This window comes from Epinephelus moara, chromosome 15 (genome assembly GCF_006386435.1).
Source record: "Epinephelus moara isolate mb chromosome 15, YSFRI_EMoa_1.0, whole genome shotgun sequence".
Lineage (NCBI taxonomy): Eukaryota > Metazoa > Chordata > Actinopteri > Perciformes > Serranidae > Epinephelus > Epinephelus moara.
The window spans coordinates 8,888,511-9,032,689 of NC_065520.1; the positions used below are offsets into that span (position 1 = coordinate 8,888,511).

Sequence of the window (144,179 nt, forward strand, 5' to 3'; positions counted from 1 at the left end):
AGCAGCTACTTTAATTGCATAACCCTTCCAAGCTGTCTGTCACTTGCACCATATTAATAATTTTGTGCCAAATTTCCTCTCCGCAGTGTCTTACAAAGTCACGCCCTCCTCTACAGTCCCTCTGGCCCAACCTAGAAGTTCCAGTCACACCTCTGCCATGTTCCCGGACAAGAGGATCATTCTGGGGTGAGATCTGGAGTGTGATGTGCTTTCCGATTAGCTGCCTGCTTTCATTTCGCTCCCTTCTGCCCCGACTGCACCTGGCATAGCCAGGGCCGGGCCTGTTTGCACACATCAAATGCTCCAGGTGGCTGGTCACTCAGGCAGACAGTGAGGAGAGGAGAGAAGGAGGAGGAGAAGGAGGCAATGCTAGTATGGAGCCAACAGGAGAACAGACTAGGGCTGAGCCAACACGGAGCTGATGATCACAGAGACAATCCAAACCAGCCCCTCCAGTCTGTTACACCATCAAACACCTCACACTCAATCACCATTACACAATCAAATTCAAATCTGCTCTTGGCTCCGTGCGCTCAGCTGGAAGTGGCCAGAGGAGCGAGTGAAAAGTGGGACAGGGGGAGAAGAGAGGGTGGAGGAGAGAGAGGAGATGGAGTGAAGCATAAGTCCAGATCAGACCATGGTAGATGGAGATGAGAGGCTGGAATAACAGAGATGGTATAAATGGAGAAGGGCAGCTGCTGCCTTGGCCTGCCTCCTTGCTCTAGTACCCAAAACATGGCCCTCTGCAGTGCACATGAGTCCCTCTGGCACTGTGAACAGAGTTGGAGGTGGGGGGTAGGGGGTGGGAGGAGGTTCAGCTGGGTGACAGAGGGTTGCTGGGAGGGGCGCAGCTGGCTGCCAGAGTGCTCACTGCTCTGCAGCACACGGCCATGAACAGGGACACGCACACAAGCATGAGCAGATACGCATGTCTGTTAAAAAATAAATGCATGACAGCTTCTGACAATGTAACTCAGGTCTGTGATGAGGATTGAAATGCGTCAGGGGAGAAACTAGACTAGTGACTGCAACAAGTTGAACTGTTAAACTACTGGGGTGATCAAGGGATCTGTGTGGACACGTGTGGAAGCAGAAAACAAGCTCACCCCATCACTACTCCGATGATTGTCCCTGCCACCAACCCTCGCAGGCCCAGGTTCAGTCTGAAAAGGCCTCCAGTCACAGCTGCTCACACACACACACACACACACGCACTTTTATTATTATCATTCATAACTCAATGTGCTGGTATATGATGTCTGTGTTTAAACAATTTGTCATCAGGTCAAATGAGGATTATAAACATTTCATAACTATTATCAGCACCAGAAATTTTACTACTAACTCTGAACTTTTTGGGAGGTGAACAACCAGTGGTGTCCAGGCAGAACACAAACATAATTACTGTCCGAAATAAAATCACATTTTCTGGACAGTGAAATTTCAGATTAATCTCTTTTTTATTAAATATTTTATGGCCATTGTTGTTATGCACTGTTTAGACAGCTGTAGCAGAGAGATAACAGGAAATGGAGTTGGAGAGACAAGGGAATGGCACGCAACAAAGCCCCTCAGCCACAGGTGAACTGAGGACATTGTGGCTCATGGTCTGTGTCCTTACCCCCTCGGTGCCACAGGAATCTGGTTTTCTAGGAATGATGTGTCACTACTTTGCACAAAATAAATATTAGAGGGATCGATTGGTGTCTGTCTGCTCTGGGAGTCAACAGGGTCCAGTGTGCAGGGTCAATGAGGTCGCAGTGGATTCATTCAAAAAGCTTGGAATTATATTAGAATAACATTTACATATTCACAAGTAACCATTTCACTATATTCTTTTGCAAACTTAAATGACATTCTGTGGTTTTGACTACATGATGAATGCGTTTGTATGGAAACAGGATACACTGGGTTGCAACAGGTCAGTTAACAAAAGCATATATTATAAAGTGTTGGTATCAATTAAAATCTTTTTTTAAAACATAAACACAGCATCAGTGCAACACATAAAACTGCAGGCCGACAGTACGCAGCAACAACAGGAGTGAACTGTGGAGCTGCTCTGGGGCCTGTTGTTCGAAAGTAGAATTAACCAATCCAGGATAAGTGGAAAAGTGAGGCAGGACAAATTCCCCTAAATCCATCCTGGCTTAATTGGTTGTTCGAACACCTAGCCAGGCTGAGGAGGCACGGCTTTGTCAAGCCAGGTGTAACTTATTCAGGTGAGTGCACGTCCACGGCTTTCTTAAATAGACCCCGAGATCGATCACAGATTCACCGATGATATAATCACGAAGAAAGGAAACACTGCAGCGATAATAAAGCGCGTGGCAAACAACTGCGGACCGACTGAATGCGTAATACACTTGCGGCGCAAATGAATCTGTCATAATTACAATTAAAGTTCCTTCCACAAATTAACAGTTGTACACTTCGCTTTAAAGGTGAGCAGTGGAAGTTAAGCAACTGCTGATTTCACACCAGCAGAAAAGCTCGCCCTGGATCAGAACCGAGGCAGGCCGATGATGGAGGACGGGGGGGGGGACCGCCCTCTTCATACAAGTTACATTATTCCAGTATACTGTACATGGAATCAATCATTTTATTTATTCATTAATCAACCATTGGTGTTATGTGGACTGTCTGACTTACAGTGTAATACAAATTGACAAATTAAAAGAAAAACCTTAAGGAAATTGGACTTAGAAAATAAGAAACTAGAGAAAGTAGTAAGTGATTTTAATGCACATTGTAAGCATGACTGTGATGCAATGTATTAATCAATATTATTTCTCTCTTTCTCTCCACAGCTCAAAGCAGACAGTGACTGATCACAGCATTTTTCATTTAAATAAAATGAGGTCAAAGAATATTGTGGTTTCATCTTCATGTTTACATTCACTGATGTGAAGTACACTGGAGTTATTGATCCACTTAACTGGGAATATAATTTGGGAAGGTCACACAGTTATGCTACCTAATAACCACTAATTGTGTTAATGCCAAATACACCTACTTGTATGTTTATTCCAACACATAATCCTTTTATTGGTAAAGATATGTGCATGTCAAAGTATGCTTGGGCTATGACAAAAATAATGTTTTAAATATTTTTTTTTTATTATTATTGTAGGCTTAATGTATTTTGTTCAAAAATGAGGCAAATACGTACATAAGAACATGAAATGACGGTAAAACACATTGATTTCTGATCACAGTGACAGCTGACTGGACAGATAAGGCACCAGGCTAAACTAAGCCTGGTTGTTAGCCTGGTTGGGACCAGACTAAGTGCACAGAATAAATATCCATCGCAACATATGTGCCTCTGCTTTCGAACAACCGAATCAACGCTAAATTAAGCCAGGATAACCAACATATCCCGGCTTAATCCCTTATCTAGGTTTCGAACAACAGGCCCCTGGACAAACACTGAGTTCGGATAACAACTCCCTGACAGAAATGTGCGAATGTGAGCAGTGTTGTTGTGACACAGCAAGTGCACTCAGTCAGCTTTCCTGGGCAAATAAAGGTTTAAAAACGAGGTCTGATCAGGTCCCGTTGATGCCAATGTGACTCACCTCCAGCTGCAGCATAATGGCTGAGGGCATACTTGTCTCGGTACACAGATAGCCCTGTGCTGACAGAACTAGAGAGGAAAGGGAACAGACAGACACACGAGTAACAGACGGTTAGACTTGCCTTGTTTTTCTCATACATGTTCCCTTAAAGCACTTTGAATCACCCACATTTAAAGGTGCTGTACAAAAACATGCTTTGCCTTGACTTCAGCTGAGCTTAGTTTACAGGGAAATTGCTGAATCAAATGCAGCTTATCTGTCGGCGTTAAATGCCTCCTTTGTAAGAAGTTCCTTACATAGAGTAAAATATTTTCATGTTCATTGTCTAAGATGAAAAGATCAGAAAAGACAAGATAATCATTGTTTGCTTACTTGAATAGGGTGACAAAAGCAGCCACTCTCCAGCTCCACCTCCATCCGTACCTCACAAAGCCCCGGACTGCTGCATTATGGGCTGAGCGCTGAATTAGACACACAATAAGGTTACTGCTGTGGGATTACCATGAGGCCAAAACATTACAGTTAATATCATCTATTAAAAAGGTTCCCAGGAGTGCAGTCAGTTTCTACTGGAACTTAATCAGCAATTGTTGCAATAAGTGTCACAATTTACAGCACAACACTAACTGATCAGTGGAAAAAGAGATGAGTGGTTGCGCTACACTCATATGTAGATCATGTGTTGGGTGCTCCTGGAAAACTGGGGAAGAGCAGGATAAACAAGAAGACAATGCAGGCACTCCAATAATAATAATAATAATAAGAAGAAGAACAACAATAAGAGTAAGAAAAACAAGAAGAAGGAGAACAAGGTGAAGAAGAAGAAAGAGAGAAGGAAGGAGGTGGTCTTGGTCTTACGGACTGAGCTACTTTCTGCCACTTGCCCACTTACCACTGCGTCCACTCTGCTGGTGTAGATTTCCGCCTGGCTGACTTGGATATACCTCTGCTTGGCTTGGAAAGCTGCTGGCAGGCCTCCGTAGAGCAAGCCTGCAAGTGCGCCAACTAACCCGCTCTTTACCACGTTGGTCAGCTCCTCTGGGTACCTCTGTGTTGCACTGCAGGGAGACAAGAGCCACATTTTCTTTTGAGGACATAGTCAATGCCAATTATTCCTCATCTTTAGACACAACTGAAACTGCAGTGTCAGAAAGGTAACTGCTAAAAAGACCTAAAGAAGTTATTCAAACTTTAAATGAGGAGGCAAGAAAACGAACTAAAAACCTGTCCGAGAAACACAGCAGTGAGCATGCGGAGATTATTAAGCACATAAATGCTGTAGCTGGTAACTTTAATGAAAAATGTTAGAGGGAAGCATAATATGAATAAAACTGAGAAAACTCCTGCACAGTCACTATTTTCTGACATTCTCTGTCACAAAGTGAGTTCAAAAGTAAGAGAAGAAGAAGAAAAGTAAAGAGGAAACTGAAATACCAACTCTATGTCAAAGAGGTCCTTGATACGGTCCCATCCTGTGTCTGGGAATTCTGGCTTGCCTATGATTCTTGGCATGGTGCTGGAAGAGGGGATGGGTGCAGGAGCAGGACTGGTGGTGGAGGAGGAGGAGGAGGAGGAGGAGGGAGAGGGCATCTGTGCAGGCTGGGCAGCAGCCACATCAGCTGCATGGACCCTGGGGAGCAGGAAGCAGAAGGAAGGAGGCCTGGCACTCTGGATGAGGCCCTGCAGTAGGCCGGTGCTCAACGTGCCCCGAGGGGCTGAATCTGCCTGTCGTCTCTGCAGGGCGAAGCCCGTTCTGGGCTGCTCTGGATGCATCACGCTTCAGCTGGCATTGGGCTGCAGCAGAGAGGCAGAAACACATGGCCATGGGTTGGGATGTTGCACTCTCTGCCTCGACTTAAGCTCCATCCTCAAAATAAACAGCCTTAAGGCAAATGAAATCCTGGCAGGGCTACACAGGCTGTTCAGCTCAGCAGCTGTTAAATGGTGCAGTCCTATCAAAACACACTGGGCACACAAGCAGACTTTCTGGGGAAAGATTTCTTTATTGACTTCAAAGTGCGTCACTGATGTTTCAACGAGCTGCTGGGAGTCAGGTCCTCTGAGCAGGGTGTGCTGGCTGGTCCAGGGTCAAAGAGAAATACATAAGGTCAAAGAATCTTTACAAAGTTATCTTGTGACTTGGGAAATGCCACCCAATAATGATTTCTGTCTTCTGTGGTAAGAAATTACATAAAAAGTAACAATTTTCAGGGTTTTTTTGTTAAGAAAGAAGTGAACATAAAATGAGAAACAACTTTTCAAATCCAAATTTTGTTCCATAGCTTTTTAATTTGCACACATCCTGCTTTGTGTCCTTCTTTGTTGATTCATAAAGTGAGGACCCCTTAAAATGTAATGTACCCAAAAGGTGATAACCGACCTAAAATAGATTAACGTGACGTTTCTGTTTGTCAACTTCAAACAGCATTAAAATATACTGAGCGATTAACTCTATGTTAGAAAATTAGCATATTTTCGACTGTGAACTTGAAATGGGCGTTTGCCGATACTTGTATCATCTTATACAATACATTTCTTATTGATGATATATTTGGAATATCAACAACTAATGAAAATAAAGTCACCTGCAGCCAAGCTGATGTTAATAGGCGTCCTGCACAGCGTCTGTTCACTTGCTGACTTTTCCCCTAATTAGTTTGATACTGTACACCTGTGTCAGGTCTCACTTTACACTGCTGCTAGCTCGGCTACAAACACTCACACATTTCTGTAATACAAATACCCTACTACCTAACATTATAATTGTCCATGGCGTGTAAAATGAAGGCTTTAATTGCAATCGTCTGGTTATATATTTTTGTTGTCAAAAAACTAACCGTTATGTTAAATCATCATGTCTGTCCGATAATGGGAGCTGTAGCGTTAGCATGTAGCCTGCTATTAGCTTCTGTCATCTGTGATTTAAAGGAGCAGCTTACCAGCAAGCGGCGCAGAATTTCTCTACAGTTAACCGTTTGTTTTATGAAGCACAGCAGCCCTAGTTAAGACTCATTAATTCTAGTTGGTGTCCATATTTCTGTTTTTCATAATTGTCCTTTTGCTGTTTGTTTCTAAACGGTGACTTTCCGACGAGCTGCCGGTGCTCCGACCTCTGACCCGGCCCACAGCGACACACACCAGAAACACAGCGCCCCTGCCAGTGGAGGACTGAACAGCACGCTACAAGATCAGGGATGTTTGAAGAGACAAACTTTTTATTGACACAAAAACAAAATGCTGCACAAGCCACAACAACCTGGATGTTACACTCTGACCAGGCGCAGCATCACAGCTTTTTGGTCAATTCGACTCATATTCAATTCATACTAATGGACCAGCTTTTTTTATTACCACAGTTCTTTACAATAGTGTAAAAAATAATCTTACATCAGTGAGAATCTCGTTGTTCACAGCACAATGTGAATACTACAACATATTCAACATTATCCTGCATCAACTTTACATCATCTATCACCTGTCAACATTAGACACATTCTTTTCAAGAGGTAAAAACAATTAAGAGTGTTTTTCTTTTTAGGAAACTCTGCACATGAAATATTTACTCTGTTATTATTGCTAACTGTTGGCACTTAGTGTGGAATGAAGTGGTGGCTCTGAATGACTCTTTTGTGCTTTCAAGTTATCAGAGGTATGGCAGAACCCATCCAAATGCAGACACTGACAAGTAAATCAAACAGTACATGGACATGTTGCAATGACATTTGGTGAAGGGCTGCTGGAGTTCCTTCATTTGTCCAGTAGAGGGTAGCAAAGCTCCTGTGTAAGGCTCCACATTACTTCCATTTCTATTGATAAACTGAGTAAATATCTGGGTGCTTGGGTAGAATATCTCCCATATTTTCTTCATACAAAAAGCCCAGATCAAGATATTGCAAACAAGTGTTCCATGTGGTGCACTGTTTCCGGGAAGCCTTACACTACAATTGGCTGCATTGCAAATGTAACAGCATGGCATTTGTGATTAATATTATTGGCACATCTTGCATGGATATTTGAGCACCAGTTGAAAGTCAACCTCACACTTCAAGTACCTAAAAGTTGAGTTTTAGTTGCTTCACAGCTGAAAGGGCAATATCTTCATTAGATTTTGGTGAGTGGTCGCCAGGCCAGATTTAACTTGAGCAAGGCACTGAACTTCTCACATTTAGTCCTCGCACGTCACTAGGGGTAACCAAGTTGATGCTCAAATACAAATTCAAAACAAAAAATAGTTACACTTTTAAGCAGCTTTCTGCAAGTAGTCTGATTCTCATGAAAATCTGTCTTAAGCCCAGTCATTCGTGATTAATGTTACAAAACAACATAAAGTCTTTACAAAACATGTTTAAGGGTCAATCCAACAATTCATAAGAGACAGATTTTTTTGTTTTTAAAAAAGTCAGATGATATTTCATTTGACACTCCCTACCATATTATTCAAACACCACAGCCCCAGTTAAGATGTAGCTTTTCCTAAAAAGAAAAGTGTAGTCTCCAAGTCGAAGACAAAATAACCCCAATGATATCACTAGTTATTTTCTGTCCCTTCAGAGCCACAGAAGACATCATACTCCTTTTTTTAGGGGCTGAAGAGTATTCGTCGTGATGAGCAAACTGAACTTGATGAAGTCTTAAAACACAGCTAACATATAGTAGATGTTACTTTGATTGTGAGTGTAGACAGCAGCCATAAAAATTGATCCACTAAATGAACCAGAGTGATAAATGACTCAGAGTTGGCATGTAAGACATCTAGTGGCACCTGAAGGTATGGCAGCATCCACAGTCAACATACTAAACTATACTTTTGACTGTGGAATACCAAGCTTTGTGCCCTGTAACAGTAACACATGGTCCAACCGTGCTGCACATGAGACTAAAACACTGGACTCAACGCACATAAATGTGAGAACTACCTGGACAAAGCTTTTGACTTTAGATGAGCTTTTGCCAAAACTAACATGTAACATTGAAGGAAATCCTACGTAGTGCTGCAGTGATTACATTCATTATCTAGAGTTTCCCTTCACTACAGCTGCCCTGGTCCTGCAGAGTCTCACTCTTATAGCTCCGTCTTGCTAGGTCTGTGGACAACCTGGTTGTAGTTGCTCTTTCTCTTGGGTTTGTAGGTGAGAAGACGGCTGAACTCAGTGAGGAGTCTCTCCCAGTAGCAGGACACATCTTGCATCCGCAGGTGGTCGAGGATGAATTCTTTACCCCTGTGGGCAAGGAGAGAAACGTCAGTTCTGTTGGGATGAGAAATGGACAGTGCGTAACTTTTGTATGATCCGCTACCTTGTGGCAATCTCCTGTGCAATGTCATCATTCTCTTTGACAAACTGCAGGAGTTCCCTGAGGAGACAGAACATGTAAAGACATATCAACATTTAGCACACATACAGACGAAGTTCAGACCAAAGTATATTAGAATTTACACCCTGAAAACCTGAACACACCTGATTGAAGTACCAACGTTCATAATCATAACACGATAAAAGAGCGTTTTTTGTAAATATCAAATGTGTGAGGGGATACATGTGGACTTGTTGTACCTGACGTCAGAGAGATCCTGCTGGACTGGGATGTAGTGGACCCAGGGCTGGAGCTGAGGGTAGAAAAACTCCTGCCATTCATCCCCCACATGAAACACCAGGGAACCACAGAGGAAGAGGTGTTTGAGGCGGAAACTGGCTGCCACACCTCGGAAGTTGAATAAATATCTGCAAGTGTAGGGAGGGACTGTTAAAACTGGTCACAACACCAGGGGCGGAGACACTATTTCAGAAGTGAGGGGGACAAATTGAGGTCTATTGAGTGATTTATCATCCAAGTTCAGTAAAACACCATTCCTGTTAGCAAGTTATTAGCTTACAAAATGGAAGTGACAAGGTAACAGGGTAATAAGCCACATAATTTAAGATAGACATAGACATAACATAAGCCTGGTCTCTGTCCTGACACATGGCCTTGTCCCTGTGCTACCTATTGCAATACAGACAAAAAACATTTTAGAGTAGTTCTGAAATAGCTGTGAAAATTAATCTTAGAGTCACTCTTATCCTACAGACATTTCCTTAGCCAGTTATAATTTCTCCTTATCTGTGAAGCCGTGGGCTGGTAATTGGTGCTGCTGTCAGGTCCCTGTCCTGCCTGGTTTCTCCCTGTCCCTCTTCTATCTATTGCAATAATATAGATAATAAATGTACAAAGCAAAATTTAGAAATAGAATTAAGAATAGTAGTGGTAACACACGTGTGGAAATTACTCGCAAAGTCACTTTTATGCTATAGATATCTTCTCTCAGCCAGTTATAATCTCTCCTCACCTGTGAAGACCATGCATGATCATCCTTGCTGGCCTCTGGTCCACTGTCTCCTCCCTGACCCTGCTCTTTATATTGTGGCAATAAAGATTTTTTAAAAATATGTGGAAAGCAATAGTGAGCACAAGTTCTGCACAGAAATTAAGGAGGAGTGGGTTTATTCCTAGCATGAAACTAGCTAGCAAGCGATTTAACATTGGTAACAATAACATTAGTATTCTTGTTAACTAGCTTAACTTGATACTGGCATCTAATAATTAGCCATCATTTAGCTAACATTATCTACATGCGAGAAACTACAAGAAACTGTGCAAGGTTTTTTGCTTCTTGCTGGTTGTTTTGCTTAACATAGTTAACACACAGCAGCACTGCCCAGCAGCACACGTCTCGTCTGTGTAATAGTGTTGTGTCGTTCGCAAACGAATCATTCAAAAGAACGAATCTGTTGAGTGAACGTACTGAATTGAATCACTTCCGGAACTGATTCGTTCATTTCTCAGTTCAGTTGAGCTCAGCAGCCAGGGTGCAGGGAGGGACTGCCTACCGTGTGACGAATCACTCGGTGAACAAATCAATCGGCAGCAACAACGGAGAGTAAAAAGTACGAGGGACATGTCCCACGTGTACCCCGCGTCCGCTACGCCCATGCACAACACATTTAGTGAAGCTGTTGCCATCTAACAAGCTGCCATATTAAAAGTCACACTTTGTCCCAGAGCCAAAAATCCAGCTTACTTGTATTTGCAGTGATCGACCAGGGGGATTTCTTTGGCTGGGGGTCTCCCTAGTGTGTCCTGAAACACACAGAAAAACACAGGTTGGTAAACAAGTAACACAGACTGACTTTTAGATTTCCTCTTTGAGTCTAAATAAAAGAAAAGTCACAGGAGTGTTATCAAAAGTCAGTGTGGTGTGTCACTTTGTCAAACTGTCCTCATGCTTTAAAGGAGCTGTGTGTGACCGTCAGAACAGATCTGTGATTTTTAGCTATGGCAATTTCGGGGCTGTTTCGAGTTCTCTTTAACAGAAAGGACTATCTCTATGGAGATACTTTTCATGAGCTGTCAGAAGCTTAGAATAGCTATTAGAGCTTAGATTCTCTGCCCGAGCCCGAGTCTGGCCCGACCCGGCCCGCGGGCCCAAGCCAGGTCGGGCCGGGACCCCCCACCCCTCTGACGGGCCCAGGCTGGGCTGGTCAGATATGAGAGAGAGAGAGAGAGAGAGAGNAGGAGAAATGCGCTGCCTGTGTGGACAGTCAAGCGCCTGCGAGTATACTCGCAGGACTTCCGCAGCACTAACGCGCTTGGTGTGTCCTTAGCGTTAATTATAACAGCCAACTTATTGAAAAATGTTGGGTTTAAATCGGGCTCGGGCCCATAATTACAGTTAATTGGACGGGCCGGGCCGGTCCCGGACATAACGTGCACAGGCTCGGGCTGAATTTTTTGGGCCCGATCTAAGCTCTAATAGATATCTGAGCCTGTCAGTGGCAAACACAAGCACTGTTAGTGGACAAAACTCACCTCTACAGCACTGAAGCTCAATACTGGACCAATTTCGAACATTACTGCTTCCATTAGTCACTTAGAAACAAAAATAATCATTATGAATGGATTTAACTCTGATGTGGTTTCAGTATGACTGACCCTCTCAGACTTCCAGGCCTGGTTTTTTGTGTACTCTGCATCCACCAGCTCTGGAGCTTCTCTGGACAAAAGAATCAGAGGGTCGCGCTCTGGACTGGTTCTATTGAAGAAACAGAGAAAAGAGTGACGAAACAGTCACCTTATAATTCGTCTGAACTTTGCAGTCAACTGTGGTGAGAAGACAGCTGACAAAAGAGTTACTACCAAAGAAAATGTGACAATAATTGTCACGAAAACAACTGTATTGTTATATAATGTCACATAATTACACAAACTAATAAAGTAACAGGACTGGCAGACTGACCTGGAGCCTCTGAAAAATCCTCTGGACTCTTTCTGTTTCCATGGCCACTGTTCTGCAGACCTACCACAACACATCGTATGGATAAGGCACACCTAAATTATATACTTCACAAGCTACATCTGCAAATACTATCATTTAAGAGTTCCATTGACCAATATCTTATTTTGTGAATACTAAATGAATGATTCATGCCACTAAATTAGAATATAAAAAGGTGCTAAACCTTACTTTTTAAGGTCATCCCTCATTAGATCCCATCTACCCAGTCCAGTGGGGTATATGGGCCACACAGCAGGCCCTCCCTCCCAAAATGTCCATGCAGGGTACATGATGTCCTGGTAGTCTGCCGTCTACTTAAATCAAACATGACACATGTACAAACCAGTTATTGCGTTTAATAAATATTTGTGTGTTTTTAAGTGTGCACAAAACAAATGCACAAAGTCTGACCTTACTGAAAGAGAAGACAGGCAGGGTTGGCTGCACCCAGCTGGGGACTTGAGGGTAATCCCTGACATTTACCACCATTTCCATGTCAGGTAACCTGTCAATCACCTCCAAGATGAAATGCTCCACCCCACTGCACCTGAAAAGTGAAAGATGGATTTAGGCAGAGCAAACAAACAGCTGTATACAGATGTATAATAAAAAAACATCAGGTACCTCCTTACCTGGCAGGAAACATACAGTTGGGTTCTCTGTACAACTTGTGTCCGATGATCTGATAGTGGGTGCCCACCCCTCTCTGAACAGTCGCAGCCATGAGATCCTCAGAGATTCTGCCTTTAAAGGGCCGCAAGTCATCTTGTAGGACACTGGGACAGAAAGTGTGGCAGAGGAGAGGGGACAGAAAAATGATCAAGTCCACATTCAAAAATTAAACCTGCACAAAGGTGGTGCAGCAACTATCCATCCACAATACATGCGGATACATACAGTCACGTTGGCATCGCACTCACCTTAGATGGCAGCTACAGTTGACTGGGTTGCATGGAGTGTGCCCTTTAACAGCATCAGAAATCTTGTCTCTAATGTTCTTCCACTGTTGACCTAAAAGTGGCAAATGGTGTCAGATTAGATTGTCACGTTGGACCAATCCAAGCATCTACCGATGGGTCACGAGACTGATTCATCCAGTTAGGGAACGGAGGGCTTATTGGGTCAGTATCAGGTCAGTATCCCCAATGAGGCTGACTCTAACAAGGCTAGTGGGTCAGGGGGGAGTTTCAGTGTCCTAGAGGGCCCTCAAATATCCTGCTTTCATCACTGACTTTATTTACTATTCCACACAGTACATCATGACCTCATGTTACAACTGTAGCGTAAATATACTGTGTCTTTATCTGTCAGGGCAGCCAGCCAGAACATCTATTAAGGCTAACTAGCTTTAGCCGACCTGTTGCCAAAACCACGCCCAGCCTCATAGAATATATCTTAATTAATATGAAACTTATTTTACAATGTTACTGTAAGCGAAATGTCTCTTCATCCGAACCTTAAAGTTAGCACAGTTAGCTTCGCTGAGTTAGCTCGCAGGCTAACGTTTGTTAGCTAGCTCGTGAATTGATGAATGACTCCAACATCAAAAGTTACCTCAAGTTGGCACAGCGAAACAAAACGCGAACAAACTCTTATTACCACTTTTAAACATTGTTTCATGAGTCGTATTTGTTCAAATATGTTATTACCTGACGCGGGAACCAAACATAACACATAAACTTGCAGCAGTATTAAAAATCTCCACAGCCAAGAGCGCTTCATTTTCTCTCTATCCTCCAGCGCTGTCTGAGGAGGAGAAACAAAGCGGGATCTGTGATCTGTTACTTCTGCCTGAACACAGCCATTACGGTAATGCGCACAACGAAAATCTATGGGTTATGTTACCGTAATGTTCAGAAAACTCGACCAAAATATTTCTAAAATCACATGCTCTCAAATGAACAGAACTGGTGGACTTCAAAGCTGCACAGTTATTGTATAAAATAAAAAATAAGATGCTTCCAGACTTTATCCAGAAGTTCCATATTAGAGTGACAAAAACAAACATTAGTAGGCTACAAATTCAAAACAAAGATGCATAAGTGTAATAGTTCTAAAAAAGTAATGAAAATGTGTAATACATTTAATAGATTTTACAAATATATGTAAAAACAAGATGACTGACAAATATTAAAGTCATTAAAGTTATGAACACTAGTACATGGATCTTTGTTTGGGACTTCTAGGTAAAGATACTATACATATATTTTGTTTGTTTCTTTCTTTTACTTTCATTGTACTAATCTAAAGGGAACAGTATAAACATACTGTAAAAAGGTAAGGTTTTAGCCCACATTTGGAGCAGCAAAACTTCCTTTGCTTTGTATCATCACTGCTTCAATGTAATTACTCTTTCTTTATTATTTGTCCTTCTACATAATTGAGTTTAATAGCTTATAAAATGACCAGAATCAACTACACTAAAGTTATTTAAAGGATACGCTTCACAAAACCTGCCTTTTCATAGTCACATTCACAGCTTGCCTGTCTCAATAAATAAATTCCTCCTTCATTTTACAGCATGAGATTTCATTTTCCAGTGCATATATCAGTATAATCGTTGTTGATTAAATGGCTGATGAAATCCCTGTAGTTTCTTTGTTCTAAATTCTGAATTTATGTCAAGGGCATGGATGAGTATCACATGGATGATTGTCTATGAATTGTTGAGGTGAGTTTCTGAGTCAGGGAGAGAAAGGGAAGAAAGGACGAGACCCTCTGGGAGATTTGGGGCCGTAAGACTGAGTGACGGAGGGAGGAGGAGACAGAAGACAGGTGGAGGGAGAGATACAGACAGAAGCAGAGCAAGAGAGAGGAATTGGGGCAGAGTATTTGTGAGAATATTTCATATTTATTACGAGAGAGGTAATAGAAAGCAAATTTGTAGATTAATCTGAGCAGCTCTACATTGATATTGATTGTACTCTTCAAGTTGGGACTTATTTGATTTCTCTGAAAACTTCATTCTGGTTTGCAAACACCTCCACAACCCGGCAACAATGCAGCAAATCTGGCTTTCTCTGCTGTCTGGCCTTTGCCTTCGCCTGGTTTTCTTCTGCAGTGCTGAGGAAGGCCTCGAGTTCCCTAACTTCGACGGGAAGGACAGGGTGCTGGACATCAATGAGCGCAACTACAAGAAGGCTCTAAAGAGATACGACCTGCTGTGTCTGTTCTACCATGAACCAATGCCTGCCAACAAGGGCCTTCAGAAGCGGTTCCAGATGACAGAGCTGGTGCTGGAGGTGAGGAGGAGGGTGTACAGAGGTGGGAAGAGGGGAGCCGGAGAGTTAGTAGAGAGAAAGAAAATGCCAAGTGTAGAGTTAAAGTAAAAGACATGGAGATCAGTGCTGATGTTCTTTCTTTATTATGGAATTTGAGTTAATTTTAATCAGGGAAAAAATGCGTAATACCCTTTAATACCACTTTATTTTCCTGATTAAAGGTTGGTAAATCATTTGTTAATGCCTTTGACTTGTCAGGTTGTGAAAATCCCTTTGAAATGTGTGTAATAATGCAGTTATAAATGTTAGTAATGCATTAATACTTAGTGGTTTGTCAATTTTCAAACGCCAACAGGTCTGCAGTTGTAAATGTATGTACTATACAAACGGTAAAAACTATCAAAAACATAGAAAGCTAACAGCATTTAGCATTTAGCTCGAAGCATTGGCAATTTTCAACTAACTACATCCCTTTAAATCCTTAATTTCCATCAGGTATTTAACACCTGAACCCTGCTGAGAAGACGTCATTACTGATCAAAGATGGATGTGTTATGACATAGCATGCCCTGATATATCTGATGCTACTGGTAACATAAAAATGTCTCAATAGGCTGAAGCTCAAATCCCCGCGGGTTACACTTGCAGCCTTTTTGCCGGGCTCATTTGACTCGAACCTGTCATAACAAGTCATTGTATAGTCAGTGATCCCTCCCCTGGCTGGAGAACCTGACAGTGAATGCCTCATTCTTCCTCTGCCACCTTGACGTGTCGACTGTCTGCTTAAAAATAAAGGGAGGAAGGATTCACAGCTGTCACACATGCTTTACCTGCACGCTCTTTTAACTGGCAGGCAGTGATTTTAATCCCATTATGTGCCCTCCTCTGTGGTTCACATGTATCCAGGGATTGTTTCTAGGTCATTCTGTTAATAGCTTGTTCCCAAAACTCTTCACTATCGGGCTGTGAACTAGAAATAAGTCGATGTATTCTTGCATCTCTTCCCTTCTTATTTATGATCCAAGTTTCAGATGTCACTTTTACATTCCTGTCATGTTTCATGCTCTTAAAACAGAAACACATTCAAACAGAGCCAAAGTATCTTCTCCTCAGTGGTACTTGTAAATCTGTTGTCCTTACTCGAGCTGAAAGGTGAGCAGTCCTGACTCACAGCTTCCCCCTAACAAGAATACTCCACAGGGGGCTCTCAGCACGCACGCACCTCTGTAATGAAAAGATTTATTGATGAAGACAGTAGCAGCTGTGGATGCCGGCTCAAATACACAGCATAGAAAGTGCCATGCAGAGGAGAAGGTGTTTCGATCCCAGGCTGATCCTTAAAGGCTCTATTCAACAGTTAGGCGTTTTCAGTCTTTTTCAAAGATGAGACGGTCATAAACAGGGCTGTAGCCGGGATTTTAGAAATACTGAAGTCTTGATTTCCCGGATATTTTATCTTCCTGCATCAGGGGCTCCGAAGCATCTCACTTTATGACAAATTGGGACCCCTTGTCATCACATTTCACACAAAAAAACAACAACTACAGAAATGTCAGAAATATCATCCTGCAACCGCAAAGGTTTGTCCCACGCAGCCCAGCCACCAGAGGAAAATGTTGCCATTTACATTGGCATCTACTGCTAATACATACTTATTCATGCACATCAACATTTCTAAAGTGAGGCAGTACAGGAGCTGATTTGTCATCAGGAGGTGGAGGGGATGGTGGATGTCATGACACCTTGTGAAACAGCTGCTACCAAACTGCAGACAATTGTTCAAGGCCAGGTTGTTTTTCACCGACCCTTTCCACATTTCCAATAGCGTTTGCAGAACCAAATCTGTGTGTTTTTTACCAACACATTGCTGCATCTCCAACAGTGTTTCAGGCACTGAACCTGGTTGTTTTTCACCAACCTGTCCGTACTTTTCAAGCAGGTTTTGTGCCCTAAACGTGGAGATTTTAATCTAAAATATAATCTTTTCCTAACTATAACCAAGTGGTTTTTGTGCCTAAACCTAACCACACCTCCACCACAGAGTTGTTGAGAAATCTACAGTTTCAATGTGTCTGCTACAAAATAATGTTCAAATGTAACATATCTACAGAAACATACAATGCAAACCTTTTTTCTTGGGGATGTCCTGTGACCCCTGCATGGGTTACAGCCCCCACAATAGGAACCACTGCCCTATGATTGTCCAAGTCCATACTATGAGGAATAAATCTATGGAGGAAGTAATACCCACTAACCCCCTTTACAGTCCTCAACTGAAATGATTTCTTCCCGGAAAAATACAATATATTCAGCAGAAAAATATTGAACAAATACAATTTAAAAAGTAAAATAATGTGTGTATAGATGGATTGAATAGCCCTACTCCTCCTTTGTAATTAAAGCCTCCGATTCATATATCTGACAAAAATAACCATATTGACTCATACTTAATTTAGCCATCATGAATAACTATGAAAAAGAAGGCAATTTATATAGCAGGTTTCATACACAGCTTTGGTTCAGGGGGCTTTTCAAATTGCATAAAAAAGAAAGATGAATTAAGAATCAAGGCTGATGCTATCGAGTCTATAGCTTCATAAAGTATGCTTATACACAGTGGTGCTTTAAGCTAAATGCTACGTCAGCATGCTAACATGCTAACAATGAAATAGTGAATATGCTGATGTTAAGCAAATGTAATGTTTATCATGTTAGCATTTACTACTTAGCACTGAGCATAGTTTAGATTTGTATCATTTGGACAAAGATTAAGATCCTCAGGGAAGTTGTTCAGAGTATGTGTAGTAAGGTGAGTAAATGTGATGTGACCTTAGTAGCAGTTAGCGGTCAGCAGGCCCAAGTAAAAAAAAATCCTCTAGAAGGTTTATATGCATGTCAGAAATGTAATCTGGTCCTCCCATAGGTTGTTATTTGCAGACCAGCAGCAGTATTTTAAATGTTTTTGAACAAGTTGTAACTTTCTTTAGTTGACCTGAGAACACTGTTACATGATCTGTTTTAGATTAATGTGTTTACCAACCTTTTATCATCTTATTTTAACACGAGTCCTCTTGTTCCAGCAATATTCTAGGTGATATCCTGATTTTAATATGCTGCTAAAATGTAAATCTGAGTCCAAAAACACCCACAATTCTGGCCTGACTCACAGTTTTTACAGCCTATAGAGATAAGGTGTGATAATTTCCTGTCTTTGTTTGGCTAATAAGACAATCCAGGCACATCTCGTCAATAAGGTGTTTGATGCACTGACAAAAAAGTCTTATGCTGACTGACATTCTCTCTGCGAACACCCAGCTCACAGCTCAGGTCCTGGAGAACAAAGACATCGGTTTTGGGATGGTGGACGCACAGAAGGACGCCAAAGTAGCCAAAAAACTGGGTATGACTCATGTCTTCATCATTTCACAGTCGCCAAACACAGTATCACTTCCAATACTGTGCATGCTGAATGCCTAAATTTGGATTATGCTTTTATGGTCGTTTTTTTTTTTTTTTTTTTCTCTGTAAAATCTCCTCTTATACTTTCTTTGTATGACTTTGCTTTCCCCATATGCTCCTTGCCAGTAATGTTCTTTAATTATAATGGCAATAGTGTCTTTGCTACTTTTCTCTAAACGTGAGACCTTAAATTTTTTCCCATACACTATACTCTTGCTGTTTAACTAGGTCTGGAGGAAGTGGGCAGCTTGTACGTCTTCAAGGACGACCGTGTCATTGAGTTTGATGGGGAGCTCTCAGCAGACACACTGGTGGAGTTTCTATTGGATGTGAGTGGAAAATCTGATTCTGCTCTTTTTTAAATGTATAATCTGTGCAGCCAATTAACAGCTGCAGCCTCATTAGAATACGTGTAAATGATGTGTTTCATAGCAAAACAAGATCCAGCAGGAGTAGCTTTCATGTCACTTTCCCCTGAAGGTATTTCTTATTAAAGTGACATTTGGGGAAATAGAGTTGCGAAGTGAGAGGGGACGCTGGTTCTGGAAGTGTTTTTCCCCATGCCCATTTGAAAAGAAATGCGGGACTCTCTGGGATAATGTCACAATTTTATAAGTTTGTGCCACCAGTTTGGTTCATTTTGGTGAATTGCCCACAAATACTACCCAATATTATTACCCAATAATACCCACGAGCCTTAGTCACAGTTGCTATGTAGAAGGGAGACCAGTCAGATGCATGAATCCAGGGCCCCAGGAAGTGGGCCAGACTTTGAAGCCAATTTTACATAGTGGCCAAACCATGTAACTGCAGCTTGCAGGTCTGTCACGTGATGCCATTGAGCCCAGAAAATCTTTTTCCCATAAACTTACATTTCACCATCTCTATTTGGCCCTTTCAGTCCGATTACATTGCAAAAGTCTCGCAAAGCCACACAATTAAATCATTTTATCACAATTCATGTTGGCAGAGGGCTAAATCAGAAGTAGCTAGCTCAGCCGGGGGAGAGTCTCTAGCGCCTACTCTATGGGCAAAATGATGCAGACAGTCCAGTAATTTCACACCCAGCAAGTCAAACATCTTTGGCTTCATGTGCCACAAAGCAGCTTCCTTGGTATTAACATGGCCCTGCCTCCAGTGCTGTATCCTGTTCTCTCTATACATCCATGAATCGGAGGCATAAATTAGACACGAAGCTGGAGAGAATTCAAAACACTTTGTTGATGCAGTTGTAAATGAATAGTTGCTGAATTCATGAAAAATTCCTCCAGAATTTAAAAGTATATTGATTTCAACTGCAACCTGTGATTTTGGTTTTCTTAGCACAACAAATGTTAGCTTCTGCCTCATGGATGAATAAAGAGAACTGGATACAGCGTTGGCCCTGTACATTACTATGAAAGTTGCTCAGTGACACCCCAAGGTATAAAATTACCTGGACCTGCTAACATGAATGTGGATACAAATAGAGTTTCGAAGTGTTATCAGAGTGAATGGATCCATTTCTGATAGTGAACCAGTCATTCCAGGGGGATGTGATGCTCAAAAAATGTATCCAGGGGTTTTATTCACCCAAAAAAATGCAAAAAAATGTTTTACAAAAGATATAACAAAGATTTGGGACCATAAAAGAGGTCAATGTAACAGAACTTAACTCAGGAAATACAAACTCAATATAAAGTGTGTTAACTAACAAAGTAACTGTCCAACAAAAGACAAAACAGACATACTGAACACATACAAAAGGGCACATATATAATGGCTGATCAGACCATTCGAAACAAAAGGGGGGTAACATACAAACATTAAACACTACTAACTAAATTACAAACAAGACAAAACAGGACAATTAGATTGTCAGTATAAATATAAATATATTCAACTACTAACCTAACAAAATGAATCAATAAACTAATACAATCTAAAGCAATAATAAACTCTTTAAACTAAACCCCCAAATCCCCCCCATGATGTGGCAGGCACTTGGTTTGGCCCAATTGGTCACTTTCTCCATTTAATGGCTGTGCATGAACATTTCATGGCAGTAAAAATAACTTACCTGTATTATTCTGCCCCCTATAGGTGCTGGAGGACCCAGTGGAAATGCTCAATAACGCCATGGAGCTGCGAGCCTTCGAGAGGATGGAGGAAGACATCCGCCTCATTGGCTACTTTAAGGGAGAAGATTCATGTTAGTTCACCACCAAACTCATGCTAGCATCTGTGTTTAGTGTTGAATGCATCTGTGTTTACATTCACAAACATAAGGAGTGCGTGATGGGTTAAAATACACTAAAACACTGTGTCTCTGTCCCCTGAAGTTGCCTCACTGTATTCCCCAGATGCAAATGGGATCTAGAGGCTAATGGAGCTACATCGCCATGCTAAAGGGAAACCTGATTCCAGACTGTGGCACTGTCACTCAGTCTCATGGGAGCCTTTAAATAGCTTCTAGTTCTCTGTCTAATAGGTCAAAATGCAATTATAGTTCCTCTCAAAAAAAGGGAGAAAAAGTGAGACAGGGAAGATGCTATCTGGTCCAATATGACGGTGGCATGAAGTTTCATTATGGAGCCTATTTCTGTCCAGAGATAGGTTGGTCCTTGGTTGTGACCTTGTTGGGAGCCGAGCCAGGAGCGCGTTACAAGCGTATAAAACTGTATTAAGGCAGACTTTGTTACTGGGGTGGAGACAGTAGAATCATGAGGGGAAATTAAATGAAGCGAGTGTGTTTCACTGCTTGCCTTCCTGATCACATACTGTAGATTTGGGCTGGGGAATGTGAGCAGAATGTGAATGATTAAGTTCAACACTTAAATCTGTTTTACTTTCTCAACTTAGGTTTCTGCCATTCTTACTTGAGTTCTTCATCACTCTCTCTCTCTCTCTCTCTCTCTGTCTCCTTTTGTCTCAGACTACAAAGCTTTTCAGGAAGCCTCCGAGCGTTTTCAACCTTACATCAAGTTCTTTGCTACATTTGATAAATCTGTAAGTTTGGATTTGATTTTGATTCTTCTCACATACACATCACTCATTAATACACTATGTAATAGTTTGACATTTTGGGAAATATAAATGTAAGATTATCCTCATAGCACCTCTAAAGCTAACTTATTGACACTTTATTTCTTGTTTGTTTAATTCGTACAAAAAGTGAAGCATAACAACTACAGGTTGTGGTTATGACGGACTATTTTTTGGCTGGAAGAATGGATGAGTTACTGAATGGGCACGCTCGACACAGGCTCAGGTGCCTAAAATGACCACCAAGAGATATAAAACGACCTCAAACAGACACAAATCAATCTCAAAGAGACACAATATGACCACAAAGAGACACAAAAGAATCTCAAAGAGACACAAACGAGCACAAAGAGACACAAAAACATCACACAGTGACATAAAACAACCACAAAGACACACAAAATTACTCCAAATTGACACAAAACTACTACAAAAAGATAATAATCTAGAAAGATTTTGAGTCTGGCCCTCACCGATACACCCTTCCTACCCAAGGACTAACTGAGGCATTTCAAATGCCACCGCACGCAACTGGATAGCACGATGGCCAATCAGAGCCAAATACAAGGTGACGTATTCATTGCACTAAGCCCCATTTGTTTGCCGAACAGTGGGGCTAACTGATATATTATGCTTTTGCCGTATCCCGTCGGCAAAACAGCAAAAACGTCCTTCCTGGAAACGAAGGCTTCTCGGGACATCTGGATATCCTGGTTAACAAAAAGATGCAAATCGACTACAAACAACAACTCGACATCCTTTTTAAGTCTCTGAGATTCTTGAGTTCTGGTCCAGCAGTAAAAAAAAGTTAGTAGTTGTAGTCATTTTGTGTCTCTTTCAGTGTGGAGGTCTTGCTTTGATGTAACAGGGGTTGGGGGGCCTTTTACATGTCTGTGCCCAGGGGCCCATTGCCTCATAATCCGTCCATGGCCAGAAGTAGTGACTTCCTGGAGTCTTGTGCCACCATAGCTTGTGAATTATTGATTTTTAGCAGTGTTGGTAAAGCCAAGCTTGCAGGTTCCCTGTGTTTCCAATCTATACACAAAGCTAAGATAAGCTGAGCTGAGCTAATGGTAGCTTTATATTTAGCGTACAGTAAATATGAAGTGGTATCTTCTCATTTAACTGTAAGAAAAAGAAGGTGGATAAGCCTATTTTAAGCTATATTTAAATGAATAGCAACTGTTTGTTCAATGAGTTCATCCACTCATTAAACAAAACCCCATAATTGTATCTTACTATCAGCTTATCATTATAAATCTTGGTATGTTTTAGGTAGCCAAACATCTCTCCCTCAAGATGAACGAGGTGAATTTTTATGAGCCATTCATGGAGGAGCCGGCCATCCTGCCTGGCAGACCTCTGTCAGAGATGGACATTGTTGAGTTTGTCACCCAACACAGAAGGTTGATTAGATTTCTGTCTTATGAGTGTAATTTCATTGCTGATAAACCTAGTTGAGCATTTGATAAGAATGTGCTCTTTACAGGGCTACTCTGAGGAAACTGCGGGCAGAGAATATGTTTGAAACATGGGTGAGTAGCTGTTCAGTTTTACCATGAGAGACAGAGTTGGCTCCCCACACTATTTTCTATACATTTTCGTGGGATTGTCTTGAGATGATTTGAGGTGTTTTAATACTCAGCTGTTCAATTTCTAGGAGGACGACATGGATGGAATACATATTGTTGCTTTTGCTGAGGAGGAGGATCCAGGTCTGGGAGTTTTTCCTTTTGGTTTCACAGTTTTTCCTGTAGCAAGTAAAGGAGGTGTGCTCAGGTTCTTCTGTTCTGTCCTCCAGATGGCTATGAGTTCCTGGAGATCCTGAAAGACGTGGCCAGAGACAACACCAACAACCCAGAGCTCAGCATCGTCTGGATCGACCCTGATGACTTTCCTCTGGTTCTGCCACATCATTTGCCTTAAAATAATATATAATAATAAACAGTATCAAAAATGTGGTCACTGATAGTCTAAGTTAACCTGGTTTGTCTCGTCCCTGCAGCTCACCACTTACTGGGAAAAAACCTTCAAGTTGGACCTGTTTAGACCTCAGATCGGAGTGGTCAACGTCACAGATGTAAGTTATTGTTCAAATCCATGCATTTCAAATGCTGGGGTCTGTGGAGATTGACTCACTCCTGGAGCCAGCCTCAAGTGGCCATTAGAGGAACTGCAGTTTTCAGCACTCCCATGTTGGTTTCATTTTTCAGCCCTGGAGGTTGCCATCTGTACTGTACCAAAGTATTTATTAACCCTTACCTTGACTTTCCTGGTGTTCCAGGCGGACAGTGTGTGGCTGGACATGTCCAATGACGAGGACCTGCCCACCGCGGAGGAGCTGGAGGACTGGATAGAAGACGTCCTGTCTGGCAGGGTGAACACGGAGGATGACGATGAGTCTGCTGACGACAAGGAAAACCTTGACGGCTATGTGCCAGAAGACAGTTACGAAAGTCACGACCCAGATGAGGAAGATGACAGCGATGACTAACCTTAATGTCAAGGGTTGGTGTGCTGCAGTTCAGACCTGGGTCAAAACCCTGAACGCACTTGGCACATTAGAACCAGATTACTGACATATTCTCTCTTTTTTCCCAAATAATTTAAAAAAGTGAAATTAAAAGAAACTATATGGTCTCCTACACAGTTCTACACTGTGTAGACAGTGGTTTAAATAGTAAGGCAGATAAAACAGAACTGATTAAAAGTCATCATGGGAAACCTGTGGCCTAGTTTATAATAATGTTAGCACAGTGCCTGAAGCAGTAATTCTCCTGTACTTACCAAGGATCAAGATATCAGCATAGCTTCTGTGTGGCATACACAACATGTAAGTTAAAGCTCCATTGATAGATTTTGGCCATGTGGGGGCAGCATAATAAACTGTAAACACTGCATATCACCATGGATTTTATAAAGACAACCGGATAAAGTGCTGAAGGCAGGGCCCAAGTTGTTACTAAGAAAGCTGATCAGTGGCTCATGAAGCCAAAAAAAAAGTTTGACTTTCCATATATAAAATTACCTGGATCTTCTGCACTGTCGGCCCCATTGAGCAGACTACAGGCTTTGCAAGCTCAGTGACTCACTGCCGCCGTCCAACCGGCTAACTTACTGTTTGGCACTACACTAACTTAAATTGGGATAAAATAATTTAATAGTGCACCTCCTCTAGACTTTCAAAATGTTACTGGACCAAATGGATCAATTCCTGATACTGCAACGAGTGATTTTGCAGTGATTTACAGATGCTTTTTCCCCATTGTAAGTCAATGAGGAAAGGTCTTTTTGGGCCCAATGGTATCATGTGACAGACCCAGCAGTTGTAATTCCACTGTTTTGCCACTACAAAAAATCACAGTCCTGTGCACCTCTGGGTGCCTGATTATCACCCATTAAGTTGGTATGGCTAACATGTTAGCAAACAGTTTCCTATTTATACATCTAGCAGACATGGAGCAACGTTAGTTTTCAAGTAGAATGAAAATTTGAATGTTAGTCCAATATCCACTCACCTGTTAGCTCTGTTTTGGTCTCCACCAACTACTGAGTGAAATATCTGTCTCTGTAGTTGCTAAATGTTTCATTATTTTGAGCAGCTAACTTTGCCAATCTGCTGTTTGGTGCTGAACAGGTAGCGTACAGTTGGTTTTTAGAGCTTTTAACAAATACAAACAATGCTAATGTGAGCTGTGAGTGGATGAAAACATCAAAGCTGTGGGCCAAGAAACCAAAACAATGACCTGAAAGACACAAAAATGCTCTGTAAAGGCCCAAACACACCAAACCGACATCAAAGAACTTGTGGAAACAAAGGCAGACTGTTGCGTCGCCTCATGCCGCTCACGTCTTAGCTAAAAATTTGTGCTTGAACACACTGCAAAGACTACAGCCAACGGCCAATTAGCACTTACATTCTACATCTGTGTGAAAGAAAATGACTCTCAGCAGGCGGCGAAGGTCTGTATTTGTCATTCAAAAAGGGAAATAATAAGACAGACGGAACACACTCGACATGCTCAGCACATCAACAACACAACCTGATGTTGAAAGAAGAAATTATATTTCTCAGTTACAAACCGTATATGTCAAAGAGCTCAATGGCTAAAAAAGATTCTTGATATAACATGTAAATCACTAGCCCTCTGCTTAAGTTGTATGTTTGCCTTTGTCATTTCCATCTCTCTGCTTGTGCTCTGAGCTGAACTGTCAATCAGAGGGATTTCATTTACCGATGGGCTCCACTGGCTCCGACGAGAACAAGGACCGACTATTGCCAATGGTGCAGGACACATCGCAAAAACTAGGGCAACAGATGCCCCACAATGGCCAAACATTTACCGATGCACATACGATCTTTGGCTTGGTGTGTCAGGGCGCTAAAACTGAGAGGAACTACAAAGTCAGATTATAAATTTTAGCGAGTCTGTCACTATAAGTGGCATCTATCACGTTACACATATTAATATAAAATATTGATTATACAGCTTTAAGGTTGACATTAATGATTAGACAGTTAAGAGGAACTGTGTGTCTACGTATCTGTGAAAATAAATGACAAATGATTTGGTTCTTCAACATAGAACAGTGCTTCTATTGTTTTCTTGGGATTAATGCATTGCATAATAAAAGTACACTACGACAATGTGCACGTCTTTTAATTTGAACCATCTCTGCTGTTTTTGAAGTATGTGTGTGTGTGAGAACACACACTTCAGTACTCTCCCTCATTAGGAAGGTCCAGACTGACGCTCAAGACAGCAGATTGGCACATTTTCTCCCTCAGTCAATGAGCGTTTTCACCTTGAATTATTCAGACATTGGTGAATAATTCAGCATCATTATGCCTCCTAATGGGAGAAGGGACATGGTCAATGAGGCTGATGGAGTTGGGGTGAGACAAGCTAAAAGGCTGCCCACCAGGGCCCCACAAACTGCATGAGGAGCGGACACACTCCTGCTGGACATGAATTAATAATACAGGGCCATGCAAGAATCATTATTCCCCCGGAGGTGGATGTGATGCAGTGTGTAAACAGGATGTTTGTATCATGTTTTGGGATTTACACATAATCCATGCAGCCATGTCTGAGAGATGAGAACATTCAACTGAGTGTGTGCATTTAAACGTGACCCGAGGCAAGAAGACATGTCATGCTCTCTCCTGAGGAAAGGGAAGCAGACAGTGTCATGGAGCAAGTGTTGTGATGTTCTGCAGGGCCTTTAGGTTACGTAATCCTGTGAATGTCAAGTGTGATGGTGTTTAACATGGACGTTGACTAAAAGGAGGGCAGGAAGACTCAATGTTCATACACACACCACCTCACTCCCAAGAGAGGAAGGATGACAGCAGCATGGGTGTGAGGGTCTAACAGGTTCAGTATATAAAACAGCAAAGAACAAAGGAAAGACAGCAGTACGATGTGTTATGGTGTAGATTTCTGTTCAAAACTGAAGCTGCTAGAAGCTAGACGGATTTCCGCTCACGCCTCCATCCGCACATAACCAAGTCATTACCAAACAAATAGAGAGGGAGGAATGAAGGGAAGAAAAACATTCCATTTAGATGCAAATGCTCCTCATTTTCCTCTCTCTCCATCTCTCTCCTCCTCGTCCCGGTCCTGCACAGAGCAGGGAGGGGGATTAAGCCGGGGACAGATGAGTTCCGACAGGCGGCCTCGCGCCCCGAGCTCGCGGAGGTATGAGGTTGTTTGTTTTCAGCACCGGACACCGACACTGACATTCATTTACCCACAAGGCCCGGCTGCGCTGCTCTGACAGGCTGATGGCAAGCCAATTACCATTGAGCTTCATGACAACGAAAAGCCACCAAATCAAGGCCAAAAAAGCTAAAATTTTCCTCTGGTGTGTCACACAGCAGGGCCAGATGCCTAATGGGCAGCGACAGAGAGGAGTGTTAGCAAGACTGTGGCCAGGGCAGAAACTAGTGCATATGGAGATGCTGAGGAGTAAGTCTGGAAGAATAGGAGAAAGGTAATGAAAGACAGTGTACATTTGAAACCGTGATAGCACAGTTTAGGAATAAATTGCTATGCAGTTTGATCGTAGGGACGAATCTAAACCACCAGTGATAAACGTTTCAACTGAAGCCTAGAATGGCTGTGGTCACAAAAATCTGATTTTCTTTGTCATCATATTATAAAAACATAATTTCAAGGTGTTTAAAAGGGGTAAACCACCTTAAATTGACAAAACAATTTTACATGTACACCTTAAGTTGTATCGAAAAAGACAAATTCAGGGGTTCATCCCAAACATGGAGATAATTAATAGAACTTGCAGCATGTAAAGATAGTTATATTGGGCTATAAGCACAGGTTAAAGGGTAACTTTGTATTTTTCAACTTGGACCCTGTTATCCCACAATTTTGTGTCCAAATGACTAATCGGAACAGGTAATTTGAAATCGGTCCATCACTGAGAGAGAGCGCTGCAGCCACAACTGGCAAGACAGGCTGCAATATAACCCCTGCGGGCAATTGTGCGCTCTCAGTTTATGTCCACTAAAAGTGCTTGTTTTTGCCACTGACAGGCTCAGAGTGTAACTGTGAGTGTCTGACAACATTATTGAAAGGATCCCTGCGGAGAAATATCTCTGTCTATGAGTAGGATCCTTGTTGTTGAAGCAAAAATAGCCCTGAAAACACGATCATCAAACCCACCAGACTCTATTTAAAAAAAGGAGTAATTCTATCATCATAAAACACACTTCATTCAAAGTCAACAGAAGTAAAATACAACTCACAAAAGCTGTCTTGGTTTGTCTTTCCACTGTTCCGACAATCACCAACTCTAGTTTGGCTGAAATAAACCCTTAATTCAACCACTTGGATGTGAAAATGTGCTGACTCTATACACTCTTAAATTACTGTTTATTTAAATGGAGGCTGGTGTGATTGGTGATGGTGATTTAAGGACACTTTCTGGGTAAAAAAAAAAAAAGGATCTTACTCTCAAACAAAAAGGTCTATCTCTGTAGGGATCATTTCTCTAATGTTCAGACACTTAAAATAATAATCTGAGCCAGTCAGTGGCAAAAACAAACACGTTAAGTGGATGTAAATCAACAGTGCACAAATGCCCACAAGGACTGCGGCCTGTTTCGCTGCTGCTGGCTGCAGTGATCTCACTCAATACTGGACCAGTTCAAAAAAATGTTGTTTGAATTAGTCATTTGGACAAAAATACATGAGAAAATAGGGTTGGAAAATACTGAGATTAACCATAAAGGGGTTTAAAGGGGTCAAAACCACTTAACAGGGATAAAAACTGACCAGAACTAGGACATGAAAATAGCACCATATAATCCATTAGATATACCTTAATATATTATAATCCATCAATTAATTAATTAAATTAATATATACCTTTACAACCATGTTACAAACACCCTGATTACAATCATTTAAGGTAAAGAATTCAGCAGAGAAGCATTGAGCGCATAGTCCCTTTTTTCCAAGTTTGGTAGCTAAAACCACGACCATACTAACCAGCCATGTTTAATTAAAGAACTTCCTGCTCCTTCTGAGGACTGAAAAGCATTCTGGGATATGTAGGAAATCACAAATGAATGTAAAAGAAGAGCAGTGAATCAAAAACCAAGCCATCAAACTCAGTTTTACAGCACAACACAATCCCATACAGCAGTTTTACAAATGTTCATAAAAATGTTTATTTTTTACGAATGCTAATGCTGTGAAACTGAAACATGTCTTACATTGCAATGTCACGTCATCATCATAGAGCTGTCCAACCAAAACCTAACCATGACAGAGGAGTGTAACCTGGCAACAGCATGACAGATGGTGGTAATGTGGAGGAGAGGGGGGGAAAGGCTGGTAATGTGAACTGGAATGGCATACATACACACATACATACACACATGCTTGTTTACATAAATAGATACAGTGTAAAAACAGGAGGCACAGTCACATTGGGATCATACAAAGTTCATCTGTCAGTAGGTACAAATTGTGACCAGTGGCAGCTGTTCTAAAAAAAGATGTCTGCCGTTTGCAGGAAACAGCAGGAGTGTTTTTTTATTCCCGGGTTGTTGAACAGTTAGTTTACAGCGAAAATGAAAAATGTTTTATATGAAACATGTTGCTGCTGCCCTCAGGTAGACAACCCGACAGTATCAGGTTTACCAGCCAGGGGGCAGCAGGGGACAACCCTGCTCATAGAGGATATTCTCAGTATGACATATTTCTCTTTTTGAGCGAGTTACACATGAGCTTAGTGTGGCTCTTTAACCACTTTGGTGAATATACCGAGTGTGATCTAACAGTGTCATTTTAGTGCCATTAGCTTCATTTAACTGTAATTTTCTGGCTTCACGAGATTCATGATTCATCAGGTGACAGAATTAATTAGAAAAGATCCCTTCTGACCTCGAGGGATTCACTGTGAGCATGTTTGTCAGACAACAGAGGTGGGACAAGGTAGAAAAGGAAAACCAGACGGTCCAGTCAAGAGGGAGGTTCCGCCCTGCTGCAGCTCTCACTGTAGATACAAACTCTGTTGGTTCTTCATCATCTCTTGTGTATTCTAGTTACACAAGCAAACCCTGTGAGCCCTGGGAGATTAAATCATAATTTATATACCATAAATTCTCAAATAGTGGCGGAAAGACACATCTGTCCTGGTGTCTTGATCAATTCAGTAAAACGTCCATATCCACTGCACTAATATCAGTATGAAGAGTCTCGTCACCTGTTCTTCTTTGCCTCCAAACAATGTAAAATGAAATGTAGATTCTGCTGCAAGGGGTCTCTCAACCAAAACAGTAACAAAAGACATGACATGACTATGAGAATTAGTGCTGTGGAAATGAACATTGTACTAAATTTATCATGTGAGCTGTTGCAGTAGCCTTTACCTGCTCATGCAAAGCTTAATTGAACGCCAGCTTTTAAATGAGAATTTACAGTGTTTAGATTTTCTGCAATGTAGTAATCAGTAGTACTTTTTATTTGTGACATCGTGGCTCTGTCTCTCCGCCTCGCTGCCTTCCCTTTCCGTCGTGTCAGGCAGATACGGCAGACATGAAAGCCCTGAGAAGGTTACTGAACCGATGAGGCAGGGCAAATGTTTCTGAGCATGCATCCACCTCTTATGCTCCGGATCATTGGGAGTTCACCCCGTGTTTAACATGGCATGAGTGTGTTGTTCCCAACTGGAGTGGAAATATTTCTGATTTTGCTCTGTTGCACCTGGAAATGAATTGTGCACCAACACAGCTCAAAGTGTCCCACTTTGGCTGATAGAATAAGCACTGCAGGGTGCTACTGTACGTACGCCCAAGGCAGGACATGAGGCGGGTCAGAGTTTGACATCTTAACTGTCAAGAAAAGTGTTTGTCCGGAGCTCTGCAGGTGCCCTGAAGACGTGATGAGAAGAGTATAGGGGAGGAAATCCTTTCAGAGCAGGCTGAAATCATGTGTTCCATCTATTCAGGCGTATTCTTCCCATTTATAAACACACATAAATGTGCACTGAATGCAAAGTCTGACTATAGTGTTCTTGTCAAATGCATTTAATTTGGCTTTTGAGAATCTGTTGACGTCCAAAAGAGCATCCAGATACTTTCAAATGCTGTAGACGAGACATCAGCACAGGGAGGATATGTGTCATGTGTTTCCATGAGGCTTCAAATGTCTAAATCCAAGTCACACCATCGTAGTCCTTAGTGGTTTGGCTGTCTGTCCGTCTGTCCCACGGAAATCAAGGACCGACTGAGACAACAGAGTCTCCTCAGAACCTCAACTGTTCCCGTCTTGTTTGGCTCCAGCATCTCAAACAGGAAAAGGAACAAGTGATTGTGTTCACACAAAATGACACGCGCATACACACAAACATTCACTCACACATACTGCATGTGCACACAACCATGTCCGAGGTGTCCGAGAGCTCAATTCTTTCTTTTGATTTCATCCAAATCAAACATAAAAAGATCAATATATTCAAACATGAGTGTAATATATAGATTCATATATAATATATAAAAATTCCAAAAAAGTACAAATAAAAACTGCAAACCCAAAATGAAAACATTTGAGAGCAACAAAACAGGGTGAGGAGTTAAAAAAAAAGAAGAAAGTTTGGAGTCCTACACGGAGGTTTCGGACTGTAGCCGCAGGACGAACTTGTGTGACTTGGGGTCGATGTATTCCTCTGACATCTGGATATAAGGGATCTTCTTTGTCGTCACCACCAGGCTGAAGTCCACACACTTGAGAAGAAAGATGGTGCCGTCTTTCAGGCCGCTGGTGACTGACGCCTCGCTGATCAGCGTCCACTGACGGGCCAGCCAATGGTCCCGGCTGTACTGCAGGGTGGGGCCTGGGGTCAGGTAGCTCTCCAGGAACGCCTGCATGGAAGAGATACAGACAGACACACTTTCATTATATCTGAGAGGAAGAAAAAGTCAGCTCATGTAGTATTGAATTGAATGCATTTGGTAAGACGTCTGACCTTTGGCGTCATGTTGTTGGTGATGCAGAAGGCCAGGTGCTGCTGGATGCTCTCCATGCTGTGGCAGTGCTGCTGCTTGGTGGTCCTCAGGTACTTCTGCAGGGCGCGGGCCATGGATGGGAAGATGGCTTGTGCTGCCTCTCGAGGGTCCATCACATCCCCTGGGGCCTTCTTCTGCTCCTCCTCCTGCATGCGCTTGATATGTGTGAACGCCTCCTCTACTGCCACCACCAGTCTGGGAGGAAACACAGCAAACAAAGTTAGGCCTGTCACAGTGAATACTTTATCGACTTATCTTACGATATGACATAACTCAAACATGGCAATTTTACACCCCTTGAAATATTCCTCCACAAATGTCTGAAGTAATTCTAGAACTCCTGCATGAATTACCGTGCTTTGCGCTTGCGAACACGCCTCTCGTGCTCTGCCTCCTCGTAGTACAGGTCATTGTGGCTGGTGTCTCTGCGACGAGCAGCGGCTGCAATCATGGCTCTGGACTGAGAGTGGGCCAGTCCTGCTGCTGCGTTGTTCCCTGGGCCTGTCATGTCAAATAAATAAATCAGGAAGGGTTACTATATGTGTGTGTGTGTCTTCATCTCAAAATTCAAGCCTTAGAGAAGGTAAAGGAACGAAGCAATCCTTGGTGATGACATAAAGTGCAATGTGATTTTAGAGTGGAGGGATAGATTATTGATGCACATAAACCACGGTCCATTTGTTTTTATCACCAGCAATAATAAAACCACGGGAGCTGACGTGAACAGCCACACAGAGTCGTAACTTTTAATTGTTCAGGGCACTGTGATCATTGGAAAATCTCAAAAACACACTGCTCACCCACACACGGCTATTGATATTCAAACATTCCCTTTGCTCTGCCACTCGGTGCCTTCAGGAGGCACGGGGCGTCCAATTAAAGAAGTGTCTCCGGCAACTTCAAAAGTTTACATTTTTGGGATTAGGATAGGAGGCTGCTGATGAACCCCGCCTGATGTTAATGCAGGTTAAAAGAAGGCAGAGCTGGTGAATTATTAATGCGGGGCAGGGATCGTGCATGAACAGAATAATTCATGGGCAGAGAGGAGGGAGTTTCCAGCACACCCTGCCTGTGGTATTACTGCACTTAAGACGGGATTTACTGGTGAGATATATTATGCTGAAAGCCTCGTGTTGAATGTCAGGAGCAGGTAAACCTAGAATTTGTTTAACTACTTTTTGTATGGAAGATTTAAAAAGCCTAAATAAAAACAAATCAAACAAAGTAATGAAGTGAAATACAATCAGTTGTTTGGTTACCAAAAACTATACTGACTGTTACTTTGTTACAACTTAGTTAAAGAATTAAACACGTGTGTATTTACAGTCAATTAGTGATGATGAGATCATCTTCTACATAAACACCTAGATGATCGCCTACATATACATCAAGAAAATCTACATATACACCTAGATGATCGCCTACATATACACCTTAAAAAAAATCTTCTACATATACGCCTAGATGATCGCCTACATATACACCTAGAAAATCTACATAAACACCTAGATTATTTCCTACATATACACCTTGAAAATCTACATAAACACCTAGATTATCTCCTACATATACACCGAGAAAATCTACATAAACACCTAGTAAAACTTCTACATATACACCTAGAAAATCTACATATACACCTAGATTATCTCCTACATATACACCTAGAAAATCTACATATACATCTAGATCATCTTCTATATATACACCTAGATTATCTCCTACATATACACCTTGAAAATTCGACATGTCCACCAAGAAAATCTTCTACATATACACCTCAAAAAATCTCTTACATATAAACGAGGATAATATTCTTCAGTGTGAATATCTCTCGTGCGATCACTAAATTCCCACGTGAATATTATTTTAATATTATTCTTTATCGAAGTACATCAGTAAGTAAATACAAGTTTCAATTGCATTCTTTGCTTACTGTCTCCTACATTACATGATTTGGCAAATCAATCAGCAAATCCAATATGAGTAAAAGGACTGCTGCATTAAAACTATAAGTACAATCTACTCAAAAACGTTACTTATGTACATGTAATGGAGTGAATGTACCTTATTACTGCCCACGTCTGAACACAATACAAATTGTTATAGGTATTCTGTTTTTATGTATGCATTAACTGTGTCATTATGACATATTAGTAACTAAAGTCATTGAGTTTTGTCAGAGAACATATGTAAATATATATTGCATTACACTTTGTTTGATTTGATTTTATGTAGGCACTTTAAATCTCCCATATTTTAGAGGATTTCTTGCAAAACACAGTTTATCCACTGGGATTCATTTCCAATCCCAGTATCTAGAGCTGAGAAAACAATATGGAGCCCAAATAGCTTGTCAGACATCATAAAATCACCTGAATCCATTTGAATGCAGTGTAATTGAGTGTTACAGCCACTTTGTGCTCAGGGCTTCACCACTTTTTAATCAAGGAAAGATTATTGTCTGTCCCTGAGTTCGGCTTATTTATTACAATGTCTGTGCGGCTGCAGAAAGAAAGAAGGAGTGGGAAGTAAAAGCTCCAGACAAGAGAGAGAGGGAGAGGGAGAGAAGGAGAGAGGTCCCCGAGGAACTGCTGCAGGATGAAAATGAAGGAGGATGAGACACGAGAGAGAAATGACAGGACCAGCAGCGTAATAGCTATTGATTTATCAGCCATCTCCACGACTGTCTCCCACTAACATTTAAGAGGAGGCAGGAGAAAAGAGGGAGACAAATGGCAGAAGGGAAAAAAGAAAAACAAAGTGGGAGTCAAGTTAGTGCACTTACATGAAGCTTGAGTACACTTAAGGGAGAGCGATAATTTAATATAGAGGGTTTGTGTTACATTTTGCCAGCTGTTGTAAGGACGACTTTGAACTTATTTCATCAACCCGTGGCATGCAAAGAGTGAAGAGGAGTGGATCCACAGTGTTAGTGAGTGTGTTTCACTCAGTGACATTACTTCAGTGTGAAAGGAGGCTCAGCTTCAAGGCCATCAGACGTGGATAGAGATTTAAGGGTAGCTTTTATGAAGTGAACACCAGCAGTCAGTGAGCGTGCTTTAGTTAATAGCAGCGCTGCTTTTACTTACTGTCCAAAAGGTAGGCTTTCAGTTTAGCTCTAAAGACATCTTAAAGGGTTAGCGTCAGTGTAAAGAGACACACAAGGAGAGGACAGAGTACCACAGGGTGTATTGAGGCACATATCAAATAAGCTAATAACACTACATTATTCATTATAAACAAACAACCTGTTACAGCAGATATACAGAGTGCAAATTATCATGTATATTTTTCTATCATTAGAAGGGAAAATCTGACCACCACACCACAACTCACAGTAAAACCAAAGCACTGACACAGACACAACAAAGAGTTCAAAGACCATCCCACTCACCCTCAGCCGGGGCTGCTGGGAACTCACCATCCACGTTGTAGACCTTGAGGCCGGCCAGGTGCTTGGCCGCGCGGGACTTGGAGGCGGAAAGCAGCGCAGGGTTATGGACTGGGAAGTCGCAGTAGTAGTGCTCTAAGATGGCCAGAGCTGCCCGCTGAATGCTGGAGAGGAGAGGAATTAGAGATGAGCTTTAGCCGAGGGAAATACTCAAGTTAAAATCCAGGTAGCTCTACGCCAGTGTGAAAGGCTGAGCTCTAAAGACAGCAGAACATGACACACATTATAATTAGCTGCAGGACGTTTTTCACTTGTAATACCAAACACTAAGAAACTCTGCAGTAATTCTGCAGCTGTTGTTACTGAATAAAGACAGACAGCAAAGCAGATAGGAGAGGGAAAACAGAAGGACGTATTAGCCAAAAGACCTCTTTGGCTTTCTTTAAAAACTTGCTGAAAAAATCCTTCTCATATTTCGAGAGGACGGCGTGTATCATGTGCTGAGTGGTGGCTCTCAGGTGGAAAATGTGAATTATTTTCACACTTTACAATTAAACAACTCCCACATATCAACTCATCCACAGAATGATAAAACATTAAAGAAGAGAGAAACTAAAACTATAGACAGAAAGTGGGGGAAGGACAGAACGTGAAACAAGAAGTCACCACGTGAGAACTAAAAGATCTGACAGTAATACTTAAATTAATGCCTTTGTGGAAAACTTCCGTTATGTTGTGACACCAAAAACACAGAATGAACGACATGCCAGAGCACTTTTCACACAGCCAGACAATAAAAACCTACTGAAAAGACAAGGAAATGGACGGTCAGCCACACAGTGTTTACTTAATAAGACATCACATGGGGAACAGGAAGAGAAGACGGATGGAGAAAGACATTTTAATGGAAACACTGAGAGGAACATGATCAACATTTCACTGGAACTTCATTCATTTCATTTACAGCTCCTGTTAACAGCTAATCAGGTTTCTGCATTTCCTTGTCACCAGTGTTAATTAAGTCAACAATATATAAACTAAATACATTTGTCAATGACCTGTTTTACCATGACAAAAACAGGACGACAAGACAGCACTGACGTCATTAAACAGTAACTACAAAGCCATGCAAATATTGTTGATGATAAAATACAAGACTAAAATGTAGTTTCAAAAATAAAAACGTTCTTAAAATCTCTCTTTATTTTCACTGACAAAAAAATAGACAATATATTATATTGTTTTTTTTTTGCAAAGCAGCATCTCTGTGTCCTGTGCTATGCTCACCATATCAGGACTACACTGGCAGCACACAGTCAGACAGTCAGAGGGACTGAGAGTTACTCAGGCTACAGCAGATTACGTGTTTGTTTTGCAAATATGATGCAGTTAGTTTTTTTTTATAACTGCCACTATATCCTGACTTTTTTTTTTTTTTTAGAAAAGGAGGCACTGCCCACCAAATGGAGCAAACTCAAGTTACAGCAGAGGTTGTGCTAGACAGGGTCGTAAAAATCCGGTCATAATCTATTTTTACCGGTCATTTTAATTTTGTGTCACCGAGCCTACAGACTACATAAATAAAATGGTCAGAACAATATGCTCTATTCATTCAGTGTTAATCCAACACGCTCAATACATGGACATGCAATGACAAATTGTCATTAACTTATTACGTTATAAAAAACGATTAAAATATGGACTTTCCCATGTTTAAAATGACCTGTTGAAGTGAAAAAACAAGTACTGACGGGAACATAAAATGACCTGTTGAAGTGAAAAAACAAGTACTGACGGGAACAGATGAGTGGAGTCGATGTTTAACGGGCGCGGAGAGCGCAAGAGAAATGCGCTGCCTGTGTGGACAGTCAAGCGCCTGCGAGTATACTCGCAGGACTTCTGCGGCACTAACGCATCTGGTGTGTCCAGGCCGTTAAGTTAACAACGCTACATGAAGCAGATGAATGACTTTTTCTCTGCAGTGTGAAAACGGCAGCCACTTAAACCACTGACTGTGCACTCCACCGCCAAGTGGGCAGGGGTGGTAATTGCAACCGATCAAAATGACCGACGTCCTTCAGATTTTCCGGTCATTGTTGTAAAAAACCGGTCAATGACCGAGAATATCCGGTTAACGCGACCCCTGAGTGACAGCTAAACTAGTCTGAGTGGGTTGAAGTTCGCTGCATAGATCAGCCTCTCATTGAGCGGAACGAGCCACCCGCTGAAGTCCCGCCCTACCACCTCTGGTTGTGTAGCAGTTTTCAACTCGTCCTTTACCAACTTTTGCGGTGTTTGATCTTGCGGGGATGTAGCCATTTTTCTGCCATGGTTCGCGTCCTGTAGGCGATATTTTTGTGGGCGTGTTACACCAAAACCTGTTTCCCCCTGGCAATATTTTTGCAAGTGCACCGTTGCTGTGGCACCGCCCAGAACGACTGTGAATGGTTGAAAGAAATACAAGCAGCCGGGGCGTTTTTTCCTCCAATCTTAAAGTGAGAGTCGGCCCAGCCAGACCTTTCTTTTCTTGAGAAACGTCTGGTGAGCGAGACTACAGCTAAACAGTACGCTTAATTATGTTTCTGGAAACATTTGAGGTGAGAAAGTGGCACTGTAGTAACAGAATCTGGATTCATATTTGATCAGAGCTGCCTAGTTTGACTGTTTGACCTCAGTTCATAAGCAGCGATTGACATGATTGACAGCTGCGTTCGAGACTCCTCGGCTCTAAGTTGTTTTCCATGATTCTTGATGATGACAGATTATCTGCCTTATGTACTACTGTCAGGATACAGTGACAGTTATTAAAAAAACAACAACTTTGCTGTCATATTTGTTAAAAAAGTTACTAATTGTAGCTTTAAGGTAACAATGACACCAACAGGGCTCAGGTCTGTACAACTGTCATTGTTTTATAATAGTTAGAAAGATCGGGCCAGCTGTTAAGTTGTATCGGTTAAAAATAATTATGCTTATCAGAACATGTTCAATGTCTGAATGTATTCCTTAAATTGACACCATCTGGCCGCAAGGCTCTCTAAGCAAAGCTGCATTCTTAACCATTCAACCTTTGTTCTTCATCAGATAATGATAAGATTACATCTATTGTGAAATAAGTTTGACTAAGATAACAAAATCATTGGTTTTGGCACGAAATGATTGAGTGAAGTGTTCTATGTAATTGGATGACGAAAGGACTAAAATGTCAGCACATTTCTTTGACTGTTATTTTTTTACACTAAGATGAGACTAAAATGCCCAGACAGGATGAGGTTGACTAAATATGACAAAAGTTCATTGGACACAAGACTAAGATGATTCTGTTTGTTTTTATGAAGTTGTGACTGGATTAAAAAGTCTATCCATGAGACAATATTTAATTTGGATTGGAGACTTAAAAAAGAAAAAATATTCTGTCAACACTGAATAAGAGGAACTGATATTTGAGGTGATGAGAGAAGGAGTGAGAAGCATAAAAAGGAGCAGTGGCCATAGCCAAAATCCAGATCCTTCACACTGTGGATCAGAGAGCATGCCAGGTCTTGTCCTTCATAACAAAGCACTATTAAACCTACTGTACACAAGTTGGGTGTTTTCACACGTTATGTGTTATTTGACATAAATCATCATCTCTTTATAATATAGTGCCGCTGTTTTCCTGGCAGTGAGCTACATTATACGATAATGACAGATGCAATAACACATTATTCTTCTTATGAATGAAAAGTTAAATTCATAAGCACACACAAACACACCCTTGTTGAACTCAACACACTCGCAGGTTTTGCTACTACAGCCTTACTTGGTCTGGTATGACCGGCAGCTGATGGAGTAAACTAGCACACTAGTTTTAAAGCAGCACACAGTCCACAGGGGGATTTAGTAGCTGCTACAACTCTGTTGTGATGCCACAAGAGCTCTGTTCCTGCATTTGGCTGAAGGGACGCAGCAGATGTTGACAGCTGTTAACTGACGCACAACACGACTTTACTGCTTAACACTGGGCTCTTTTCATTCTGCGTGTGGATGTGTGGATGTGTGGATGTGTTTGAGCCCTCACTGTGTCCTGTCATTCTTCAGTCAGGCCACGTGGAGAGCTAACTCAATATACACGAACAACAGCACATGCTAGCTTTTAGCATGCGCCTCCTATTATCCCAAGGGAGGATCACAGACAGACCTTGGAGCCACTGAGGAAAGCACTTTCAGATATTTTCTGACCTCTTGTGATTTCAATTCCCTCCTCACAACAAACCGTACATTAAGTGATGGGTCATCTGAAATAACGCAGACAGATCCAAACCCCCCCCAGGCATTAAAACATCATTCATTCTTACTGCTTTGCCATCTGGTGACAGTCACATGTGCAAGACAGTAACATCATGATCAGCTAACAGAGTTACAAGACAGATGTTTAGATTAGTTTACTAAAAATACATGACTTGTGAGAATAGGTGCTCTCTGTTCATGTTCATTTATAGAGGTTCATTACATCTTAAGAAAATGGAAGAACTTAGAGTGAAAATGGTAAAAACAAGGATGTAATGTCTCCAAAAAGGCTCTGATAAACAGGTTTTACATATTTCAGTGAATACCTGAAGGTTGTACACATGACTGACTTCATTAATAATACTTAAAAGAATACAAAACAGTCAAATCTAATTTGCAGCTTGACATCTTTTTGTCACTTGGAGGCAGCTTTGTGTGTTTTGGTTTGTTGATTTATGTGTCGGTTCAGTGGTTTAAGAGATAACAAGCATATTGCAGCATTTTAATAGATTTGTGTTTCGTGTTGTTTTCAGGAGGAAACCAACTTGAATGATTTCAGCAACAGTGCGTCACCACTGCAGGAAAACAAGCACATCAGAGACAGAGGGTGCATTTAACAAGGCTGGAGACAGCACTCATTTCCGCCAAAGGGGCAGCGAGGAGACTGATAGTGACTGCCATGGTTAACTCAAGCCCTCTCTTAGATTAATGCGTTCAGACAGACAGGACCATTGTTTAGTGGTCACTTGCGTAAGTGCTGAGTCAGAGCTCCTGCTGCTTCGCAACGCCAATCGATTGTTAAGCAGAGCAAACACGAGACACGACCATTAAAACCAAGCAGCAGCACTGGCCTCTGTACGCAAGTGAAGTTCAAGTTAGAATAAAATTGAACAAAGAATCGCTGTGTTGTCGTTACCTTAGAATGACCTGTTTCTATCTACATACAAAGTGGGTCCTCGTCCACTGAGTCCACCATGTTGTTTTTACAGTAGCCCAGACTGGACAAACCAAACACTTGCAACCTCACGGCTAGATGCCATCAAATCCTACACACTAGATCTTTAAGTACTTTATCACATGTACAACAGTGACAGAGAAGCAGTCATTGGCAATAAAGATCATAGGCCTCAGGCTTCCTCCCACAATGCTAATTAAATAGCTGTAAAAAAGAAAATGATGCAAGTCAAAACTAAATCTGAATCTACGACATACTACAGTGCGAGTGCATTAGATCTCACATTTGCCTACCCGTGTTCCGGTTAGTTACAGGACCTGTTAGTGGGTGTCAGGCTGATGAAATCAAAATGAACCGAACCTGATGTCCCTAATACACAAACAGAGGTGTAAACAGTTTATAAAACACTAAGTATATAAAGTATGTAAAGCAGCATCTGACTCTGAGATCAAGAACAACTGCAGACCACTTCTTAAACCAGCTGCCCTTCAGACCAAGGTAGCTGACCACTCTCTAATGTTGCTGCTCAGGACCAACCGGTCAGGGAATGTAAACTGGGAAGTTCCCAGCAGTGAATGTGTTTAACCCCCACCCTCTCTGGCTGGAAGGAATGTGTTCATATTCAACATGTCTGGTCTGACAAGGGGACAAAAAAGGCTTCCTCCAGCCCTCAGATTGGCATCAAAGAGCAGGCAGACAGAGACAAGCCTTCAGGGCCCCAGGGCCCAGGCTGGGTCCCCATTATGATAAGGCAAAAGATGGATGCCAGAGAAACAGGAATGTGTGCAGCAGCCGCCGCCTCTTAGAAGCGGAGATACATGAGAGACTGGCTGAGAAAATACACACACTTACGTCTGGGTTTCTCTGTGTGGTGCATTGTTCAAGTTTGTGCATTTACATGTATATGGTACAATTACCCATGCGCACACACAGAAACACAAACACACACGTGCCGACGTTTGTGCGTGTTCATGCATGTGTTTCGGGCTGACCAGATGCTGCGCTCCAGTCTGCAGGGAGCACTAATTAGCTGTGTGTTTACAGTCACAGACGGACAACAGAGCGAGGCCAGGCCTGCTGCTGGCCAAGCAGGATGAATGGCACAGCTTACAAAGGACAACACCCCCAAGGCAGCCGGCTAACACACCAACCAGACCATGACACACACACACACACACACACACACACACACACACACACACACACACACANACACACACACACACACACACACTTGTCTGACCTGTTTCTATTGCTTACAGAAAATTGATATGGATATCGATACACTTTCCAGCTGTTAAAGTTCAGCTGTACAGTATGAGCAGTGCATAATTGATCCAATTAACTATAAATGACTGATGTCACTGAAGTCATCACTGCTAACAACATGCCAAAGAGATCAGTGCAGAGGTGGGAACAAGTCATTGTTTGCAGGTCACAAGCAAGTCTTTTCCCTCATGTCCCAAGACTTTGAGTTTCGAGCCCTTAACAAGTCAAAATGCCCTTTTTACCAAATGTAATGCCATTTTAACAGCAGAATAATAATACACTGAATTTACAAAAATTGTGAAGGCTTTTAAATATTTGTATTTATTTGTTAAAACAAGCTAATTATCTTCATCTGTAATTTTTGACCTGTAAGTTTCCCATAGTTACATGCCCAAAATTATCTTTCTCTTTCTCTCTGATTGGTTCAAATTAAGTGGATCTGGAGAATTAAAGTGACACATAACTTTCTGGAAATTTTCTTTGTTTAGGTTAAAATGCTATTAATAAGCTGATGGCACACTGAAATGTAAGTGAATTCCACCAGAGATAAAACCTCATAATTATACCATTCTCATATGGTTCTAAGAAAACTCAGACCAATTGATTGGCTGAGCATCCTGTCTGCCTTCCCCACGTGGAGGCCTCCGATGGGCATAACTGCTCGCTAACATACTTTTTAATCTTTGGGCTTGGGGAAACAAATCAAGTATTTTCAAGTCAAATAGTTCAAGTCCACCTGAAGTCATGAGTCATTGGTGTTAAAAGTCCAAATCCATTCCCAAATCTGTTATGATGTTTTTAAGTCGAGTCTAAAGTCATCAAATTTGTGACTCGAGTCCACACCTCTGGATCAATGTGATGCTACATGTCCTCTTCTAACACTAACACTTGTATTCTAGTAACGTGAATTCAAAATCCACATTTCCAATGTACAAAGTATAAATTTAGTCATATTTAAACTAAAAATTCCTTAATAGGCTGAGAAAATCATTTTCCTTCTTAAAATAAATAAATGCAGCAGGTCATCTGAAAATGCTTTGCCAGAAAGCTAAAAAAACATCAGTTGACATGGTTGCTGTCACAAGGGGCAAGACAAATGAAATACAAATCACAGCTGAGCTGGCCTCAACTTTTTCAGGGTGCCAATCGTGCAGTTAAGTGTCAGTCAATCAGATGTTTTTGTTTATTAGCTGTGGTCCTGTGTTGGGGGGCAAAATGTGATTTTAATATGGGGCTCAGACATTGATTAAAAGCAGATATTTTTGGACCAAATACAAACTTTAGATGACATTCAGTCCAGTTGCTTTGTTGCAAGTAGCAGACACCAGAGTTATTAGTGTCACCATTACACTGACTGTCCCCTGCTGAGTCTAACTGAATCTATTGTGACTTTCTTTTCCTGAGCTGGGTTCAGCTGCAGTCGTCCTGACAAATACTGTGAGGGCAGGGCACATTCAGTATGAAACAATCTACCTACAAAACTACAGAAAGATACAGACCCCTGTGTAAGAGCAGACACAGGATCATATTTCATCCATCCTGTCATAAAAGCGGGGCCATCCATAAAGTCATCAAGTTTTATGAGCTGCCTGTGAGCAGGAGTACATGTGAGGCTGGAGGCTGTGTATTGATACCAGGGAGCAACAGAGCTGCTGTGTTTGGCTAAAAATGAGATCTTCCTGTTTTTCCTCAGAGACAGTAAGGTCATAAATCCAGGTTGGTCTACTCCCCACACACACACACACACACACACACACACACACACACACACACACACACCTTTCCTTTCTTTCATTCCCACATACATTTTAGGATTCTTCAACACTCCCCTCCCATTAACTATTAATCCCTCGTTCTCTATTCTGTCTTTCACTGCCTCCCGTAGCGTTCTCCCTGCCTCGGTCTCCTGGGTCTTCCCTCTGTAGCCTCCTCCGCCCTCTGTCTGCAGCTCTTTTCTGAGGAGTTTCCTCTCTGAAGTCTTCTCCGCCCTCTCCTTTTTTCTCCTGGCACGATTTCCTCTCCCTATCAGCCACTTTGTCTGCACGCCTTCTTGTCTCTGTGTTTTCTTCCATCTCTGGCTTAACATTCAGTCACTCTCTCTACTTGATCACCACTCTTTTTCTTCAGGCACATCCCTCACTTTCTGCTCTTTCCTGTATCAATTCCTTCCTCCAATTTATGAGTATATAACCAGTAACTTCCCTCTTCCTCTCCCATCTCTCTCACTTGAGGTGTCCCAGTTTCTATCGTTCCCTCTGCCTTCATCTCGCCCACACGTCCTCTTTTCCCTCCCTTTCATCCCCCCACGTTCTCCTCGTGTGTCCCTCACATCAACTTAGCTCTCTTTACCTCCTGTCTTGTCCCTTCCTCTTACTCCCTCTGTCTTCAATCTCTACATGCACAGAGGTCATCTGGGTATTTTGTTATCTTGCTCACTATGATAACAGCATACGTTAACTCTTTTTTTGGTCTTACAGTGTTGCCGACTGCTCTACAGTCATCAGACACAGCCAAATATGTAACAACTGCATCTGAATATGCACCTGCATGTCTTTTCAGTTTTAAGTACAAGACACATCAATAAGCCACACTGCTGCACTGGATGACATGTGCCCTCACTACCATGAACACACACACTGTAGTTTATTTTGAATCTATTGCACAAACACTGTCCTGCTGCCCCAAATACTAGGGGCCGGACAAAAAAAGATTTACTGAAGTATTCAAATTTATTTTTTGATTTTTTTTTCTTTCATGCTTGAATTGATATAATTCAAATGCGGAGGTGGAAGTTATTGTGGTAATATTTGAGCAATGTGACGTTAATTCAGCCAACCAAGCGCAAACTCCCCACTGGATCAACAAACTTTCTGTTGCTGCTGTCACACAGATTAGTCACAGGGGGCTGGGTCTAATCTGTGTGACAGCAGCAACAGAAAGTTTGCTTTGCTCTGTCTCCAGGGCTTGTGCCTGTGCTCCTCTTGACAAAAAGTGTCCTAGCGGCAGAGAGTGAGGTGAAGACTGGTAGCTGCACAAGCTAGCTAATTCTTGTCTCATTTGTGGTCTTATAAACAGAGAGAGAGAGTGAGGGGCGGTGTGAATCAACACGTTGCATGCAGCTCTACGATTGAATAAAGTTTTCCCCATTTTAAACACAAAAAAAGGAAAAAAAAATCAATAAATCATTAAGTGGTGGTCAATGTTGATATTGTGGCAGTCTCCACAAAAAAATAACGAATGGGAAAGACTGCAGGAACAGCTGAATGTAGCAGTTTAGGTTTACTTTCTGAAAAAAATACTCATTCTATTGTACATGTACATTTAAGTAAGGAAGTAAAGGTTATTGAATACAGCACCTTTTACAGAGCAAGGTCACAAAGTGCTTCACTGGAATAAAACGGTCAAAAATGAGATCAGAAAAACAGTTATTATTTTTTTTGTACCGCTAAAATAAAAGTCAGAAAAACTGGCTGACACGTAATGTGCATTGTTTTTGGAAATATGCCTCATGATACGCAGTCTTTAAAAGTGTATGATTCAACCTTTTCCGACAGTCTACTGTTAAAAAAGTAAACAAAAATCACAATTAATCGTGACATCGAATTGCAATGCAAACTTAATAAGCACCAGTATTATGAAAGAATCAAATCAAGAGGTAAACATATTGCCCCAGCCCTTCCAATTACTCACTAGAGTAACAAATACAGATTAATCCAAGGCTACAAATCGTCCCAAACAAATGCACTGTTATCTCCTGTTACAGTACCATTTGCTAAAACTACAGTGACCAGCTGTTTTAGGAAACTTCTGAGCCTTGATAGGTAATGCTAACTCCCTATAACAGGACCAAGCATTAACACAAATCACTGAACACATCTGCCATGTTTGCAATAGATAGCTGAAACCAGAAGTTTCATTAGAAGTTGAAACTCACCTGAGCTGTCCCAGGTTGTAGTGCCTGATCTCGCCATCAGTGGAGCGCGTGACGCACACAGAGAAACACGGCTGAAGCTGCCGCAGTTCCAGCAGAACAATGGCCAGGTAGTGGATGAAGAGCAAAGCGTCCACCAGTGACACGGCGTACTGCACGATGCCCTGGTAGTTCTCGTCCTGTTGACAATGAATTTATAAGGAGTTATTTGTAGCTTTTAATTACATATTTTAAGTATACACACACACAAAACAGAAAATATAGACTATATTCAAATGCAGTAATTATGTGCACAGAGACAAACAAAGTGCATAAAATACTCCTGCAGGGATAAAGTGAGGAGATCATACACATGTTAGACAAGATGTAGAGCATATTAATATTTAGATATATTTCAAAGGATTGCAAGCTCCTAGACCCCCTATTTCTCTCTGCATGTTTTGTGTTTTCATACATGCATTCTGAATGAGGGACCAACAGGGATTTTAAATTATGACTCACACAGTAAACACACAGTGTTGTAGAAACCAAATATCTGTGTTTTGAGCTCCTTGAGGCATTAATATGAATGTGTCTGCACTATATGAGACCTCTCCCACTGCTATTAGAAACATGTGTTTGTGTGTGTGTGTCTGGAGACTTGAATTTCCATGTATATTTTTAGTTAGCGTGCACTTACAAGCAATGAGAGCTATTATATGTCATGCCAAAATTCCCTTCGCTGAACTCACCTGTGAGTCAAGTATTCTGACTCCGTAGAACAGCCAATAGGAGACCACGAAGAGCAGCACCAGCACGGCGAGCAGTGCTCGGAACACAAAGACCCGTGGGAGGCCGGCCCGTGGCGGCCGGAAGAAGAGTGCCCAGACGGCCAGCAGCAGTATGAGCAGCTTGAAGGCCACGGAGATGAAGAGGCCCTCGCAGGCCGTGCCGCAGCTCTGCAGCTTCTCCGGCCAGAGGAGGTGGGGGAGCACCAGGAAGGCCAGCGGCGTCAGGAAAACCAGCAGGCCCAGGATCACGGCCAGGGTCAGCGTGAAGTAACGGCGGCAATCAAGCCCCACGCTGTCCTCCAGGTCCTTGGTGATGCGGACGATGTCCTCCTGAGAGAGGCTGTGCTCCGATGTGCCTGTGACGGCCGTGGTGGTCTCGCCCCAGTTGTCATCCTGGAAATACGAAGAGGAGGGAACAAAGAAGCATTTAAGATACAGCTTTCATATTCTATCATTTCTCATTTCTTGAAACAGAAACAGATCTGGTCTGCCGTCATTAAAGACCTGTAATTCTCATCAATTTTACATTCAACATGTAGGTGTTAATGATCACATTCTACACCTCTTCATGCAGCTGTGTGGGTCATATGCATATCTGTCATATACATTTTTCTCATGTATGTATGTAGATGTATGTGCATGATTTATTCCCTTTCGCTTCCAAATGCATACTAATACTTGTTCCCATAAGATAATAACTTGTTCCCACATGATAATTAACTTCTATGCACAAGTCATGTGGGAATTTTAGGGTCTTGGTACATTCAGTATTTCATTTTGTGTTTGTCATGTGAGATCAGCTTATCCACAAACGTCGTAAGAATCTGATGATCTCTCAGATGATTTTACTACAAAGGTGCTTCCTCATATCTCAGATTTCCTTACATCTCCAGTAGAAGGAAGAATGAAAGGAACTGAGATGCACCACCTGACTTCAGCGAGTCTGCAAATGCACAATAACAAAACAACAATGGTAGAGTGGGGTTTGATCCCAATATAGCTACTCAGCTCAGGGGGGAAATGTGAGAGACGGCATCAGAGGATTGAAAATATTAGGAGAGAAAGGTTTTATCTGAACTCCTCCTGGAACCCTGTTTGGTATCTAACACTGGCTAACATTTTCCTATAGCTGGGGCTCCTCGTGTGAAGCTGCATTATTTTTTGCTTCTGACGTCAGCTCGACAAAAGCATGGGAGGTTATTTCCAAGCACGTGAGAAAGAATGGATTCGAAGATAGGAAGTGGCAAAAGTAAACAGAGCGAGCTGCCAACTGGGCTAAACGCTGACGTCTGGTTCTGACTGCATCCGCAGATAATGAAGGTCAGCGGTGTCGCAGCGGAGCGGCTAGAATGAGAAAGATAAGAACTCTTTACACAGCAGTCATAACAAGCTGCTCTGTGAACGGCTGAGTGCTGCGCCTGCCAGCGACGAGAGGACTGATAATGAACTGCCATCAGCTACAAGAACAATTAATAACCAGAGTCACCGTTACCAAAATGCAATGTGAATCCTGTTTTAAGGGTTGTATCAATGACATTCGCTCCACACTGGCAGAGAGGAGATGCATTATGATCACTTTAGGCTGAGGGGGTTGGAGGAGTGGAGGAGGAGGGTGGTGCACTGGGACGGAGAACATCCCACTGGCCTCAGGGGTTAAAACAGCAGAGAGTGAGATGAAGCAGAACAATGGGAGGACCCAGGCAGTATGCTCAGGTTGTCTTTGAAGCCAGAACGAAGCTATACTCACATACTAATAATAGGATTCTCACTACTATACAGAAAATCAATACTGCAAACACTCATATACTGGATGGGCAGAAAATAAGAGTAAATTCATGTTTGCTCCACAATTTTTTTCCAACATCTTAAAGGCATTATTACAGCTGGCGAGACTTAATGTCAAAGTGAAAAGCAGTTTAAAAAAAAAATTCCAATTATATCACAACAAAAATCGATGAAATCCAGAAAGCCTTAAACATGATGCAACATTTTCTATTCATGGCAGCACCGTCTTTCACGGGAGACGACATGTTAACTGTTGACTTGTCGGTGAACGATTCCACGGACAGCCCCTTGAAATGAGGTCCAGCACTGAGAACTGTCTCAGTTTCATCTGACCTCTGACATGACAATGCGGTTATAAAATACCCATCTCACTGTCTGCACGGCTGTAGAACGAGCCAAACATCACGAGTGACCGATCTCATGAGCTGTAAGGCAGACGGAGGAATGCATGACTTGGGTTCAAAAGGTCAAAGAGTAAAGATGTTAAGATGTCTCCGCGGGGACATGACCTGACATTTGGGTGTGCTGGAGGGGACAGTGTCTGCATCTTATCCATTCATGCAAGTAAAAGTAGACAAACAACAAAAACAACAACAAAAAGATTTTAAGTCCAACTGATCACGATTCAATCAGAAGATAATTCCCTGCAGTACGACTTAAATGTAGAGAAGAGATTTTACATCGAGTATTTATTTGTCTGTAGTGACAGCACTGAGCCTTCTGTACATTACTCTGTGACACCATATGTTACGCCATGTCATGACACAAATAACTGAGTAACACACAGACTGCTGGAGTTAAAGGTTTACTCTTTGCTGTGAGTTTTGACAGTCTGGTCATTAACCATCACCACAACTGAAAAAGAGACAGGTATCGCTAGCTAAACCCCCTTCTTTGAATAATGCAGGCAGCAAGAATGTGTGGGAGCTGTCGATAACTCAGTAGGTGCTGGGAGCAAGTGAAGCAAGGCTAACTAGCTTCCACTATTCAGGTGGAAGCTATACATGAGACCAACAACAGTTCATCCAGAGTAGGCTCTTATTATCACATCCCCTTTTTTAGTGGAAACAATCCAGAATCCACGTAGACAACAGCAGTGTAAAACAGAGCAAGTTGAAACACGGCTCCAAATTTCTACTGTTAACAAAACCTGTTTAAATTAATAACGATATGCTGGAGAGTTGCTGTGTATTTGGTTTTGCCAACAGTAAATTAAAATATGCTGTTCTCCTGCCAAGTTCTCAAAAAGATCCTGGTAGAGCTTAATGGCTCTGAGACTAGCATCACGTCATCACCAAGGCCCGCCCCACTCTCACATAAAAAGAGAAACAGGAAAATGCAGAATAAAGTCATTGCGTCAAAGGTTAACGGAGACTTTCACACTGAGGTTTAAGGCAAATAAGATATGTGAATATTCATTGTCAGTGTGGTAAATCACTACATGATGCTGGTGACAGTTACGACTGATGGATGGCTTGAGTCGGTGGCTGCTGCTGTAACGTTACAGTCATATAGTACAGCAGCGTCTGACTGCCATCCCCAGCTAAATCTCATCTTAGATCAATCAGTTGGCTATTAACAGGTTGATTATTGACAGACAACACTTGGTACAGATGTGGCCACTGTGTCGGGTCATTAATCCACCTGGTCGGAGAACGACTGAAAGGACGTGATCGACCTAAGGTATCGCACATGCACAGTCAAGGTCGCTAAACAGTTATTAGACATGTCTATAAAACAAACATTTGTTTGACAGGAAATAAATACACACAGACATTTGAAATCATAATCCAGACACATGTCAAATTGCATTAACATTAACAGGATCTTTGGCTTTTTATCCCCAAAAAAGGGATGCAGCCTAGGGGTGGGCGATATATATCGTTAACGATAATATCGTCATTGTTGTTTTAACGATGTGCAAATTTACGTTATCGAGTATGCAAATGACTTCACAAAAACAACTGAAAACACACGTTGAAAGGTTGAAACCCCACACATTCACTGAACAAGAGTTACGTAACTTGCGTGCAGCAGCACGCCGCAGTACGCCTAGGTGGTCACATAATCTCTCACTGGCACCTTCCCGGCAGGTCAGCCTGCTGCTAAACAAACATTAGCGAGACAACACTGGGACAACACATCCGCCCACGGATGCTCCAGCAGCTTCGGAAGACGTGGGTCAACTGTAGTGATAGGTCCCAGCCTGTCAGGCTAAAGTTTGCAGTACCGGAAGACTGTCTACGGAGCTACCTAGCCTAGCCACAGTCAGCTGAACGAAGCGGCAACATGGCACAGTTTCAAGTCTCCCCGCCGGAAAAGTCCACCTTCAAGGCTGAAGACTGGCCTAAATGGATTAAACGCTTCGACAGATTCCGCATTGCTTCTGGATTGGAGATGCAAGCAGAAGAGAATCGCAGGATTGTGATCTTTGAGAGAGTAAAGTTTAATCAGCGGCTTCCAGAAACGGGCGAGACGGCCGACAGTTTGATTACGGCGCTGCACTGCCTGGCGGAGCACTGCAATTACGGGTCTCTACATGATGAGATGGTGAGGGACAGGCTTGTGGTGAGTCTGCGGGACAAACGCCTATCTGAACAGTTGCAAATGGACCCGGAATTGACGCTACAAAAGGCCGTCACCAGAGTCAAACAGAGAGAGCAGGTAAAAAAGCAGCAAGAAATGTTAAGAACATTTTTCCATTAATATCATCCATGAGAAACAATTAATGAGCTATAACTCAGGCTGTTAAAAACACATATTTAAAAGAATATAGTCTAATTATCGTTATCTTCAAAATCCCCCCAAATATCATGATATTATTTTTTTTTATATTATATTTTTTGCTTCAATGTCTACGCTCCATGACGTGCACTGGTCAGCAGTGCAGATGTCAGTCAGACACAACCTTGGGAAATGCCCACTCAGAAGTTAAAAGTATAGACACTTTTTCCTCAGGTATGCCCAATATCCTCTTTTGAAAAATAAAATAAAACATGCATAATAGCTGCAGTATCATTATAGTTTATGATTCTTTACACACAAAGTGAGGACAACACAAATTTCACTACAACTACATATCATTGGATCAGCTCTGCAAGTTTATGTGTTTAACTTGAGAATCAGAGGAGATTAATTGAATATGACAGATAAAAAAAAAAAATCGAATAACATAATGCAACAAACATACACAGAAACAAACAAACATAACTCATGCATATTTCAGTCCGGTCACTTGGAATGGAGATTGCTTTTGAAACCGAACAGTGAAAGCCACTTCATTAATAATGTGCGAGGCGGACTGAAGAGGCCTTCAGCCTCTCCACAGAGACTTACGCAACAGGCCTTTTACTCACATGAAGCAATTATCCCCCAGAGAGAACAAAAGTAAGCAAAACCTCATTATTTTCTTTCTGTATTAGCAGAGATAAGTGCTCCACAAAAGGCGAGCCATGAGCCTCCGTTACATGCAGATTCACAAATCATCAGGGATGACAACTAGCATGCCTCAGCAGTTACACAGCAGCGCCGGAGATATTTTGTTTTAACAAAGTCCTTTTACATGCTGTAATGTTTTAATGTCAAATATATAAATTAATATCTGAGTGAGTAAATAAAGGAAGAGCTGATCCACATGTTGTCGAGTTCAGTGCATCTTGACTGTTGACAGATTCTCAAATCGTAATCCTGTCTGACCACCGTCTCGCTGGTGAAGACAAGCATGCTCTGTGTATGTGTGTGTGAGAGAGGAAATCAATAGGCATTAGTTGTAAGGAAGAGTGTGTCTCTGACCACAGTGTACCTCGAGAACACCCATGGGAGACATGAGTCACAGCTTCTCATGCCTACACTCATCAACACTCATCGCTCGCCGCCCCTGTTTCATACCTCTGAATCACACGCTGCTTAAGGACTCTTTTAACGAGTCTATCACCAGTTTCACACAACAAGAAAAACACATCAGGGTGAAACTGAGTGATGCGGCAACTAGAGCTGAAATGATTTGTTACATGGCAGAAATGTAGATGTCAAAAATGACAAAAATCCACTGGTTCCAGCTTCTCAGTTGTGAATATTTTGTGGTTTTCTGAGTCATCTGAGATTGCAACTTTAATATCTTGCGGTTTTGGATTGTTAGTCTTAGAAAACAAGACATTTCTAGACATTACCACAGAACCTGGGAACTTGTGATGGACATTTTTCTGCATTTTGCTGACATTCTAGAGAACAAATAATTGCCCAATTTATCAAGTAAATAATTAGTTCATTAATCAACAAAAGGAGGTTTAGCATTTGTGTGAGATGCACCGGGCAGGAAAGAGCAGGAAAGTTCACTTAGTGTGGGCTTGAGGGAGGTGGATGGATCAAACAAGCGCAGGACTTTGACCCAGGAGACCAGCTGCTTTTAACCAACATCTGTGATCTTTTCCTGACCATAACCAAGTAGTTTTGTGGCCTACACTTAACTGAAGACCCCTTCTTACTGCCAACCCCTTCTGTTTCAAGATACAATGCAAAAGGCTGCCCCACGCATCATTATAGTAACGCAGAGGCTCCTGCCCAAGCAGCAAAATATGACGATTAAGGATGAGATCACGCTGATTAACTGCAGCCAGAGACGCAACCTTCTCCGACACACTGCCACCTTTCCAGCAAATCACACAGATGAGATGTCGAGCTGAGTCCTGGTTTTCCAGTGCTCCACTTCAATCAAACTAATTCAATTTGAAGGAGACTGTTAGCTGAGCTTAGCATGAAGAGTTAGCATCAAAGACAGTAGCAGGAGGAAGCAGCACGCCCGGCTCTGTCAGATGTTAAAAACTCCATCAAAGTGTCTCTAAATTTCACTGACTAACACATTATTAAGGCAGTGGCACCCCCAGAAATGTCCCATAGAGGTGGCCAGATGGGGCTGCTGAAAAGTATATAGGCCAGTTGAAATGTATGTCAATATGGAGAGTTAAGAAAGTGCATACTGATATACTTTGGTTTCTTATTTTACAGTTCTACTGTGCTCATCTGCTCTGCATCTACAAGCCCTGACTCAATGCTAATGAAATTTGGGCCATTGTTGTTGTTGGATCCTTACTACTCTACCTGGGCTTTCCCTCAGCCAGCAGGACTAAAAATAGACATTAGTGACCCACATTTCACGGGATTAACCAACCACCACAGGCTGATCTGGTTCAGTACCAGCAGCCTTGCAGGAGGCCCAGTCCCATTCATCACATGATAACAGGTGAAACAGAGAGGCGCAGCAGAGAGGGAGGGAACAAAGAGGAGAAGGCCAGCAGAAATGCTCTGTAACAAGACAGCCAATTAAAGGAGAAGGACTGATCCTGAATGGGAGGGAAAGTAAGGCCAGAGGCAGTTCAAGGGCCAGAGGGGATTACCACACACAAGTGAAATCCTTCGCTCACCACTACATATGCGTCATGAATATACGCACCTAAACTAAACACCTGTCAGGTCTACTCTTGTCTTACGTCTGCAGTGATTTATTCAACCCAGACAAGGTTTTACAAGCAATTCCTCTGATCTGGGAGGAGCTGAGGCGTTATGGGTGAGACTAAACAGCTGAAAAATGGAAACATCTGATATGACGTGTTCTGACATACCACTAAACATGAGGAGAGGAGAGGAGAGGAGAGGAGATTCCATACAGTAGCCCCCTTCACAGAAATACTTTGACATTTAGGGAAATGCATTTTATCATATTTTTGCCTCGAGTTAGATAAGAAGATTAAGACTTCTCTCATGTCTGTCTCATCTCTATGAAATATCATCTAGAAGACTGGAACAGAGACTATAAAAAGATTGGTAACGCATCTCCCCTTCTTCCAACTGCTCAAACATGAAGTCAAAATTTACAGATATGGCCACTGCCATCTTGCATTTTTGGAGCCAGAGTCTGCACAGTAGTGATAAATATCTCCAGACCATAGCTGTATATCTAATAATGCACAGACATGTCTATGGTAGCTATCAATCTTTCTCATCTTACTCTTGGCAAGGAAAACACCTAACTATTTCCTGAGTTTTCAAACTATTCCTTTAATAGTGAATGAAGCACAGTAAGCATCAACACTCAATCTTCACACTGATAAACTGATACTTTAGCACTGCAGTCACCTGCAAAACCAAAACGCGAGGGAGAAAACCAAAGCATGTCTAAAAGGAGCAGTAATCTAGTACTGTGGCAAGCATCCGTAACAGCAACATGTGCCGCCAACTCTTGAGGAGAGGAGGAAAGGACACGGCATCATTAAAAACAGTTGAGCAGAGCAGTCACAAAAGCACGGCGAGAGCGGTCAGATAAGACGCAGAATGTGCCATCAAAGTATTTCTTTGATGAAATGTTGGCGAGGCTGGAAACTAATTGCTGCAACATGATACAGGAGCTGCTGAGCTTTAAACACATCCAGCAAGGCATTCGAACTGCACACAGGCACTTGTTCGGATGCATCGTATTGCGTTACAGGACTGCTCGTCGGGATTGGAGGGATTTCCTGATGGTATGGGCCCTCACTCAAAAGGCCTTTAGGGTGTTTTGGATGATAAATTATGACGGTAGCAGCTGTTTTTGCCTAAAATACCACAATTGCTTGCAATATTTTATTCTGGTCCGAGGTGTAATAACAACTCATTCTGTGGTTAAACCAACATATTTTGCACATACCGACCTGCAAAAATTCTTCAGAACTACAATTACCAGCTAACCAGTCTCATTTCTGTCCACTGACAAACACAAATACCAGGCCAAAAAGATGCTCAGACAGCACTGTCTGTGTGTGTTTGCAGGTATATATAGCACACTGGCTACGGACACTAACAGCCTGCGTGCATCTACAAAGCTTTCAACTGAGTATTTTCTGCATTCTTTCTCCGCCAGAGTATAAATAACAGCTATTGTCTCTCACAGTAAATCAAATATCCACTAAAAGCCTGTTTTCTATAAGTGGGCTGCAAACAAAGCCCCTCGCTCAGAGCACGAACAAGTGCACTCTGCTCACTCCTGGGAGGCGAGATGTGTAAAATATAACAACATGCATTTCCAAAGAGCTCTTCATAGCCATTTAAAACCACCTTTGTTCAAACCGTGGACAGCGTGCAAGGCTGCCAAGAACTTGTCAGGACAAGGAAGGAAAGCACTTCAAAAAGTTTCCTCGACTAATTTGCAGGATAGAGGAGTGACGATGAGACAATGGGAGACTGACAGCTGAGCAGCGCTTGGTAAAGAGGTAAATTGCAGTATGGCTGAGATGGATTATTCACAGAAATGTCAGGTAACCAGGTGGGGAACAGAGAACTTCTAATTTAGCAAAGCCCAGAATGTGCTGTAACAATTATGTGGTATTAGAGTGAGGACTGATGCACTAACCTGGGCCAGTACTTGTCAATCTTTGCAGACTTACACTCAAGAAAAGCTTACTGAGGAGTTAAAATACAGTTTGCTAAGTGTTTAGAATAAGACAAATTTAACAAGAGGCTTGAAGTGTGGGAGCACTTTTTAAAAGCAGCTCTTAAGCGACCACTTGATTAATCACATGTGTGCTCAGAGCAGGAAGAGCCAAACTTGCATTTTATTTAGTGATGTTAATCTGCATGAACTTTGTTCTGGTTACGTTGGTATTTTCCAACACATACCCTATTTTCCCATGTTTCTGTGTCTAAGTGACTAATGGAGACAACATTTTTTTAATCGGTACAGTACTGAGCGAGAGAGCAACAGCCAGCAGTGGTGAATCCAGCTGCATTTAGCACCGTCAATTTACATCCACTAAAAGTGCTTGCTTTGCCACTGACAGGCTCAAATCATTATTTATGTAGTGACAACATTCTGGAAAGGATCCCCACACAGATAGACCTTTTTGTTATAAAGTAAGATCCTTTTTGTTTGACCAAAACCAGCCCCAAGATCATTATCGCCAAACACACCAGACTGGGTGAATTAAATGTTTAATTCAACCAAACTAGAGTTGGTGATTGTTGGAACAGTGGAGAGATGAACAAAGGTGTTTTTTGTGAGTTTTGTTTTGCTTCTATAGGCTTTAAATGGAGTGTATTCGAGTGTTATTTTGACTGTTTATATAAATAGAGTCTGGTGGGTTTGATATTTCTGGTTCAACAAAATGGATACACTTACACTTTATCAAAAAGGTCTATCTCTGGAGGGATCCTTTCCATAATGTTGTCAGACACTTAGTACAACATTCTGAGCCTGCCAGTGGCAAAAACAATCAACATAAATTGACAGTGCTCAGTTGCCCGCAGCCTCTAGCGCTCAATACTGGACCACTTTCAAAACCCGCTGACAAATTGGACAGGATATGTCGCCAAGACTTTTAAAAAGGCACCTGCCTCTCAGAGAACATTTACTGCATAGCAATTAAAGATGCATTTCAGATGTAACTTTGTTCAGAAGAATTACAATACTAGTACCTCCTTTCCACAGCAGCAGCATCCTGAGGTGCTGCTACATGTAACGTTATAGCACAAACAAGCACAGACCACTCCGTTTTGACTACCATGGTGAAAATTGACATTGTGGGCATAAAATTATACCAAAAAATAAATATAATAATTCTGTAACATGACAACGCCGAGCTTTCTTTTCTTAGTTATTAGCAGACAGCAGCAGAATGACTGTGGTAAACAACAACAAGAGAGAGCGAGAAAGCACAGCCAGTACCAGAGTGTTTTAACTATTTCAAATATTTCTGAATGGAAATATGTCGATAAATCAATCTTTTAAACAACCCTGGGCCACTGTGCACTGTGAAAACTCACAAGCTCCAACATGTATTCACACATATATACACACACATACATATAAAGCAGAGTTTATGCATGAGCAGGCCTGCATAATGAGTCACACAACCCAGTGCAACAGTGAGCATTACACAAGACATCCTCACGTGTTTATGTAAAGTACATATTGCAGCGTCACCATGTAACAGCCACAGAGGCACCTCTCTGTCTTACCTGGCTTGGTTTGCTCCCTGGTCCAGAGCTGGCCACTGGAGGTGAGTTAGTGTTAGAGTCTTCCTCTATGGTCGTAACAATCACTTCCTTTATCTCTTCTACATTCTCGCAAACCTGAAGCACCTGCAACACTTCGTCTCCTGCCTCCATCACCGTTGGCGACTGCATCCTGAAATCCTCACCAAACTTTAGCTCAGTCCAGCTCGCTCAAACATCGTTTCTGCGCTCAGCGGCTACTGATCCATCCCAGAGTGTGTTTGTGTGAGTGTGTGTTTGACCTCCCCGACTCTCTCTTGATCTGCAGCCCAGCCCTGCTTTATCCGTCTTTATATAGAAATCTCTCCCATCATGCCTCAGGAGGTATTGTATGGGACTGGGCGCCCACTTGCCACATAATGTAAGGGGCTTTAAGGAGAAAGGCAGAGAGGAAGAGAAAGCGAAGAGCAGGAGAGAGGAAGATGAGTTGTTGGTGATGGTGGAGGGGTGGGGGGTGATGAGATGATCACATGGGATGTCCTGACAGCAGCGGGGACGGAGGGGGGGATAACAGGATGGATGGATAGATAGAGAAGTGGCGGATAGGGGAAAAGGGGAGTGGAGGAGTATAGTAAATAAACATCCAGTCCAGTTTGGAGAGTAAACAACACAAATTAGGTGCCATCGCTACCCTCCAAAAGATGTGTTTCTCCCATCCTCTTCCTCACTCTCTCTCTCTCTCCCTCCTCCCTCCCCTTTTATCCTTCTTCCCCTCAAGGCATCCTCTCTCATTCTCTGCTCGTCTCTTGCCTCAGCGCCACTCTCAATCCATTGCTTCTGACCCAGTGAGCACTGTGGTGTCGCCGCTCTGCCACTGGCATGTGTGTGAATGTGTGTGTGGGGAAGGTAAGTCAAAACCTGTTCACCCAACCAACTGTTCAACAACCTGACAGTGTGTCTTAAAAGGATAAGTACGGCACATACTTTTACTTTGTCTCAATCCCACATACGGTGTCCTGCTATTGAAAATACTCACTAGAACAAATGTGTGTAAATCCGCAGCTAAAAATAGTCCCTAACAAATGCACTATTTCCTCCTGTTTGAGTAACTCTTGCAAACTACAGTGCCCAGCTGTTTTAGGAAATGATTTAAATTTTTTGGGGAGAAATCTAAGTATATATTAAGTATAAGCTTTGGTTTTAAATGGGGTTTGCTGACAGTGAGAAAAAATATAGAATGACACAAGCACTGTCACATCAGTATTTAAAACACATAGATATATTTTTGGCATTGACCAATAGCAACCTCTTTTGTCTGAGTATTGACCAAAGAAAAATTTGCAGACAGTTGCTAGACAGGAGTCAATAGTGCAAATACTTCTTTTGACTGAACCGCGTATATTGATTGTCACTTCAGTAACCAAGCTGTCAAGATACTGAACTAACAGTTAGCTCTGAGAGCTTTTGTCCAGAGGAGCTATTGTGACTGATGGTGCATTCCATTTGCACTGGGAAGTCGAATTTCCCAGTTCTCAGTTAGAAATTTCAACTGGAGCGGCAACTCGAAAAGTCAGAGGAACCTAGGGCTGGGTGATATGACCAAAATCTCATATCCCGATATAGGTCATTTCATATCCTGATAACGATACCTATCCCGATATAGCACATGTTAATCCAATGAATAAAAAGTTGTGTCCCCGCCCCCCCCAACGGCATAAATGTGCCTCTGTGTGTGCTTTTACGTAGCATGCAGGTGTTCCGGATTCAGAGGTGTGATGGATATCAGACTGATCAGAGCTTTAAACTCTGCCATGAGGGAGTACAAAAACGTTACTAGGATGAGGGGAGGACATTTCGACGAGTTGGGCAACCGACGAGAGAGCGAGCAGCTGTGGTCGAACAAGCTAGAGAGTGAGTGAAGAGAGGGAGTGCTGGTAGCGAGAAAGCTGGTGAATCAGATCAATAAAACTCCCAAATGCCGAAAAATATTGCCGTAAAAAGTGTAATTTGCGTCACAACGATATAAACGTCAGAGCAAAATATGAAATGATAGACATTTTTCTCTCGTCACACGATATATATCGTCATATCGCACCGCCCTAGAGGAACCTCATCAATCCTGACCTCAAAATCCAAGATGACTGCTTTGCACATCAACAGCAGTGAAAGCTGTTGTAATATACTGTTTTTTATCACTTTTCTAGCACTACTGTCCAACTTAAATCTATGGACATGTTGCTACAGTGTGTGTATGCACGAATTACGCAAGTGGTATTGCTAACAATGCTGCTGCTGGTATTAGTATTTCGTTTTGTTAATTGGAACAAAGTTAACTCGGGTGTTATGTCATTCCCTACTCTGACTTCCGAGGTAAATTTAAGGCAGCAAGACGAACATGTTAGCAGTTAGCTCACCAGTTACAATAGTTAACCAGCCAACCAGTTCTTGATAAGTGATCTTTTCTAAGTTCTTTCCTTCACAATTTTATATGGCCTATGATATCACTATAGCACAGCTCTAAATTAAAAACTGGTCTAAATAACCAAAGCAAAGCAAAGATTGTGCTGATCTTACCTCTAGTCTTTTGCCTTAAAGTTTTTGAAGTGGTATTAAACTTGTGCAATGGCCCAGTGGCCCAGGGATTAAGACCCCAACGCCCCCTGTTCTAGTCCATTGGTTGCATGTGACTCCCGATTTCTGTCTCTCTGTTTAGTCCCTGTCATCCCTTTACTGTCGACTCACAAATAAGGCATAAAGCAATCAACCCCCTCCAAAAAACACCTTCTCCAAATCTACCTCGGTAAACTGTTAAGAATGTCTTCCCTCCTCTCTCTGGCTGTGCCCACCCACAGAGCTTGCAGCCTGGCCATGGCACGCATCTTACGACAAGCACAGACACACACACACAAAGCACCGGGATAACCGTGAAGCTCCCCAGGATTCCGTCTGACTGAGCCAGGAAGAACTCACCGCGGGGAAGAGATGCCAAACATGAACGCAAGTGCTCTGCCTCTTCCAAGAGCCCGACATGGCTGCCTGTGTGCCCCACGGAGCTACCTGCGCCGTGGTCTGCCAGGGAATGCCATGAGTAGTGCTGCTTTACCATACTGAGGTCCAGCTCGAGTAGGCGAGCAGCTGAGATCACAAAGCAGCTGAGCTTAATTGGGTTGAATGAATTGAGCTGCAGCGAGGACGAGAGGAAGGTGAAACAGTGGGAGGTGGAGGGATGCAAGTCGAGGGAGGATGGGGAAGAAGAGAGATGCAACTTCAAAGAATACCTAGCAGCAGTATTTTGTTTAACTTAGCAAACACTGCAGTCAAAGCACGTCTATGGTTCTTTTTTCTCAGCATCAGTTTGCTGTCTGTGCTAACCACTGATAAGCACATAACAAGAACTCTATGTGAAGATATCGTAAACCGTTAAATGTCTTAAATTTGGAAGAAGGCTGGTTGTGCAATCACATGCCAGCTATGCTAATTAGACAGGTTTAAGTGCTGTTAGAGCCAAACTGTCGTTCACTACTTCCTTTAGAAAGCACCTGATCTCTACACATGAACACAAGACCTGGCGAACACAGGGGCAAAACGGTTCCTTCTCTAAACCACACATAAACATCTAAAAATAAACCCAGCTCCACTTTCTCGCTCCGCTTGTTGGAATAGGAAGGTGCTAATTCTCAAAGAATGCTTTACGGTTTCAAACATATCACATTTCTCCTGTTTGACACCTCATACAATGCTCCTCCACATCACACTCTTAAGCTGCAAAGCTGCCATGCTACTCTGACCTGAGCTACTCCAATCCACCTCTCACTATCCACGCCAATATCCAGTTTCATACAAGAATAACACCAGGATATAGCAACTCAATTACTCACATAATTTAGTGTCAGTACACCAACAGAAGTTCCATACATGAGTCCAGGCTATACTCACCTCCATCGTCCTTTACAAATACCCAGCTGGCAAAATACAGCAGAGGCAGACTCGCCACACACATCTGATATGATTCGTTCCCACCTTGAGATTTCGCTGCTGAACGAGCACCTGAAAGTGTATTTTTCACATTCACACATTAGCATACAGCCTTGAGCTTTGGCCTGCCTCCTGAAATTGGAGCAACCTGCTGAAAGGGCTCTGTTCAAACATATCAAGCTATCTTGGAGGTGTATTTACAAGCAGCGTCACTTACAAGCAGCGATGAAATCCAATTGCAGGTACAAAAAGTGTGTACTACTAGTCTTCACAAGGTGCAAAAATGAGGAAAAAAAACTTTTAAATGGCCATTTTTATAATTTACAGTTTGCACCAGAGCTGAAAGTGCAAAAATTTGGGAGATACACTTATTTGCTTTATTGCCCAGAGGTAGATTTAAGCCTGTCTACAGGTATAAACACATTAAATTTAAGACCTTCTCAGACCTGTTTAATACCCCTTTAAATGAAATTTAAGACCAAACTTTTGATGAAAATACACATCAAAAGTGTGTTTCCAAGTAAACAGTCCCGGTCAGTCCCAGTCTGATCTAAATGCATAGAGGGGAAAATATGGACACTGCACACATACAAGTGTTGTGTTGAAGTCTGTTACCCCATCACATTACGTTTTCCTCCTGTTAAAATAATGTTTCCCGGAACGTCATCACTAGAAACTCTTGCAGTGATGTGACTAACAAACATTTAAGACTCATTCAATCTGAATATAAGACAATACGTAACACTTTTAAGGCCTTTTTGTTAGTAAATTTGTATTTAAGACATTTTAAGACTTTTTAGAAATCTGTGGCCATCCTGTTCTGTCCACACAATATGAAGCTGGTTAGCCTAGCTTAGCATAAAGACTGGGAACAGGGTGAAGCATCTAGCCTGGTTCTGTCAAAAGATTATAAAACTCTTCAATAAAAATGATGCCAACACTAAAATGACAAAAATCATCACCGTTTTTTTTAAATAGCATTTTTCTCTTAAGTTACTTAGCCATTAAGCTAACATTAGCTAAGCATTAGCTCACTAACAATGTTAAGTAATAACTAAGCGTCAACTTGTTGGGAAGTAATGGTGTAAACATTGGCTGATTTAGGATGTTAATGGAAATAAACTGATTTGTGGCACACTTTTATTTAAATGTTTGGCCGTGGGGGAAGGTATCAAGTATTTTCAAATCAAAAGTTTCAAGTCCATGTGAAGTCATGCATCACTGGTGTTCAAGTCCAAGTCAAGTTGCAAGTCTTTTTTAATTTTGTCAAGTCGAGTCCACACCTCTGCTACAACTTAAAACTATACCATGAGCAAGTTTGCAATTTGTTTTATATATACTGGTAGTAGTATGTTATTCTAAGGATATATTCAGTATTGTAGTGTTCATATTTTAGTATATTTAGAGAGTATTATAGTATATTCTAATGTTGTGTATTCTATATATATATATCTTATACTTACAGAGTGTGCTAAGGTTTTATTATTTTTTATTTTTCTATTGATATATTTCTCTCTCTATCTGTCTATCTATCTAGTCATTAGTTATATCAGCTTTTGGCTCCAGCCTCATGTTTAACATACAGATATGAGGCAATAATGCAAATAAATGTCAAAATATTCCTATAAATGTGCTTCACAGCTGCTCTGCTACATCTTCTACATCTTGTGAAAGCTTGCAGCCGAGTAAAAAGATTTACACATATAAACACCATGTCTCCAGAGCAGGCTGTAAACAGTTCTCTGGCTGCTGTGGTGTTAATCTCAAATCTCCAGTCGCGTTTTCCGACACATTTCCATGTGAAGCAGCCCCTCTTCTTTTATAATTCCTGTGGTGAGGCATCGCAGACACATCACAGCCATGAGAAACTTTTGTGCTGGATTGTGAGGACATCCCTGCCCGGAGCGATGTGCTGCTCCATCAGCCAAGACTCTGATTAAGTCCCGACAGTGGAGTAATGAGCGCAGCGCTGAACAGTTAGACTCTGAGACGAGGCTGACGCACACAGACACAAAACACTCACACACAGGAGCATATGTGAAACCAGAGCGCACAAGCACACAGACACACAGGGATTTGTGCTGAGCCTCTCTCTCAGTAGAATTGGTAGCCCTGATTACTCAAACTAAAGCCAAACACTACCCGCCCTGTCAGCGGCACCACTGCAGGCCACGGCATGAATAAGACATGAAGAGCAAAATACTAAGGATGGCTGTGCTCTGTGGCAAATCCTGTCATGTGTTAAAATTAGACACACACAAAAAAAAAAAACAGTCACACACACACACGGGCACTGCTAACGAGTCTTGCCACAAGGGAAAGTGAGCGCCAAGTAGGTCAGTAAATGATGGTGAACGTTGGAGCGTCTGGGTATGTTTGTGTTTGTCATCTTTTCCCTTCAGCGGGTTAAGCCGAGCACTTGATGAAGGCCACTGTGCCAGACAGTTGTTTGGCTAAAAGAGCGGGTCAGTCTTGGGTAAGCAAAAGCTGTCTGTGTGCTGAAATCTCATCTTTCACTAAATGCATTCGACTCTTGCCAGCAAGTGTTGAAATTCCTGCTTTGAAAGCACGCTGGAAGAAGAACTGTGCACATTTCACTCCTTTACATAACAGACGGCCGATCAACTGCTCATCCAAATGCCATGAAACTCTACTCTTAGTTATCTGAGAGCACCTAGACAGGCAGTACTAGAAAACGTAAAGGTAGAGATAGGAATGTCACAATGACTTCCTTTGTTGGACGATATATTGTCCCAGAAATAATAGCAATAAACAGTATTATTGTCAATTTGAGACATTCCTATGCCATTGATACGACAAAGTATATGTAAAATTATAGTACCTTCATAGAAGCAGCCCAAAAGTACTCAATCTAAGACTTGCAAAATCTGGCCAACAAATAAATAACCAGGTGATACCTCTTGCGACTAATAAGCTGCGGGAACACCGCCGTTACCTCCATGGTCTGGCCGGTGTGCAGCAGTCAGCTCTCGGGAATGGGGAGCCTGGGAGCCAGGTGAATTTACAGAGTGGAGGATGAAGTTGTTGGAGGGTAAAAGCGCAAATGATGGACTTTTTCCACTTGTTGCTAGGGTTTTGTAAGCTAACAACTATCAGGACTGTGCCTCTTCCACTCCCAAAGTGCAGCTGCAGGCGATAAGCTACGTTGTGTTGTTTTTGAAGTGTCATTTTATTTTTCTTCGGACTCACACAAGTAGGAAGGGTGGAGAGAAAAAGGGGAGAATTGCTGCACCCAAGTCTTATTAAGGTCAGGAAAACCCTGCTGTTCATTCTGGCTTCATGTTGGCTAACATGTTGGTGACATTCTTTTGGAAACAAACACGCATGTAAACACAACAGGCAAGATAAAGGTCAGCAAAAAGATTGAGGTCATGTCATATATCATGCCACGAGTCGATAGCACAGTTACCATGTAGATAAAGGTTATTCTGATATGGAAAACAGATGTGAATGGAAGTTCTGGGTTTGCAACCAAGCCATGAATAAGTTGATACCTTTGACAAGCCGACAGAATACACACAAAGAGAACACACAGGCAGCATATGTGTGTCAGTTGGGGAAGACGAAAGCTCCCTCTGAGGAAACTTTGTCAGCTCAGAAAGCCACAGCTCAACAGTCACAACAACCTTTAATGTAAAGAGCTGCTGTGGATGAAACATCAGTGGCGAGGTGATACTCTGGCTTCTTAACTTCCAGTTTGGTCATGTGTGAGACAAAACAGGGTTAGGCTACTTTAAATCCAACAGAAAACCGATTGGAGATGCTTATTGTTAAGACCTGCTGTAAACTCTGCCAACAAACAAGGGAAAAACCACAAACTATGCTTATTACCATCAAATAATGGTTTACAGTCTCAAACACCAGCAATTAGACCCATCCAACAAGTAGCGAGGCACTCAGAGAAACACCCCTGCAGCTAACTGCAACCTTACTAAACACTGTTTCCAGCTATAATAACGTATTCAGGACATGAACTGATGAACATTAACTTTTCCAGGTGATTATCTTTCTGGTTGTAAACAGTTCACACCTTAGGATTTACACACACAAGACTAAGGACTTTTATTTTTTAATTTATAATTTAGGCTATTTAATAAAATTCATTTGCATTTCTCCTCCTTGAGTCGTTGCTCAAAAATACCACACAAAACTTCAGGTTACAAATTGGCCCTCACTCATTTTCTTTCTACTGTGATTACTTTGGACCATGGAGTCTTGTATCCCTCGGGTGCTACCGCGAATTTCACGTCTTAACATGCCAACTCACAGCCAACCTGCCCGGCTAAAACAGTGCTATCTGATCGCCTTTTATTTGTTCTGCCTTTTATCTGACTCCAAGGAACATAATCACACGGCTGTCTGCTATATGAAATGAAAATGAGTCAGGCGACTGTCTATCTATCTGTCTTCAGCAACAGGAGTGAACCAACTGCCAAACACACACTGTTACATGTTCAGCAAATACTGGAGTTGTTATTTAACACGTGCTAAAGGCAAAATGATTTTTATTGGAATTGTCCTACCTTATATTTCTCTTTTATCAAATAATCCATCACATAATCCATTTACTGAGCCGGCGGTCACTGACATCAAAGTCAGCATGATTTCTCAGGGTATAGTTTGAATTTTGACTGACAGTAAAAATCAGCTAAGCTGCTGTTTTTGCTCGGTCTGATCCATTTTGGTGGGGGCAACGAATGTAATCTCCCTACCTTGCATTGGACCGGATAATTTATCGCCCTGCTCTCTGCAGTAAATTACAACATAACAAAAGCAAAACTAAGTTGTAATGACCAGAGAAGCAACCTGCTGCATTCATATCCTGTTGCAGACATTTATTTGTCGTAGATTTCCTGAAAGTGACAGCCCTAACCTTGCCAAAAGTGGACTGGCCCTTCTGGCTTTTGCCCTCAAATACCAGATGGCCTGTCCCAGCCAAGGCTGATAAACACAATTATCATTCCAACTCATTTTGACGAGTGACTGATAAATCTCCTGTACTCTAAATCCCTTATAAATCGGACTAGCAGAGATATCCTGTTTTGTATTAGTGGGCTCCATAAAGCAATGAGTAGCACGCTGTTCAGCGATGGTGAATGACGGTGAACGCACACTAAGTGTGTGGTGATTCTTTCTGTGAAATCATGTCAAAGACTCTAGAGTGGATGCAGGAGAGCATTAAAGTGATGGTGCAGTGTTCAGCCCTACCTGGACCTGCTCACCCCGAACAGCAGAGTCACCCAGCAGCGGCTCTGCGGGCGGCGTGTTAATTGTTACAGACTTTTCTGAGCGGGTGTCTTTACTGCGGGACTTGTGGCGGTCCCGGCTTCTCTCCCTGTGAAACAAAGAAAAAAGCAAAATGCATCGTTAGTGTTGTTCGAAAGAACTACTAGTACACAAGCTTAAAATCTAACAAGTTTATATGTGAAGTTTAATTTACTCATCACAAGGAGGCCATCACAATTTTCCAGAGTTCAAGATGCACTTTCAGATGTCTTAAAACCTAAAAATATTTAGTTAACCATTTACGAAAACTAAAACAAACAGCCAATATTCGTATTTAAGAAGTTGAAGATAGATTTTTTGAGGATTTCTGCATTAAAAAATGACAATTGATGATTACAATTGTCTGTCGATGGATTGATTGTTTCAGCTCTGGAGAAAACTGCTGGCTCTGAAGGTGCTTTCCAAAGTTAAAATTAATACCAAGTCCTAAGAGCTATTCGGTTTTTGGCACTTTACCTATATTAGAAGCTAAAACTCAGGATAAATCATTTGTGTGTATTTCCTCAGTCTTTGCACTAGGGATTGGAAGAACCGATTTCAAATTGTCCAGCCCATCTCAATCGTATGCCTCTGAGCTTATCAATTCCTTTTATCAATGCCCTTATGTTTTTTTGACAGTTACACATTGCAAAACAATGTGCAGATATCAAACTCAAGCATCTACACTGCTGGAAAGCTACAACAAGAAGGAGTCTTGGCAGAGAGGAAGAAATGCTCCAAAGCATGGCTTCATTTCACAACAACAGATGACAGCAGTGCTGCTTGTAATGTCTATAAAATGAAGAATTCTCATCTCTACTTTAGACTTTGTTTCCGTTCCAAAAAGAACCCAGTGTAACCCCTGATGACGTAACGACTCTGACTTTTTTATTTGTCCTATTTTACAGCAAAAGAGCTTAGCAGACATCAAGTAAGTCTCTGAGATAAGTATGCTGAGAGACACACAGAATTACATACATGAACATACTGTACTCTACACACAAATAGAGCAGGGACAATGTGAAAGCAGCTGGCTGCTGTTTGAGTCAGATAAGAGCAGAGCAGCTCACTATGTGAAGGTGGGGAAATTGAACTGCGTTTGTTTCAGTCTCCATCTAATTTCCGATGTCTGAAACAGTGTGAACTCTGCCCCACATAAACCCCTCCCTCTGCATCCTTCCTTACTCTATCCACTCCCCCTCCATCACTGCATCACTCTCCACAAGGCCCTCTGTCGCCAACATATGAGCTCCATTAGCCACACTGACCCCCTGCACTTACAGCCCTAATCCTGCATCGCACATGAACGGCGGGTATCCACATCCTCCGCCCAGCATCACCATCGCCACATGGCATAGTGCCCACTCTCCAGCTCCATTACCACAGAAAAAGCTCAACGGCCGCAGTTAATCCCTCATCGGTTTCCCTCCCCCTCCAGCTGCTGACATCTTGGACACAGTACATACAGTATTTTATAGATTTAGCAGAACGTGCACATCAAAATGTGGTTGTATTTCCCAGGTGCTGTGTCTGAGAGCTGTTGGAGAGCACTCAGACCGAATGAGAGACAGACAGACACCGGAGCCAAGGCTGTCAGATCTCATATAGATATTACATGCTGAAGATGCTGTGAAGAGATTACTGGACAAACACAGTAGACATCAGGGGAATGAAAGAGACGTCATGCAGTTGTTTTTCAGCTGCGCTATTGAAGACAAATGACATTTCTAGATGTGGTTTGCTAAATGCAAATCAAGTTTCCTGCTGTCTCGACGCTTGTTGTTTCATGGTAATCACCTCTTTTGTATGTGTGACGTTAGAACAGAAGTGTAACAAATCTAATTTCCACAACGTTCTTTCTCTATTAAGACACTCAAGCACAGAATGTTGTCTTTTCTGTTTAAAGCTGTTGTGTTTGTTTACACATCCAGCAAATACAGAAAAACATAAGCATTAAGTTACTGTTTTGGCCACGTGACCAATATAAGTCCAATATCCACTTCCTTTTCGCTCTGTTTAGGTCTCCACCACCTCCTGAGGACGTATCAGGCTCTTTAGTGAGCTAGCTTAACCAGCTAGTTGCTAACTTTCTCTGTCTGCTGTAAATGTACATTTTCATCAGAGCTTTTTCAATGAAGACAGATGCCTACTGTGCCTAGAGAGGACGCTGATGAGAGCTGTGAGACTGAACTAAAACATAACAGCTGCTGGCCCTAAAACCAAAACAGTGAGCTGAAAGGCACTAACATGCTCAGTAGAGCTGACTGCAGAGACAGGTTATAATTTTCTGTGAGTTTGTCACTACAAGCTACAGTTTTCACACAGAGCAGGCCGATGTGGCCTTCAAATAATATTGCAATAGTTTTAGGCTTTATCACGATACACAATATAAATCTCGAATATATATCTTTATATTTGAAATTCTTTTTAAACTACTGAGGACAACTGAAATACTAAACTACTAAACAAACTACTGTTACTATGCAGTTAAAAAAGTACTGCTATGATAAAGTTAAAGTACTGCAAGAGCAAGGTTAGACAACGTAAAGTTATATTAAAATTGAGTAAAGTACTATTATGATAAAGTTAAATGAAGTTTTGTTATTATAAACTAACTAAAGTAGTTGTAAAAAAGTTACAGTGCACTTATAATAAAATTAAACAAAGTACTGTTAGAATAAAGTTTAGTAAAGCACTGTCATAATGAAGTTAGATAAAGTATTGTATCAATTGAATAAATCAAAGTGGAACCACTGGTGCTTTTATTCTGAAACACCCGACTCGTCTCAGGATGGAAGTATTGATGTTTTTGCTGTCAACACTTTGATGTTGGCAGTTCGCAGGAAGTTAAACCATTACAGCAGCACTGTTACATGAGTGTTACTCACTGTGTTCATATATTAATAACATTTGCAAGTCACACTGGTCGCTCCATGGTTGCAAAATGTGACTGAGTAGTCGCTGTCTGGAGCCCTGCAGATATAAAAATACACCCCTCGCCTAACACATTATCGCCCAGGAGATGGTGGTTTTGATGGGTGGGAAATTGTGCATGACACATCATGTTGGTGCCAGTGGTTAAAAAAAAGATCTTACACCGGTGATAAATGTCTGATAAAGCTAAATAAGATCTGGTGCACATTAACAATAGCCTTATATTGAACTCTAAATGAAGTGACCCTTAAACACTACTTTCTCACACAATAACAATTCATAACTGTAATGTACAGGATATCCTGACTGCAGGGGTAACAGAGGAATCAGTATGACTGACAGCAGTGAGACTGGTTCAGTCTCACAGAGCTGCATTGGATCTAAATGTTTTGATTAAAGGGTGTTAACCAGCCTGCTTTCCGCCTCTATTCTTGTACTTCCTTTTGAATGTGGACACAATTTCCTGCAGAAAATCACAACAGCAGCTAATGTTTCAAACCTGCACACAGAAAGAGAGACTTCATTTTTAAATCGCCTGTAGCAACTCCTCTCACTGACAGAGTGACTGGCATATTCTTGTCTAACAAATCCCAGAGATTAGATTGATGTCAGCCTTTAGATATATTACAGCTATCATTATTACTTTAAATATTATTATGGCTATCATCATCACTGTAGAAATGGTTGCTCCAGCAGGACTGATCATTAGTCAAAGACTGTCACTGATTGTGGTTATTAATTGGGAAGGAGGGGGAACTGGGAGGAGCAGCAGGGCTCATAAAGCACCGTTCCTACTTCAAAGTCATCAGCAGAATAATAAGCAGCTCTGGGGAACAGTAAGGGAAAGGTAATGGCTACATCAAGTAAGGAGCAGAGTGGAGCAGAGGGTTGTGTTGAACAGAAAAATATACTACTTTTTAAAAACAGGTATTTGGAATAAAAGGTGCATTTCAGAGTCTATCAGACGCCCTTTCTCTTACAATGTCAAAAGTGATAATATACCCTTTGAAAATATGCACAAGTTATTATAGTTTATACGGTTAACTAGCTCGACACTGCCATAACAGAATAATACGGTTTCTTTATTTCCACTTCTTTACAATGGACCGCAATGGATCCAAATGCAAAGCAGCCAGTTGTTACATCTGCACATATATCACACTGACAAAGTTAAATTTACTAGGAAACAAATGACTGGAACATTGCTACTAATCTCCACCTACACAGCCCTTTCTCTGGGTCCAAAGCAATTTGGGAAATGTCGAAAGCCAGCAACTGAGAATGAATTAAAGCAACTTGAAGGAAAGTAAGAAAACTCCTGAAACAAATTACAAATTTCCTAATCTTGGATGTCAGGGACAGTTCATGGAGTCCCATCATAATACAGAAGGGTCACAAAATGAAGGAATGACATTTATTTTGTCTGGAAGATGAGGTACAAACCAATCTATGGGTCGTAATCTATGTCATCGAGTACAAAAATATATCGATTTGCAAAATGTGCTTTGACGCATCACAATAAAGCAGACTGCACCTGGTGAAAGTATGGATTTCTCCAGAGAACGAGCTGCAGCTGAAAACCTTGCTTACAAAGTGAAAATGACTTCTCACAGGAGTGAAACTGCAGCACACAGGCACTCCAAGTGAAAGCATCCTGGAGTGCTTTGTAAAGACAACAGCAGAAAGCATCATCCTGTTTTCTTTTGTCTGCACCCAAGCATGATATATCTGGACTATCAACATGTGGAACGTGTTTCTGTTAGTAGTAGTCACTTACACTTAGTGCACTTGAGTTCTACTATACCGAAAGGGATTGGTGGAAACGCAGCTTTGGTGTTCACATCACCAAGGACCTGACCTGGGTGCTACAGGTCACATGCAGGTAGGTAAGAAAGGCGAGGCACCTTGGACGCTTGAGGAAATTCCGGGTATCCCCTCAAATATGAAGGAATTTCTACTCCTGCAGAGTCTAGAGCGTCCTGATGGGGAACATCACGACCTGGTCCAGAGATGGCACCAAACAGGACCATGAGAGCCTGCAAAGACTGGATCATTCAGCTGAACACACATTTGGTGCTGCTCTACCATCCCCAAAGGATGTTTACATCAGAAAGTGCAAGAATAAGGCCAGGAGTATCATTAAAGAGCATAACCACCTGGATAACTGCATTTGCTCCCTGCTGAGGTCAGAAAGATGGTGCTGGATACACCAGACCAGCACTGAGGGGCTCAAGAAAGAGCTGCTACCCTCAGGCAAATAGGATTCTCCTCTTTTATCGATAAAGGATCACCTGGTTCTCAGCATGCTGGCGAGAAAAGGTGCAAAGATGATGCAAGTTGGACATCAAAAATTGCGCAACTGAGAAAAATCAGCATTTTGAAATGTGCCATTGTGGATACATGTAGACAGGAAGTTAAGAGGTGGGCAGACCTGTGGGCAGTCAGGGAGTGGTTTGAACAGATCGGCCTCTGTCTACCAGCCCCTCCCCTCCCCCAGCCCGTTTTTCTCATTCCCCCTTCAGCATGCTTCTGGGGTGATCGCACTGTGTGGAAACCTCGCCCCCAACACACACACACACACACACACACACACACACACACACACACACACACACACACACACACACACACACACACCTTCTCCACGCACCCCTCCCTTCCCACATCCTCTTCCTGCCTCATTAGCATGCAGCCGGCTCGTTGGTATTCCAACGGCGTGCTGTGCTATGATTTGATTAATGGAATTTGACTTCCAGCATGGATCCCTGAAACGGGTATGGCATTTTGGAACAGTGAGGACGGGCGGAGGGAGGAGGGGTCCTGTGAGGGCAGAGATGCCTGGCGAGCTGGGCTAGAGTCCTGCCAATTAGACTCTGGAGCACCGTTTCCCTCTAACACCTGAGGATGAGTGTGACTGTGGTCGCATTCTCCACCTCACACAGAGGGAGAGCGATAGCAGGGCGCCTATTGGAGAGGTAGAGCCAACTAGCATGGCACGCCAAACTGTCAGTGGACCAATTTGTTCTCTCTGTGGCTGGCAGGCCAACCCACACACCTGTGTGACACACAGTTTTGTGTCAATGCAGCCAAGGCACTGGTGGACAGCTCGGCCTTGGCCAAATGGGTAGAGTCATGAAGCCAAATAAAAACTGACCAACAACACACTCAGCTGGGTCATCTCAAACCCATAAACACATTATGGAGCAAGGGAGGGAGGGAGAGAGCAAGCAATCAGGAAATCAAGAGCTCTGTGTGTGATGGGGTTATTAAACAGACAGCGCTCTCCATCATGAACTTTAATTTTCTACTTGAACTGATATTTAATTTCCTTGAAAATATTTATCTTAATAGGTCCAACAAACAAAAATATAATATGTAATTTTCCACATTAAAATGTCCAAAAACAACTTGACCAATATATTTTGTTCAGTTGTACACTTCCATTACCCAAACATGTCCAATAATGTCCCTATACTGTCCTCCTTGAGGTGTAGCAACCACAATTTGACAGCAAGCCAAACTCCAATTCACAGAGACATCAGGATGTCGCATTCAAGCTACTTCAAATATTGTCCACTCAACTTTGTAAACAGGGAGTGCAACTGAAATAACAAAAATTGTATTGTAATTACTGAAAGGTCTATACAAAGGGACACCATCTGCACAGGCATGGTTAGCTTAATTAGTGTTAGCATAATTAGCATGAAAATTGCTAGCATTAGCTTGGTTAACATGACTTTTTTTATTTTTTTATTAAAAAAAAAACAAAAAAACCTTGCTAGCATTAGCTTGGTTAACACAAACAGTGTTAACATTAGCATCTTTAGCATTAGCACTGTTAGCATCAGCATCTTTAGCATTGTCCCTGTTAGCATGGTGAAATCATAGTTAAGATAATTTAGAGAATAAACTAAAAAAGGAAACCAAGAGATACCACAGGAGGATTATTTTCACAATATATATATATATATATATATATATATATATATATATATATATATATATATATATATATATATATATATACACTGAGTGGTTCACAGCATGAGGGCTAAATGCTTAACAGTGACAAATCAACATGGCTGAATTTAACACATGGTTACAAACAAATTCGAAATCCACTTCCTCCAACAATGAACTCAAAAAGGTCTCAGAAATACTGGTTGTCAATGCTTTCCGAGACAAAACAAAAGATCGCAGCAGACAACCCTCTGATGGCTGGAATGGTATGATACTGAGGCCTGAGGCCTACCTAGGCTTTATAACTTCCTGTTGGTAGGACTTCCTGTCAATGGGGCTTCCTGTTGGGAAGTCTGCACAATTCAATAAACTGCCAAAGAGGGTGCCAAAAAGAAGGAAATGCCTGAATGTCAGTCCCAACTCTGATACGACGACGACGACGACGACAACTACTACTACAACTACTACAACTACTACAACTACTACAACTACTACTACTACTGATAAATCTGTAATGTTAATCAAGGATACGGTCCGTGTCATTTGGTCGCCCTCGCCTGTCAGTGGCGTTGAATCCCGTATGGGCATGCATTAGGGTTGTGGTTATCTACCAGAAGCAGTCAGAAATTGACTTTTTATCCAGTTTTAAGCCACATTTTTACAAACACTTAAAATCTTGGTTGTCTTTAACTATATGTTTTAAATAGATAAAGGATTTTAGTTTGCGGACATCTGGATCTTAAGTTATCAGAGAGATAAGCTGAGCAAACATCAGTGTCAGCTGACTCCAGGCCCTGCAGTGACAAACAGCGTCAGGGAACCACTGATGTTTAAACTGTTTATTCAGTGTTTTTAATCGCTTTAAATCTAGAGGTCTGTTTGTTTTGGAGGAGGAGACTTCTGAGGATAATTTGGCTGCTGGTAAAAACGTCCTGAATGTCTTGATCTTCCGTTATCTGAGCTCCTTGTCGAACCAAACAGTATCAGACAAACACTGATTTTCTAGTGTGAAACTGCTTTATTCAGTGTTTTTACTGGTTTTAATCACCAGGTCTGTTTTTTTTAGAGCGGAGGAGACCTCTGTGGATAATTCTGCTCGTGGTAAAATCCTCCTGAACAATGAACACGGAAGGAATCCTAACCAGGAGAAACTGACTGCAATTGAGATCCCTTGTGGCAGAAATGACATACTATATGTTTAAAGTTTCAAACCTCTTTGTTGTGATAATTATAACTTTAAAATGACTGACAGTACTAAATATAGTTACCACTGTAGTGTGTGCCGTCTGGTGTTGACCCAGGTTGACTGTGAGGGGCACTGGGTGTGATAAGACATCATGTGTCCTGGCTGCTCTTCAGGATTAGCTTCATACAGATAACGCTACACATTCCCGTGACAAAAAAAAGAGTCTAGTTTTGATACAACAGAGGTGGTTCGTATGAAGTCAGAAATCAAAAGTGTCATAGCTGTTCCAAACCGCCACACTGCAAAGCAACGAGAAAAGCTGTCCATCACAGAGAGGTAGGAGACGTGATATCGTTTCAATGCCTGGGTGACAGAGCACATTCTCAGAAAGTCTCTCCTGGAGGGCATCCATAGTGTCGCACTCGGCTGTTCACATGAAAAGTAAGAGAGAAACAGTTGTGTGAAGCGTGGAAAAAAAGTGAGCTAAAATCGGATCAAACCCTAGCACAGCGTGAAGTGGGTGTGAATGTTGGATAGTTGGTTTCAGAAACTTACAGAAGTGGTCAGGCAGCCCCCAGGCTCTGTGCTCAGAGATCGCCCAGTCATTGTCCATCAGTATTCAGAGTGTGTGCACTTCTGTTGAGTTAGCTCAGACTTTCAGGAGCTGTGACTTAAGACTTTACAGCTCCACATTTCATTATCACAGTAGTCACTGTGCTACTAAAGTCAGAATAAATCAAAACATTTAACGGTCAACTTACACATCTATATAAGACGTATATATAAAACGTCTCCTTTAAGAGGCGTGTCATCGAGGAGCCCCCAAATGGAATTAGAACTGTGAATGAATTAGTTCAAATGACTCACTCAGTCCCGTGCCAATGCTGCGTGCTGCCCTATAATTGGTAGTTATACCAATCAAAAGAACCAATTTTCCACATGAGCAGCTGCTAATATGAGATTTACAATTTCATGATCATTTAAATACTCAAATTTGACAGAGTGAAGAGGCCGAGCTTTGGGGAACTTTTGAGAGGATAACTGAAGTGAAGTAGCTCAATATCAAACTACCATGCTCCTTAAAGGGACAGTACAGACCCAAATCAAAAATACATATTGTTCCTCTTACCTGTAGTGCTGTTTATCAATCTGGATTGTTTTGGTGTGAGTTGCAAAGTGATGGAGATATCGGCCGTAGTTTGGTTGAGAGAAAATAGTTCCTACATGAAACTGCTCACAACAAGGTCTGTGGATTATCTTGAGTAACCAGGTCATGATTTTCTGTATAGAGACATTGCTGTTGAGTTTTTCAAATGTATTTTTAGCGCTTTGAGCACCACAAGCCGAGTGCCATCTAGTTCCATTATATTGGAGAGACAAGCCGAGTGCCATCTAGTTCCATTATATTGGAGAGAAGGCAGACATGTGTAAAGCTGATATCTCCAACACTTGGCAACTCACACCAAAACAATCTAGACTGATAAACAGCACTACAGGTAAGAGGAAAAATATGTATTTTTGATTTTAGGGTGGGCTATCCCTTTAAATTGGTTAGCATGGCAGAAATGTCTCGAGTATGAGTACGAGACTGATTTTTGCAGGTAGAAAACCTAAATATCATATCTTTAATTTTAAAACCAAATCCTTCTGATTTACCAGGTAAAAACATTTAAATCTCATTAAATATCATGAAAACAAAAACTGGCAGCCTCTTGCTACTTCCAAGAACTCACGTGGTAATGGAATATTACAACCAAGGACTGAAAATCGTATTAGCGTCCTTCCGTCTCAGTTAATTGTGCAGCTCTGGATTCTGGCTAATACAACAATGCATGGGCATCACTGTAATATCCATAATTAAGGAAACGATTGCTCTCTTGTGTATTGGTGTTTTGCTCTGGTGCGAGTGAACATGGTCAGAAGGGAATAAAAATAATTTCTACATGCAAGTGTCATCAGCATGTTTTTTCTCAGCTTTTGGCAACAAGTAACGTCCATGGACTGAGCTGCTACTCTGCCATTACTGAAGAGCTGGGGGAATTTTTTTTGGAACTATCTTGGACACCAGTTGAAGATTGTTTGACACAGTAGGGGGGGCAAAAAGCCAGCTATGTGAGGAAACAACTCCAAAAACCCTGCACCGTCTGTTAATGAAAAGCTAAGCCAATCCCAGTCCATTCTTCTATTATATTCCGACAAATTATGTTTAACATTTACTCACAAATATGCATACATAAGCACAATGTCATGATAATGTCACTGTGTGTGACTGTTTGTATGTGATCGCACTCCCACATGCCTGCATCTGTTCCAGGCATCAATGTAATTAGACTACAGTGATCCAGAACTGCCTCGTGTGGCACCCCTTGGCGTGAAAAGATTACCTTCAGACGAGGATGGCAAGAGGTTTCAAAGGCAACAATTTTTTCCTTTTTTGTGGAATATCGAATTAGAGGCCAGCCGGTGGCTTTGGCACAGTCATGGCAGGAGCGGAGGAGCGGAAAAGACGCTTGGCGGGAATGTCCATATAGTATGTTCCTTTCCAATTTACTGTCACTCACTTAAAGGCTTCAGAAACACAAGTAGCGGGGGCTACCACCGCCGCCACCACTACCACCATTACACACTAACCTCTCCCCCCATCGTTAAATCCAAACGAAGCACGAGCACTTTTGCATGGCGTAACTTTGAGCTACAAGGGCACATTCCTGCCCCGGGGAATGCGAGCGAGTGGGGAACAAGTGATACGCCTGCGCCGACCCATCCTCAGAGAGTAGCCAGGAATCCATTTAAGAAGCGGGGAGGTGAAGCGGGGGGCGAAGACGATACAGAGGAGAGGTCAAGAGCGAGTGAGAAAGGGGCAGCTGCTGCATTCATATCACCATGGACACATGGGAGCAAAAAAAATGAGCTGAGGGAATGGAGAGAAAAAGAGATAAAGAGGACAAGAACGAAAAGGATAAAGAGTGAAGGGGAATGAGACGGTGACAGAAAGTGGTCGTCGACATGGGACACAAAGTCGCTTAAACGGCAACAGGTGGAAACCAGAGTGGGAACGGAAAACCGAGAGAGATATATGGCGAACGCGCAGGAGGGGGCCGTCAGTGACAAGGGAGGGGCTGTTGTGGAACAGGATCCTCATCTCCGATGCCCTGCTCTCATCTCCTCTCAGGCTCTCGGCGTGTCCGCTGAGCCGTCAGTCAGTCGGCCCTCTTCAGCACCTGTCTCCTGCTGCCTTCCTGAGGCCTGTCAACCACAACCATTTCAATGCTGACAGACTAATGTGCCTACACAAGCTGAGGGCTCCATACATGCGAGGCCAGAGAGGTGGGATCAGAGGGGGGACGTGTAGGAAACAGAAGGTTGAGGGAGTGGAAATCCAGAGATGAGAAAGCAAATAAAGCTGCAACAGATTCTGCCAGTTTTATAAAGCATCAGAAAAGACTGAAATGATGAAAAGAAAACGTAACCATTCAATCAATATTTTAAGATGTAAATATGCATGTATTTATTTAAGAACCCTTTAGAACACCTACTACTTGTGTCCATGTCAGATGACTGACAGTTGGAGCACTTTGGCTTGGACGTACATGAAACTCTACCCATTGAATCGTCAGTATGAGAGCGTAAAAAAATATCTAGTTCTTAAGCCGATTAAAATGAATTAATTGAAAAATGTGCTACTTTGGCTCTGATGCCACGACATCTCACTGGCTATATCCACACTCCATACACATGAGCATTTTGGCACGGTCTCAGAATTAATCTCCATCCATACTAACACGCTTGAAAACGCATATCACATAACCATTCACACACTAGGCATGTGTGTACCAATGTAAACAGGAAGCAGACGGTCTACTCTGCAAGAAGAAAATACTACAGCGATGGCAAAAAGTAAGACCAGTGTTTGTGAGAGTAACACGAGTATAAGGCAGTCAAGGCTGCATAAAACAGATTGGGAGTCATTGCAAAGAAAATACAGTGACATATTAGAGTGGTACTGGCCGGGAGCATCATCCATTATTGGAAGAAGCCATGGTGATGGGAAAAGAGTACCCTGACAAGAAGGATGAAATCAAAAAGATATGCAGTCATAGCTATAATGTTTTTTCTTGACATGTTGTGACTAATAAGACCCACTGGATGAGCAAACATCTGTGTCTGTGTCATCATTTTTAAAAGTCTCTGTTTCCACCCATTCATGTTAAAACCTAACCCTGGAGTTTTCAAACTACAACAGGGTCAGCAGTGTTTTCCAAGGTCTCCATTTCAGGGGTTCTAAAAGGTTGGAGTAGTGTGGACGCTTGGCATAAATGTAGCAGTACTTGTGTGTTTTAAGACAAAAACATATTAGTGTGGATGTAGCCTCTGTCTGTAGTCACTCAGTGTCACAGGTATCATCACTGAAGGCTGCCGTGCCTCTGATGGGTGAATACAGACTGGTGCTGCTCCGGTGAGGGAGCGGTCTTGTGTGTGGAACATAAGGCAGAAAATAAGCATCTCACACCTCTACACTTCAGTTGCAAAAACACCTGCTGTCTCCTCTGGTAGTGTTCTGCAGATTGTAATGAGTACGAGAACAGCAAGGAGAGGACGAGGGAGTGAGACGGTGCCTGGCCACTGTGAGATATGTGACCCATGACCACATGATCTTAAACCCCCTTTACGCCTTGCATTAAAATGCATTTTGGGTGATCAGATTGTAATCGTATAGTGCTTGACCACATGAAATTAAAGGTGTAAATGCACCCAAATTGCACTGAGGCAGCAGCAGCTCCCCCTCACCTTACACTGACGCTGAAACTGCGCACAGTGGTCTATATCTCATCTGATGCTGACATGACTGGGGTGCCTTATCTGTAATGTGTTCCTTTCACTTCACACCAGAGAATTATATTGTAACACTGGGCTTAATAGTCATTTGCTAAACTGTTACAACAGATATGTATTTGGGAGTAGGGAGGGAGGTCAAAGTGCAAGTTCAGCTACTGAACAGCAGCCTCAGCCCCGGTAGGGATATGGTGATTAATAAAGGACGCTCTGGCACGTACCCTCCAGGTAAAGGCAGAAACAGAATTACAGACAAAGCAGGATTTAGTCTTACCCATGCCTGTGGGATCCCCGGGAGCGTCCCGAGTAGTAGGAATAGCCCGAGTAAGTGGACTCCGTGTCCATGGTGATGCAGTCCCGCCCAGGCAGCTGGGCTCAGGGCGACGCAGAGGCTGCTCGGCTGGACCGCTGGCAGACACAGCGGAAACCTTGTGCGTGGTGTTGTTGAGCTAGAGGCGATCAACTGGCTCACTCAAGAGGCTGACAGAGGTGGTGAGCTGTCGGCAGTCAGGCTTGAAAGCGACCCTGGGGGCGCCCGGTGAGGAAACATCAACCTGGAGGGGAGCGGGGGGGAGACAGACGGGAAATTTGAATTCAGAATGTGAAATGTCTGGGAAACCTGCCCACGTTTGACTGTCAGAGACAGGAGGAGCCAACAAGACGTAGACGGTGTCTGCATGGAATAAATAACATTACACAATCAATCATTCAAGTCACAGGCTTTTTTCATCACATCTCTTTTTATCATTTCAGATTTGTTAGCACCCCTCATGCATAAATCCTCAGATGTGCCTGTGTTCATCTGCAGCTGCCGTACAATGTCCTGGCTACAAACCTGCAGTGACACTCTGCGTTATAGGCAGCTCTCAGGAGGTTACAGCTGAGTGTTCCAGATAAAAGAAACACTGCTACCGTGAAACAGCAATTTGCTCTTATTCCCATACGGCTGACAACTGTTGTTCAGAGGCAGTTTAAAGTCTCTGGCACACAGCAAACTATTTAAGCCTGACACTGACAAGCCTGGAGACGACGAACGCAGAGAGAGCGTGCTGAAGATAAAAGCTGGAGTCGTTCAATGAGATGGAGGTGTTGCCAGTTTCGGAGGTAGTCTCAGGGAGTCATGACAGCAACTAAAATAAGAAGAAATTCAGAGAACTGCTCCAAACAAAATGTCCTCGTTCTACCTGCATATCATTACTTTTAATAAACAGTCAATTGTATCAGTATAATGGGTGTTAAATTTTCATTACAATGCTCCTGAGCCAAACCGTCACAGCAGCAACGCTCAGAGGATGGCATTAATGATACTGAAAAAAATGAACTGCTCGTGGCGAGGACATGCTTCATTTGAAAATAATGAAACTCTTTCAGTGAAGCGTCACGTGACGTCTGTACCAACACTTCCACACAAACACAGGATCCATTTGTTAAGAGGCTTGAGATAACACTTTAAATCAAAAATGTTCCAGCTCCCTTTAAACTGAAAAATTGCTGTTGATAACATTGATTATTATCATTTTCAGCCATTGAGAGTCATGTATAGAATAGTAGAGAGAATGAGATATTAATTGATTGGTCAAACACCAGAAATCCAATTTAGATTCACTGATTTACAGTCTTGGCCATTAATCAAGTTAAATACAAACCAATGCTGGCTGGCTACAGTGTCACAAAGAGTTAACTGTTCTTTCTCTATTTCAGATCTTAATAAATCTGCTACTTTCTTTGAAAAAATACACACAAAACAGAGCAGAAAGCACATGTATATCTATATCCATTTATATTCAGTTGGCAACTAACACATAATGAAACGAGGCCTTCGGATGTCTCACAAAAGAATGAGAAATGTGGCTTACATTTTTGTATTATTAATGCACTCTCTGAAAATTAGATTTTGTTTCACTGATGGAAACACAAGCTGCTGCAACAGGCTGCTATTGGAGCAGTGCCTTTGTCGTCTGCCAACCACACTAGAAGAAAAGACTCTAGACTGACACCTTCTCACAGACAATGTGAGGATTTAGTCACACTATCAGATTTTGCAAAGGCTGGGGATCTTGCAGGGGCACTATATGCAAGAGATTAGACTAGATTCCTTTTGAGATTATTTCTCATCCTGCTCCTGTAGGGAAATATTACACCAAACTCCCTTTAAGAAATATGACATATTAACAACTCCTTATGTGTCTGAAAAAACACTTAACTCTGCAAACACAAGACAAAAGGCATCATATGTCCAAAGTGTTATTGTCAATTCGGCATCAACATGATCCATAAAGATAAACTGTATTTGTGTATAAGCTTTACAGTTTGCATTATGTCACCTCAACTTGCTACCAGCCTACGACGGTCAGCTGTGCAATTTTAGTGGGAGGAGACTGTGAAAATGAGAGGAGAACCGTTTGATTTTTCACTAAAATAAGTGCTGGTTGGTGGATCAGATGCATGCCAAATTTAACACCAACTCTTGGGCACTCCACAACTCTGCCAATTTCTCCTACTTTTCCACACAGAGAGAACTAAGACTTGTTCACGTTGTTACACCTGCCCAGAGTAGGGCTGCAACGATTAGTCGACTCATCGACTATTAAAATAATCGACTAATAGTCGACTAATTGGGTTGAGTCATTTTTCATAGAAAAGTACTATAAAAGTACCCCAAAATACTCTTATTGCAGCTTCTTACGTTCAAATATTGGCAGCTTTACACACTCTCCCATGATGGTGAACTAAAACCCTTTGGCGTGAGTACGAAACAAGACATCGATGACATAATTTGGGGGTTTGGCAGAGACGGACCGACATTTTTCAACATTTTAACACATTTTTCGCTAAAACAATTAGTCGACTAATCGAAGACATAATCGACAGATTAGTCGACAATGAAAATAATCGTTAGTTGCAGCTCTAGCCTAGAGTGTGTTCCATTTGCTGCCTTGTGTTTGGTGCTGAAGAGTGTTGCTGTTGGTTGTTATCAATATTTATGTCATTGAACTTCAGTATTTGCACTAAAAACTTTTTACTTTTGTGGGAACATTAAGACAAGATAAAGACTTAAGACAGCTTGGACTGAGATTTATGACCATTTTACACCAAACAATTGAGGTAACAGGAGCAATCCTGAGGTGAAACTCTCGTGATTTTATTCCAACAAGTTAAATTTAACTGCTTGAAAAGTAGTTTGGTTTAAGGCCGGCATTAGACACTGCCATTTCCCTAATAATGCACTTATCGACTGACACTGAGGTAAGGCCATATTTACATCTCTTACCACAAACCACAAAAATACAAAATATGTCATAAATTGAAAATAAAAAGCATGCAAAGATTGAAACTGCCCTCTGTCAGCTGTGATTGAAAATAATCATTATTTCCCTCTGTGCAGCATTCCTATCTGATGACACGACAACACCACAGCGAGACAAGCTACAGTTTGGAAATGTGAACACCGCCCATCAACATACATAATGAACAAAACAAACCTTTATTGATGCATACTTGGAACTAAATGCATGCAAAATTACAGACTTAAAGACTTTAAGCTTCTCCAGCTGGATAGGTACTTTCATCCAGAGTGCTTAATAACTGCATGAATTATTATCAGTGGCTGTTACAGGGGAATTGTGTCGGCTAATTGGACCTACATGAAGTCATTTCCAGTAAAATCAAGCTGCATTCTTTCCCAAGAGGATCAACATGTAGTAAAAGCGCTGATGGCATCATGTACAGATGCAGAAGCCAAATCAAGCATCAAATAGTTTGCAAGGACACAGTATAAAGCCACAGACTAATTCCACGTATGGTCCCTGGAGCAGGTGGAGGGTTTAAAGACTGCATTAAGGGGAAATTGTGGATAATCGGAGGACATTTATTGAGTGCACTTGATTTGGTATGGTCAGAGTGAGTGAAGTAAAAGATGAGAGCTGCTTGAATTGGCTCAAAAGAGTCACATTAAAAGCACTTTTGATTAACTGCACAAAGGGAGAGAGAGAAGTGAGTCATGGGTAGCTTGAGGCATGCCGTAAACACTCACGAATCATACCTGCATGACACACACACACAGAAACACACACAGCTTCTCAGACAGCTCAGAGTGTGATAAAAATGTGAGGTGTGAAATACACATGTAGTTAAAACTTAACTCAGAAAGCCCTACATCAAATTTCTGCTCAGTTATCATTCACTTCCCTGTACATGTGCACTTTGAGCCAGCCTGCACACACTTGCCATTAAACATCCATCAACCCTATGGAGGATAGAGATAGGTGATACTTACCAGAGGGCTCTTTGAGGCTATGACAGTATGTTTGGTCTTCAAGTTATCTATCCGCAATATTTTAGGGGAAGTGAGCACATTCCTATTTTCTAATATCTGCATCAATCATCCAGAGTGCTTCAAACACTTTCCTATCTCGTCTTTCATACCACCACTTTGTCCTGACATGGTCTAAAGCTGCGCTACGCCTCCCAATCGAAACCAGCACTGAAACTCTGAGGCCCGGCTTCCAGCACTAAAGATTTATGGCTGATTTATGACTCCAGTCGCCTTAAAGGTGGTGAGAAACCGAGCAGCTCGTCTTCCTCACCAGACACCCCTGCTTTTCTGCATTCACAACTCCAGGAAAGAGTCACTTAGCCGGATTTAGAGCACAAACTGCAATCTTTATCTGCCACTTGGAGGGAAACACACTTCACTGGGTCCAAAAATACACAGTGGCACAAAACATCTACTATGACCCAGTTCTGTGGTGTCGGCACATCTGTGAGTGAGTGTTGTGTGTGTATATGCATGCTTGCGTGACTGTCACACAGACGACTGAAAATACTTTGAAGGTTGCGCAACTGCATATTTGGATATGCTCGTTGTGCAAATCATTTTTAAATGCCTGAATCATCCTCACAAGGTGACAAATCCTCCCTCAACTGGTTCTCTGCAGCCGTCTCACCAGCAGCACCAGCCAGCTGCTGCTGATCCTGCTCCAAACTTCAAGGGAAGCGGGGTTTTCCAAAAGCCTTTGTTAACATGGGTAACTTTTGAATCCTCTTGGATGTCGAAATGTCTCAAACAGATGACTTTGTTTCAATTTAACTTATTTTGGTCATTCAGATCTAAAAATCTGTTTAAACCCGGGCTCTCAAACTTTAATTACCTCAGGGACAATTAACACTTATTGTTAGTGATAGACCGATCATGAAATTCTGGGCTTACACTGATACCGATGTTCAGAATAAGAACTTAGCCAATTGCTGATACTGATGTTTCTTTGTTTTTTGTTATTTATTCCCCCATTTTTTCCAAGTAAAGGATGAATTCTTCATTATGAAAAGAAACTAAGAATTAAAGTCATTCAGCCCTTCATTACACTGTCTTGCAACAGGCAAAAATCCAATCATACAAATTTATGAAACAACCTTGAATATAACCTTCTTTCAAACGGAAAACACCTTGTATAAAAAAACGGCTTCAACAGCCATTTTACTTTATGTATCATAATTCCCTCTTGAATATGTTTTATATTGCTTTTTTTGCCCCAGAGTAAAATTTAACAAGATTACATCTGAACACACCATAATAACTTTAGACTTTACCTTTGCTCAATACTCATTTTTACTGAATAGAGCTCAAAATGTAAAGGTCAGCGGCTGCTAACAGCTGACGTTAACTAGCTCTCCTGCAGATTTCAACACAAATGTGTTGTTCACACTGTAGTATTAACAGGCTGTGCCCTCTGACACGACAAAAATGAGTTGCCTGCATCCTTTCATGCCAAAGGTGTCCAAGATCTCTGTTTGTCCCAAATAAGTTCAATATTGACCCCGAGATGATGGGACACCCTTAGTTTATAGCCTGTGCAAAACTAATGTGACACATTGGAAAATCATCGTCGGTGCCATCGGTAAGTATTTGCTGATAGGCCAATGGCAGTCAACAAGGTGAATATTGGCCAATAAATCGGTGCATCCCTACTTATAAGGGGGAAAAATCCCATGTTTTATTATGAATTACACAAATGTCCAATTGTGTGACAATTCTACAGAAGTGCTGCTGAGCGAACTTTGTTACCTTTGGTGAGAGTCAGGCCAGCTGTGTTCCCGTTTCCAGTCTTTATGCGAAGCTAGGTTAGCTGGCCACTAGTGGTAGTTTCATATTCAGTGCACAGACATCAGAGAGGTATAGATCCTCTCATTTATCTGAAAGCAAGAAAGCGATACGTGGATTTAGCAAAATGTTGAATCTTTGAATTCCAAATCGTGAATTCTCTTACACATGTTCTTCTAAAGAAATGTTCATCTATATTTAGCAATACATTCTGATTTAAATGTGTGTGGGGTCTGGTTCTGGCCCCTGGGCCCAGTGATTCAAGAACCCTAGTTTTAAAGGGACCTGTATCAGAATGGGAGTGGTTAGGAACTGTTAATACTCTACTGCAGGAATTTACCCATGAATAATGACTGCTAAGCAAGCTGGACACAATCACAGAGGCATTTCCATCACCTGTTTTAATCTTCTTAAAAGCAAGGGCGCACAGCTAAATGAGGGATTAATAGGGTTAAATGAGTGCGTGGTCCAGGTTCAGTCAGAGTGCAGCCACGAGGGAAGAGAGCAGCTCGGTCAAAAGCTGATCGATTATTCCCTGACAAAACGCAGGAGTCAGTGACTCCACACATCACCTCTAACTGTTTCAGATACTTCCCGCTGAGCTAACTGTACAGTACACATGCTCACCACAGGCCCAGTGAGAGGCCGGCCTCTGAGGTCTATATTGAAGTGAAACAGGATCTGCGGGTGTTCTCACATGTGGTTTGTGTCTTTGCAATGCCAGAGAAAATTGGTAAGCGGAACCACTTCAAGTTTGCGGGGAGAGTCCGAAGCTGAAATAGGAATCCCCCACTGTGGAGGGGAGGGAGGCAGGGAGCCCTGGCAGGTTCTTCACAGTAATCCAAGACCCCTGCTGAGCTGCCGGCTTGTCTGTTTGTCCTGGCAAACACTGGCAACAAGGAGCGGGAGACGAGGAAGGGCAACATTATCACAGCAATCATGAAGCATGAAGGGTATAGCCTCTCACAAGGCCATTTTATTCACTTTGTGAAAACATGAATCATTGTTCAGGGAAACTGCTGTGCCAAACTTATTCCAAATTCCTGGAGGTAACATGGCACCAGGGTGTTCCCATTCTGATCTACACAAGAAAAAACAACTACGAGACTCAAATGCCCCAATGCAACACTCATGATTAAAGATATCTTCTAAAATATAAAACCATATGGAGAGAAAATAAAACACACAAGCTAACAGGTGTAACAACCTGAGCGCTGACTCGAGGAACAACGACAGGATAAACATCCAGCAGCCTAAACTGGGAAGGTAAACAAACAACGTTACACAAACAGCCCAAGAAAACACTTTCATCTCTGAGCGCAGAGCCAGAGCGATGTTATGGAGTCACGAGACGTCTGCTGTCAGCCGCTGTAAACAAATCAGCTCTGCTCGGCTGCACCTTTCACATCACGTCCAATAGAAGCAGTCAGCGTCGCCACTTGGCGAGATTCGATTATCAGCGGCTCAAGTGAACACGTGGAAATTTGGACACTGTGACAACTTCACTATGGCAGTATGTAATGTAACATCTCAAACAGCATTATTCTCATTTTTACATCAGGCACAACGTGCTCTGTGCGGTTCCCACAGAAATGCGTGTTACTGTTACAGCTGCAGCTTGAGCTGATTAAGAGTCAATCTAAAACAGATCTTTCTGAAGCTGTTTTGGGAAACTCCAGGAAAGGTCATGACTGACTCAGAACCTACTGTATTTGCTGACCTCATAACACGCTCACAAACTTTTAAGGGGACAGTTCACCCCAAAATTAAAAAATACATATTGTTCCTCTTCCTCTCTCAGATTACGAATGAAAGAATGAATGAATGAACAGCACCCACCATCACCGCGCAGAAGCAAGTAGGGTTGTAGTCAACCAAAGAAAATCTTGGTCGACTGAAGTTGTACATAATCTTCAACTAACCGATTAGTCGTGAAAAAAAAAAAAAAAAAAAAAGTCACGTTGTTTTTACTTGTGCGGTGGTGTGTCTGTGTCACTCTGCAGTTACACCTCCATAATGCTAGTCGGCAGTGGAGGACTCTGTTTAAGTGCTGTAAAGCTTAGTTGATTCAAAACACACATTAAACATGGCTTAACAGAGACAATTTCAAACACAAGTACGCAAATTGGCTTCACTATAAAACGCAGCATTCACAGACAAACACTTTATCTGGATACATTTCCCCACAAATACAACATGCTAATGTTATTAGCGCCAGCCTATGGCATCTTACATTGTATAAATTAGCCTAGCGACGAGCAGAGATTCCCTCTGCTCATATAAAGCCAGGATAAATCATGTATCCATAAAGGATGAATCACACACAAGACTTAAAATGCTATTTTAGTGGAGGCTTTACTGTCTTCACAATTTATTGTTTCTTATCTGTGACATAAAAGTAAATACAAGCTTCGTTTCCACTAGGGGAAAAGGTGTCAGTATACAGAAACTGATAGGAGGTCTGCGTCACCGCGACGCTGAGCGTTAGGGTGGGCAAGTTCAACGTTGCGTAAACAACACCCCCATTTTCGCAGGTAACTTAGCTTGTCCCTCCCGCCGCAGGAAATAATGGACTAATCCTGGAAAGCTATTGATGTAGCACTTTTCTCTTTATGTAAGTAACACAGCGATTATTCGACCAATGAGACCGTGCATCTACTCTCGTCCGTGAGTAGATGCACGTTTCCCTCTGCTCGGTGACACGGTTGGTGGGTGTAGTTCAGTAGAAAGAAAATAGCTCCTACATGAAACTGCTCACAACAAGATCTGTAGATTATCTTGAGTTAGCGAGTCATGATTTCTGGAAAGAGACATTGCTATAGAATTTTTTAAATGTATTTTTTGGCACTTTGAGCACCACAAGCCGCCTGTGCCATCTAGTACTATTATATTGGAAAGAAGGCAGACATCTCTATGGTTGATATCTCCAACACTCAACTCACACTAAACAATCTGATAAACAGCACCACAGGTAAGAGGGAAAATATGTGTTTTTGATTTTGTGGTGAGCTGTCCCTTTAATCTTTTTAAAGGAATATGTCACTATAAAATTAATGTGGATGAGACAAGGTCTTTTCTTGCCTTGAAACATTGTCCCTTTGAAGCCAATCTGAAGTCACTGAACCACCAAGTTGTTTCCCCGCAAACTGACCTGCTGACCTGAACCTCTGAAGACACTCTTACTGTACGAGTAGTCAAGCAAGGAGCTGAGGGAGTACTTCCAGTTTCCCTGTGTAGAGCGGAAAATTAAGCATCTAATGAACCAGATGAGATGATCCGTCATGTTTTCATTTGAAACCTCTTTCTAGGCAAACTGTTCATCCGTTCTTTTTGCAGAATTGAAGTGAAAAGGCCCCCGCAGCTCATTCACACTCAGCAGTGATTAATCCTGAAATCCCGCCGCCTTTTATGGCACGTCTTTGATTCCTGTACCATTTCAACACAGTTTTTACACTGATCCGCCATGGAAACCACAGTTTATCTCCATTAGAATAATAATAATCCAGCTGAAGCATAGCAAAAAAGAGACAAATGTTCAGGAAATTACTATTTCTCTCCACCAGGGCTGAATCGTGAGACAACATGTGGTCTTGGAATAATGCCAATTTGAGCAAAGATGCTATTAAAAGCTCATATGTATTTAGAGCTAATGCTGTAGCCTATATTACCAATGTTTACCCAGCATGAGCTGATGGGTTTACGTTCAAAATTGGGGATAAACTCCTAATTACCAAATTACTTATTCTGGATAACCAGGCTGTGATCTGACTTTTGACGGAATCTATTAAACATATCTGCTTTTGTCATTCAAAGAAATGAAGCCAGCTCTGTGACGTCCAGCCGTCAGCATGCAGCTCATACGCTGGCACCTCATCCCTCCCTCCGTAACCATGACGCCCTCATAGCTCAGCCTCCATTAACACCATGATAACACACCTCCGCTCACACCATAATAAGAGACGACCAGCTCATGCCAAATAATGACTTCACTTCAGCTTGAGAGGAGGTAACACCATGACCGCTGCAGTCACGAGACATGCTGGGACACGAGTGAACATTAAAGCAAGTCACTGTGGTGGAAGTCTGGCCTGGTCACATGCTCGCTGTGTTCCTGTCCATGACTGAGCAAATGAGGGTCATTAATTCTGTGGAATTCAATCAACATTCCCAAGTGTCACCGAATTTAACCCCTCAGATATTCTGTGAGATGTGAATGAGGCGCATGGAAGCAGAGAGACACACAGCTGAGGAACTGGAGAAACAGATTCAGAGTCTCTATTAGCATTTAAAAAGATTGAGTGATTAGAATCTGCACGTCATAGACTGAAAAGATCGTTAGCATGCATGCAGTGTTGATTACAAACCACTATCAGTTTCTATCTGCTCTCAGTAAGAAGTATCTCTGACTAACACTGACTCAAACCCTTATGCTTGAACCACATCTGGCTTTTACCTGTTGCATTTCTGAGCCGGTGTTACTAGGCAACCACAATGAGCTGATCCATAGCCATCAGTAAATAAACCAGCTGTTGACAACTGCATTAGCTGGACAGAGGTGCAGTTGTTATAAACCTAGGGTTTTCATGGTCTGATACTGTGGGACCCCCTCAGACAAAATCCAGCAACTGCTTTGGCAAATTGGAAACATTAAAAGCATGCTGAATTAGCTGTTAACAGTTCTTGTAAGCACAGAAACACTATATTACTCTGATACTAAAGGAAACTTAAAAACATGATGATTCTTAGGTGAGTTATGACGTTAGAAAGACTGTCTTGTTTTAGCTGGGACCAGCAGCTCACACTGTCAGTTGGTTGGTCGGTCCAAAAAAATTTCCCCACCCTTTGGCGGCTACAATTTTTTCCCCTAGGAGACTGAAATTTGGCATGGAGGTCAAATGTGTGTGTGTGAAGGTGTGTCTTTTGTATTCATGCCAACTGGTTAAAAGTTAATTTGGCAATGGGAGAGGCCAATCGCAAAATGGCGCATAACTTAAGACTGGGTTCACAGACTTGCACAAAATTGAGCGGGTTTTGCAGTAGGCAAAATGTGAGGCGCACCCCACTGCCCTTTTCTGTTGAAGCCTGTCCCAACTTCTGGATAGAAACCACCATGTCACGTACATAAACTGAAACAGCGCTGAGCAAATGCTGGTACAATTGGTTAGTTTTTAGCCACCTAACAAAATCAATATCAGTTAAAGTGTACACTATATTACAACAGTGCTTCATCTTGTCTTCAGTCTGCCCTTTCCGATGGAAAACTAAAACTGTAATCTCAAAGCCACCAGACTCCTTTGACAAAAACAGTCATTTTACTTCACAGAACATGGGAGTTGCTGGTCTACCACTGCCTTCATCAGTTATCGTGTTATGTATAGCGGTCAAAATATTCCATATATAGTGTACGTTTAGACTGATATTGATTTTTTAAGGTGGCTAAGATACATTTTGCTGCTGCCACCTTCCACAGCAGTACACTGCTTAGCTATCATGCCAGGAGATATGGTTCATCAAAGACACTATAAGGACAGTGCATAAAATAAGAACCACCATGTTTAACTATATATCTTTAAATGGTACAGTTACAGCTAAAAAATGGCAACAGAAATAAACATATTTGTTCATTTCACATATCTATGCAATTCAGTTTTCTAGTGACAGTAAGTGACAGCAGTTGTTAGTTCAACGTCACAGTTATTCAGTCTAGTTTGCCGTGAAGTAAACTCACAGATCTGTATCTTATGGATGGGCAGAGGGCACTTGCTCTGGCTCTTACTGAACGTAAGAGGCTGTTGCCAAATTGTACACTGGTCACAAGGAAATGTTAAACTGTGTGGGTGTATGAGACCCTCAGAAAGAGAAATCACGATAAGGACCATTAGCTGGTCCAGGAGCTTCGCCTGGATGATGGTCGATCCAAAGCTTATTTTAGGACAAGTCTGGGACAGTTTGACAATGTCCCGTCCATCATTGGGCCTACTTATGGTTGGCAAAATTTTAGAAAGTAGTTGAGGCGATAGTTTGTTCAGACATGTCTTGCAGCTTGCCTCGGATGACACCTAAAGTGAACTAACTTTAGTTTAACACAAACTATGTGTGCTACCGCTTGTAGTCATCCCCACCACAGAAGGCCCACCTCTCCATTCAAATGATGTTGGGCGCTTCTCCTGCTCTGAGTTGAAACTTTTTCAAGGGCACTCCTGCAAAAACGTGAAACACATAGAGCTAAAACAAAAATGCAAGGCACTCAGCTGTTTATGCCAATTGGCATGCATGCCCATATGTGGTCACAGCTATTGCGAGTTTGCACTTGTTTTATGATTTCTGACGAGACTTATGGATGTTGACATGATGACAGAAAGTTAAACTCACACTAAATTTAACAATATGTGCGTCATATCTGTGTGTTCAGACTGTGAGTAATGACTCTGAGAAGAAATGATTTGTTCATCTTGTGATAAAAAAGGCACCGAAATGTCACCGTGGGATATTGATGACTAATGCTTAAGTAATGCATTTATATTCCATTTGCACTTGTGTCTATTGATCAGGGCCTGTATATCACTTCACACACTTATTTATAGACTTATTTTTAATATTTGGATATTCCTTCCAGTGTTTCTAGTAGCTTCTTATTCTCTTGTGATGTGTGATTACATATTTTACCTCTGTGAAAGACACTGTTTGCTGCCCCAGTGACCTAATTTCCCCACGGGTATCACCATTTATCACACAAACACTCATAGCTGGACTGGAAAACCCTGAGCTGACAGACAGTAGGATAAAAATGACACTGACATATTGCCTGTTTCCTCCCAAGAGAGCAACTTTTCTCAACTCTTTTTCTTTTAGCACAGCACTAAAAACAAACCAGAAGCCAAGAAGTCCGACAGTGAGAGTCGACTGGAGCTAAAGGAGTGAATAAGCAAGTCCTTTCTTCTGAAGTTAATTAAATACTCAAGGTGTTAAAAGTCATTTGAAGGCACACAAGGTAGCTGTACCTCTTGTTTATTAGAATCTCCATGGCAACATGAAGGCCGTTGGAGTTGACTGACATCTTGTGCTGCCAGTTACTGCAGCACTATGCCCTGACAATACAAGAGATGTGACTGGAATAACTAAAGAAATTAAAGTTAGTTAAAGAAGTTGCTAGTTAAATATCTAGAAAACCTTCACCCTTTACAGTGAAATGCTTTTAACTGATACATACATGCTGGGAGCTCTGTAAGCGAGCAACACACTCATGTTTAATTTAATTTAATTTAATTTTAATTTTTTTAATTTTATATACTTTATTAATCCCCGAGGGGAAATTCAATTTTACACTCTGTTGTCAATTACACACAGGTCCGAACACACACATGCACAAACTGGACCTATACATGCACTAAATGGAGAGATGTCAGAGTGGGCTGCCCATGACAGGCGCTCCGAGCAGTTGGGGGGTTCGGTGCCTTGCTCAGGGGCACCTCGGCAGTGCCCAGGAGGTGAACTGGCACCTCTCCAGCTACCAGTCCACGCTCCACATTTTTGGTCCGGACGGGGACTTGAACAGGCGACCCTCCGGTTCCCAACCCAAGTCCCTATGGACTGAGCTACTGCCGCCCCATGTAGCTCACCATGCTCAAGCACACACCTCACATCTGAGAGCTCTTGACAGGTGTCATCATCGCTACCAATATTCTCTCTGCAGCTGTCACGCAAAACCACCACCACTTTTCTGGGACGGAAAGAGAAGAAGAATCCATGCACAACTCTCAAATGTTATTCTCACGCACAGCATACAAGTCTCCATGATAATAAGGGTCTTACATAATTTATGGAGAGGAAGAAACAGTTGTTGCACCATTTAGTGTCGGTCTGAGCTCTCACAATGTCACACTATGTTACCATGCTGCTTCTGCACAGACAGCTACAATTTGAGATATGGTGTGTGTTGCTGCTGAGATTTACTTTACTTACAGGGTAGCTAGCTATGTAGTAAGCATGTCCATTCAGTCTCCTTATAATTTAAAAGAAGAAAAGTCTAAATGAAGAGCAGGGAACCCAAAATAGAAGCCCACATGTAACATTTTAGTATTTAAGATGGAATAAAAGTTGTAAATAACTGTATCATCAGTTAAAAAACATGTTTAGAGACACTGATAAAACTGCTTGCCTGGCATAAACTGAATAACTATAGTCAATACATCCATTATTTTGACAGTCAATTAATCGTTCGTCATTCAGCAAGCACAAATGCGAAACACGGAGGACTTCCCTCTCTCAGTTTTAAGTCATTTTAAAATAGGGCTGGGCAATGTATCGATATTATATCAATATCATGATGAGATTAGATATTGTCTTAGATTTTGGATGTCCTGATTTTAAAGGCTGCATTACAGTAACATGATGTAGATTTTTAAACTTATCAGACTGTTCTAGCTGTTCTATTATTTGCCACTTAGGACGCATTCACACCAGGATAGTCCGGGGGACTCGGTTCGATTGGGCGTGGAATGCCAAAAAATTTCACACCCTCATTTGGTTCGGTTCACTTTCACACTGCACTTTTTAAAGCGGACCAAACCACCTGGACAATGTCACGCAGTTACAACAGCTGCTCGTTTGGGGGCGGTATTGCCCGAAACGACCACTGACCAGGATGAAATAAAGCATGAGGAAGAAGAAAACCTGGCTCATCGATTAGCCAGGACTGAAAACGGAAATCCATCTCCTTCAGCCGGCTTGGTCACCACAAAAACACCAAACACCGAAATGCACTGTGCTCTACGTCACCTCCTCTCTTTGGTTCACTGGATAGTCCGTTTGCATTTCCCACTGTAAGCGAACCACACCAGGGCTCACTTCCAAGTGAACCAAGACCCCCAGTTTCCAAGCGGACCAGGGTTCGCTTGTTTGGTCCGCACCAGAGTTCGAATGAGCATTAACACCGCTCCAAACGAACCGAACTATCCATGGAAGCGGACCAGGGTTCGTTTAAAGTGGATCAAATAACGCCAGTGTGAATGCGTCCTTAATTATTATGTCCATATTACCAATGATTATTCATCAAAAATCTCCTTGTGTAAATATTTTGTGAGGGCACCAACAGTCAATCCTACAATATCATCACAGCATCCATATCAAGTGAGTAGGTTTTGTTTCAATTTTTATGCACCTCTGTGTGCTTTTTCTACATCAATTTGAGGTGGAAAATGTTTAATATTTAATTTCATCAAATAAAAGACTTCTGCTACTATCATGTTCTTACTGTAGGGGACTAATGTACACCTCCTAAATACTGCGTACCCCAATGTACGCCTGTGATCGATAATGAGGTATCTGGTCAAAAATACTGTGATATTTGATATTCTCCTTCTGGCCTCACCCTGTTGTAAATATATTTTGGTTTTCCATGGTTGATTGGACAAAGGATACACTTTGTAAATGTTACCTTAATAATTGTTGGCCCTGCCAGTTATTAACACAGCAAAAGTCAATTTGTTTGCCATTGTGTAATATTAATCAAGTAATGTTTTTTGTCAATAAAATCACAAATGGATCAAAAACAGAGCAGACATCCAGCAGCTAAAACAAAAACCATTACCGGTTATTAATAAGACGTCACCAGACTGCGCACGTGCCACAGGAACACCTTTTTGACCAATTTTACCTGGCTAATTAGCTTATAAGACATTTAATAAACCAAAAATAAGCTGCTGAGCTAAGAACAGTCACTGAAGGAAGTTGTTAAACCTAAAATAATTTAAGCATAGTGTAAAGTAGGTTACTTTACCAGCAGTCACTCCAGAGCAGGTTTACCCGCCCAGCCCTACCTGTGACCCGCCAGGCAGGCGGACCTAGACACAGGAAACTCCCTGGTTTCACCGTGGCCTCGGCAGCCCCCCCTCCTGCTCTGCCTCACCTCAGTAACCTATTTATGCGACTACTTGAAAACCCAAATCACGCCACAGTGGTTTCAGACTGGTGTCCGGTGTGTTTTCTGGCTTACTGGTTGTTTTCTAAGGCTGCGAGTGCTACCGTGTATCCGTCCGCGTCAACTCAGCCGCCGCAGGTTACAGTTTACAGCTGAGCTGCGGTGCACCAGCCGGGGTAATGCGGATCCAGTCAACCGTATGAAACATAGTTGACTTTTTCTCTGTGTCACAGAGGCTGTGTGAGTTTCTGGTTGAGGAGGGAGCGCTTTAAAACGGATGTTTAACCAAAGCGAGGATGTAACAAAGTCGCCACTGTGGCGACAAATGAACAAAATACGGTGTAACTTCCCCAGTGTGTGTTAGTGCGCTGCTCTGACCGCAGTTTGAGGGCATTCACATGAAGTTGAAAGCATTCCCTTTCATACAGGTAGAAAGACAGCAAGGGCGTGTTCCCAAGTCTTTCTTTAAAAACACGCATTCAGCCCAACACTCAACAACAGCCTTTGTTCTGTTGACAGAAAAACAGGTAGACACGGTAACCTATAATTCTGTAGGCTTCACGAACCAAGACAGGACATTATAGCATGTAAGGCACAGCTCCACACACTACTGAGCCCGCACACTAACATCTGCAGAATACATATCACACACACACTGTCTCATGCCTTATAAAAACATAACTCACCCTTTATCGGCGGAGATATCATTCCCGTGGTTGATCATTTATCCAGAGGTTATTAAATAGTTTGCCCCAGAGCACACGGTAGGCTGCAGCAGGAAGCAGCCCTTGGTGACCGGAGGAATCACCCTGGCAGTCAGGAATTTCACAGGGGGCAGAGCTTCTCAGCATATGGAGGTGTAGTGCGCAAATATGGCGCTAGGGGGGTGTCTCCTGCACGTGAAGCCACTGCCAATATGTCACACAGCAAGTAGAAGTGAGCCGGCTGCATGTTGAGTTAGTTAATTACAGTAATTCGTTGAATACAGGGGCGTGAATTATTCTAATGGCTCTCAAGGTGCGCACTAGTAAGGGGCCCAATGAGAAGTAGACTAGTTTAAAATCTTTATGGGTACATATTGTAAAAATTTGAAGCTTTTATTCTCAATAAAAACATGTTTTAACATTTCAGTAGTCTCGCCACCAGACAATCAGAGATCTCCGCCTTCTGATAGTTTAGTTAAGCAAAGCCTCTAAAGACTGACTTGTGAGTCTAACATTTCAGCAACTAAAATGTGCACAATAAATCCACTGCCAGGCATCTTGTCCTTGAACTGTTGCCAAACCTCAATAGCAGAGGCTAGTCTGGAGTCTTCCTCGCTGGTTAGCTATGGATGCCAAATCCAAAAAGGTAAAAGTCTCTGAATAAAATAGAGAATTTAATAGAGCATGGACAGGTTTGTTTGCTCTCACTGACAGCTCTGCAAAGATAAAGTACTAAATAATCATAAAAAGTGCCCTGCAGAGTAGCCACCTTGTGACAAACCATGAATGCTCATTTAGACTATTAGTGTAGGCTTTTTTAGACTTAATAAACTGTTTTACCTTCATTAACCCTTTGAAACCTGAGCAAATTGGCTTGATTTCTTTTAAAAACATGGGAGGAAGGCTATGAACAACAAAAGAAGAAATAACCCCCAAAATTGGCAAGAAATGAAAATGAAAAACAAGAAAATTAGTAAAAACAGTCATAATAATTTTGTAACATAATTCTAAAATGTAATAATAATAAGAATGATTATAAATATTTCCTCCCTATCTTTTAAAATAATTTTCAAAATATTTTATTTATTTATTTGCAATTTGTGGGACATTTCCTGACAAGTTGCTCATCGCACCTATTTGTTGAGGGTTCAAAGGTTTAAAAGCCTCAAATGTGTTTTGCAGCCCCACACAGATTTTGTTTAATTATTATTTTTAGTCAAAAATGGCTCTTTTAATAGTAAAGGTTGCCGACCCCTGAAATAAAGCATGCAGCAAAATGTAAAGCAAAATACTTTCTTCGGGTATGTTTTCAGAAATATTAAAATAATCTGTTTTAAATAATAATTTGTGGCTGAGGTTTTTCCACAAATAAAGTTTAATCACAACGTGCAAAAGTCTTAAAATTGAAATAATTTCTTTTTCATTTGGCTGCAACAGAACAAGTTTTTGAAAAGAGAATTTTTGTCCTTTTTTAAGTTTTTCTTATCCTTTTTGTAAAGTGATTTGAGTGTTGTAAAGACACACCCCAACATTTTTGGTGTTCTAGTTTGTATCTGTTTTTCAGACCTGTATTTTTATTCACTTTACTGGACCTTATTTGCTTCTGTATTATTTACTTTGACTCACTTTAATTACCTTTTGCTTTAGCTGTGTTTTACAGAAGGGTCAGAAAACGGTTATATGTAATGTTATTAAACTCTGTGAATGTGATGACGCTGTCTGTATGGACCTTGATATAACTTAATAAAAAGAGAAATTAACAAAAAAGCTTTCAAATAACATCATCTGTCCACAGTTGTGTAAGTTTCATTCATATTTGACCTTAATTACTTTCCAAACTTGTGATGTGTTATTAATACTAACAGTTCTAGTATTACGGTGTACAGCAGTTGTGCATGTTGATTTATTGCATGTTCATATAGTGTACTATATGATTTATGATGAATAATATGATAGGAAATGAGTTGTTATCTTTTTTTTTTCTTGGGGGCAGACGGCCAACAGATTTATTAGATTTATTAGATTAATTACCATCAATTACCAAGTCCATGACCTTGATCCATTAACCACCACTTTCCACTGGTCATTGTCTGGCCAAAAAAAGTATTCTGACCTTTGACCTGAAGCTTAGCTACTTAAAAGTAACTGCAAATGTAAAATAAATGTCTATTTTAATAGGAAATAAAGTAATATTGCAATTTTTTTGGAAATGCTGATGATTTGTGATCGATTATCCCCTAAAGATCAAAGCCATTAGAAGCCATATGTCTGATCAGTGATGTCGCTGTAAACAAGCAGATGGGAGCAGAAAATGGCAGCATCTCACAGAGCTGCTGTTGCCTCAACAAGTCTTAGATCTGCTTTACATGGATGTCACACGTTCAGTAAAACAAGCTGCAACATCTTCTGTTCTGTCTCCAAAGACAGCACTGGTTGCATATTCTGTACTCAGCAAGCACACATATTACACAAAACCAAACTTGGTTTTAGTGGTTAAATTCTGTTGTATAACAGCATTGCGAGTATGAAATTCTATTCAGCTCACAAACTTCACAAAAAGACTTTTTCCAGAGAGGTTTTTTAAATATTTAGACAAGAGCCAAAGCTCCCTCTGTTCTGCCATCCGCCCACGCAGAGGGAGTGTTTTTGTCACAGCTCATGAAGTTGAACAAGGTAAACAGTTGTCAGTGATACAAGCGCTCGCTCACTCAGAGCAACAGAACAAAACAGTGGAGTGATAGCAATCTGGCCTGGACACAGTCAGTGAATGAGACACAGTGAAGTCACTGAGGCCTTGAAGCAACCTCTTAAAAGAAAATGTAAACAAATATTTCTCTTTTCCATCTGTAACTTCCAGCCCTTTAATAACGGTGGACATTTATTTGATATGTGACACTGACCCTGCCCTACTGCTTTACTGCTGTAACTCATTGTTACAGGAGGAGCTTGGGGGCACTGGTGTTTTTATTGACATGAATACAGGAATGCGTTATTGTCCAAGTGTCTCCTGAGGATACACTTTATTTATTAAGAGTTGCGATATGCTCAGTTTTGGAGATATTTTTAAATAAACTGTGGCTTACAAGAATCTATTTGGAGGAGTAGTTTCCATCTGGAGGCCAGAGCCCCCCGAGCTGCTTCAAGATAAACCTCAGTGTCAGGATACATTAAAGGTACAGCGGGTGGCTTTTATTAAAATAACTCTTTTGGTCATATTTGCTGAAACTGTCACAATATTAAATATGGGCGGTGTTATTGTCACTCACTGCTCCATCCAGCACTAGGGCTAGGTACCCCAACAGAGGGGTGACCAAAAATGGTAACAGCACAGAACAGTTCCATTGATACCATCCACAACTTTTTGCAGTGGAAACAGAAAAAAAGCATACCAAACTAAACCGTACCGTACTGCTCGGTGGAAACAGGGCTTTCCAGTGGTCTTGGGATGGGCAGTTAGTTGGTAGTGGTTGTTTCTCAGCCATCCTCCTGAAGTCGTGCTCTATAGATAGAGCATGCGTGGTGGAGGGGGTCAGCGCAGTGTGTCCATGAGTGGTGATTGACACTCATTAGAGACTCCTTCTGGCTCTGATTGGTTGTTTTCATTCAGGCGCCGTGGGTTCTTGCAAATGCCATTAGGAGCACTAGGAGGAGCCAGAGGAGTCTGATTATTTCAAGGTTATCTGTCTCATGTACTACTGTCAGGATGTAGTCACAGTTTCAACAAATATGACAAAATATTATATAGCTTAAACAGCTGTAGCTTTAACAGGATAGAACAGAAACACAAAAAGATAGATGCATTACATGGATTGTTCTTGTCCTCTTTTGCTCTCACTTCCTTTGAATAACTGAATATTTTTACCTTTTAGGTCAAAACACTCTTGCTTGACCTGATCATGAACTACAGACAGTAATCATTGCTTCATTTTAAAAGGAATGGTTCAGCATTTTGACAAATGTGCTTAATCACTGTCTTGCAGAGAGTTCAATGAGAGGACTGAAACCATTCTCCTGTCTGTACTGTAAATGTAACGCTGCAGTCAGCAGCATTTTAGCTTAGCTTAGCATAAAGACTCTCATGTTATTCAAGATGCAAGAAGGCGCATCAGCAAATTTCCCAAAATGAATGAGCTTCAGTGGGTCACAATCCAAAAAGAATGGGAACCACTGAGTTAAAGGAATGAATGGGAAAGTTCTCGCAGCTGGAGCAGGCCAGATGCTGCACCCTGACTGGCTGAATTACACAAGAGCTAAATGCCTGAAAAACTGACAGTTTTTTCAGAATTATTTTTTCTTAAATATTATTACAGATGCTGCATTTGAACATTTTCTGCATTTAACATCTGATGCATGTACATAAGTAGACACATTTTCCGATTTCTAGTGCACCTTTGACCTCAGTGAGTATATCTGCTTATATAAAGGTTACACAAAATCAATTAAAACATACATATCCAGCAATTGATTTCACATTACTCTGCTGTTGCTGCCATCCGTCCTCTATTGTGTCACGAGACAAAGGGGGTCTCCGACCAGTTCATTCAGACTCCAACACACACACACGAAAGTTCAACCCACAAGGCAACAGATGCCTGCAGCAATTACACGGCTGTATATGAATCAATATTTTGTCCTCCTTTGAACTGCATCCTCACCCCAACACACACACACTGCACACACCCTTAGATATATCTCAGCCCCTCCTGAATACAATGGAGGTCATGACTGGGACACGACCCCTCTGCTTCCCCATGAGAGAGAGCCAAATAAACAGCAATGCTGTGTCAAAGGATGGGGGATGGAAGATGAAGGATGTGTGTTTGATCTCTGTCAGTATTTGTGTATAGGCCAAATTTAAAATTCAGCAGTGGTTATGTTATGTTTGCATATTTAAGAACGGACTCCTGCCATTCAACAATTTGTCTTCATTTTCTATGGATGAGCAGCTTGATAATTCTGCTCTCTCAGAATCTGTGTCTGCAGCTGTGAGGCATCGTAGGTTAAGATTAGTGCGCCATCATGTGGCACTCTGCCGCCATTACATGAGCTCAACGCTAAAAAAAAAAAAAAATTAAAACAGAGTTATTTGCTCTGTCTGCTTATTTTGGTCAGAAGTAATTTTGTAATTATTTTAGCTTCTTTAAAACTTAAAAAAGTTCATTTAATTAACATAATTGTTAAAACTACTTAAAAAAAATCAATATGTACAAGTTAACAAAGACCTGGATGCCCGGATGTGTGAATCAATCAGCTGCAGTGAAAGCAGTGAAATCAGATTACACAGCTGAATGGCGGCGCGAGGTACCCTCTAAGGCACGCGCGTCGTGTGACGGCGAACAGCAGCAGGAGCAGCACGTGCTGTCGCTTTTTCACGTTTATTCAAAGCGGGAAGCGCGCGCAGATGGCCCCTATTGAAAAGGCAAGGTGGGGGCCCCTGAGATCAATTCAATTTGGTGTCCGGAAGATGGATGGATTCCTCCCCAAAGACACGGAGTTTATGAGTTTAGAGAGGTTTTTTGGTAAATAGGGGAGAAAAATGAACGTGCGTAAAAATGAAGACGAAGTGGGAAGAAATGCGGTTTATGAGACCACACGCATGCATGCACACACACACACACACACACACACACACACACACACACACAGGGAGAAAGAGAGAGAGAGGGTGGATGTCAGATTTTTCAGACCACTTTACAGTCAGCCAGATGAGATTCAGGGGCCAATTACATTCAGTGTGTGACAAATAAGGCTTAAAGGCCTAATGCCAGTAGGTGTGTGTGTATACCACTGTATGGTTATGTGTAAAAGCTGGCTATGGAGATGAAATGACATTTAGAAAATAAATAAATAAAATATTACGTAGTGTAGATTCATAGGTTGCATATAGATACACATCCCATTTATAGCAAACTTCTCTCCTTCAAGCACACAAAAAAAAAGGAAAAGTTGAATTCAAGATTGACTTTCAATTTGTAACCAACTAGTATAAAGTGTCACAGCAGCAGAACAAAAGCATAAACAGGTTTAAAATACTCTTTCAAAACAACATCTGCTGTTCCACTGTATAATTATATGAATGAAGCATGGACAAAATGCAAAATAAATAGCAAGTTTTCAGTATGAGACAGGTCTCAAAGAGCCAGGACTGGACCAAAATGAGAAAAATGACTCAGGGCCCCAGACCCCCAGGGGCCCTAAAGGCCTCAGGATGACTAATTGTGACTATACCTTTCGTTTAACTGGTAATTTTTTTGCAGAAAAATGCACCACTATTATAACAATATAACCCGAATGATAAGGGCCATAAAGCTAAAATAAACTCATACTGAACACAGGTAATTTTGCTCAGAGGGCCACACAGCAGGTTGAGTAAAAGCTGCAAATAATGTGAGGAGACAAGCAGAATCAAATATGAAAAGTGCACTTGAAGTGTTAAGATATGAAAGCCGTTCTTCTTTGATGATAATTTAGTATCTATTTTGATGATCTATATACAATTTAAGTATGTTTGCAAGCAAAATTCACTGATTCCACCTTGTAAAATGTGAATATTTTCTGGTTTTCTTTGTCTTTCCATAGTGAGCTGGATCTCCTTGGGGCTGGGACTGTTTGCCAACCAAAACAAGACATTTTAAGACATTATCATGGGCTGTGGAAATGTGCATTTTTCACTTTTTGCTGACAATATTGCAGCCCTAATACGACCACATAGGTGCAGATTTAGGAGGACTTTTATTGTGACAGTATTAGAGACATTTACCCCATAAACTGACGCAGAAATGGCACAAATTGGTGCATAGAAATTCACCAATGCAGTTTGCTGCTCAAAATTTTCTGGCGGAGGAACCCCCAAACCCTATGTTTCATTTCCCCCCTCAATTTTGAAACCAAATCTACACCCTTGTGACAATTCTGTTCTGCAATACTGATAAAACCAGGAATGCTAAAATGTTTTGATGAATTAAGTTCAAGACAGGGCAGCGATGAGCAAATAATTCATCTTTCAGTCATAATAACAGAGGATTAAAGTTGAGATAATGTCTTTATGATGCAGTAATTATAAATCTGCATCTTCCTGTATGTGTGTGTCCTCTGAGACTCAAAAAAGGGACAGCAGGATGTTGAATAAACTCCCCTCCTGACTCACAGTGACTCACAACCAAAGAGGCGTCCACAACAAAGGCCCAACAATTGGATTTAAAAGATCTTAACCAAATTGAAACCCAATGAATATCACCGTTTTAACTCGCCAGATTGGGCCGTGTGCCGGGGCCTAATGCATGCACACACACCTTATGACAGGCCGGCGGTACAGATGGTCAGAGCGTGAGTCTGAATGAGAGGGGGACCATCCACGGCTGCTGACGCATTGTGGGGGGACGTCGTCTTCAATACAGCACTTAATGAGAACAGACTGACTCTTTCTCCCTCCCCTCCCCTCCCCTTCTCCTTCCTCCGTCCATTCTATTCCTCCCCCCTCCTCCTCCTCTCTCTCTGATTCTCCACTTCTCCTCTCCTCTGCCCATTTCCATCTGTTTGGAGACAAAGGGCCACGAGCCAGCTCGAGCCCCGGGACCCTGCTGGTGAAGTAGGCAGGGATAATACGGCCCATCCCGGGGGCTGCATTTCAACACATGGACCAGGCTTTGTACTTCTGCTGCACGAGCACCCTTCAAACACACACACACAGGGATGTGCACGCTTCACACACTCTCACAAGCACACACCTCTATGAGTGAGGCAAGGGGAAAGAGTGGGGGGGGGGGGGGGGGGGGGAGAGCTGCAATATTGACGGGGGAGTTCTTGCCTTGAACATGAACACTTCCATAATACCCAACGACGTGGAGAATAAAAGAGAGGGCGAAAAAATGAGGCAGCACCAAAAGCCCCAAATGTTGTTCCTCGTACTGTGAACATATGGCTGTTTGTTGTCATACTCTTTCTCCCTGTCCAATTTACACAGAGCTAGTGAGCTCTCAGAATTAAATGGGTGTGTGTAGAGCACTGTGTGTGTGTGTGTGTGCTGCTGGCTTTGAGTGTACCTGAATGATGATGAGGAGAAGGATGTCCTAACGCCGATAATGGCCGCTGTATAATCCCCTGCTGTCTGCACACACCTCCTGACATATGGTCACTCCTCGGCCTCCACCATTACATAAGCCCACAGTGCAAAGAGGGTGGGGGGTTGTGGTGAAACGTGGTACTTTCTCACACACACACACACACACACACACACATACACAAGCATGCACCGGCCACACTGTCAGCCAGGCTGTTCAGTGCCCTCAGCAGTTTGGGCTTCGCCTGTCACTTTTCTCTCCCCTGCCCCTTCTGGGGGTTTGTAAAGAATAAATTGAAGAGGACTGATGCTACGGAAGCTTTTGGGATGAGGAGCACAAATGGCCTCGTGGTGCTTCACGACGACGTACAGATGGACCCCTCCATTCAATAAGCTTGAGCAGAAGTCTATCTCCTCGCCATGCCAGAATCGCAGAGCTTGTTTTGTGTTCTGAAGAGGACAATCTGTTGATGCAACATATTGGGGTTCTTTTCTCCTTTTTTTTTTGTTTGTGTGTTTTTGTAAAAAGCATTGACAGAGCGGTCTGTAATATTGGACTAGTCAGGTTTGAACGATGTACAACAAATGTTCTCATGAAAATCAAATGATTGTCAAACATTGAAATGTAGGCAATTAGTGTTTCTTAGATGATGCAAAGTGCTAACAGAGCCAGCATCAGTTAAATGTGCCACCTTTATTTTTTGACTTGTGGGATGGCTGTCTGCTATTGTGACATATTTTTACTTTTTGCGTATGTTTAGACAGAGAAGGAAGCAAATTTTAGAGATGGCGTGACTGCGCATAAGTCAATGAAAAGATGCAAGTGGGTGCAAAGTGACGGGAATTGGCAGTGGTGGATCATCCTGTAGCAACATAGGTGGCCTCTCCAAGCGTCAACCCCCCCAGTGTAAGAGAAATATGATCCAGGTTGCCAACTGTGCTAGGTCCGGCACTGGTTGTTAGCTAGCTTACAGCTAATGTCTCTACAGTTGGTGTATTGGCTGCTTTGGACGAATACAAAAGGTCCAGCGGCTGAAATTGGTTTGAATGACCTGAAGCAGAAATTTGCCGAACAGTGGCCAGTTTGGCGCCGCTGTAACAGGATGATGACACATTGTATTTCCCTGCATCTCTTTTCAGTCCGTTGCTTTAAACCAGCCCCGAACTTTTCAGCTACTATGACGAACTTGTTGGGAAACGGTTGCTCATTTACACGCCCAGCAGTTACAGAGCAATATTGGCGTTCATTTTTTCTTCCCATTTCATTGTGTTTTTGGTCTCTACTGACTCCTGAGGGAAACATCTGTGTCTTTAGCCGCTAAATGCTCCGCCATGGTCACTAGCTGGTGGCTGACTGTGTCTGTCAACTGGTCTTTGGACCTTTTTGAGAGTGAGAGTGAACCAAAACAGTGAAGTTGGACTGGACAGCTTAACGATAAACTGAAACCATGGGCAAATAATGAAACAATAGGCCCCTGGGCTCAGATATACAAAAGGCCCCACCACCTCTTCTACATAAGAGCAAGACGTGCAGACTTTGTGGTGTCTTCGCTTCGTTTTCTTGTTGTTTATTGCATCTCTTTGTAGTCGTTCTGCATCTTTTTGTGGTTTTGTGTCTCTTTAAGGTACATTTGTATCTGTTTTGGTAGCAGCTTTGTGAAGTTCATCTCCGAATTGTCAGCCTGACATGTAATAGCAGCCTTGTCACCATACAAACTTTCTCAGCCCGTGTGGGTGCAGCTGAAGGTAAAAACAAGCCAGTCAGGCAGATGACTGACAAACTGACAGATGCCAAATAGAAAAACCTGACGCACAGGAGGCCCTTGAGCTGAAAGGGAAAGAACATTTCATGCTACCTTCAGTCTTCAGATAAAAAGATTTGAAACAAGAAACGTGGCTCGCTAAAACATCACTGCAGCTGCCACCTGAGGACAGACACGTAGATAGATAGATAGATAGATAGATAGATAGATAGATAGATAGATAGATAGATAGACTTTAATGTTTCTAATGGTACATATTTGCCATAATGCATTCTGCATTTTGCCGTCAATTGCAGCAGCTTAACTGGCATTTCCAGGGTGAAGAGTTCGATTCCCACTGGGGCCCCCCATGCTCGTGTAAAAACAGAAAAGCTTCACTCATGATAATCTAATGTGTCTTGGATAAAAGCATCCACACATCCTCCACATCTCCTGTTCTGTAACTCGACTACAAGCTTTTTATAGCGCAATCGATGGGACCGGGCGTATATATCACAAATGAATATAAATATTTGGATCTTTTTGTTCATACCATTTGGCAATATTACATCTCGGCGCTCGCTTGCTCATAAATTTCCATCTCTCCCATCCCTCCTCTCTCCCCGGGTTTCCCACGGGAGGTGCCAGACGGCCAGTAATTTGGTTGTCTTGGCTCGTCTGGAGTAACACCTGCCCCCTCTCTGGGGAGGGAGAGAGCCTTTCAGCCAGGAGCACACATGTAGGCTACCACTGCCTTTAGCTGCTGACCACTGTGTGTGTGTGTGTGTGTGTGTGTGTGTGTGGGAGAGAGATGGAGAGAAAATGTGTGTGTGCAGGGTGAGTTTTCTGTATGGGTTTGCACTTATTTTATCTTGCATTGTGTAAGTGTGTCTGTACAGTAGGCTAAACATGAGTGTGTGTGTGTATGTGTGTGTGTGTGTGTGTGTGTGTGTGGGTACAGTATTTTCATCTGTATGCTAAACTGGGTTTGCACTTATTTCACCTTGCATTGTGTGTGTGTGTGTGTGTGTGTGTGTGTGTGTACAGTGGGCTAAATGTGTGTGTGACTGCTAATTTGCATGAGCACTTATAGCGCTCCGCGTGTGTGCATGTGCGCGCGCGTCAACGTGAGCCTGACGTCATCCTGTGCCGTATCCATCATTCCAATCAGCTGAATATTAGCAGCTGTCGCTTCTAGCTGTTGGCTCATTTTTTCTCTCTTACATTTTCTCCTACAAACACACACGTGATTTTCTTTTCAAAATATTTAGAAAACAAGAAAAGGATTTTTTTTTTTCAAGTATTTCCGTTTTAATTAAAAATAACACCGGAAAATATGAAAAGTTTGTCCATTAGAAACCAGCTGTCACACGACACCTCTACTACAAAAGATCTGCATAAAGCAACAAGTAGCCTACACAACCCTGAAGAGACAAAAAATCTTTGGATAGAGGATATGTTTTTTTTTCTTCACTATAAAATTACTTATTGAATTTCGTCATACAAAGCAGAGACAAATAAATAAACCAAAATATAACATCAAAACATTGAAGAGAATAGATTCAGGCTATTTTTCGAAATTATTTTTTTTTTTGGTAACAGCAAAAAAAGAGGGTTGCATCTGAATGATAACCCCCTTGGTGGTAGAAACTGTTTGTCATAATTATTCTCCACATTTTTTTTCTTCTTAAATTTAATGCAAATTTCTTAAGCAGCCCAAATTCTTATTCTATTCGAGCAACCTCTGAACACAACAATTTAGGGAAATAAACATTTATGGGGCCACTGAGCCCCATTTTGAAGTGCTTATCGTTGCTATTGATAGGCAACAGACGTGACATTAAAAACAAAATGATAATGACATACATCAAACATACATCAAACAAATAACTTATGCTATGGATTAACAGAAAGTGCCATTTTTTTAAGAGTAGAACACCATCACTTTCCAAGTTTCACAGCCTAAAATATAGAAGCAACAAACAATATACATTTATACAAAAAGACGCCAGCCTATGATATCAACATAAATAAATAAGCCTTAAATATTAACACAATTAAATAAATAATTCCATACACTTTTAAAAAATGATTAAGGTCACAATTTTATATGTCATAAGTGGCACTTACGCATTTTTTTCCCTTCCTTTACGGAAAACATCGTCTAAACTAGATCTAAAGCAGCTATCGTTTACATCCTTTCATTTCGATGTGGAAAATGCCCCAGTGTTTGTTTTATTAGAGCTCAAATTGACACAGCGAGGGGAGGAGTTCGTTTTGAATATTTCAAATCATTTATTGGGGTGATTTTTTAAAGTTTCCCTGAAATCCAAATTCTTGATGATAACCCTCCACATGTTTCTCTCCCCTGCATCTCCTCTGGGAGGGGAACATGGATGCCTGCGGGGCTCTTGCAGGCAGCCCATCCTCCCCCACTGTACGTCGCATAATAATAATAATAATTATTCTCATTATTGCATCTAACAGCTCAAACGACTCTGCGCTTGTTGCTTTTGTTCAGTGAGCGGTCTGGACTCAAAGTTGAGGCTTTCACTCGGAGCAGTTTTCCCCTACAACTTTACACCATCACCGCCATCAGGATAACCAACACTGGACTCACACTGGGGGTCAACTCAGTCAGCTGGAAGGTATGGCAAAGCCCCAGCATCCGGGACGAGATGCTTTTATTTTGGTAGGAGAAAGTGTTTAATTTTTTGGCCCTTTTTTTTTAATCAGATGATTTTATTAGAAATTAAAACTGCAAAGACTTGATCATGACACGTGTGTTAGACCGATATCTAAGCTGATATTGTCATTTTTTATTTGCAAGTTTATTAAAATCATGCATGAACAAGGCTATATATCATAAATTAAATGTCCAGTCAGCCTTTTTTTAATTTCTAACTTGTCTTATGTGGCAGAAAAAGTTCCTGACTCATTTTTTTCACCTTGCAATTGACATATTTCAATATCAGCTGTGAAAGGCTATAAAAATATCTGCTTTAAACCCCCCCCCCCATTATCAGTCGACCCTATCTGCCAACCTTGCCATACCCAATTGACGCCCAGCACGCGCCTGAGTCCAGTCAACCCAAACCAAAGCACCTCTGTCTCTCTCACTTTTAAACATCCAACACGTGATTGAGATAGGAGATGTAGCATATAGCCAGTCTGAGGATCTCGATCTTGGAGAGTTTCTTGTCCGGGGGCAAGGTGGGCAGTAATTTCCTCAGCTCCGCGAAGGCCACGTTGAACGCCTCCACCCGGATCCTCTCTCTGGTGGCGTGGGCCGAGCGGTACTTGGCCGTGGCCCTCCGCCTCCTCCTCTTCTCCTCCCTGCTCAGGGGCTGGTCGGCTTTGCATTTGGCCCTCTCCTCACCCTCCGCCGGCTCGTCTGAGGTGCAGCCGGCCGACTTGAGGCCGTTGAGCATCGTCTCCGGGTCGGACTGAGTCCAGGAGAGGTCCGCCTCAGCCTGGTCCGGGCTCAGCATCATTTTTATTCTCCGGTGTTGGCCCTCTCTCCTCCTTAGGAACCTGTACTGTGGACACAAGCAACTATTAAAACACTGATTTCATCCCAATTTCAGGTAAATCTGCACCTGAATTACTATTAGAAATATTTTTAAATACTAAGTGTCTTCTGTTCAGGATCGAAACTCACAAAAAACACACAAAAATAATGAAAAATATAAATTTAATTTAATCGTTTTTACTGTTTTCTGCCACCCCGAGGCCCCAGCATGACAGACCCCACAGCGGGCGCCCGTCTGGGTGCCAGGGCCCCCCATAAATCCAAACGCAGACTACATTCGTTGCATAATAACATTAAACTCAATAAATAATGAATGCCTCGGAAAAAAAATGGCGGTTTTTTAATTTATTAAAGCCTAAAAAAGAGCCGAGCAATTAAGAGAAACATCACGTTTTCAAATTGTTTGTTGCACATAATTATTTGTTATTTGATAATCCTTAAAAAAAAAAAGAATTATGCAAGTTTTAGAAGGAGAAACTCCCTTTTTTTAGTGAATTACCATAATCAGAATTGGCCATCTGTCACAGTGTGATGAACACATCTGCTTGGCTGAGGCCACAGTGACTTGACAGCATGGAGGCAGAAGACGGCAAAAATAATGTTGACATCTGCTGGACATGAAATCATTGGAGCTATTGTGCTTTTATAAAACGAGGAAAGTAAAGAAAAAACAGCTGATGGAGGCGCAAACATTTTAAAACAAAGTGTATGTGTGTAGATTTTTTTATTTCTAAATTGGAGACTCACCTTGACAAAGAGTTGGGAGGCAAAATCTTCTGGAGAGGAACTTAAAAACGCTCAGGAGCGGAGCCTCAACTCCAAATTAACTCATATTCCACAGTCACAACCATCAGATGTTCAAGAGATGCACCTTTTCACGGAAAAGAAATAAATAAAGAAACTAATTTGACTTTTTTCAGGTTGAAACTTGCAGCATGGGAATCACGCAGGGGTCAAACGTCAAGCAGGGGAAATGTTTCTGCACATCAGAACAGTTCCGAAGTCTTACAGATGATTAGATAAGAAAAAGATGAAAGAAAATAAAGATAATGATGATGTGAGCAGGGATCAGTCAGTCCCCCCGTGTGATCCCAGCGATGGAGAGACAATAGAAGAGATGGGCAGATAGTGGAGAAAGTGCAGCCGGGGCTACTGGTCCATGCGCCTGTGGAAGATGGGGATAAAGGGGCGAGATAAGCGAGGCTCTCCCGTGTCAGGATGGAGCGGATCGGAAGGCAGCTCACAGATAATCCCCTCTCTCCTTTTTCCTCCAGTCTTTCTTCCACCGAGTGTCATATGCGAGATAAGATCCAAACGATCCCGACTAATAAAGGCTCACTTCAGGGACGGAGGGGATGGAATATATTTGAGGAATGGTATTGTCTAACGCCGCCCCCTCTCTCTCTCTCCTCTCCTCTCCCTCACACACACACACACACACACACACACACACTCACAAACACACACCTCCTCCCTCTCTCTTCACGCCCCTCAGCCCTCAAGCGCTCAACCTCCCGTGGGAGTAGTGGGCAAAGGGAAAGCAGAGATGTGTGCATGATAAAAGATGGGGAGAAAAATAAATAAATACGCGTTTGTGAGTGCGTGCACGTGCGCAGGTTTTTCAGTGAGCAATTATGATTTAGAAAAAATAATTTTTTTAAGTGCAGGTTGAGAGAGGAAAGAGAGGGAGATATTTAACTTTAAGTCCATCCTAACATGTCTTTATTTTTCTACATTGTAGTTGTCATTAAAGATAAGATGAGATCAGAAGATAAGGGATCAATTTCCTCAATAAAGGGACAATTTAACAACATTTTAGTGAGGGAGGTTGATGGAAAATTCAGACATAGCCTCCCTGTTTGTGTAATTTTGGCTTTTGGAAAATAATAAAAGTAAAAATCTCTTTTTAAAATTATTTTAAGAATGTTTTTGCCAGCATCCGTGTTTTAGATGTATAGTTTTGTCTGCTGTCGAACATTAAAAAGAAACTTTATAAAAGATATTTGATTCCTTGTTTCCATAGTGATATTGTGAATTCACTCCTCGACATGCCCTTTGATTTGTCACTACTAGTTTTTAATTATCCATGACATAGGTGTAGAAACATCAAGGAGTAGAGGACTTTTATTTTGACAAATTTAATGCAGTAAATTAAGTGTTTGATGCTCAAAACTGTCTGGCAGAGGGCCCCCAAACCTCCTCCTGTCACATGTGCCCCCTCAGTGTTAAAACCACAGTACGCCCTTGATTACTGATAATTCAGACTTGGACATGTGCAGTTTTCTGTAACCGCACATGGGACTAAGACTTTTGCTTCAGTGGCACACACCTGGGTCTGCTTGATTCCAATCTGAGTCAATTTGGGCTAAAAGTGTTGATGATAAAGACTTAACAGGAGCAAATGTCAGTGTTGCGAGTCATTTGAAAGACAGATGAGATTAAGAATAATAATTTTACCCCCAAGGGAAGACAGCAACAAAACGAAATGTTAACCTAACCTTTTTCATGTTTGATTTATTTTTTTCTCCTTTCATCTTGACATGTCACTACCAATGTATTTGAGACAGAGAGGAATAGAGAGTGGGGAAGAGAAGAAGAGAGACAGAGGGAAAATCTGATCCACACATAGTAGATCACCTAAAGCCACTTGACAAGCTCCAGGCCACTGCAGACCACCGTTCAAGACCATAAAACAACAAAACTGGTTGTTTTTAGTGAATCATTGCTGTGTTTCCAGTGCCTTTTTTAGGTGACCTTTGGTGACCTGTTGCTGTTTTTCCAGTGGGGATGGTGCCATGAGAAGCCGATGCTTTTTACTGAGACATTGCTGCATCTCCAGCAGAGATTGTGCCCCCAAAACCAGGTATTTTTAGCCACAACATGATCTTTTCCTAACCCTAACCACGTGGTTGTTGTGCCTAAACCTAACCACACATTGCTGAAACGTAAAGAAATATTAAATATATTTCAGTGTATCCGTTACCGCTGCCAACATGTCTTCTGGCAATTGGGTTTTCAGGGTCCAAGGGTGAGGGGATAAATCTGAGGGGGACAGAAGAAGAAAAGCAAAGTTGTAATACAAAAGTTTAGCCTATGTTCATCCTGTGGACTCTTCACTGGTCTTTGCTTTTTGGATAATTCGACCTCTTCACTCCATAAACAGCACTAAACAACAGCAACAGTGCTGACTGAGCTAACTGTGCTAACCAGGGAGGGTGGGCGCTACCCTTCCAAGACAATGTTATCCTCATATCAGCGCTAACCACTATATGAGCACAGTGCGGAGCAGCGGCGATGAGCTAGCCAGTGGGATCTGCTCACATATTGCTTTTAGCAGTGCTATAGTATGTTAGTCTATATTAATGTAAGGCTTACTGAAACAACCCTGCAGGGCCAGAGTGACACTTTTTAAAGGAAACTTGATGGAAGTTTCTCTTCTCTTCTCGCCCTCCTCCCATCATGCATCCCTGTGCCCGGTGGCACCACCAGCATCGGGTCATCAGGGCATGGTTCCAGAGGAGGGGCAGTGGCCAGTAAGTGTGGGGACTAGCTGCGCCTAACGAGGTGATTAAAACGATAAGGGGAAGCACGGATGACTTGCCGTGGCCCGCAGCCACCGCCACGCTTATTGCCACCACACACACACACACACACACACACACACACACACATACACACACACAGTGAGTGAGAGAGAGAAGTACTACCACAGTGCCAGAAGGACCATATCAGTGGAAACTCAGCATGTGCGTGTGCCTGAGAGAGAGAGAATGTGCGTGTGTGCACATGTGTGTGAGATGACGGACAGCTAGCCTTGGGCTCCGGCCGGGTCCGCGGAGTGTGTGTGACACAGAGAGACTCACAGCAGGGTGTATTGGAGACATGTCAGGACCAGGAGACAGAGGCCTCCTGACAGCTGGAGCCCACGGACACACACACACATACACACACGGCCCACCACCCTAATTGCTTTACAGACAGAGAAGTGGAGATAGTCTATATGCTTGGTGGTCTGCGTCGCCCCGGACCCCTCCTCCGTCCGCAAGGCCCTCGGCCAAAGACATGAAGGACCCCTCCAAGGCTGTTTTGTTTGTGCCTGCTGCAATTACATCCCACAGCTGATGTACTGACTGTGGAGACAGCGAGGCAAACTGCAGGGTGGTGTAGTCACCAGAGGATGGTCATTTCAGTCAGAGGGATGACGCCTGGTTTAGTCATGACGTTGCTGGTAAAAGCTGTTTGTTTGTGCGCACTGAACATAACATTAGATCATAGCTTTGTTTTACTGCCACTTTCAGGAGCATCGGGAAGTTGAATTCTTTTTCACTGAAAGGTGAAACAGTTGTATTTGTCTCATTTGTATGTGATTTTTTTTTAAATAACCCATATGATGTGAAAAGCAGATGGCCCCCACTCGTCCATGAGTAGATGCATGATTCCTTCTGCGTGTTGATTCTATTGGCAGGTGTAGTTCAGTAGAAAGAAAATAGTTCCTACATGAAACTGCTCACAACAAGGTCTGTGGATTATCTTAAGATTTCTGGAAAGAGACATTGATGTTGAGTTTTTCAAATGTATTTTTTGGTGCTTTGAGCCGCACAAGCCAAGTGCCATCTAGTTCCATTATATTGGAGAGAAGGCATCTCTATAGTCGGCAACTCACACCAAAACAATTTGGACTGATAAATAGCACTACAGGTAAGAGGCAAAATATGTGTTTTTGATTTGAGGGCGAACTGTCCCTTTAAGATTGTGGAAAACTTAATTATCTAGCACCTAGAAGACAAAACACACACACAGTATACCCATCTATTGACAGCTGGTCCTTTTCGCACAGCTCAGTGTGCTTAAAGAGACCATTACTATTGCATTATTGTAATATTTAGACCCCCTGTGGTTATTTAAAAACCACGGTTGTTTCATTTCAGTTCTGGCAAGCTACTGAAATGAACAGATCCAACTTTTTACACCTCTCGAAACAATCAAAAGGCTCCATTTATTCATTTTAGGGTGAAATATTCCTTTAAAAAGACCACCTCAGGAACACGAGTTTAGTCTGGGTTAAAATGCCCTCTCACTGGGGTTCCCGTAATCATTCAGAGGTGGGAGACACACAGGAAGCAGTAGACTGATTTATGGTTATGATTATTCTTCGCAGGGCTTATATCACCGATCCAGCTGAGGCCTAATATTGCAGAGTTTCTGCGGAAATAAGATGCAAATATGAAACCTGAGTTTTTGGAAAGGATCAAATTGTATTTCAGGCCACGGCAAAAAGACCATTAAAATGCTTTTTTGTGTGTGTGTGTGTGTGTGTGTGTGTCTGTGTCTGTGTAGGTGGACGTCAATTTAAAGAAGCTGTCAGCAGAAAGTTGCAAAGTGACGAGACGACTGTAATGGAGTTATTTCTCTAATCAGTCAGAGCTCAGTAGACCCCGCAGCTGTCTGAGCCGCTTGTTACAACAAAAAACACCTTGAACCTGTGTGACACACTCCCACCTGTCACCTATCACACACGCCACACACACACACGCGTACACACAGTTTTGAACATTCAGGGAGCAGTGGGATGGAGCTGTGAAATGGGAAGGATTAGTCACTTTGTCAGGAGATGTATGAGGCTTCTCTCAGGTGGACGGCGAGCCACAGGGGGCATCTGGGAGAGGGAGAGGGGAGAGAGAGGAAATTAGAGGCCGGAAAGAGAAGACAGAGAGGAGCAGACATGGGGGAGAAAAATGAAAGTGTGCAGAAATGAAGACGAAGGGGGAGAAAATGCAGTTGGTGAAACACAGAAAGGAAGTTGCGGAGCGTTTAGCATCAGGAACTCTTAATTTGACAGCGATGTAGCTCTCCTCGCATTTGCATCACTTACATCACTCGGACACACACTCACGCACAGGGGAACACTCTGGGCAGTGTGTGAACGCCAACTTGTCCATGTGTTGTGGTCTGTCTTTTCTTCCAGGGTAATGAAATAGGCAGTGGCCTGGACCCTGGCCTGGTGTGTGTGTGTGTGTGTGTGTGTGTGTGTGTGTAGTGGGGGGTCGGTTCAGGCCTGAACAGGAGGTGTGGGATCCAGAAAGCTGGGGGTCTCATGTGAGAATGTGGCCATCGTCAGTGCTGCAGTGGCAGGCCTCGGCACCATCTGTGCTCCCAGCAGGGCGCCCAGCGCGTTCTCCGCCACCCAGACACATATGGACACACAAAGGTGCTCACTTTCTCTCATGGACGTGCACTCACACACACTCACACACACACACATACTGGGAGCAAAGCACTTGGGACTGAACAGTGTGAGATGGGAGGAAGGATGATGAGTTTGTTGATTGTGCGGTGAACAGGATGATCGTCGTGTCTTGTTGATGATGCTGACATAAGTGTGATGACTTTGGAGAGCAAGCGGAGGAATTATTAGTCAGCAAATGACCCAGCTGTGCTCGGCAGTTCATACAAAGCCACATCTTTTATTCTCTCATCACACTGTTAAAAGTTATATTCTGCATGGATATGGATTATATGTTATTTCGACTTCAGCATTTAAATACAAAACCAAGCCAGTCTCTTCCTTCAGGGATAGTAAATGAGTTCAGATAACTTAGCTTTAGCTGTTAACTTTAGTTCTTAAGGTGTGGAACCATTCTACGGTGGCCCTGAGGGTCAAAATACAACATTTTTCAAACTTAAAGGTAGATGGTAGGTAGATATGTGGAATATGAAGCGGCTGGCGAACATAGCTTAGCCAAAAACACAGTAAACAGTCTCTAATGCTGCTCATCTGAACTCCATTTTGGAGCCACTGAGTCATAAATCCAGTCCTTGCCTCCATCTCTTCCTCTCCATCCCTGTTCAGCACAGACCTACATTTTCTATCTCCACAGCCTCCCATACCTCTTCCTCCTGCCCACTGACCCTCCTGTCTTGGCCCCCAGCCCCCCTCTGAAGCTGCACCTGCCTCATTTACTATGTTGGTAAGCTCTCCTCGGCCGCCCTGAACCTCCATCTTCCTCATACCTAGCACCCCAGCCGGCTGCCCCTCTCTCTTTGCCTCCCTCTGGCCCCGCAGCCTCCCCCAAGTGGCCCCTGTCCCTCCATCCAGGGCCTCCAGCTGGCTGATGAGTTCATTAGGCCCAGAGCTCTGCCAAGGAGCATGCCGCTGTTCGGGCCAAACCGGGAGGGCATCAGGGGGCCCCTGGTGGTCATTGGGCACAGGCCATGGCCATTGGAGGTGGGACAGAAAAGTCCCAGAATGTCCCACATGTCGATATTCAGCTCTGTGTCCATTCTTGGAGCCGCAGACTGTTATTTTGTACATTAGCAATCTGGTTCAGGGCTTGTTTCTCCCTGAAACTTCAGCGGGAAGAGCGCGAGGCGTTGTGGTTTGAAGGGGTTCACATAAACAATGAGGGAAACAGATTTCTAATAATCCCCACAGGTCGCAGTGACATCTGGCCCCACACTTGAGCGTTGGCTCAATTAATTCGGAAAACACAAAACAAAAAGCGCCGGGGGCAAAGATCTGGGGGGACTTAACAGGCCGCTTTGTATGTGTGTGTGCGTATTGATTGTGGCATTTGATCAAGTCAACTGCAGTGCATGTGTGTGTGAATTTTGTTCAAATTAGTCGAGGTATACAGCTGCTTTACTGACAGAGATAATCAAGCTCCTCTTTTTAATGCAAAGATCTTGTGAAATAACAAAGATGGAAGTTAGGGCGAAGATTTGAACTTTTCTTCCATAATCTCTCTCTAATAGCTATACCTGCAGCTTTCCCTCGACTCTTCGTTCCCTCCACTCTCACCTTTTCCGTCCTCCGTCCTCTGCCTCCTTCTTCTTGGCGGTGGGTCAGCTGGGGTCGGGGCCTCCGTGGCTGGGCTCAGGTGTAGCCTCAGCTGGGCAGGAGGGGGGAGGAGAGGGAGAGGAGAGGAGGGGAGACAACAAGGATTCTGTCCCACAGGCGACCCAAGAGGGAGTCTGTCAAAAAATAGGAAACAAACACGTGCATTCACGCAAGTAAAAAAAAAAAGAAAAAAAGAAAAAACGACAACAGCTTTGTCCCTCACCCCTCTTTCTACACCACCCCCATCTTCTCTCTTCCCCTCTTTCTCTCTCACTCTTTCTCTCCTGGGAGAGGCCTGGCCGGGCTTGGCCTGAACGCCATCTGCTGCATAATGTAACGGGATGGAACTCCAAATCCTTCATTTCCACTCACTGCCTGTCATCTGCGTGTGTGTGTCCACTCGTACAGTTGCATATGCACACGTACGCTGAAAGGGTGTGAATGTTTGCGCGCGTGTGAGATCTCATTTTACGGATGTTGTGACATTAGCTCGTCCAGCGATGATGTTGAGTGATGGGTTTGATGAAATAAAAGGTGACGCCAAATGTGTGTGTGTGTGTGTGTGTGTGTGTGTGGGTGGGTTTTGTAGAAGGATTACTCCGCTGTTTCGAATATGCAAGTCCAATGGTTTTCACAGCAGAGTAAAGAGGGACGACTCATCCTCAGAGGCGACATCATGGCACAGCTGAGTTGTTTTCCTGATCCATTTTCAGATGTAACAAAAAGTCTTTAAACGCGACAAACTCCTGGGGAATCTTACGAGTGGCACCTTGCCAGAGATGTCACAAATTTGCTTTTTGTTTACAAGTCAACAAACAAAAGTGCACACACACAGAGTCGTGTTTAAGTGCCCCACCCCTCTCTGCAGCGCTGGTAACCCGGAGGTGCAAAGAGTTGTCCCTCCAGGTCCCCGTGGGGCCACTGTGAATTGGGGGGCCATCTGTTTTCTGGTAATAAGCTTTCTCTTCATTCATCCTTCCTCTCTTTTTCCCCTCGTCCTCACTTCTACTTCTTCCTCCTCTCTGTGTTTGATTCTGCTTTATGTTTTTGGAAGGTTTTCTGTCTCCGCACGCACACGCACAAAGACATAAAAAGACGCAGACAGACAGAGAGATCTGCTGCGAGACTGCTTCTGGATACAAACGCGGGCTCTAACGCTGCAAGTTTAAGGGGAGCAGAGACATGGTGAAATATCACAGTGTGAACCCTGAACCCTGACCAGCTATCCATGGCTGTTGACATAAAGTAAACGTGACACATCCCTCCTCACATAAACCCGCACACCCCCTCCAGCTGCTGGGCAGGCACTAAAGTCTGTACTACATTTCTTTGTGTCTCTGGTATTATATGGTGACTCTGGCAACATTCAGAAAAAAGACACGTCTGATTTTTCAGCCTGTATTTGGTTGTTTTTCTTCATTTGATTCTGTTTTCTGTTTTGCAGCACCTATCTGTATTTTTGTTGTGTGTACTCACTTTGAAGTGTACTGGGCCTAATGGGTTCTCAAATTGGCAAAGATGTTTTCTTCATTTGCTTTTGTTTAGTGGCATCGCATCGAGCTCTCAAGGCCACAGGGTGTATTTTTCAACAGTGCCAGACCTAGCACATTCAGCATGGTCCCCAAATATTACTATTATTATTGTTATTATCTTTTATATTCATTTTATCTATTGCGAAAAGGAACAAGAACTAACAAGAAATCATCACAAACACAGCAGCTAACAAATAATAATAAGGGCTGTTTTGCTTCTTGTTTTTTACTTGACCATTTTCACAGCTCAACTTTTCAGTTTAGACAGATTTTGCGCCTAAACCACCATCTGTATATTGTATTGTCTCCTTACAGTCAAATACTTACACGACATTAGACAACAGTGACATACATATTACCCAACAATCATATTTGTATGTCTGTATATGACAAAAATATCAAAGAAAATAAGAAAGCATTCATTTAACTGAATGATTTTTTAAATAGTTTATTTATAGTAATTATAGTAAAAGCAAAATAAGCATACAGTTTTGTCACAGATTGCTATTTCACCCCTCAAAAAATCTGAACTAGGCCACTGCAATGACCCAGTCTTCACCCGACACATTGTTGGAGGGCCTGGAATCTATTTTTTCTACAAATAGTTTTTTTCCCAATTCTAAATCAATAAATAAAAACTAATCAGTTTGTGATATTGTTGTGATGATCAGTTGTATTATTCGTCTGCAAAGCACATCTGTAGCACAGGAGTTGTATTGAACTGAATGCACCATCTTGCCACTGCTCACAATAAGACTGACAGCCTACCCTGCTCCCATCATGCTCCTCTGCTGGAGCCGTCACCTCGTCAGCGAGTCTCTGACGACTGCCTGATTGTTTAAGTTTTGGTTTGGAGAAACATTTGGTATTAGATGGCACTGGATCGATCAGAATAGTTGCCATGGCTACGGTGTGATGTGATGGGGAGAGGCTGAAGGGGAAGGGAGCAGGGAGGAAAGTGGATTTAAGTTCACATCCACAACACACACACACACACACATATATATACACACAGCCATACATAAACACACAGCAGAGAGCGGCAATTGAGTGTGAATGGAGCGCCGTCCAAGGTCCAGCTTTAAAAGTGCACTTTGCTTTTATAAGTTCCCCTGCAATCTGTATGGAGCAGGACAAAAAACAACGTGTTTGCAGCTGTGTGCTGCTCCTGCATGGGGGCACCAATTCAACATCACACAGCACACATTTATGTTTCATTATGGGCTGTGCATGACAACATCCATATGTCATCTGATATTGTTCATTATCCCGGCCGTTGCATTATCCGATTTATGCCTTCCTATGGCAGGTTTCAATACAGCCGAGTGTTATATCATGATTATGAGCGGTCTGGGTGCTGGGATGCTGTCTGCATCTCATTGAGGCAGAATGAAGTGGATCAATATACCAGAGGGGGCTGAATCAGGGGGTCTGCATGTGAGTGTGTGTGTGTCTGTGTGTGTGTAGACAGACAGCCTTGGGAGATCAGAGTGCACAACTGCTTGCGGCTTCAAACAGTGTCTCTCTTTCTGTCTCTCTCTCACACACACAGCTGTTTTTTTTTCACTGCACACACAAGCACAAAGTGGACTGTTTTGATCGGAGCAACATTTCGGCGCAGAAACAATATAATCACACAGTATATCAGCCTGCGACTGCTTCTTTCTCCCCCTTTTGTTGGTTGCAAACTTCATGAAGCCATATTTCTTCGGTGACGCAGCAGGCAGGCAGACAGGCAGGAGTCGGGCGCTCGCTTGCTCTCATTTAAGTGCAGATTTACAAGCTGTTTGCGACAGGAGCTTAGGTGGCTTTTCAGGATGCGTTCTGCCTAGTTGGGAGGAAGCTGCCATGTGAATACATCTGTCGTGTCATCCAAAGTGCGGCAAACAGGCTGTCTGGCTTTCCATGTTATGAAATTGAAAAATCAGAGCCCTGTAATAGCTCAGGTGCATTGTTGGTTTGATCTGAGGAAAGGATTTGTTCTTGTTGGAGGGATAGTTTTATTACCTTTGCACATACACACACACACACACACACACACACACACACACACACACACATATGCATGCACCGCTGTTACCTCGCAATTACACTAATTTAATGCCCCATTCCCCTCTATTAATCCCGAATTCTGTCCACATTTTTATTCTTGCTTTAAATGAAGGGGCTGCCACATGCATCACTCCAAACAAAAGGGAGGTTAGATTTATTCTTCATTTGGGGCAGTGTGGGTGGGTGGGTGGTGGTGGTGGTGGAGGGGGGGGTCCATGCATGGGCATAACCCGGCCCCTAAAGGAAGGCCCCCGCTGCCAGCTGCCAGCCATAATTAAGCAGCCCTGCCGTGTCTATCACTGATTATGTTTGACCTGGCTAATAAGGCAAGTGTGTGCCACCTACGTGTGGCAGGAGAGCACCACAGCCTCCGCCACAGCCCCCATTGTCCTCTTTCAGACGAGGCTATTAGATTGATGTGTTGCTGATGACAAAAACACGTGTGTTGGAAAAACATCAGCGGCAATAATATTGTTATGCAAGTCTGATGTGTTAAAAAAAATTCAGACTCCAAAATGTCAACTTTTCGGTAACCAAAGTTATAGTCCTTGTGATTTACATGAAATCAAACCCCATTTTGATTATTTTTATGGCCATAATTTTTCCTGTAATAGCCATTTAATGTATTAACATTTAGTAATTACCTCACCATATATTATATTTCAGTGTTAGCGGCGGAGTCCGCCATTCCCACAATTGATCCAGACTGCTTACATAAGAATGAGGGATTCACAGAAACCAATGCAACATGTAATCCAATATTAACTTACTGCTAATGTTAAAGGAGCTGTATGCATCATCCAGAGCATATATGTGATTCAGAATCTGGGAGCGGAATTGTCTCCATATGGCTCTCAACATGGAGGTGGCTGATTCGGCGGCTAGCAGCTAACAATAAGCAGTATTTTACCATTGTTGAACCCAAAGGTGGGCACTATGCTTCTGTGATGACGTTGTCTCGTTATCAGTGGTAATTATCTTATGAGCATGATGCAGAGCGGTGGCGATCAGCTAGCTAATGGGATACACCCACAGGCATTCACATGGACTAACATGCACATGTTGTTGATTTGTCTATGACAGAAAACAACAGAGTAGCTTGGATTACAACACTCAGAAGTAGTGTGACTTCATTCTCTGCTCAGGACGCCATTACTCAACTGTATCTCTACTTAGCAAATAGTCGTTTGCTGCTGTATTAATCTTCGGAATGTAACATGTAGGTCCTTTAACCCAACATTTCCTACTTAAAAACACCATGGGTTTGTTTGGCTGCACTGTAAACAGATACACCAGCTCCTCTTCTGTTGTATTTCTGACCAAGTAGCTACTCAATGAGCGTTCGCTTAGGTGTTAAACCACAATTGCTATTACAACCAGTAACCACAGGTGGCGCCATATCAACCCCTTCTTATCGTGTCCATAATTTATATCTTTATAATAACAAAAACAAATGACAATGGGGGAAAATGTGATAATGTGAGGGCAGTTTAAAGAATTATAACTTGAAGTAAACAAGCCTAGGCTTAAATAGCTAAAACGATTTGTTGATTAATTGCTTAATTGATCAACAGAAAGCAATTTGAATAATTGATTAATTATTCAAGTCATTTTTTAAGCAAAAATTATCTTGTTTTAGCGTCTAAGATGTGACAGTTTGCTTCTTTTCTTTGTCTCATGTAACAGTAATGCAAAGTCTTTGGCTTTTGGACTGGTGGTCAGACAAAACAAGATATCTGATGATGTCACCTCAGGCTTTGGGATATTGTAATGGCCATTTTTAGTAATTTATTTCACTACTATTTTATAAACATTTTGAAGACCAGACAATGAATCGATTAACCATGACAGTACATGCAAGAAGTATCAGATTGGATTAAAAGCCAGTGAAAGATTGTGAGATCTATCAAATGAAGTGAAAACTTAAAACTCACCAAACCTGTTTAGACAAAGTGCAGATATTTACACAAAGAAAAGCTTCATTCTTACTTGTGAAAAGATCACTGTCTTCCCAAATGGCAGTCCCAGGGAGGGATATCCTTTAGTAACTGCCTTGCCTGCATGTACGGCAACATTGCAGCAATCAGTATAAATTAATAATAAGTGAATCAAAGTGCTTAATTTAACGGAGGCTATGAAAGATTAATACCTGACATTATCCAAGCTGCTGTGCTGTAAGGGAACCACCCATGCCTGAGGTAAACCAATCACATTTCTATGAATATGACATTAGACACATTGATGTGATGTGTTACATCAATGTCAGCCGGAGTCTTGAGTACAGCAAGTCTGGATAGAAAGTCCACTGAGTGTGACTGGTCTATTTCTGTCTCTCTTCCCTCCCTCCCTCCTCAGTGGGTCTAGAGGCGAGAGATCAGTTCAGGGTGGAGGAGAGCTGGTGTTTGGCCTGAGGGGCCCTTGGACACAGATTCTGTCATTGTCCACAGCTGCCACTCCGCCCCTCCCTCACTCCCTCCCTTTACCCCCTCCGCTCTGTGGCCATCCTCACCTTAAGGGCATCCCCTGCTACCCCGCCTCCCTAATGAAGAGTGACACGCGTCCGGAGGATCTGATCTAGTCTGAAACCGGGCCCTTGCCTCCTCTGTTTTGTCTCCTATTATTGACTGCGGTGGCTCACACTGAGTTGCGGTGATGAGAGCGCCATATACCCAAGAGGCATAGCTCCCAAATCAGAGGGGGAGCTCAAAGGGCAGATGCAATTGTATGGAATCATGAGGACCTAATTGTCTTTATTCATGAGCTGTATGATTGATATTAGGGGAAAATGAGACACTCTAATTGTCCTCTTATATGAGAATTTCTGACTGGACGCTGTGTGTCTTGTGCATGCATCTGTAAGTGTGTGAGTGTATGTGTGTGTGCACTACTGGGTGAGATATCAAACTGACAACTCCTAAAGGGCATCTATGCAGCGGTCTCCCGACATATCACTTGAAATAATTCATGTTGTCCTTTCTGACAGTTTCTTGCCTTTCTTACATCCAGAGAATCCAGACACAACATTATATCAGGAAGAAATGGATACACAACGTCTTAGGTTTGAAAAAAAAAAAAAGATGGCAAGCACCTGCTCTGCTTTCCCTATGGCCTGTGTTTACATACAGTGGCTACTCAGGCATGGAAAAGGACTTTAATAGGAGAGTAAGATATAGCCTCCACCTTTTGTTTTCCCTTGAATTGAATTGAATTTCCCTGAATATTTGTGTATCATCAACAAAGAACAAAAAGTACAAACCTGGTATATCCTCTTCCTATACACTATAGACTTCCACTGTTGTTCAAAAGAGAATAAAAACACATCATTAAGCCACAGTGTCACACTGGGCAACATGTTTCTTCATAACCATGAACACACACACTGTAATTTTGATTCAATCCAACATCCACAGCTAAAAATAGCCCCCAACAACTGCAGTATTTCCCCCTGTTTGTTTTTGTAACTTCCTCAGAACTACAGTAACCAGCAAATCAATAGATTTCACTACATCCGTGTGGTGCAACACTCTCACTTGCTGCCAAAAATATGTGACTACATGCACTGTACACACTACAAGTGCCAAGACTGTGAGCGCACTAGATGATGCTTGTCCTCATGCTTCTCGTCTCCTGCACCAATAATGCTCTCTGTTCCGCATCCTTGGTACTTTTGAAAACTTTTTTCGGTTGTACAGCCAAATACAAAAAATCAGAAAAGCTGTTCTTCTTGCCTTTCTGAGGTTGCCACCTTGTTTTCTAGTATGCATTTGTGGAATGTGGGTGAACAGAACTGGGGAAGTGAAAGGTGAACAGAAAGCTAATTATGAGACCAAGTGATCTACTGTTAGCAACATTAGCATTAGCACGAGTTTTCTGGACACCGCTCTCAACATGGAGGTCCCTGAGCTGGCGACTTGCAGCTAACAGTGCTAATTCCATAAACAGTGCTAAACAATGTCAATAGTGATGAGTGTTAACCGGGTAGGAACTGGAGGGTGGGAGCTAGGCTTCTGAGACAACACCGTCCCAATATCAGTGGTAACCAATGTATGAGTGCAGGGCAAAACAATGGCGATACCAGTTACCAGCTACCTATACCAGTTTACCACAACAAACCACAGAGAAGCTCAGATTACATCACACACAGAGGTAACATTACTGCATTCTCTGCCTCATCGATATCTTTACGTAGCAAATTTTTTCTGCTATATTAATGCTCTGAATGTCCCATACAGAAACTATATGTGGACATCTTTGACTGCAGGTTGAATCACCATTTAATTTGAAGGCGGAGTCAGTGATTCTGAAGAGAGATTGTTGATATTTGAACTCAACACACAAACACCCTTCCCATCGGTGCTCCTTTAGAAGCTCTGATGTTATTTATGTGTCATCACCATCATTGTGTGGGACCGCTCCTCACTGGCAAGGACCTTGAAGAGGAAGAGTAGCTGACACAGTGTTGTGTGGCTTGTTCATAAGCACTTTGTTTGTTTTCCATGTACAGAGCCAGAGTTGTGCATGAATACTGGACATATATCTAAAAGCAGTGGTTTGGGTTATGGTTATTGGGCTGTTGGGTTTTACCACCAATCATGTCTGTTCACAAAGCTCACCTGAGACTCTCAGTCTCAGTAATAGGCCCACTGTGGATCTGCCTGTCCGTCTACCTACCAACCTACCTACCAACCTATGTGTTCCACACGAGGCATCCAGCTGAACCATAATTGGAATCCATGAGGGAAAACACCTTGACTGGCTCAGGTAAGTGTAAACTAATGTGTGCGTGTGTGTTTATGTGGGCCAACGTGCACACAAACACACACCAAATGAAGATGAAAGCGCGGTGTGCACGTTTATGCATGTATGTGTGTGTGTGCAAATGTGTGTGTGTGTGTATGTGCACTCACCAGTGTAATGTGATAAGCTCCAGCAAAGCACATACCTGATGCCATTAAATGCAATTTCCCCTGTGTGTCAGCTGAGCCATTTGTCAGCTGCTAACACTGCACGCTTTATTAAAAACCTCATCCGCTTCAATTAACTGCGCCCGCAAAGCAGTTTAACTCCACTCTAATCCTGTAAAGATGTTTAAACAGGCCTCGCGTACAGTAGGTACATCATTTCAAACCCTGTCAGTGTGTTTTTTATGATTTCCTTTAGCCCCTTTACTCATCACTTAAAGTTAGGGTTCAGCTCAGGAGGGAGTGGGTTTAGTGTGAGTGTGCAGATTTTGTTTTTTTGAGACAGCTGAGAGTCTCTGTGGTTCGGCCTCTGCAGTGACATAAGTTGTGCTGGGGCATCATCCTGGTGCTGACACATGCTTTCATGTACACCCTTTTCAGGTAGTCCATTGGCTGCCTTTATTTGCTCCCTCTACATTACAGACAGACAGTCGAAACATTATGAGGCATGTCATATAAAGACTGGAGTGAAATTTAAGGCTGTAACTGTAAAATTAAGCTTTAATTTTTGTGTAATAGCTCGCAGCTGTGTCCCTCTATGGTTTGTCTCTTTGCTTAACTGGGTTGTGACTGACAGACAGCAGGGTCGTGAGCAAAGTTACGTCATTTTGTGAAGGAAAAACAGGAATCAAAGAAACAGAGAGGAGAAGGTAAAGGACTGTTTATGTCATCGGAAACATACAAGAGTTTCAGTGAAACATTTCCTTCTTTCTGAAACCACCAGTCCAGTCAGTGCTCACTTTATACGCTGTTTTCGGTTGTCATCTGGCCCAGTCGCCAGAAAAAAAATGTTGGCTTTGTACATGTATGCAAACTACAAATATGTTACATTTACTCACTATCACTATGTTTCCAGCAGCTTTTTAGGCATGAAAAGTGGTTGTTTTCTGCAGAGACATTGTGCTTTTCCTGCTGGAATAGTGGCATGAAAAGTGGTTGTCCTTTAACCAACACATCAGTGCTTTTCTTGCAGGCAGAGTGCCACAAAAAGCTTTTTTTTTTTTTTTTTTTTACAGAGACATTAATGCTTTTCCCGCTGAAATAATAACATAAAAAGTTGTTGGTTTTTTTTACCAAGGTATTGCTGCTTTTCCCGCTGGGATTGTGCTCCCGAAATAGGTAATTTCAGGCTGAAATATAATCTTTTTCTAGCCATTGTCAAATGGTTTTTGTGTGTAGACCTAACCGCACATGAATCACAGCATTATTGAACCATAAAGTTATAATGTATCTGCTACATAATAACATGCAAATGTAATGTAGCTGCAGAAAACTGCAGAATGTTCCCTTTATGAGGTATTTATTTTGCACCCTGTAGCAAACAAAGTTAGTTTAGTTTTCTGCACTTTGATATCAGCTGGCAGGTTAAAACTGCCTGTGTCTAAAGTAAACATCAAAGTTTGTATATGAGGGTCAGTCCAAACCAAACCTATCATCAGAAAAGAACATTTTGGATGATTCTATGAAAACCCAGAATTTCGTCAGTTGACAGTCATATCTGCACATAACAGCCGCAGCAGGCCTGTTAAATGAACTGTCGCCTGGACAAAGTAGGAAAATTGGCACAAATACCAATAACACCCGACATCTATCATATATTTAGTCAAAATAAATGTAATTTGGAGCTTATTATTTTATAACACTCTCATGAGATGCGGCTTCGCACCAATGTGTATTACTGTGAGCCAAAAGAGCAGCAACAATGAACTCAGTAGAAAATTTGGATCAGCAGCCACACTACTTTCCGTGCTGGCACTTAACGTTGGCACTGGATGTAAAACATTAGGTGCAGAATCGTCCAATATGGATGTTATTCCTGGGGATGCCATGCTGAAATACTACCCTTGAAGAAGAGAGGAGGAAGGTCTAAAACTGCTTCCCACAAGGACATCACACATGCTCTTCTGCTTTCTTCCACTCTCTCCTGCACACACATATTCACACACCCTCTCTTTCTCTCTCTCTCTCTCTCACACACACACACACACACACACGGTCATGCCAGCAGGGAGGTGATGGTTAGCATGGTGCTGTCACTAGGGGATCCTGGGTGGGGTTTACAGGAAAGGGAGAGGTGTAAATTGGGTGAGCGCTGGGTGCAAAGCCTTGTGAGTGAAGGCTTGGTCCTCTTCCTCTTGATGCTTTGTCACTCACTCACTTACACCCCGAGAGATACAGGTGGTGGGTAAGGTGAAGATACAGGGAGGGGGGGGGGAGCAGTTTGGCTCTTATTTCTGCTCTGTATTGTGTTTGTTTCGGGACTGTGNGGGGGGGGGGGGGGGGGGGAGCAGTTTGGCTCTTATTTCTGCTCTGTATTGTGTTTGTTTCGGGACTGTGAGCTCCTTTGTGTCTTTCTTTAACCCCTGTGCCTGCCGTCCTTGTTTTTCAGTACTGTATGATACATTGGACTTGATTTCAGAGCAGAAAAACAAGGCAGAGTGAGGGTGCAGAAGTCCAGGAGAAAGATGGGACTTGGGCTTGTGATGGTTGACCACGAGTAAACAGGTTTACCCATAATTTCATATCTATCAACTTGACGGTGATGAAATTTGAAAGTGTAATCAGCGAAACGAAAGCTAAAGGCGAGCAGGTGTGACTTGCCTTTGATCATAACGGAGACCAATTGCAATTAGACCCAAAATGGCTTGACGGAGGTATCAGGGGGCCGCTTGCAGATTATGTATTTTTAATCAGAGTTGTTAGCATCTGTGATGGATGCCCATTTTACTCACACCAGGCTCTGATGGCATACGTCATGTTTGCTAGCTGTGAATTACTTCGGCGTGTATGCTGTCCATTAACTGCATGAGGAGGTGCACATCCCCCATCAAGCCGCCCACAATCTCAACCGGTGTATGCTGAGCTCCTGGGAAACAAGAGAACTTGTTATTGAGGTTATTTATCTTCTTCAGGCCAGTTTTATTCCGGCACACCTTCAGCACATTTCGAGCTATCAGAAGTCATGCTCTTTTTCCATTTCCTGCTTTTCATTCTTGTCCAGTAAGTGTCACAGAGTCTGCATGACTACATAAACCATTACAGTAAATGTAAACGCTTTGTTTTACACAAGTACTACTTAAGTCAAGCAATGGCAGAGTCACACTATCTACTAGTCACACACGATCTGATGCTTGATAGAAATCCCAACAGCCAATTTTGTCATAGCTAGAGCACAAAGGGTGTGCTTAGTGTGGGCGGCCCTCGGGTACAGCCTAAACCTGGGCTTCGACTACAAGATTTTGGAGCCAGTATATCCCTGATTTACTCCCGACAATCGGAGGACAAATCCAGTCAGGGACCTCGGTCAGTACCGATGTTCGGCCCAGATTTCCTGGTAAAGTGAAACATTTACAGATTGAATCTTAAACCTCATGAACTGCTCACAGGCTTATCAGGGCCACCCCAATAATTTCAAACATTTAGGATTTAAAACCTGGATGATTACAGTGATGATTAGGTTGGTACGGAGCAGCTGATGGTGTTGCCAAACAACGCTAAACATTCTAGCTGTTGAGGCTAATGCTAGCTAGCATACTACCATTGACAGAAAATAAATCTGACAGTTAAAGTTTCACCTCCAGTTCTCGCTGAAGAATAGACAGCCCTTGTTGACTATTCTCTCATCCACACTCGTTTTGCCTTCTGCTTTTGTTTTTCACACTAAAGTTGTCGCGGCACGTCAGTGTCCATTTGTCTGCATCTGCTTCCCCCTGAGATCACATGAGATGATGCATTTATGCTCCCTGTGGCATGATGATATCCTGTAGTGTGTGATGCCCCAGTATTTTCAAATCTTGCAGTGTGGGCATGTTTGAGATTGGAGAGAAGAACATCTGGATTTTGAGACTCCTGCAGTTTGAGCCTGGCTTTAAGTACAGCAGTGGTGTGAGCTAAATGCTAATGACAGCAGGCCAACATGCGCTGCTGGGAGAAGGTTGCCTTCTTTCTTGGTTAGGTTCAAGAAAAAGATCGTGGTTTAGGTCAAAATGCTTGTTCAGGGAGCTCTGAAGGCAAACTTCTCTGATGTGCCCATAAGACCCAGAATGATAATGCTAACATGTTGATGTTAATCAGGCATAATGGTTACCATCTCAGGGTAGTGTGTCAGCATGCTGATGTTACCCAGTTAGCACTAAACAAAGTACAGCTAAGGCTAATGGGAAAGTCATCAGTTTTGCAAGTATTGAGTCATGAACCAAAGTACTGCAAAAAATTGAAATTGAACCTGATGATGGTGCTGGATAAAAAGTTGACGGATCAAAAAAAATGTTGCAGTTAATCTTTACGCTATTGTCCTATTTTTCCAGCGTCTCCGCCCTTGAAAAAGCGCTATTTTGTACTTCCCAGCCTAGCAGACTGGAGTGTGCAATAGAAATCCGGTTGACGCCCCGCAGCGCGACGCTTTTTGTGTGTGTTGGGGGCGGCACTTGACTCAAGTCTATGATGCCACCGGTGTGTTTTGGCCTTTAATGTCTAAACCAAATTTCAAAGCAATGCTTGTCGAGATATTTCTGTCTGGACCAAAGTGGTGGACCGACCAACCGGCACATATTGCCATACCTAAAGCCACCCCTGGTAAAACCTGTTACACCATACAGACTTTACATTACTGAGCTGCCATTCTTTTAATCACAACTAAACGGCAGGATTACATCACACCTATTTTAGCGTTTTTACGCTGGCTCCCAGTCTGTTGTGGAATTGATTCTAAGATTCTATTGATTACATTTAAGCCCTTTGGCTTCTTGCTGTTCTTCATACTGGTGCCTTATGTCAGTATGTCTGTCTGCAGAGTCCCAGCTTGAAACATTTAGCTGAAGGTAAATGGTTCAGCTGCAGATTTCGCTGGTTTAAATGCACCTAAACTAAACACAGATTTGATAGGGTCTCCAGCATCAAGGCTCCACACCTCCACAGTGACCTGCCTGGGTAACTGAAGCTTTCTGAGTCAGTAACATCTTTTTAATATCTTCTTAGCCATGATGAAATGATGCCTTTACAGAAATCCCTTCATGTTTTGCAAGATCCAGTCATAGGCTCTCTCCAGAGTTACTCTTCTTCTACAAAGGCAGCAAGTGCTGCACAGGAGGTCCTGATGCAGTGTTAAGTTGGAGAATAACATTGTAAAGTAGTGTATAGTGTCATATACACATCATCATTTTATCTATTGCTGTCAAAAAAAAATATAGAGTAAAGCTGCCTTAAACATTTGGTGGTTAAAATGGCAGCTGCAACCTTTTTCAACAGTATTTGAGATTCAGTCTTTGAAAACCATCCAGAGAAAATATTCTCATTAAGCACAACTTATTACAGTTTACGCAGCATAAATATTCCATATTTACAAAGACTGAAGGCTGTGTTTGTCAGTGTGAGAGTGTGTGTGTGTTTGTGTGTGTGGCCCCTAACTCGACCATGTGCTAACCCCACACAGCTGCAGAGTCCCCTTGAGGGTTTGTCGCACAGGCAACAGAGGAAGGGCGGAGGGGGGGGGGGACATGGACTGAACACTCTCATTTCCATGCCGCACTGTTCTGGCAAAGACATTGTACACCGCTGTGGATGTGCGTCTCTTGTGCTATTGCTCAATCTTTTTAGGGCTGTCAGTTAGGGTTTTCATCAGACAATTCTCTGGGCGCAGAGGTTGGAAAGCTGATTGTGTACTTCTGTGTGGCAAATGTGTTCTGTGTGTGTTAATGCATGTACAGGAGATAAAGATACTCTTCACAGGGAATTAAGAGCAACAAAATCTGATTGTTTTCTTTATGCCGCATCTGAAATATGGACACAAATTAAATCCAAGTGTCTTTTCATATGCCTTAGCTGAATGAAAATGTTTGTTGTGATGAGATTTGGCGTTCAATACCTTCATAAACTACACAAATCTTTTTTCTGCCGACTTCTTTTGGGCATAAAGCAGCTCAGAGTCCAGCCTGAAAACAGTAATGGAGAAACCAAGGAGTCTCAGGTTCCTCAAATATCCCTGTCAATCAAACGCCGTTTCCTCTGAGTGCGTTTTCTATCTGTCAAGGGTCATAGAGAGTGAGGATGAGACCCATTCCCTCCCTCCCTCCCCCCACTCCTCCATCTCTTCCATCCCCATCCCTCCCTCCTCTCCCGCTCCTTAGAGGTGTATCTCTACCTTGTGCATCACGTCTGGGCATGACCTGTTGCTAGGTAACCCTGGGTCACAGCTGCACAGTATGGCAGACCCTTTTTTTTATTTATCAGTGAGTTATGTGGGAGACGGGGGCTGTAATTTATTAGTTTGATATTGGGCAGGCAGCGCAAGTTTGGGATTGTAAAAAGAAGAGACGGCCTATAGCTCATCAAAATGCTTATTCTGATCCCGGGCCTCGGTCCGCTGAAGACATTCACAACAGAGGGGATCACAACATTATAAATTCATCTGCTTTTTACTAAGAAAATCAAGCATCTCCAACAACAAAGCCAATGATAATGCACTTTCCATGCTGGTAATTGAACAGATGTGGTCAGAGCTTTGAGGACCGAGAAAAAGGAATTCATCTCAGTACAGTATGTGACTGATTCATGTCCAAGGATGAAGTGGGTGCCAGTGGCAGTTCTAGACTGTTTCAAAAGGAGAGGCCAGACTGAAGCTACATGCAATTTTAGGGGTACCAAATATATTAAGCAAAACTGTTACATACCACCACCACCCCTGTGGGTTTGGTTTGCCAAAAGATTAACAATACACACCTAATAATAAAAAACAAGAATATTCATTTAGTTTAAATATATATTTATTTATCACTTCCCATGAATAATTACAATTTCCTATCTCTGTAGATAAAGTGGGTTAAAAATGTACAATTGCAATATTTAGATTGATTGAGTTAACATATTTTGAAATAAAGGACATTCAAATAAATAAAAAGCCAAATTAACAGCAAGATATGGTGAAAGTGTGATCTGGCAATCAACTGGAATGTAGTTTACTCAGCTTTTTAAGGAATAGTTAGCTCAGTTTAGCTTTACATACAACTGGAAGAAACAGCAAGGTGAGCTCCATCTGATGTTAACAAAATGAGCCAACAACACCTCTGAAGCTAATTAATTAACATGTTATGGTGATCACAAGATTCCAGGAAGTCCTGGCTATAAATAGTACATAATAGCACATAATCCCCATTAAACCACAGCTTGTTGTTTTTTTACACTTTGGTATTTGTATGGATTAAACAACAAGATATAACGTTTTTATTTGTGATCTTAATAAGTGTGTTAGGCAGATTTTGCAACCTTCAGACAGAGCCAAGCTAGCTGTTACCCCCTCTATCTAGTCTTTATGCTAAGCTGGACCAACCAGCTGCTGGCTGTATATTTACTGGACGTATATGAGATGGATATCAGTCTTTCCTTGTCCCAAAATATGAAAATATTGCATTACAAGTTAGTAGATGAGGAAAAAATTAATGTCTTATGTGCAATTCTAAATCTTATGGCAGTGAGGGCAAAAACAACTTTGTGTGGTACTTATTAGCACATGTTAACATGCTTACAAGCTAAACTATGGTGGCAAACATGGTAAATACATGGATGTATAAAGAGAACTGGATACAGCGTTTGAGGCAGGGCCCCATTCATTCCAATGAAAGATGCCCGGTGGCACATGAAGCAAGAGTTTGACTTCCCGGGTGAAAAATTTGTTGCATCTTCCGCATTATTGGGCCCACTGAGCAATCGCACTACAGACTTTCATGGCACAATTTAGCCCTTCAATAACTTGAATGGGGATAAAATTATAAAAATAAAAAAACTTTTGAAATGTTATTGGACCACAGGGATCAGGTGGTGATGCTCTATAAACCTGTAAGTCGACGGCAGTAGCTCAGTCCACAGGGACTTGGGTTGGGAACCGGAGGGTCGCCTGTTCAAGTCCCCGTCCGAACCAAATATGGAGCGTGGATTGGTGGCTGGTGACCTCCTGGGCACTACCGGGGTGGGCACCGAACCCCCCAACCGCTCGGAGCACCTGACCAAGGCAGCCCCCTCACTCTGACTTCTCTCCACTCTGTGCATGTATAGGTCCTGTTTGTGCATGTGTGTGTCTTTCGGACCTGATGACAAAAAGAGTGAAAAAATTGAATTTCCCCTCAGGGAGATTAATAAAAGTATATATAAAATGAAATAAGAAAGTCTATGAGAAAAGGTCTTCTTGGGCCCAGTGGCATCACATAATAGACTAAGAAGTGATAATTCCACTATTTGACCTTGATGAAAATTGGCTTCAAAGCTTGACGCTGTTTCTGGGGGGGCTTTGTAAATATACTGGCTGCACAGAAGCACAATAGCATTGTCACTGTGAGCATGTTAGCATGCTGATGTTAACCTTTAGCGTAAAGCACTGGCAAAGCAAAGGCCTGAAAAAAAACAATCCTCTCTGAGGTGGGCTGCAGTTGGAGATATGCCTTTATATATCATAAGTATATGGACCATTAGATTTCATAATATCAGCAGTTATTAAAGCAATGTTTTGCAAACTGGGCATTGCAAAATAAATTGTCAAAAATGAGAATTTGTAGTTTTACTTTCTGTGGCACACAGGTGAGATTTAGGCCTGTTATTGCTGAATCTGTGTAACTCAGAAGGTGTGTAGCAAAATACTGAATTAAATAAATTTGTGATTGGTGCATATTTAAAGGTTTGTGCTTATCCAGCTCCCATCTATGTTTTATATATTTTTCAAATAACAAGCATGAGCCTGTTATTGATGAAGTCAGAGTATCTGGAGCACATTAGGCATTCAGTTATAGTATGTAGACTGTTGAGTATTTGTGTGTTCAGAGGAGACTCCCTGGGAATTTCTTAAGATGTTTCCACTGTATCTGATTTGTGAGTATTTAAAAAGATTGTTTGTTGGAAGACTGTAAAATAAGACATTTTGGAAACATGAAAAAAAACTGTACTTATTGTTTCTTGGAGGAATAGCAGATACTAACCAGTTTATTATTATTATTATATCATTTACTCCACAGTATTCTCATTGTTCATAGTGCCACTTTATCACAAAGCCCTAAAATTAGGTTGGCAAATGTTAGGACAGACTGCTACCATCTGAAAGTTTTACAGTTTTTGCAACACTTCAGTGTGGTATTAATTTGCGATGCATCTGCTGCCGTTGACTCAGCCACAAATCTACCTCCTCACCCTGACGAAAGCTCGCCATCGCATCCCGGGTCTCACCCACAACACTTTTGTTAGATTCCTCTCCCTAATGTGTGTGTGATGAATATTTCTCAGATGCTTCCTTTAGGCCATATCTGATCAAAACAAATGCACCTGCACTTTTTTTCCTCCCTTCTTGCAACTGCAACTCCCCCAGGACGGGTAAAAATTGACTCCCTGGCTTCCTCCACCAGGCAATTACGTGCCATCTGTTCCCATCTTGGTTGTTCCAGCTCGTTTTGTTTCTGCGATTGTTCGTCTAATATCATAGGCCTGAAAGTGTTAGAGAGGAAGGGGGAGCGGAGGAGGGGGACACAAAAATGAGGAGTGGCATGAAGAGGAATTAATCGAATCTAACAGCAGAACCAGATCTTCCCCTCTGAAAGGAGATAGTCCCACTAGAACAAGGACCATTACCATATTCATCACCTAATATTGCCTGCTGTATGCAAAGTAGGAGAGAAGAGTGCAATATGACTTTCTTGACCGCTTTTCTAATTCCATCTGTGAAAAGCTTGCAGACTTGTTTTTTAATTGTTTGTTGGCAACAAGTCCACTTAGTACCTGCTCTGCTGTGATGCTACCATTTGCTTGGGAGTGTTAATAATACCCCATTAACTTCCCTGTCATATATTGCACTGATATTTATATATATGTGGTTGTTATGCTGCCATGCTGAATCACATTATTGTTTTGTTACAGTAACTATTGGGCGCATTACTCTCTGCCACGCACACAGCCTGGAAGCTGTGTAGATTTAATTGCAGTGATGTTGCAGGCGAGGCGAGCAGCTGGATTGGAGAGTTTTAACAGTGATATCAATAACGGAGCGCCACCTTAGGCCGATATAATTTTCTGTCTCTCCTGACAGAGCGGAAGATAGAAATAATCAGTCACAACACCAGCCAGGCAGCCTGTAGGACCTCGTGTGACATCCAGCGACAGTGATGGCTCAGGACCCATCTGTGTCCAGGGGGCAACGCTCAGTGTGTGTGTGTGTGTTTGTGTGTGTGAGGATAATTGGTGAGAAGATGTTGGATCCTATAAGAAGAGGAAATCTGTTACACTGCTTAAAGGCTTATACAGTAGATACCCATGTGATCAGTGGCCTTTATGTTGTGTTATATGAGTTATAAACAAGTTCTGTGCCATCTAAAAGTCTTGTCAAGCCTAATCAACATTTTTACTTAAAGCTTGGTTCTAAAAGTCTCACTCCCAGGGTGTCAGCTTGGTCAATGGCCCTCAGTGTCAGATAGGGACGCACAATGCACCCTTTAGCATCTGCGTGAGATGCAAAAGGGGATGAAATGTAGCCCAAAAAATGAAGAGCAGCCTGATAACAGAACACAAATCAAGGAATTTTATTCTTTTCAGAAGCATCCTCGCTGCACAGATTTTAAACTCAGTGTGAATATGGAATAATACAAGCAAACATATGAAGGTAAATCTGTGCGATTCTCTTGTTGAGTCTAAACCTTGTTAAACAAATCTGTTGTGGTTGTCCTGTGCAGACCTGCAACAGACTGCGGATAAAAAACTACAGCCGAGAGAACACCACCCACAATGCAGGCAAGTCAGCCATCTGCAACATCTTATTCAATGTGAAAATAACTAGTTTAAGTACCTTCATATGATAATACTTAAATTTAAGAAGTATTTTCTTTCATTAAGTTAGATTTTGATTTTTTTAGAGGACTTTGCAGCACTTCTGCCTTTGTGCAGATGGACGACGATGCTATATGATTGCCCTTCATGAAGGCCTGCTTTAGAGGGAATTAGTCAGATTGGATTGTTATAACTAAGAAGATTCATTAGATTTTACTGACATGTATAATTTCTTATTTAAAGCATATTTGATTGGAGAGAACACAGTGCAAACACTGTGCAGGTCAGTCTGTTTGAAGCTTTGTGTTTGCTGACATCTAGTGGTCAAATAGTGAAATGTGAATTTAATTTGTTAATCTGAACCAATCTGTCAGCAAAACAAATGTGGACAAGTGTCTGCCTCACAATAAATCAATAAATTCAAGTTCATTCATTGTAAATTCGATGGTAGTTATTACTTATGTGGCTTTAGACTGTAAATCTAGAGAGAGAATCGAGAGAAGATCATTTCAGATTTTCATTTCTCCAAAATATAAAAGATAATGTTTGTAAAGGTTTGGCGTTTTTCCAGTATTACTTTTCATTTTTGGATGGAAATACGTTTTTGTAACGCCCCAAAATGAACAACATCAACCTGCTTTTACAACCACAGTGTTGTAGTACTCGAGATCTGTCTCAAGACCACATTTGAAGGTCACATCTCAGACTCAACAATCGTTTTTTGTCTTGGCCTCAGACAAAGACAGCTCTGGATTTCAAGACCAGTCAAGACCACATCTGCAGGCTATCACCGAAAAGCCTTCGCAAAAAACCTCTGCAATGCTTTTTGATTATTTTATCAAGACATTTCTCATGATAAACTTATAGATACACACATATATACAGTATGGGGATAAGAGAGGTGAATGATGAGGAATCTGCATTTATTTTCTGTGGGTGTTTTTATGGGGATGTGGATCTTTTAGATCAGTTTGAGGAGTGCCTATGGGTTACATGTTCCACATTTTATCATAATTGTCATTTAGTGTGGGACTCAAACTGGTCTGGTCTTGGTCTTGACTCGGTCTGAACCCCTCCAAGTCTTGGTCTTTGCACACTTTCGTCTTTGTCATGACTTTGTGTTGGTTTAGGTGGTCCTGGCTACAAAGCTGGATCAACAGATATCACTCGACTTAAATTAAATCTCACATTATACTCAAGACTTTAACCTTCTGAACTTGCTATCACTACCAAAACTAATTCATGTTTGCATTAGACAGCTAAATCTACACGATAAATATTTTCTGATACTATTTAAAGGTTGTTTACATCTATGTATATATATCTGTTCAGTTGTGTACCACCCAAAGTGTTAATTTTTCATGTACAGGTCAAATATTAATTTGTTCATCTGTGCACACAAAGTCAAATTGGAACATAAACCTGTGCAGAATGCAATGAAAAGAAAGAGGGAGGGAAGGTGTGAGATGGGGGAGTGACGGAGAGAGGTGGAGGGAGAAAGAACTGGAGGCTGCAGGACAGAGCAGAGAGAGCAGCAGAGGAAGACGCACACGCCTGGTGTTCAGGTAAGACACTTTTAATTTTGTTTTTAAAATGATATTTTTATGCTGTAATCTTATATTTTGCTGTTACATATTGCATTGTAAAATCTGAATAAAAACTTGTGTTATGCTTTTGTACTCAGAACGGAATTTCACAATAAAAAGCCTTTTGTTCGGGGCAGTTTGCCGCCTGCAGATTTCTTTGTTTTAACTGCTTGAAGTATAAATTTCAAAGAGGCCTTTACCTGTGAGCAATATGCTGCGTAACTTGTGGTGAATGGCTCCATTGTTTAGTTTCGATACGCTGGAATGCTCCTGAACATCCTGCATAATCCTCTCAATTATGAATGGTATCATTTATTCTATAGTCTCAGCACCTCAGTGAAGGCCGTCCAGTAACTTAGCAACGAGTGCCTCTCATTCAACATTAAAGTGGGGTAACATGAGAAGACCCAGTGGCCTCACTCCAGGAGAGTGACAGGGATTTGTTACTGTCACATAACCTACATTTTCCCTCATTCCAACAAACAGATTGATGACTCTTTACCTGTTGACCTGTGAGTGTATTAAGAGTAGTTTTGACATTGAGATTGTACTCAAGATTATGTTTTCTGTGATTCCTCCTTTAAGTTCTGTTTAAGGTCAAATTATCTGAGGAGGATAGAGCAAAAGTCACCAGCAGATAACATCTTAAACATGGTTTCTAAAACATGGGAAACAGATTTTATCCATTGACACTCTCAGGTCACATGTTTCCAGGGGGACTTTATTGTGAACATGCAGAGGTAAACTGACACCTCACCCTTTCATCCTTGCAAAAGCCTTGTTGTTTTGCTACAGGGGGTAAAAGGCTCTCTAAGTAGGTCTACACTGTTAACATATACACACTGGTACCCAACAATCACCAACTCAGAATATGATACATTTTGCGTGATCATAAAAAAAGAAAGAAAGAACTGACCCCCTTCCTGGCAGTGTTTCACATACCTTGTGCTGGTGGTGAAAGACAGACTTCAGTTCCAATGCCTTGAGCAGATAAGCCCTGCTGTTTCCACCAGAAGTGACAATGAGGGTCTTGTGCTGCATTCGGAAGCCACAATTCAAGACTGTTGAAGTTTCACGATGAGTGACATTAAGAGAAGTGACTTGGAAAAGAAGATTCATAAGCCTCACTGCCTCACTTTGGCATACAATGACCATTCCATGATCTTAAAATGTCAAAAATAGCTATGAATAGTGACTAAATGATAACTGGTAATTCAAGGCAAATAGAGATTAACATTAGATGTGCTTCAACAAACTGTTGATTACCATCCAATTTAGGACAGTTATTGTTGTAGTAATCAGCAGCTGCCAACAGAGTAGAAGTCTGAATACAATGCTGACCTCAGGGAAACAGGACAGTGGTTACCTGAGAGCACTTTAGAGTCTCGTGAGAAACTGAATATTGTGTGGGACAGATAAAGTTGCAACGAAAGGGAACCTGTGTCCCAGTTTTAAAACAGTGCAAGAAATGTGCACAAGTCCTCGCAGGGTTTATGTGATACACCAGAGTCAACAGGTAGGTCAAATAGATTTCCCAAAGGACTGAGAAGTGAATTAAGAAAACATTACAGGATGAATGTTGTAGATGTAGTGCAGGGCAACTTTTTTTTCTTCCAAAGTTGGACGTGTTGACCAGTGGCGGCCCCAGAAATTTCACAGGGGGGGCGCAGAAAATCTTGGGGTGACACATCAAAACCAAAAGCCATTACTGAATTTTAGGAATTTTATGACGCTGATACCACTTCAATTTGACAGTACATTGACAGTAAGGAACAAAAAATAGAAGGGGAACAGGCCTTCTTAAATGTAGGGGAGATTTGTTGGTACCCATAGAGATATTTTGAGGTGAGATTTCAATGGACCCCTTTGTCAGTTGTTCCCATACCAAAATTTAGCCTAACTTTGGAGCATTATTTCACCCTCTTACCCAACAAGCTATGCCGACATGGTTGATACAGATTTATGACTTAAGTTGTCTAGTTCCATAAGGTACCACAACCTTTTTGCTTGTTTCAAAATGGGCACATCACAGCCTCTAAATGACAGTAATATCAGCCTCCAATTATTTTCAACTGAGGGGGCCAGTAGGGGGGCCAACAATTGTATCAAAGGGGTCCCCACCCGACTCTCCTAGGGTGGTGCCACCGAACTGAAATTCTGAAGCTGTTTTTGTAGAGTTTTACAAAAGCATCTAACTATATGTTATAATTCTTTGAGGTGCTTTGTTGTAAGGGTTTTAATTATTGTTCTTTTGGATTTTCTCTTTACAGGAATATACTCAAAAAGCAAAGAGAAGTGAAACCCCATTTGAAAAGAGGATAGTTCAAATCTACCTTCCACAATGTTAATGCGGTCTCATTCAGAGAGAAGAGCTCTTCTTGGGTTCTCAGCCCTGTTGACACACAGTACTCCAAAGACAGATATGACCTCTCCACCTCCCCTATCCTTCAGCCCACGGGAGTCCATCTTTACACCCATGTCCCTTACTTCACCACCTCCATGGGTGACTCAGGCCCTTTCCAACCTGGAGCAAGGAGAACGAGAACTGCAGAGCCTCAGGGAGCGACAGCAGGCCGAAGTGGAGGGGATAAACCGTGAGTTGGACAATGCTGCGATTGAAGCTCAGAGAGAGGAGCGTCGCCTCCTTGAGAAGGTCGAGCAGGACCACAGAGAAGCCCAGCAGCACCTTAGTCAGGTGAAGAGGGAGAACGCTGCAGCTGTGCGAGTTGTGCAGTCACTTGTTGACCAGCAACTTAGAAAAATTGGACAACTGAAGGAGCAGATACAAAGATGGGGCAGTACAGCTGGTGGATCCAACAAAAATCAGCTCCAAAGAGGAGTGGCAGAGGTCACCCAACCTTGGGAGATCTCCCTAACAATGAAAAGGGTCAGTTTCTTACCAAGCCCAGAGTCCAAGACCTTTAGCTTGGGGGAAGTTGATGTTCGAGAGCAAGGCATGACCTACCCAATTGGTGTCTGTGGTGTCCAAGGACAAAAGTGTGCCTTGCACTCAGGGGATACAGCATTTTCAAACATTACCCCTCTTGAAATTCGAAAGGAACCACAACTCAACAAAGTTGGACAAAGGTACAGTCCAGAGGAGAGCAATAAGGCAAACAGTGGGAACATGCGCGTTGTCCGGAAACTACGTCTGTCAAGCTCTACAGAGAATGAGGAGGATCTCAAATCCCCCACTGTAAAGTCCCCCACACCAAGACATCGTGCTGTATCTGAGTCATCTCAAGATGAGGAAGTGGATTCAGTGTGCTCAGACACACAGGGGCAAGATCTTTTTCTTGCTATCCCACCTGTCTCCAGTCAAGGAGAATCTGAAGGTGATGAATCTGATAGTAGACAAAATGGTACAAAGAGACGCTCCACACTGAAGGGTAAGAGGAAGCAAAAGGCTCTTGTCTTGGTCTCATGTGAAGAACCATCCTGCCCTCCTGAGGAAATTGATGAAAAAAGCAGTGATGTGGCAACATCTCCAAAGACTGGGCGCAAAGGTTCACTCTCCAGACGCAGTCTTGGAGATCTTTCTACTGGAAATAATCATTTTTCTCAACACGCTCTATCCAAGAAAAAGACCTCAACTGAATGCTCAATGGACAGTGGAAGCCCTCCATCCCCAGCGGACAGTGAGGATTCCTGTTACACCTATACTGTCAATACTCCAGATAATGGATCCCTCAAGCAAGAGCACTGCCGCTCAATGTCCACTGCTGACCTCTCAGGTAAACGCCCTTTAATCAATGGTGACAAAGGGGAGCGTAGAGGAATCAGGAAAGTCAACAGAATGCGTCTTGCCTCTGAACCTTCAACTCTTGAACAAGGGCGAGGAAATGGCCCAGAATCTGACAGGAACATCATGAGTTCTGATGAACGACAATCAAGATCTCAGACTCGTGTTACACAGGGTTTAAATTCAAACCGTGTGAGCAGATCTCTGTCCATGTCAGCCATTGAAGGCGACAAATTACACCAAGGCAAGGAATCACAGCAATACAGCAAAGACAAGAGAGGGGGAGTTGTGCCAGCTTTGGGGGAACTGGAGGAAGAGGGTGGTTCAGCTGCACTTGACTCCGCATATCTGGTCAAACAATTTGGAAAACAAGGATCTGGTCGCACTGACTTCAACCTACCAAGTGGTGTCCATGCAACTGTCAAAGGGCAACTATTTGTGGTGGATTGTGGAAACGCCCGCATTCAGGTGACTGATCTCCAGAAGAATGTTGTACAACAGGTGTCTCCTTCAGGTTCAGAAAGGTCTTCCCGCATCTGCAACTACTTTGATGTGGCTGTGAACTCAAAGGGCCTCATTGCTCTGACCTGTGCTGCTGAACGGGCTGTGTTGGTGTTCAGCCGTCATGGACGCCTCCTCCAAACATTTGGAGGCACACTGATTGGTTCCACCAACGAAGAACTGGATGCTCCCAGAGGGGTGACTGTTACCTGTCAAGATGAGTTCTTGGTTGCCGACATAAAGCGTGGCACCCTAACTTCCCTCAAGCTAGACCCCAAAACTGGGGCCAGATTGGAGCGCACAGTGGTGAGTGGGTACCACAGACCCTACCTGGTGGCAGCATGTCTCACTACTGGGCTCATGGCAGTATCCGAAAGAGGAAATGAGACTGGACGTGTCCCATGCATCCGGGTCCTGGAGCCAGGCTGGAACACTATCCGAATCCTGGGGGTGTGTTCTGGCCTGGGACCAGTTCTGACCTGCCCTTGGGGTCTCTGTATTGACAGTGATGGGGATGTCCTGGTGGCAGACTGGGGCAAGCAGCACCACCGTGTTCTTCTCTACCCATCCAAAGGTGTTGGCTGGCCTCTGGTGAGCGACAACCTGAGCAGCCCAAGGGGCCTGGCACTGCTCCCTGATGGCCACATGGTCGTGTCAGACAGCATGAATCATTGCATTAAGATCTACCGCTATAAGTGAAGAGGATGACAAAGATAGAGACAGAAACAAACATGGATAGAGTTAAGACTAATTGATGTGATAAAGTGAGAAGGTTAAATCTGTAATAGCAGGCAATATGCTAGGGAATTTATAATGCAAGTTTCTTTGAGTAAAATTTACAGCCTCTACCTCCTACTTGCTTTAATTTGACAAGACCATGTTTGATGAGATTTTAATTGGTGATGGTACTTTACGCTTTTTTCATTATAATAATCAGTAGATACAAGGCTTTTGTAGCAGATTAGTGCAAATTCTTTCCATCTACTCAGTACAGATGATACAAGTAGCAAATAAGTATGAATGCATGCTCTTAAATGACCCTTTAGTGTTTGAGGTGTATTTTTGTCTTGAATAATCTACAGTAAAGCACAGTAGCCCATAAGGCTGTGTGCCTGAATATATTGTGATTTATGCCCATATTGCAAAATATTTAATGAATCAATAATCAAGACACATTTGAGAATCAAATCTCACTGTAATCAGCAGATAAAACAGTTTAGTTGTAGTGTAATGATTTTTGTACTGTCAATTTCTCTGGCTAAAAGGAATTAAACTTGGTTTTAAATCTGTTTCTGCATGATTTGTTCATGATCTGCTATTGCCCAACCACACCTTACCACATTTAACCTCAAAGGCAGGTTATTGGCATTAAGTTTTTCTCTGATGACAACTTTTGCCGCAGAACGTCTGTATTTCCAGAAAAGTCTGTCACCAAATAAAAAAGTGAACAAGGGGGGCTTACTGGCCCTGTTCTGATGAA

At 42.2% G+C, this 144,179-nt stretch overlaps 6 protein-coding genes and 1 long non-coding RNA gene across 12 annotated transcripts in view; 3 read left to right on the forward strand and 4 right to left on the reverse strand.

Moving 5' to 3' along the window:
• LOC126402034 (uncharacterized) overlaps window positions 1–3,575 on the forward strand; it is a 6,924-nt gene extending 3,349 nt beyond the window's left edge. Inside the window, exons 2-3 of the long non-coding RNA XR_007571149.1 lie at window positions 87–186; window positions 2,811–3,575. This is a non-coding gene — a long non-coding RNA (uncharacterized LOC126402034). The remainder of the gene's footprint in view (window positions 1–86; window positions 187–2,810) is intronic.
• Window positions 1–6,691, reverse strand: part of timmdc1 (translocase of inner mitochondrial membrane domain containing 1) — an 8,311-nt gene extending 1,620 nt beyond the window's left edge. The window contains exons 1-6 of one of the 3 annotated variants that reach the window (XM_050063681.1): window positions 6,419–6,691; window positions 5,020–5,375; window positions 4,474–4,639; window positions 3,954–4,042; window positions 3,582–3,649; window positions 1,107–1,185 (exon numbers count right to left, since the gene is read on the reverse strand). In XM_050063681.1, coding sequence (XP_049919638.1) covers window positions 1,107–1,185; window positions 3,582–3,649; window positions 3,954–4,042; window positions 4,474–4,639; window positions 5,020–5,354 — 737 coding nt within the window. In that variant the 5' untranslated portion in view covers window positions 5,355–5,375; window positions 6,419–6,691. Of the gene's footprint in view, window positions 1–1,106; window positions 1,186–3,581; window positions 3,650–3,953; window positions 4,043–4,473; window positions 4,640–5,019; window positions 5,376–6,166; window positions 6,370–6,418 lie in introns of those variants that run through there. The other 2 variants (XM_050063679.1, XM_050063682.1) reach the window with 2 other exon arrangements.
• An 83-nt stretch (window positions 6,692–6,774) lies between these two features.
• Window positions 6,775–13,673, reverse strand: poglut1 (protein O-glucosyltransferase 1). The gene is made up of 11 exons (XM_050063678.1): window positions 13,542–13,673; window positions 12,813–12,903; window positions 12,525–12,668; window positions 12,304–12,439; window positions 12,082–12,203; window positions 11,854–11,913; window positions 11,550–11,649; window positions 10,639–10,697; window positions 9,134–9,301; window positions 8,877–8,933; window positions 6,775–8,800 (listed from the first exon to the last, which is right to left on the reverse strand). Exons 1-11 carry the CDS (start codon window positions 13,612–13,614, stop codon window positions 8,644–8,646), a joined length of 1,167 nt encoding a protein of 388 aa, XP_049919635.1. The 5' UTR covers window positions 13,615–13,673; the 3' UTR covers window positions 6,775–8,643.
• A 1,218-nt stretch (window positions 13,674–14,891) lies between these two features.
• On the forward strand, window positions 14,892–24,090 carry LOC126401902 (calsequestrin-2-like). Its single transcript, XM_050063458.1, has 11 exons — window positions 14,892–15,134; window positions 18,429–18,513; window positions 18,801–18,901; window positions 20,655–20,763; window positions 21,487–21,560; window positions 22,872–23,002; window positions 23,086–23,131; window positions 23,257–23,311; window positions 23,398–23,498; window positions 23,602–23,676; window positions 23,881–24,090. The coding sequence occupies exons 1-11, from the start codon at window positions 14,892–14,894 to the stop codon at window positions 24,088–24,090; spliced, it is 1,230 nt and encodes a 409-aa protein (XP_049919415.1).
• A 5,177-nt stretch (window positions 24,091–29,267) lies between these two features.
• On the reverse strand, window positions 29,268–96,481 carry LOC126401928 (vang-like protein 1). 3 transcript variants are annotated; one of them, XM_050063491.1, is made up of 10 exons: window positions 96,347–96,481; window positions 85,706–85,833; window positions 79,916–80,195; window positions 66,672–66,798; window positions 46,683–47,114; window positions 45,955–46,130; window positions 35,531–35,691; window positions 32,487–32,634; window positions 32,094–32,328; window positions 29,268–31,989 (listed from the first exon to the last, which is right to left on the reverse strand). In XM_050063491.1, the coding sequence occupies exons 3-10, from the start codon at window positions 79,984–79,986 to the stop codon at window positions 31,729–31,731; spliced, it is 1,611 nt and encodes a 536-aa protein (XP_049919448.1). In that variant the 5' UTR covers window positions 79,987–80,195; window positions 85,706–85,833; window positions 96,347–96,481; the 3' UTR covers window positions 29,268–31,728. The 3 variants fall into 3 exon arrangements, with proteins under 3 accessions (XP_049919448.1, XP_049919449.1, XP_049919447.1); XM_050063492.1 differs by lacking the exon at window positions 85,706–85,833 and having other exon boundaries at window positions 35,558–35,691; XM_050063490.1 differs by lacking the exon at window positions 85,706–85,833.
• A 10,970-nt stretch (window positions 96,482–107,451) lies between these two features.
• Window positions 107,452–111,065, reverse strand: LOC126402023 (helix-loop-helix protein 2-like). 2 transcript variants are annotated; one of them, XM_050063667.1, is made up of 2 exons: window positions 110,445–111,065; window positions 107,452–109,699 (listed from the first exon to the last, which is right to left on the reverse strand). In XM_050063667.1, the coding sequence occupies exon 2, from the start codon at window positions 109,657–109,659 to the stop codon at window positions 109,288–109,290; it is 372 nt and encodes a 123-aa protein (XP_049919624.1). In that variant the 5' UTR covers window positions 109,660–109,699; window positions 110,445–111,065; the 3' UTR covers window positions 107,452–109,287. The 2 variants fall into 2 exon arrangements, with proteins under 2 accessions (XP_049919624.1, XP_049919623.1); XM_050063666.1 differs by having other exon boundaries at window positions 107,452–109,704; window positions 110,445–111,064.
• A 27,283-nt stretch (window positions 111,066–138,348) lies between these two features.
• On the forward strand, window positions 138,349–143,979 carry LOC126401842 (uncharacterized). The gene is made up of 2 exons (XM_050063359.1): window positions 138,349–138,435; window positions 140,727–143,979. The coding sequence occupies exon 2, from the start codon at window positions 140,798–140,800 to the stop codon at window positions 143,396–143,398; it is 2,601 nt and encodes an 866-aa protein (XP_049919316.1). The 5' UTR covers window positions 138,349–138,435; window positions 140,727–140,797; the 3' UTR covers window positions 143,399–143,979.
• The last annotated feature ends 200 nt before the right edge of the window (window positions 143,980–144,179 follow it).

Bases quoted from the DNA above. Each gene is read 5' to 3' on its own strand.
- poglut1 (XM_050063678.1), bottom strand. From the start codon at position 13,614: ATGAAGCGCTCTTGGCTGTGGAGATTTTTAATACTGCTGCAAGTTTAT. The intron at 12,904-13,541 runs GTAATAACATAT...TGCCACTTTTAG, and splicing joins ATGTTTGGTTCCCGCGTCAG to GTCAACAGTGGAAGAACATT. The intron at 8,801-8,876 runs GTAGCGGATCAT...CCTTGCCCACAG, and splicing joins GCACAGGAGATTGCCACAAG to GGGTAAAGAATTCATCCTCG.
- LOC126401902 (XM_050063458.1), top strand. From the start codon at position 14,892: ATGCAGCAAATCTGGCTTTCTCTGCTGTCTGGCCTTTGCCTTCGCCTG. The intron at 18,902-20,654 runs GTGAGTGGAAAA...TGCCCCCTATAG, and splicing joins TGGTGGAGTTTCTATTGGAT to GTGCTGGAGGACCCAGTGGA. The intron at 23,499-23,601 runs GTTCTGCCACAT...TCGTCCCTGCAG, and splicing joins ACCCTGATGACTTTCCTCTG to CTCACCACTTACTGGGAAAA.
- LOC126401928 (XM_050063490.1), bottom strand. From the start codon at position 79,986: ATGGACACGGAGTCCACTTACTCGGGCTATTCCTACTACTCGGGACGC. The intron at 66,799-79,915 runs GTAAGACTAAAT...TTTGTTTCACAG, and splicing joins CGGGGATCCCACAGGCATGG to GGAGAGAAGCCGGGACCGCC. The intron at 31,990-32,093 runs GTCAGACGTCTT...TCTTCCATGCAG, and splicing joins CCAACAACATGACGCCAAAG to GCGTTCCTGGAGAGCTACCT.
- LOC126402023 (XM_050063667.1), bottom strand. From the start codon at position 109,659: ATGATGCTGAGCCCGGACCAGGCTGAGGCGGACCTCTCCTGGACTCAG.
- LOC126401842 (XM_050063359.1), top strand. From the start codon at position 140,798: ATGTTAATGCGGTCTCATTCAGAGAGAAGAGCTCTTCTTGGGTTCTCA.